Source organism: Panicum hallii, chromosome 3, assembly GCF_002211085.1.
Source record: "Panicum hallii strain FIL2 chromosome 3, PHallii_v3.1, whole genome shotgun sequence".
Classification (NCBI taxonomy): Eukaryota; Viridiplantae; Streptophyta; class Magnoliopsida; order Poales; family Poaceae; genus Panicum; species Panicum hallii.
This window is the reverse complement of record NC_038044.1, coordinates 13157405-13271490: the sequence shown is the minus strand read 5'-3', so window position 1 is coordinate 13271490 and position 114086 is coordinate 13157405. Positions and strand designations below refer to the sequence as shown.

General features: G+C 47.3%; 22 protein-coding genes and 2 non-coding genes across 37 annotated transcripts; 12 read left to right on the top strand and 12 right to left on the bottom strand.

Annotated features, from left to right (window-relative positions):
• Nucleotides 1-3003: 3003 nt before the first annotated feature.
• Nucleotides 3004-7258, bottom strand: LOC112886790. Its single transcript, XM_025952786.1, has 7 exons — nt 6494-7258; nt 5809-6048; nt 4857-4946; nt 4156-4305; nt 3945-4069; nt 3418-3547; nt 3004-3322 (listed from the first exon to the last, which is right to left on the bottom strand). The coding sequence occupies exons 1-7, from the start codon at nt 7151-7153 to the stop codon at nt 3197-3199; spliced, it is 1521 nt and encodes a 506-aa protein (XP_025808571.1). The 5' UTR covers nt 7154-7258; the 3' UTR covers nt 3004-3196.
• Nucleotides 7259-10251: 2993 nt separating this feature from the next.
• LOC112888138 (heat stress transcription factor A-4d-like) lies at nt 10252-13125 on the top strand. Of its 2 annotated transcripts, XM_025954495.1 has the most exons (4): nt 10252-10501; nt 10703-10736; nt 10834-11182; nt 11786-13125. In XM_025954495.1, the coding sequence occupies exons 3-4, from the start codon at nt 10946-10948 to the stop codon at nt 12911-12913; spliced, it is 1365 nt and encodes a 454-aa protein (XP_025810280.1). In that variant the 5' UTR covers nt 10252-10501; nt 10703-10736; nt 10834-10945; the 3' UTR covers nt 12914-13125. The 2 variants fall into 2 exon arrangements, with proteins under 2 accessions (XP_025810280.1, XP_025810281.1); XM_025954496.1 differs by lacking the exon at nt 10703-10736.
• A 181-nt stretch (nt 13126-13306) lies between these two features.
• LOC112888137 (serine/threonine protein kinase OSK1) lies at nt 13307-17807 on the bottom strand. Of its 2 annotated transcripts, none has more exons than XM_025954493.1 (11): nt 17645-17807; nt 16928-17109; nt 16105-16289; nt 15693-15875; nt 15453-15584; nt 15181-15366; nt 14812-14901; nt 14658-14741; nt 14418-14555; nt 14107-14337; nt 13307-13756 (listed from the first exon to the last, which is right to left on the bottom strand). In XM_025954493.1, exons 2-11 carry the CDS (start codon nt 17100-17102, stop codon nt 13643-13645), a joined length of 1518 nt encoding a protein of 505 aa, XP_025810278.1. In that variant the 5' UTR covers nt 17103-17109; nt 17645-17807; the 3' UTR covers nt 13307-13642. The 2 variants fall into 2 exon arrangements, with proteins under 2 accessions (XP_025810278.1, XP_025810279.1); XM_025954494.1 differs by lacking the exon at nt 17645-17807 and adding an exon at nt 17294-17530.
• A 1586-nt stretch (nt 17808-19393) lies between these two features.
• On the bottom strand, nt 19394-23323 carry LOC112888139 (WD repeat-containing protein 55). Its single transcript, XM_025954497.1, has 15 exons — nt 23165-23323; nt 23018-23050; nt 22638-22702; nt 22328-22415; nt 22175-22247; nt 21709-21815; nt 21519-21561; nt 21327-21383; nt 21163-21239; nt 20518-20563; nt 20385-20431; nt 20211-20284; nt 20075-20130; nt 19860-19998; nt 19394-19745 (listed from the first exon to the last, which is right to left on the bottom strand). The coding sequence occupies exons 1-15, from the start codon at nt 23257-23259 to the stop codon at nt 19672-19674; spliced, it is 1074 nt and encodes a 357-aa protein (XP_025810282.1). The 5' UTR covers nt 23260-23323; the 3' UTR covers nt 19394-19671.
• Nucleotides 23324-26556: 3233 nt separating this feature from the next.
• On the bottom strand, nt 26557-27942 carry LOC112885234 (receptor like protein 29-like). The gene has a single exon (XM_025950881.1). The coding sequence runs from the start codon at nt 27940-27942 to the stop codon at nt 26557-26559; it is 1386 nt and encodes a 461-aa protein (XP_025806666.1).
• A 5305-nt stretch (nt 27943-33247) lies between these two features.
• LOC112886424 lies at nt 33248-34102 on the top strand. The gene has a single exon (XM_025952326.1). It carries the CDS (start codon nt 33263-33265, stop codon nt 33761-33763), a length of 501 nt encoding a protein of 166 aa, XP_025808111.1. The 5' UTR covers nt 33248-33262; the 3' UTR covers nt 33764-34102.
• A 2206-nt stretch (nt 34103-36308) lies between these two features.
• LOC112887113 (non-classical arabinogalactan protein 30-like) lies at nt 36309-37430 on the top strand. The gene is made up of 2 exons (XM_025953209.1): nt 36309-36688; nt 36784-37430. The coding sequence occupies exons 1-2, from the start codon at nt 36421-36423 to the stop codon at nt 37110-37112; spliced, it is 597 nt and encodes a 198-aa protein (XP_025808994.1). The 5' UTR covers nt 36309-36420; the 3' UTR covers nt 37113-37430.
• On the top strand, nt 37119-39403 carry LOC112885233 (AP-4 complex subunit epsilon-like). Its single transcript, XM_025950879.1, has 5 exons — nt 37119-37270; nt 37772-38267; nt 38707-38892; nt 39128-39217; nt 39389-39403. The coding sequence occupies exons 1-5, from the start codon at nt 37119-37121 to the stop codon at nt 39401-39403; spliced, it is 939 nt and encodes a 312-aa protein (XP_025806664.1).
• A 2469-nt stretch (nt 39404-41872) lies between these two features.
• On the top strand, nt 41873-43010 carry LOC112887343 (non-classical arabinogalactan protein 31-like). The gene is made up of 2 exons (XM_025953487.1): nt 41873-42208; nt 42301-43010. Exons 1-2 carry the CDS (start codon nt 42007-42009, stop codon nt 42606-42608), a joined length of 510 nt encoding a protein of 169 aa, XP_025809272.1. The 5' UTR covers nt 41873-42006; the 3' UTR covers nt 42609-43010.
• Nucleotides 43011-45507: 2497 nt separating this feature from the next.
• LOC112887545 lies at nt 45508-50323 on the top strand. Its single transcript, XM_025953736.1, has 9 exons — nt 45508-46232; nt 46917-47153; nt 47250-47463; nt 47569-47678; nt 47796-47995; nt 48759-48862; nt 49250-49437; nt 49524-49723; nt 49917-50323. The coding sequence occupies exons 1-9, from the start codon at nt 45971-45973 to the stop codon at nt 50124-50126; spliced, it is 1725 nt and encodes a 574-aa protein (XP_025809521.1). The 5' UTR covers nt 45508-45970; the 3' UTR covers nt 50127-50323.
• A 355-nt stretch (nt 50324-50678) lies between these two features.
• On the bottom strand, nt 50679-50751 carry TRNAK-CUU. Its single transcript has one exon. It is a non-coding gene; the product is annotated as a tRNA-Lys (tRNA).
• A 404-nt stretch (nt 50752-51155) lies between these two features.
• Nucleotides 51156-53626, bottom strand: LOC112886921. The gene is made up of 3 exons (XM_025952945.1): nt 53361-53626; nt 52671-52781; nt 51156-52570 (listed from the first exon to the last, which is right to left on the bottom strand). The coding sequence occupies exons 1-3, from the start codon at nt 53583-53585 to the stop codon at nt 51449-51451; spliced, it is 1458 nt and encodes a 485-aa protein (XP_025808730.1). The 5' UTR covers nt 53586-53626; the 3' UTR covers nt 51156-51448.
• A 1300-nt stretch (nt 53627-54926) lies between these two features.
• On the bottom strand, nt 54927-55813 carry LOC112887465. Its single transcript, XM_025953639.1, has one exon. It carries the CDS (start codon nt 55404-55406, stop codon nt 55143-55145), a length of 264 nt encoding a protein of 87 aa, XP_025809424.1. The 5' UTR covers nt 55407-55813; the 3' UTR covers nt 54927-55142.
• A 99-nt stretch (nt 55814-55912) lies between these two features.
• Nucleotides 55913-55985, bottom strand: TRNAV-UAC. Its single transcript has one exon. It is a non-coding gene; the product is annotated as a tRNA-Val (tRNA).
• A 758-nt stretch (nt 55986-56743) lies between these two features.
• LOC112886210 (RGG repeats nuclear RNA binding protein A-like) lies at nt 56744-59934 on the top strand. The gene is made up of 6 exons (XM_025952024.1): nt 56744-57170; nt 57441-57828; nt 57909-58047; nt 58884-59042; nt 59129-59191; nt 59509-59934. Exons 1-6 carry the CDS (start codon nt 56975-56977, stop codon nt 59689-59691), a joined length of 1128 nt encoding a protein of 375 aa, XP_025807809.1. The 5' UTR covers nt 56744-56974; the 3' UTR covers nt 59692-59934.
• A 9016-nt stretch (nt 59935-68950) lies between these two features.
• Nucleotides 68951-70459, bottom strand: LOC112885232 (disease resistance protein RGA2-like). The gene has a single exon (XM_025950878.1). The coding sequence runs from the start codon at nt 70457-70459 to the stop codon at nt 68951-68953; it is 1509 nt and encodes a 502-aa protein (XP_025806663.1).
• Nucleotides 70460-71916: 1457 nt separating this feature from the next.
• Nucleotides 71917-73623, bottom strand: LOC112886668 (disease resistance protein RGA2-like). The gene has a single exon (XM_025952632.1). The coding sequence runs from the start codon at nt 73524-73526 to the stop codon at nt 72033-72035; it is 1494 nt and encodes a 497-aa protein (XP_025808417.1). The 5' UTR covers nt 73527-73623; the 3' UTR covers nt 71917-72032.
• Nucleotides 73624-76027: 2404 nt separating this feature from the next.
• On the bottom strand, nt 76028-80875 carry LOC112886276 (disease resistance protein RGA2-like). Of its 5 annotated transcripts, none has more exons than XM_025952123.1 (4): nt 78372-80875; nt 77773-77992; nt 77196-77694; nt 76028-77123 (listed from the first exon to the last, which is right to left on the bottom strand). In XM_025952123.1, exons 2-4 carry the CDS (start codon nt 77951-77953, stop codon nt 76184-76186), a joined length of 1620 nt encoding a protein of 539 aa, XP_025807908.1. In that variant the 5' UTR covers nt 77954-77992; nt 78372-80875; the 3' UTR covers nt 76028-76183. The 5 variants fall into 5 exon arrangements, with proteins under 5 accessions (XP_025807908.1, XP_025807909.1, XP_025807906.1 ...); XM_025952124.1 differs by having other exon boundaries at nt 77313-77694; XM_025952121.1 differs by having other exon boundaries at nt 76028-77694; nt 78372-78600; nt 78691-80872.
• A 1223-nt stretch (nt 80876-82098) lies between these two features.
• LOC112886278 (probable serine acetyltransferase 5) lies at nt 82099-83435 on the bottom strand. Its single transcript, XM_025952125.1, has one exon. The coding sequence runs from the start codon at nt 83307-83309 to the stop codon at nt 82338-82340; it is 972 nt and encodes a 323-aa protein (XP_025807910.1). The 5' UTR covers nt 83310-83435; the 3' UTR covers nt 82099-82337.
• Nucleotides 83436-88827: 5392 nt separating this feature from the next.
• Nucleotides 88828-95639, top strand: LOC112887520 (probable starch synthase 4, chloroplastic/amyloplastic). Of its 4 annotated transcripts, none has more exons than XR_003227571.1 (16): nt 88828-89127; nt 89548-89656; nt 89870-89942; nt 90039-90966; nt 91083-91134; nt 91733-91855; nt 91940-92015; nt 92091-92275; nt 92374-92565; nt 92663-92731; nt 93551-93760; nt 93879-94004; nt 94216-94364; nt 94564-94625; nt 94716-94791; nt 94889-95639. XR_003227571.1 is itself a non-coding variant. In XM_025953710.1 (16 exons), exons 1-16 carry the CDS (start codon nt 89003-89005, stop codon nt 95057-95059), a joined length of 2730 nt encoding a protein of 909 aa, XP_025809495.1. In that variant the 5' UTR covers nt 88831-89002; the 3' UTR covers nt 95060-95639. The 4 variants fall into 4 exon arrangements, 1 of the variants encoding a protein (XP_025809495.1); XR_003227570.1 differs by having other exon boundaries at nt 89867-89942; XM_025953710.1 differs by having other exon boundaries at nt 88831-89127; nt 89867-89942; nt 93879-94017; nt 94228-94364.
• A 410-nt stretch (nt 95640-96049) lies between these two features.
• Nucleotides 96050-97560, top strand: LOC112887308 (NADH dehydrogenase [ubiquinone] iron-sulfur protein 7, mitochondrial-like). Its single transcript, XM_025953450.1, has 2 exons — nt 96050-96549; nt 97025-97560. Exons 1-2 carry the CDS (start codon nt 96173-96175, stop codon nt 97257-97259), a joined length of 612 nt encoding a protein of 203 aa, XP_025809235.1. The 5' UTR covers nt 96050-96172; the 3' UTR covers nt 97260-97560.
• A 652-nt stretch (nt 97561-98212) lies between these two features.
• Nucleotides 98213-103960, top strand: LOC112886115 (L10-interacting MYB domain-containing protein-like). Of its 4 annotated transcripts, XM_025951899.1 has the most exons (5): nt 98213-98313; nt 98412-98626; nt 100247-100799; nt 102263-102363; nt 102467-102600. In XM_025951899.1, the coding sequence occupies exons 2-3, from the start codon at nt 98439-98441 to the stop codon at nt 100431-100433; spliced, it is 375 nt and encodes a 124-aa protein (XP_025807684.1). In that variant the 5' UTR covers nt 98213-98313; nt 98412-98438; the 3' UTR covers nt 100434-100799; nt 102263-102363; nt 102467-102600. The 4 variants fall into 4 exon arrangements, with proteins under 4 accessions (XP_025807684.1, XP_025807683.1, XP_025807682.1 ...); XM_025951898.1 differs by lacking the exon at nt 102467-102600 and adding an exon at nt 103636-103960 and having other exon boundaries at nt 98233-98626; nt 102263-102327; XM_025951897.1 differs by lacking the exons at nt 98213-98313; nt 98412-98626 and adding an exon at nt 102884-103598 and having other exon boundaries at nt 100429-100799; nt 102263-102327; nt 102467-102799.
• A 1514-nt stretch (nt 103961-105474) lies between these two features.
• Nucleotides 105475-109058, top strand: LOC112886114 (CLP protease regulatory subunit CLPX1, mitochondrial-like). Of its 2 annotated transcripts, none has more exons than XM_025951895.1 (14): nt 105475-105956; nt 106170-106231; nt 106334-106422; nt 106510-106589; nt 106742-106792; nt 107064-107138; nt 107220-107297; nt 107451-107507; nt 107671-107741; nt 107841-107940; nt 108034-108138; nt 108335-108397; nt 108494-108616; nt 108710-109058. In XM_025951895.1, exons 1-14 carry the CDS (start codon nt 105771-105773, stop codon nt 109028-109030), a joined length of 1461 nt encoding a protein of 486 aa, XP_025807680.1. In that variant the 5' UTR covers nt 105475-105770; the 3' UTR covers nt 109031-109058. The 2 variants fall into 2 exon arrangements, with proteins under 2 accessions (XP_025807680.1, XP_025807679.1); XM_025951894.1 differs by having other exon boundaries at nt 105476-105956; nt 106322-106422.
• Nucleotides 109059-110639: 1581 nt separating this feature from the next.
• LOC112886051 (uncharacterized membrane protein YuiD) lies at nt 110640-112713 on the top strand. Its single transcript, XM_025951803.1, has 2 exons — nt 110640-111317; nt 112332-112713. The coding sequence occupies exons 1-2, from the start codon at nt 110709-110711 to the stop codon at nt 112491-112493; spliced, it is 771 nt and encodes a 256-aa protein (XP_025807588.1). The 5' UTR covers nt 110640-110708; the 3' UTR covers nt 112494-112713.
• The last annotated feature ends 1373 nt before the right edge of the window (nt 112714-114086 follow it).

The following is a 114086-nucleotide window of genomic DNA, read 5'->3' as shown; positions in this document are numbered from 1 at the left end:
GTCTGAAAAAAAAGAAATGGGGATACTTTTGAGGCCGGCAGTTGGTCGTCAAGACGGCTCTCCACCGGTAACGAGGAATCATCTGCGCCGGGAGGCTATAAAATGGAGCTCGCCTCTCGGCCCCATCAGCACGAGCAACCCATCAGAATCTGTCTGAACAAGTAGCCGACTAGGCAAGCCGAGCCAAGGCCAGGCATCCTCCTCCGCAAACCAGACCAGAGCGAGAGAGTACCACCACCAAGGTCCAATTTCCCCAGCTTCCAATGGGATCACGCGGCGGCGGTGGTGGCAACGCTTCCTCGTGGCTCCGGCTCGTGTCGGCGTGTCTTGCCCTGTGCCTGCTCCTGTCTCGCCTCTCTCCGTGCGAAGGCCGGAAGCTGCTGGCGGCCGGCGAGGAAGCCGGCAAGGCGATGTACTTGGAGGGCGACCTGGTGCTCAGAACGCCACCGTCACCCAGCACCGGCAGCGGCGGCGGTAGCGTGGCCCTGGAGGAGCCGGCGGCGGTGCCGAGTGGGTTCTCGGCGGGCGGCAGGGCGGCGCGGTTGATGCGCTCCGTGCCGAGCCCTGGCGTCGGGCACTAGCCCCGGTTAGTTGATGCCCGGCCGGCGAGGCAAGTTGGCTCTGCAGACGAGTCTCTCCTCGATTTATTGGTTTCTCTCTCTACTACTGCTGCTTGTACGTTTTCCCCAGTTGAGATTAACAAAAAAAAAAGAACGAGAATGATCCTTCCAAAACGGTGAAAGGATCGGGCGTGTTTGTACATGGGCCAGCTGAAGAATAATGCAAAAAGTTGATGCCTGTAACCTTCTGCCTCTGTCTCATCAGTTGCACGGCTCGGGTGTTCGTCGCCATTCTGCTCGAAGCTCGATACCTGCCGTCGCTTCTCTTTGATGTCTCGGCCGGCCGGCGGCCAGTGACGACGGCGCCCACCTTTTGGCTTTTTCGCGCGATATTCTCAGGAACTGTGTCTTTCCCCGGTACAAAACGACCACGTGCTTGACTATGAGGTTGCGCTCATCCGTAAAAGCCCGTTCAGACTTCAACCTTCAGATATCTACAGAGAGAGACGATGCACGAGCAGGACAAGCCCAAGATGTACCGTCGCCGTGCGCATCACTGAGAGCAAATGGTCATGAACTTTTTTCACACCTGCCGTTTTGCGGATTGCGTATTCATAAAGTAAATGCATGTGTACTAAAGAACACTGTAGTGAACCAACTTCAGAACCGAGGGAAAAACAGTTAGCATGAGGTAAATGTCTATCTAGTAGTGGACATTATGCTAGGGTCCCCGAGCCCAATCATTGCAGTTGTATTTCTTTGGACATAATAATATTTTTGACGAGTACTCCCTGGTTTTTAAATCAATTTTGAATAGATCTGAATTTCTAGAGATAAACCAAATGTTAAAATTTCGATGAATAGTCCATGGCTTTTAAATCAATTTTGAATATAACTGAATTTCTAGAGATAAATTTTAAATCTCTTCCAAATCTCCATTTCAGCTTAGCCCGCGAATACTCCTTGGCCCGGTTCTCCTTTTTCCTTCCCCAAATCTAGCACCCACCATTCACGGACTAATTTGCTGGCCACTTACCGGATTATAGTTATTTTGATCATGGCAACTAAAGCATTCGCTGATGTGTGCAGACAATAATAACACATTATGAGCTTATGATGATACGGTTGTAAAGAAAAATGGGATGCAATCAAGTTCAAAGATCCATATGTTCAAATAGCACTTGTGTAGTAACAGTTAATGGCACCGAGTATCGCGCACTTTGGAGGAAAATTCCGCACATAACAGCCCTACGAATATGCATAATGGGTTAGACTACCCCTACCTCCACCAGATGCAGTGAAGAGATCCAATTTCTCAATTAATTAGGCATTTTTTCAGTGTTTGTTTCCATACCAAATGTGTTCACAGCTTGCTAACAAACTAGGGAGTTTCTACATTGCTCATTTCTTGCTCATGCGTATGAAGACGAAGGCAAATTGTAGAAATAATGAAAGAATAATCGACTCCTCACTGATATGGTCTCGATGCTAATCAATTCAGCAGCCGCTACCACAGTTACCCAAAGACATGGGCTGCTTCATTCTAAGGGATTTAGGCGGCGACTCATCCACGATTTTTGGCCGAGGGAGTGTGGAACTTGTGAAGTGTGATGCAGCCATGTGAGGACTTAGGAAGGCTTGACCATTTCATCCGCCCCACATCATTTGTTGGAGACTACACAGAAGCCACAATTCTGTGTTGATTCAAGCGCAAGGGGATAGGATGACAATCCATCCGTCAGTTGCAATGAACTGCATAATGCCCACCACTTTCCCTACTTCAATGTCAGGACTCGCCTCCGACGAAGAAAGAATGGAAAGTTGAGCTCGTACCAAAACATCTTTGTAATGAATAGCCACTAAAATAAAATAAATAAATTCTGAAAATAATGCTGCGAAAACACAAGTCCGTCAAGACTGCCTAGGCAAGTTCTTTATTTAGCTCTTAGCCCTTTTTTTTTCCTGCTACCAACCGAACATGTAGAAAGGCAGAAGTCAGTTTCCCAAATTGATCGCGAGGAAGAACCAATACGTTCCATATGAAAACTAATTTAACCTGGCAGGATTTATGCGATGAGTTGCAATGATGCAGGGAACCCTCGTGACACTATTCAACTGGGTAGATGTGACGGCCTGCTGTATATTGCACAAGTGGTAAAAAAAAAAGCACGTATCCTGAGTCGTAAAAAAAATTACAAGGAGCCTGCATATGTGGTGCAAGCTTCAGTTGGAGCAGTATCGTGTCCACGTGTGATCCACCTACCTAAGTGTCCGCTCATTACTATGGTGTAATCATCATCTTGGTGTTATCGTCGCGCACCTTATTTATTTATTTGCTGCTCGTGATTCATATGTTATTTATCATCTTTGATGCTATTATCACGAAACAAAAAAAAAAGAAGCCTTCAATTTTATCCATAGTAGTGGGTCCAAACACAGGACATCAGATGAATTCACACATTATATTTCAATCTGATTTTTAGGACTATATACACTTCTCTTTGGGAAGATACATACTGAAGCACAGCTACATGACTAGGAAAATGGTGCAATATATACAGACATACAGTGGTATCGTCTTCTCGAAAGCACATATATACAGATGTACCGAGGGCTCGCAGGGATACAGTCACACGTCAAAACTCAAAACCACCGTTCAGTTGAACAGACAAAGAAGGCCTAGCCATGTTGTCAAGGGGTGTTTCCAAGGTGATTACCAGTCCCGAGCTGCCCACCTGACCGTTCCATTTGGATCGTCCAAGCTGCCACAGAACCATACGAGGACGTCAGTTAACAATTAGGCGTGCGCTTTAATAAGAAGCAGCTTATTATATATGAGAAGTGCTGGAGCACTTACAGAAAGAGCTGTGAACGCCGAGGGATGTCTTGAGCAAGAGAAACCACACATTACATTGAGTTCTTCCTTCAATGAGTGGACAAACTCCGCACGAATTCCAGGATCACTTCCTCCGAACGTGGGGCAAACACTGGTGCATGTAGTTGCATCAATGTGTTCAGAAGCGTCCGACTAAAATAAACTTGGAAAGAAAGGTTTGGTAGAATGCCTTCTAGAAACAGCATGACGGCAGTTAAAACACCGAAAGCACAAAAAGAGCTACTCATGCTTTTGTTCATTGAAATAGACAAAAAACAAAATGACGATCTCAAGTTGGATTCTGTGGTAGATCGTAGATATATATCTGCAAAAGCTTTCCTGACCAACGAAAATATTAACAGGTAACACAGCCATCTGCCCAACAAAAGGTGTACACTGCACTGTGACTAACAGCAGCCCACCTTATTACTAAGCTGCTCAGTAATGACCTCATATTTCTTGCAAAGTAAACACCAATTGACTTCTAACAAGTGCTTATATTTACCTACCTGACTTGAATGCTGGGCCTCACCACAAGGCCAGACCTCTTCCATGCTACAGCTTGTGCAGCTCCAAATGAAAGGGAATTGTCAGGCCATTGAAACATTGGGGTAAACCTAGTGCCTTGTTTGCTCTGCAAAATAAATGGAGTAGAAATAAGAATGGCAAGCAAAATAATTAGGAACCGGTCTCAAGAGGATTAAGTGATGCTATACTAACCTTGAAGGAGAAGCTCACTCTTGTTTCACCAGGACACTTTCCATGAGCTTGGAGCAATCCACCAAATAAAGGCAAAAAACCACTTGCTGTAATTCCCTCACCAGCAACATATGTCAATTGTCCATTGGGAAATTGCACATCCATGAAAGACTGAAACAAAATAGCAAAGATTAACAACAGAAATATGTCACAGCACAGCAGTAAGATTTTGCCAATCTCATTGCTTCTACAAAAAGACAATATCCCAAAAAAGAAACATTCTTCATGGGCTTAAATTCCACCATTAGAAAATACGACCATTAAACTAATTAAGAGTGGGTTTCTATTGCCTTGCTATGTTGCTCTACAAAATTCTATCTTTGAAGTCAATTACCAAAGTCAATTATGTCAGCCAGTGATTTATGGGGAAAATCCTATAAAAAGAATGCAATGGAAATATATATCCAATGATAGCATGACAGCAAAATAAAATGGGAAACCATACTAACCAGCTAACCTGGTACTAATTTCCAATTATCCAGGGACTGTTCTTAGCATATGGTTTGACAACTAGAACATTTGTCTATTGCATTGTTAATTTGCTATACAATATAACTGAAATCAGATAGCAACTAGATATCGAATAAAGGAGTTGGAATGGAGAACAAGAGGGCAAAAGGTCTATGGAGAGAACAGGAAAAGCATGTACACAGTAAACTTACACAAGTTACAGGGTTGAGGCACATCATTGACATCAGCATCCATTTTTTATGTTTTGACCAGATAGCTGGGCACAAGGAGTGCATTCCATTCTGCAATACACACATGAATTTCAGTAAGGACATGCAACAAAGAACAAGCCAGCACACACACTTGAAATGCTTGAATAGGCTTGATTAGTACAACTAGGGGTGTTCAAACCAGTTTGTGCCAAAGCAGCCCATACCGACTGGGTGGGGGAAATGAACAAAAACCAAAAAAACTAGTTTTAGCTTCAGTTCATTTCCTGGGCTGTTTTGGGCCGGTTTGGCAGAAGCAGACCCCTTAGTACCCACACTTGAAAGTGCTTGAATAAGCGAAATTCTATAGAAAAGTCAACAAATGCAACCAAATTTAGTACTGGATGCGCCGATGCGCTCAGTGACTTAGTAGAAACTGATATGCAAAATAATACACTGCTAAAAAATATTCAAAAGAATACTGCATGGATGACTGTGGCAATAGGGGCCCAATAACATAAATAGTTTATATAGATTTGGATACAGAAATAAACAATAGTTTCACGCTAAGCTGTAATGTTCAGAAAGAATATGAAACATGAAGCTGGGGTAAGAATAACAATTGCAAGTCTTCCACATAATACTTTTTTAGTGACAACATAATAACTGAGAAATGAAACTAGCTATACAAAGAGGCAGACAGCATTCCAGAATCCCTACTCATATGCTGTCACTTGCATGTATGAACCATCAACTGGACCAAGAATTGAGATCCATTTGGGTAGAGATTCTATGACCATAAACGACACGCAAAGGTTCGAAGCTGTGATGGTCTATAACAAAATAATCTAATAGGCTGCTCGTCTTCATAAGACAAGTAATGCAACAATAATGTAATTTGAATAGGCATGTAGGACGAAATCAACATCAAACCAAAAGAAGGGATAACAAGTACCTTGCGATCATAACCATACCAAAGAAGGTGTTGCTTTGACAGATGAACAGGCAAAAGAAGCGTAGAGTCTCGAACAAACAGTAAAGGCCCCAGTTGAATAAGGTAAAGAGGTGAAGTATCATTTCCAGAAGTTAAACTGCCACGTGATGCCTCTAACCTCCAAAGGTCTCCTCGTGCAACTACTGAACTCTCAAAGTCACGGTGCCTGGTGTTGTAAGTTGCTGATATGTTTACAGTTCCCTGTACCAGATACAAGAGTTAGGATTAGCATTTCAGTATTTTCTTTTTTTTAAAAAAAATTTGGTATCCAACCCATCTATATTACTTTTTGATGATATGGAGAAATAAGTATCAATTTTTGATGTAGCAAGTAGCAACAGCATAATTGAACGGCATGTACTTCTAAGTTACAACCATGTAGTCATAATCTGGTTAAACATGTATGGCTCATTACAGACATTAAACTCATGATAAGCACAACTGCACAAGCAATTGAAACGCAGATCATTAAAAAATCTAAGGCATACGATAGTTCACCTAGAGGAAACATATACCCGAAAACATTACTGCAAAATCTAGCTCCGGTACATGTATTCAAATAGAATCGTCTAAGGTTAGTCTGTGGCAGAAATGTGTCAATTAAGCCCAATTGATCATCCAGCTCAAGCCAATCGATCGTGCATACCTTGGCCTTCTTCAAGTTATCCAATGTCCCAATTTCGCATTCGAAACCGTCTTCCTCCTCATCCGACCCGTCGCCGTCGGCACCCCCAGCCCCAACCCCACTCGCACTAGCTGAGGTGGCACTTCCAGTGGCCGCAGCAGCAGCAGCCGCCGCCACCTCTAGAGACCCCATATCTGCAACCCTTTCCGAAATGGCCGTCGTGTGCCCAACCGTCCCCGCGGCGAGCGCGACCTCCCCGTCGTCCGCCGCCACCGCGGCCAGCGGCCGAGCGGCTTCCCACTTCCCGCGCCGCGCGCCCTCCGATCGGAACGGCAAGGGCACAGGCACCTGGCGCGCGAGCTGCTGGACCGCCGCGCCGAGCTCGTACCCCGCCTGCCCGAGCCGGCCGCCGATCTCGACGAGCGACGAGACGGCCGCGGCGGGGAGGTCGACCTCGCCCCCGCGGCGCGCCCCGCCGACGAAGGGGACGACGGGGAGGTCGATGTCGAAGTGGATGGGGATGGCGAGCTTGGGCGGCAGCAGCGCCGGCGGCGACCACGGGGGCAGCTGCGGCGGGTGCGCGTGGAGGAGGAGCCCCGAGAAGCCCTGCGCGAGGCGGTCCGCCAGGTCCTGCCCGTGCCGCTGCACGCCCACCCACGAGGCCTCGAGCGAGATCTCCATGGAGGATCCGGTCCCGCGCCCCCCGAGCCCGTCGGGGCCTCGAGGGGAAGGAAGAGAGAGGATTCGCGAAGCGCAGGCGTGGTGGAGAGGAAGCGGCGGGTTTAGTGGTGGTGGTGGTGGCAGGATTGGCCGAGTGGGGAGAGAGCGCGATAACGGCTTGTTTGTCCCGGACGAGACGACGTGGATGGATGGACGGCTAGATTTTACTCGAGCTGCGGGGCCGCATCTCCCGTTCCGCTGCGGAGGGAGTTCGCGGGCTTTCGGACGGTATTATAACGGGCGGGTTCAGCTCCGTTATATTTTGATATGCCAACATTCTTGGTTGAATCTCTTTCCTTCTATGGATCTTTTTCCTTCAAAAAATCACATACCAGATAAATAGTTTTCTCTTTAAACTTGATTTTGAGCAAACTGAAAATAAATGAGCTTAGAACCAAGGAAAATCTTAGACGGCTTGTTTTCAGTGCACGGCCATGGCTGCCCCAATTTCATCAAGCCATTGCCCCAATTATTATCTTGCGTCCAAATTTTATACACCCATCTAATTCCTGTGTTCCAAACAACAATATTTAAATATAATATATTGGTCTGCTATTCCTCTATTTTGCCACTATGTTATTTTCCTATTTATGTGTTTTTTTTTCTAGAACCCTGTATTTTGATTTTTGCGGTGGGTAAAGTCGACATGGGAGGTAGCTCGTCGCGTAGCTTTCAGAACCCGCGCCCGTGCCAATTAGCACCGGTATTTGGCCTTGCTACTTGTTCTAGAACGATTAAGCAGCTTACTTTGCGGCTACTCCATCTAGGACCGAGTCATAATCTGCGATGCTTTCAGTGGTTGTTGTATGCGGTCAGCTATATCCTTTCTTTATTTGCCTTTTCCTGAACCTAAGATCAGGTATCCTTTAGTTCAACTACATTCTGCACGTGCTACTGAACGTCCTAATTTTCAGTGAACTCGATACTGACTCCACAAAAAGTTGTTTCCAAAATCTTGGATTTTCTCGCTAGCTTTTCCTGAGCAAATTTTCCATTTGTCTTTCTTTCCATAGCCACTTAATCTTGCTGGAGAGTGGAGAGCCATATAGTACTTTGTAGTGGTAGATCCGCCCAATGTACAGTTCTGTCCTGTCCAGAAGGCTAGACTTCAGAGTTTACATGTGGTGGTGCATGATTTTTGTTTTTTTTTTGAACGATTGTGGTGCATGATTTTTTACAGTCACATGTTTATTACTGCCTATCTACCATGTGCAGCAGTCCCATGCTTTTTGCATTCAGAAAAAAAGGACTGTACGTGAAACATACGTGGATTTGTTCTTACCAGTGCAGGGATTTCCAGACCAAGAACGAACATGGTGACTGTCGAATATGATATCGTAGTTCGGATGGTTCGGCGATTTCCCGTTCCCGTTTGCACCCATCGAGTCTCTATTACTAGCCCTTCGCACAGCGCAACACCACATGGTGACCAGATCAGAGAAGATCGACCCTTCTCCTCTATTTTTTTTTTAAAAAAATTTACACACAGTAACAAAACGATTCCTCATTAGTAGATTGACCGATGAACGATGACAGCGAAGGATTAACCATACCGTTAAATATGCCTCTGGTGGCATTACTGACCAGCACGTGTGTATAACAGTTTCAACGGAAGTCCATTGTTTTTTTTTTAAAAAAAAAGCCATGCGTCATGACGATGCCAATCGTCCGTAGTTCACACGACATGGCCCTCCTCGCCCTTCTAGATCGCCGGTATATCTGGTATCCAGAAGATCGCCACCACTACGTGGTCTCGTGCGGATAAAAACCCCTGACGCTGCATGCCCGCCATCAAAGTCCATGCCCGTCTAGAAGGAGCAATGATAGGAGCCGGCCGGCCCCCAGGTCAGCACGCTGCGCGCGGTGACACCATAGCTGACGCGCTCGATCGCAAGCTGTCCCGACTCCCAGTCACAAGGTTACAGGGAAGTTGTTCGTTCTTGGGGACAAAGTTACGAGGAAGAGGCAGAGGCCGATCGGATCGGGACACCGAACACGCAGCGCCCGCGTCGCGGAAAGAGCTTCGCGTCCAGGGCGACGTCGCGCTCTCGGCGTGGCTCCGGCGACTAATCCGCGCGTGCGATCGTAGCCGCTCGCTGCGCCTGCGCTGGTCGTTCTTTTCCACGGCGCACGGGCGGTGCCCGCTGGGGCTCGCGCGGTGAAAATTCTCGCCCTGGAAAGGTCGGAGGGTTCACATTCATCCTGCCGGCGACGACCGGACGGGCGACTTGCCCGGGAAAGGCTGGCGTCGCGTCGCGCCTGCTGCCAGTGGGACGCGGGTTCCAGTTGATGCGCTGGGGTTACGGGAAGATTCGGCTGGCTCGTCGTTGGTTCGTCAGCTTCCTTGGCTGCTTCACTCGGCTGTTGCGACGCGTGGTGCCGTTCGAAGATTCCTGGTGTTGGAGAGCGATGGTCGCCGGCGGTATTTGGTCGGGGGGAAGCAGTGCCGGTGCCGGGGCGCACCCTGAGAGGCGGCAGCGCCGCCGATCGAACTACTGGTTGCCAAGGAAGGAAGAAGCACGCTGCAGAGTAAGACGCCGAGCGCAGCATGGTTTACGAGCTTTTGGAATCGTCGCCTGCAAATTGGCTCCGGTCTTCGGACAACAGTAGTTCCCAAGGTTGGATCGAATCTGGCGGCCCGCCCTGTTCCAATCCAGACGACCGGTCGGGCCAACAGCGAGCGAGCGCTGGCTGGCTCGCTGCTGACCGGACCTCTGCCCGTGCGCGCTGGCTGGCGGCGAACGTTGACGGCCCCGCCCGGTTTCCACTTTCTAGAAGCAAGCGGGCGCTGCTGGGCTGCTGACTAGGTGGGGTAAAGGGGCGGGGCCCACAGAGCGGCGAACGCATTGGTCAGTCAAACGCCCCGGCCCATGCAGCGACCAGCCAGCAGGATGCCCAGGCCCCAGGATGCGTGCGCAAACCCGTCCACGTCCGCGTCCACGTCCCCCAGCGGCGGCGACGCCTGGCTCCCGCGCGCCCCCGCTTTATATAAGGCCGCCGCGAGACGCCACCGGCGGCGGCGCCCGCCACACTCAGCCTTCGATTCCCCCCCCCCCCCCCCCCCCCCGCCGTCCACTCGTCTGCCGCGCCACCTCCGCCCGCGCGTCACGCCAGCGCCGGCTGTTCCCGCGGTCTGTTCGCGCAGAACCGGAGGAACTCGCCGCGGTTTTGGCACTCGCGACCTGCCGGGGTTTGAGGTTTCCATGAGCTCCCGTTCCGTAGCGCTTCTGCCGGCCCGTGCTTCCGTCCACCCACAACTCTAGCGGCGAGCTCGGAACGACGGAGCAGGGGGGTCGCCGGACTGTCGAGGTGAGTCGACGCTGGACTGCTGGAGTAATTTCCCCTCCTTTTTTCCTTCTCTCCTCCTGCCTTCATCACAGGCCAAATTGCCAAACGGATTGAACAATGTTTTTTCTATTAAAAAAACTCGTAATTTGCTTCTACGGCTGCGGTTGGTTACCTATTCACCCCGTACCGTACTTACCGACGTGTCCGCATGTGGCTTCGTAGGTTCTTGCAGCACAGGTTCCAGCTTGGTCGAAAGGTCGCCTTCTTCGCGGCAGCTTGGCGAGAATTTTGGCTACAGTTCAGTGTGAACTTGGCGTGAAATGACCTGACGGCGAGTTCATTCTGGTGGGTAGGACTTGGGAAGCGGCGTTGAGACCCGGTTAATTCCCGCAGAAGCACGCCCATCATTATAGTTGGGTTGGTTGATACTGACCGCGCCTGGGGGAGAGAGAGGAGGTGGCGACCATGGAGGGTTCCAGCGGAGGTGCCGGCGGCGGCGGCGGCGGCTCGGGATCGCCGCCGCCGTTCCTGATCAAGACCTACGAGATGGTGGAGGACCCGGCGACCAACCACGTGGTGTCGTGGGGCCCCGGCGGCGCCAGCTTCGTCGTGTGGAACCCGCCGGACTTCTCGCGGGACCTGCTGCCCAAGTACTTCAAGCACAACAACTTCTCCAGCTTCATCAGGCAGCTCAACACCTACGTGAGTGCCCTCGCTGCTTTGTTTCAGTTTGCTTTCGAGAGCCGCTGCTGCTCCGCTTTTCTCACCATTTCACTCTAGAGATGATGTGTGTACCCTTTTTTTGCGTATTTTGTCCTTGCAATCTTCTGCACATGTATAATTGGCAAGAACACATGGTTCGAGTTTCAGTACCGGGGCACAGAGACCGTACTGTACTGTGAGCGGCCATGCTGTGACATTTCGCGTTCCAAATTCAACGTGTTTCATGATTTTCCACGGAATCCTGTGTACTCCTTGTTTCTACATCTCTGCAGACCCCATTTTTGCCGTTCACTGTTTCATCGTCCTCCATGATTTTTCCACGGGGTCAACATTAGCATGGCTTTTTCATATTTCTTTTCTTCCTCGCCGAAAATAAACCTCTTTTTCATTCAACCTTTTGCGTTTATTCATCCCAGGCAATGCAACATATGTTTGAAACCAAGTTGAAGACATGTGATCTACCCATGGAAGCAAAAAGCCATAAAAATGACCAATCTTTCTAATAGCTGCATCCATCGACGTGTTCATTTATAGCTTAAGCTGTTCAGATTGCTGACTCCATCTGGATCTGTCTTCTTTCAGGGTTTTCGGAAAATTGATCCTGAGAGATGGGAATTTGCTAACGAGGACTTCATAAGGGGACATACGCACCTTCTGAAGAACATCCACCGGCGCAAACCAGTGCACAGCCACTCCTTGCAGAACCAGGTGAACGGGCCATTAGCGGAGTCTGAAAGGCGGGAGCTTGAGGACGAGATCAACAGGCTCAAGTACGAGAAGAGCCTGCTCCTGGCGGATCTCCAGAGGCAGAACCAGCAGCAGTATGGGATCAACTGGCAGATGCAGTCGTTGGAGGACAGGTTGGTGCAAATGGAGCAGCGGCAGAGGAATATCGTAGCCTCCCTGTGCGACATCCTGCAGCGGCACAGGGTTGTCTCAGCCTCAATGCTGGAGACAGACCACTTCAGCAAGAAGAGGAGGGTTCCAAAGATCGATTTCTTTGTGGACGAACCTGCGGTCGAGGAGCAGCAGGTGCCGTTCCTGCAGACACTGGGTGCAGAAGCACCAAGCATGTCTCCGGGCCACCTCTTAAATGCTGAGCCATTTGAGAAGATGGAGCTGGCCTTGGTGTCACTGGAGAATTTCTTCCAGAAGGCGGGTCATGGGTCTGCTGAAGAGATGTACGGTGGTGCTGCTGAACCCAGCCCTGATCTGACTCTAGGAGAGATGAATTCAGCACCAATGGACACTAACATCAATCAACAGTCATCAGATGGGCTGAATCCCTTTTCTTCGACCACAGAGCATGCTCATTTCCCTTCTTCCTTGGCAGAATCTCTGAGTTATGCGCCGAGTCCAATCCTGACATTATCAGACATCAATGAAGATGCCCATAGGACAGCTGAAGTCGATATGAACTCTGAGACCACAACCGGCGACACTTCACAAGACACAACCAGTGAAACGGAAGGTCCCCGTATGCCGGCCAAGGTGAACGATGTATTTTGGGAGCGGTTTCTCACAGGAGAGGCCGAGTCAGGAAGACAGCACGCTGACGATAAAAGTGAGGCAACTGAAGCAAAGGAAGATATAAAGATTGCCATAAACTGCAGTAGTCTTAATCACCAAAACAATGTTGACCAGATCACTGAGCAGATGGGCCATCTTGATTCAGCTGAGAATGGCTCTGATGTAACTGGGGATGACTGATATCACACCATCTGTGCTGATCCATATTCCATTTTTAAAGCAACTGTGCTGTACATTATAGTTTAGGCCACCTTAAATGCCATGATAGTATACCTAGCTTAGTCTTTTATAGCATTTCCTACTGTAAAAGGTAAATTATCTGCTGACTTCTGTACAGTATGTCCTTATGTTTAAGTTGATTCTGTAGAGCTAGAGCAGCACAGATTCAGTTTTCCGCAGTCCTAAGATCTTCCATTGCTTGTGCACAAGCCCTTTCTGATAAATCCTCATGAGATGCATCCTAGAAATTCTAAAACAGATGTCTTATCTGATAACATGGCTTCTAACCTGATTTAAATTGCTGTGACATCTTAATTGCTAAATGAGCACCAACCATTAGTGTAAATACTGGAATGTCAAAAGGGCCAACTTTCATTTCGATTTTAATGAGATATTTCTCAGTCTGGGTATCATGCTAGTACAATCACCTTAACGGGATAGCTTGTCCAAGGACTAAAGAAAGGGCTAAAATTTTCACATCTAATTGAAGAGGATTGAGGCTTGCCTGTAATCTCTTGTTTAGGACCTTCGGTGACAACCGTCTAGGCCAACAACGAAACCCTCTAATGTCTACATGCTCCAGAAATATAATCTATTTAAGGATATATGGTCATTATGTACATCTCAAATATAAATCGAAACTCCACTGGGTGTATCAAGGATTGCGCTTGGGAGATAATCATGTCAGGATCAAAGAACTCTCAGCTGCGTTAGAAAGGCAGAACACAGGTCCAGAAAGAGGAGCTGTGGTCCACTGACCCTTTGCAAGTCGAGAAGGTACTTCTCATCCCTCGTTTTGTAAAGCTGCAGTCAGCGGAACTGAATTAGAATAAAGTGCCTCTTCCAATTAGACTTTATGCTAACAAAAAGGGAGTGGGTGTGAATATGCAACTATAAATGATGGGATATGTGAACCCTCAATCATCAATATATTTCATCCTAAAGGGATCATGAACATGGTAGCAGTTCACCAATAACCTGGCATGCAAATGCAACCTGACAAAACTAACTTTGCTGCATAAACATAGCACATAAAGGACTTAAGGACATATGTCAAGACTTATCTATGGCACTGTTCAAGGTCTCAGAAATGTTCTATTCAAGACTAGTTTATAGAACAATTAAATGTGTATGATTAAGATTCCAAATGATACCTGAATCTCAAACTTCACTGTTGGGGTTGATTTCTGGATGAGATCATCTGTAAAAAAATCAATTATAGCAGACTCCACACCAAAGCCATCATTGTTATGCATCATACTCTCAAGACAGCCAGGACTCCATCTGCATTTCATGTTGTAGTGTCCAATCTTTTTCCAGTAAACATTCAGTTCTTGCAGAGCTTTAAGCACTTCAGTAATTATCTCTCTTGGATGGGCTCGAGACTGTTAAACAATTACAAGCAAATGAATCTGGAGAATCCAGGAAAATGAAAATAAGAAGATGACCTTAAGATAAAAATTACCTGAAGACCAAGGGCCCATTTCCTTTCAGCGGCAAAATGCTGCCTCAAGCCAGACCCTGGAGATTCTGTAAACCCATGTTGCCGAAGTTCAGTTGCTGAAGTTGGCGTTTCAGCAATTACTTGAGAGAAAGAAGAGTCCTAGAGATTTCGAAATTAGCAGGAAACTTACAGGAGGCATCACAAGTACCGAACAACTTGCAATCAACAGCTAGACATTCAAGAGATAAAAATCATACTCACCATAGATTCTTGAAACTCAGCTCCAAGATAACCACTGGTTGTACGAAGCCTATTGTCCAAGAGTAAATAATAGGCAACTGTTGCCTACACAGCCAAACTGTGTCATGATACCATAAAACAACAACCAATAAGAGCAACAGAGTAAAGGAGATACCTCATTCTGCAACCTGTTTTGCAGTGATTCAATTAGCAGATTCTTGTCAAAACCCATCTTGATAACATCATTAAGAGTTTCCTCATCAAGCTACAAAATTCAAAACAATATCAAACCATTTGCTTAGAAAAGTAGATAAGGCTCCCACCTGCATATCCAAACACGCGCGCGCGCGCACAGCTGCCTAAAAGACCAAAAAGAAGAGAAGTGACAAAATAGATGATCCATAAGCAAAGGATTCTAAAGTCTTGAGGTGATCCATCCAGATCGCCAAGTTTTTCCCCCCTCAAATACGCAGGAGAGCTGTGTATCATTTTGTTAAAGACGAAATTCAGATAGTCAAGTTGATACACAATATCATCAATATACCTTTTTAACTTGTTGTGCAGTGTCTGGAGGCGGCACAGCCAAATAGCGTGGAAGCCGAATCTTGAACCACACATGTTCACGGATTTCACGGATGGTAATCCTTTTCATCGGATCAACAACAAGCATTCTGGGAATCAAGTCCCTCGCTGAAGGTGACAAGTGACTAGGAAGGGTATATATTCCACCCTACAGTTACATATAAGAATTTCTGGAGCATATTAAAAGAAAATAAATAAACTTTTTTTAGGTAAATCACTTAGATGCCAGCTAACCTTTATTTTCTTAAAAAGATTTGGAATATTCTCATCGTCAAATGGAAGAGTACCACAAAGAAGAGCATAAAGAATAACACCACAGCTCCAGACGTCAACTTCGGGACCAGCATATAGTTTACCAGATATGACCTAAACAATGAGAAAGAATTGTGAGTGAGTGAGTGTGACACATAACAAGTCATCTACTTAAATGCAACCATGAAGAATGCTAAATGTCAACCATGCTAAGATGCATACCTCAGGCGCTGCATAATTTGGGCTACCACAACTAGTCTTTAGAAAGTGACCATCACGCATAACATTACTTAAGCCAAAATCAGCAATCTTAACATTCCATTTTGAATCCAAAAGAAGGTTCTCTGGCTTTAGATCACGGTGAACCACCATGTTTCTATGGCAATATTCAACACCAGATATGATCTGCATAAAAGTCAATCAAGAAGGAAATCATCGAACCGAGCTCAATGAACCAAATAAACACAAATTATCAATTTGACGAACGCAGATATGACAGAAACATGACAGTTGATGGATTTAAAAAATGTACGTGCTCATGGAACAGCTTATGCCAACCATACTGCAGCTCAAACCAGGGAGTATAATGCATCATGCAATATGAACATAGTAATATAATATGCAAGAAAGCTACCTGCTGAAAAAAGCGGCGAGCTTCTTCTTCGTGTAGTCTTCCCTTCTCAACGATGTAATCAAACAACTCTCCAGATTTAACATACTCCATAACAACATAAATATCAGCAGGTGTATCTATCACCTCATAAAGGCGTATGATATGAGGATGCATAAATAGTCTGAGTATCTTGATTTCTCTCTTCACTGCAGGTACATAATAAAAGACAATAAAATTGAGTGGTTCATCAAAGTAAAAGATGCAAGACATAAAATCTGACCACTTAATCAAAGACTTAAACTAGCAAGCGAAAGAGCATATGTTGATACCAAATTTACAGGCATTAACTTTCACGCAAACATATAGTAGCTGGTCATTTGTGGTAAAACATTTTAGACCCGGTAGTAAAAAGATGGTCATGTACGTTGCTGAAGCATTATGCACGCAAATGGGATTGTCCAGTTCATACCTTATTCCATAAATAAGAGCATGCGCAATCATTCAACTATATGCACCCCCAACATGCTACTAAAAACTATGAATTCTATTATTCTTTACATAGAAGCATGTAGTGCCCCCAGAGGCCCAGAGGATAATTTTGTAAGGAGTTTTACCACATATCCTACAGTTCATACCCTGTCCTATAATAAGAGATGTGCAATTGTTCACCTAAATGCTATTACAAACTATGAATTATATTATTCTTTCGCAGAAGCATGTGATGTCCCCAGAGGCCAGAGGATCATTTTGTAAGGAGCTCTGCTGTATATGAGCGTATCTAAACATACCGCACGAGCTTCAGAACCACAAACCAATGTTCTGTACATAGCGAATAAGCACCAACCTTTCTCTTCCATTTCCATGCTTCTGATCTTCCGGCGATTGAGGATCTTGATGGCCACCTTATGGCCTGTCAATATATGTTCTGCAATCTTCACCTTACCAAACGATCCAATCCCCAGGGTTTTGCCAATTCGGTAGCCGCTCAAAGGGTTGGCATCTCTTCCAGCTCCCTCCATCTTGCACCTAAATCACAACCAGAGCATATCAAACTATTTTGCGAGCATAAAACGAAGTTAACAGAAACTATTATGAGTTCATGAGTATGAAAAAACACGAATCATTGATGCCACTCAAAGGTCGGATCTAGAGTTCTAGACGATTGAATCAAGTAAGTTTGCGATTCAGGCTAAACAAACACGCAACACGCCTCAATTCACTCCGCGGAGAGGCGGGGAGGGGAACCAGAATTTCCGCTGCCAATTCCTCAAGTTTATTTCCAAAACTATCGGCACCCCAATTGGCCTGTAGCTGGAGCGGAGCTCCCCAACCCCACCACACCCACACGGCACACCCGAACCACTAGCACGCCATCCGACAGACGCGCGGTCCGGGATCTGGTGGAGCTAGCCTGACCCGAGAAATCCATCTCCCGCTAGCGGGGAGCGGGACACGACAGGACCGAGCTCCAATAATACCCAAACGCCCATCCCAATTGGTGGCAGGCTCAGAGGATAAGAGAGCCAGGCAGGCGCGGAGAGGTGAGGTGGTGGTCCCGTACCTCGCCGCAGGGGAGAGCCGGCGAGCCGGATCCCGCCCGCCGGAGCAAGCGGAGGAGGGGGGCAGTCGCAGCTCGCGGCGGATGCGAGGAAGCGAGGCCGGGAGCTCGGGAGAGAGCCAGGGAGGGAGGGAGAGGGGGAGCTCCTGACACACGAGTGACGCATGAGAGAGAAAGGCGGAGAGAGAAAAGCGAGGCTCGCGCCGTGCGGGACCCACCCACCGGGGTGGCGCTGGCTGGCGGGCCTCGAGTGAGCCGTGTCCGGTCCGCTCGCGCCGCGCGGAGATGCGTGCGCGGGGCTTTGGTGGGGACCTGGGTGCCGAGCGAGCGACCCGACGCGTCGTCCGGCTTGGCCCGGAGCGGACGGGGAGGGAACGGCCGGCTTGCCGTTTCGGATGGTGCGTGGGGGGGTGCGATTGGCCGCGCGCGCGGCAATAATTTCGGCAGGTGGATCCCCTCACCGCTCGCGGCCTGTCTCCGTCGTGCCCCATGCCTGCCTGCCTGCCTGCCTACCTACGAGACGCGCCACGCGCGCATCGCGCTCAGGTCGGGCGGGGGCCTCTGCTTCACCTGATGATGCATCACCGCTGCCTCGCGATTTCGCATCACACGACACGAACACGATGCTCTCTCGACTCCTGCCGCTGGTCGGTTGGTAGTACAGGGGTGCATGGGCCTGCGCGCCTTGCAGGAGAGTGTCCTGCAGCAGAACTTTCTCTGGCGGCTGGAGAGCATCGGAGTCGCCGTCAAGGCCGCTCCAGCGGCCGTCCACGTCGCCGGCTCAGCTAATAATTTACACGACGTGAGGAGGGAGAATACGAAAAAACATCTCGCACGTCTCCCAATGAGCTCTGTGTCCTTGCTCCCTCATCCTTTGATGCTATGCAGTCACGGTGTTCCATACTTTACTTTTTTTATTTTATTGTATCTAGCCTCCACGTTGCTGGCGATTTGAACCGTCGGAGACGGCCTAGATGCCGCTGGCTGGTCGAATGTTTAGGCTGTCTGCAACGGTGCCTTCTAAACCGTTCTGAATTATGTATATAGAGAAGATTTCGTTCTCTATTGCTCCAGCAGCGTTTTCTAAATAATCCTCTAAAATAGAACGCTACAGGTTTCCTCTATATATATAGAGATTCTCACTCCTCTTCTCTATTTTTTCTTTACGTTTTAAATACTGAATTAAATAAAAATAAAATATGTTCATAGCATTTGAGGTATGATAAATACGTACGTACAAAAATTTGGAACAAAATACGTTTCTAATATAGGATTTAATGTACAGAGAACTAGATTTAGAGAACGTTGTTGGAGAGAAATGAGATATAGAGAAGAGAATCTTGTAAAGAATTCTGTAAATGAAGGATATAGAGAACAACGGTTGGAGATAGCTTAAGCCCCCCGATTCCGGCGGCTTTATGGTTCGTTCCATGCCATTGCCAGATTCAGAGTTTCAGACAGCACAGAACAAAGGGAGTTTCCGCAAACATTCGACGGCGGCCTTGCTGGAAGCTCTCCATTTGTGTTGGCGTGTTGCCGTGCCACACCAGGGGACACACTTCTGTTTCGGTCATAGTTGCTCCAGCGTGCACATCGAAGGAACCGGCTGAAGCCAGTAGGCGAGTGTTTCACTTTGCTTCAAGCAATGAACTTTCCATAGATTTCAGACTTCCAGTGGAGAACTGGCACAGCATGTCCGTCCTCCCAACATAGCCAATCCAGGGCATCGCGCACAATTTGTTACGATTCATGTCGCAATCCAATACTCAGAACCCTTTTTTACTGGAAAATCGGCAAAGCATATACATGTGCAATGCGTACCACAGCGAGGTCCTGTTTCCTGGAGATAAATCACAGCTTACTACTTCTACCTCTAATAGTCCATCAGTCAATACACTTAGAAACAACATTTGACATGCCCTGCACTGGAAAATACCAAAACTGCACTGGCAATCAAAGTTGCCCACTCGCACTGACGTACAGTACCAAAAAGAATACAACTTACAGCATCTGCTTTGGGAGTTTGGCGCCTATAAATCTGCAAAGAAATCTGATGCCGGTCTACTTGAACTCTGACCTTTGCCTGCCTTTTTACTCCTTGATCCTGAACACCAGCCAGTGTTGAGAAAATAAGAAACAGCGTTCAGAGAAGAAATGTGAACAAAGGAAGTGGGATCATCATGCTGGTGGTGCACAACACAGTTCGATAGAGTTCTACCTTTCGAAGAGGTAGGTGCCATGTCTACATCCATGACGTCATTGTTGCCGTCGTCATCACTATCATCGCTACCGGACGCAGCAGGTTCACCACCATTAACTACCTGTGGGCCATTCAAGAGCTCTTGCAAGTCCCATAGCTGCATACAAACAAGATGCCGAGTCAAATTAATGCAAGGGCATACCTACAATGAGAGAGAGAGAAAGGATGGTCACCTTAAGCATTTTATCATGTGAAAGGCTGCCTAGATATTTCTTATCGTTTGAGAAAGCTGCATAGAGTAAATGAGTAATGAGGACATGCGGTTTTCCATTTCCCACCTAATTTAACGATCAAATGGACACAACATACCAAGGGCCTCAATGGGATATTCTGAATGTTCAGCAAGTGGCTGTATTATCCTATTAGGTAAGATGCCCACTAATCTACACAAAGAACACGGGTTTCATGTTAGAACCACAATTCAGACTAACAGGCTGAGAAACAAGAAGTTGTTAACTCAAAGCACAGTGATGAATTCCAAACCTGATCACACCATCTGATGCGCCAGAAATCAGAGTTTCTTCATCCAGCTAGAATAGAAAATACACTGATAATAAGAATTAATACACAAATAAGGCAGAAATGACAGCTATCACAAGGTTCGGGTCCCACAAACCTTCAGCATTGTATCCACAGACTGTGTGTGTCCCAGAAAGCGGTCACTAACCACAAAAAATACATGTCAGTGAACAACTTTAGACCACATCGCTTGCGGAATTGATTGGTCTAAAGTCTAAACCACAGAGTGCAAGAAGCAGACTGGCAACATCTCATAGTGGCATGATTAGGACACTAAAAATGCTGAACATCAAGATCCTCCTGAGGATTTACTAATCAGTAACAGTCTCCGATTTACAATCAGCAGCAGTAATCAATGATAAGAGTTCAACAAAGTTGGCAATGGATCTTTGCAAATTGGAACACCCGAAGAAAGTGATTACAATCGATCCAATAAAGCCTGAACTTGTCAAGTACTCGTAAGAATAAAATGGCTCCCACAGATGATAACTACAATGATTATTAGACAAAAATATTGATAGGAAACATATAACCACTATTTAAGCATAAAAATGCGAGAGAACTCTACATTAAGATGATAACTACTTTGATGGGTATCATGGCATAGCACCAACAGAAAATGCTATAGATGAAAGCTTATACTAGACAAATAGCATTACAGAAATGTATTTAGTTACTGAAGTTTTTATAAATGTGCCATTTCATTTCTGCAGCTAGTGTTGAATGATGAAAATATGGTTACCTGCAATCATTAAAGTATCCCCATGAATACAATAACAGTGCTCCACTTGGAGTTCCACAAACAACTTTTTTACCGCTCTGAGTCACAAAGAACCAGTTAAAATTCAATTATCATGACAACAGGATGAAATGTTGCTCAGCAAACTGTTTGCCAAAAATAGCTACCTTCATTACCACCAAGGATAGCAACTCATCTTCTGAAAATTCAGATTGTGATTTTACCTGGTAGTAAATTAGGTACAGTTATTAGATTGCCAGTTAACTTAATATACATCCTAAATGTAAAAAAAAAGAACTTCGAACAAAAGAAATTCAACACATAAGAAGCAGACTTGATGTACTCCAATAGCAACTCACTTTATTCCTACGCAGGTTGTTCACTGACAAAGTTCCATCCCCACTACAAGGAACAAAGAAGTGTAAGCCTTTGTTACCATATTATCATGCAAGTAATGCATGTCCATAAATTTGACATGCAAAATTGGACAAATAAGCATTGTGAAATCACATCAATTTTCTTAATAACTAGTAACTGCAGGAAATGTACCTTGTTGCCAGTATTTGATTTGAGTCAGATATATAGGTCATATCTGAAATGTAATCTTCATGGACATCAAAAGTGTTGCAGCAAGAACGTTCCCGGGTATCCCACACCTAAAATTTAAAGGATGTGGATAAGGTGTCAGACTAAATTTTAGCTAATAATGTTAGTTGCCTATAAAACAAATTTTAGCTACAAAAATTGCCACCTCATAAACGTCACGTCAATCCAAAAATCCCATTGAGTTGTTTGTTTAGATACAGATGTAGGAGAAAATTTTGTAACAGACATTTCGGTTTTATCCACCCAAGTATGATTATTTCCTGGCACAGGTACTGACTGTATTGTTTTATATATAAGCTTGTTCATGCTTATTTTCGTATGTCCCCTAAATATCAATGTACTGGAGAAAAATAATGAAACTCAACTGTATTAGCACCTATACATTTTGGACCGACTTACTGCGTCATACCTTAATGCAGCCTTCATCATCACCTGTAGCAATCATTGTCTCAGTAAGACAGATAAGGCGGTTTATGCCATTCCTAAAATCAAATTACCAGTGGGCCAATGTTTAGTTACACAAATAAAATAAATAATAGCATGAAAAGCTAAGAAAACTCACTCGTGAGCATCCTCCAAGCAGGCAATGGCCTTGCCTGTTTCTACATCTGAAGCAAGAACTGAGCAATCAGCAGACCCCGACAAGATCACTGAAACAAACCACGACAGCAAGAAAACCATTAGGACCTGCGGACCTGGCTAGAGGATGCAAGTGTGTAACAAGATGTATTAAGGTGTTCCCCTCCCAATTAGTTCCAGGTTGTAACTGCTAGCACAAAGCAGCTAATTTTGCTGCATCATTTTCCAAGCTAAACAAAGTAACAAGTTGGCAGGTATGACGGAATTCAATTACAGAAGGCAGAAGTCATTACCTTTTCCCGAATCCACAAAGCGAACAGCTCTGCATGACTCCTTGTGAGCTTTCACCGAAAACAACCTTAAGATCAAAGAGAAATATACTTTGCGTTAGTCTCAGATATGGAATTAACCTTCGAACTGTGATAGCAAAACCACATTGACAAATACCAGAATCATATAATGCACTAATCACCTGAATTTTTCTGCCTTATTGCAGTTAATTGCAAAAGGTAGAGACTCCAACGTTCTAGAAATTGTTGACAGCACCTAAACAAAACCTAGGACACTAAACTGATGCTAGAGGCAAAACAACACGCAGTGACGACTACAGTGAGGCGGACTACCAAAGCGTAAAACCAACAAGTGCACGAGCAGCAAGACATTAAGTGAGTACCTCTCAGGCTGCGACTCTGAACCGTAGCGAAACCTGCGAAACCAGCCAGATTGGAAGCGGTTACTTTGTGGCGGTAAGAGCAAGCAAGCTAGAACAGGAGACTCGGAACGGGATAGGGTTTAAGGGTTCGCGGTACGGAAGGCGTACAGGCAGAGCTCGCCGGTGATGAGGGAGGTGACGACGAGGGGGGAGGACGGGTGGAAGTCGAGGTCGAAGGGCATCTCCTCGTGGAAAACCTCCATCGCGGCGGCGGGCGGGTAGAGGCGGCGGCGCGGCGGGGAGGAGAGAGACAGAGAGAGAGAGAGAGAGCCGAGGGCGTCTCGGGCTAATAAGGCCCGAGACAAGACAACGCGTTACAAAATTTTCAGGATAGCTGGGCCGGACATTTTGTTAACGGGCTTCGCCAAAAAGGGTTGGCGTAATATTATTCCCGCTGAGGCCCAGTGAGCCCATCTGATTCCATCATCTCCTTTGTTTCCTCTCCCACAAAAAAAAAACATTCATCTAAAAAAATTTCGTATCATGATTTATGAATTGGTCAGTGATTTCTTTCTCTGATAAAAACAAGAGGAGTTGTCATTGCTGACTGGCTGTTCACTGTTGAGAAAAACAGGGAGACACTGAGCCATGAAAAGAATCATGAGCTCCGCTGTACTAGAGTGTTACTGTAGGTCTGCGTGTTGTCACCGCCCCAGTCAATGTCCGGGAACGAGACGCACGCACTGGCACTGCAGCTGCCCCGCTCGGGAAGTACCGGCCGTACAAGACGACAGTAGCAGCGGCCATGACTCAGGTGCCGTCACTCTCCCCCGGCAAAAGGCCGGGCCATGGCCAAAGTTGCCGAACCAGTGGTTTACCCACCACAACCACATGACAAACATGCCGCGCGCAGCGTGCAGTGCAGCGAGGCAGCGTGTAGCATCAAAAGGCACACGAAACAAGACGTCGGTCCGTCCGCCCGTCCGTCCACTCACCTCCCTCCTCCAGACTCCAGCAACACGACCCACGTGAGCGCAGGCAGGAGGACCGGGCGCAGCGGCAAAGCACCCCCTGGCGCCCAAGTACCGGCACACGCCCGTACGTCCCGCCCTTTGGTGCGCACCTGTGGGACGGCAAGACTGCGACGGCGACCACCACCCTGCCCGCCCGACTCGCCTGCCGCCTCCTCCCCTTCTCGACGCCCGCGCCGCGCCACGCCGCCGCACGTTCCCGTCGTTCGCGGCTCCCACGGCCTCCGTCAGTCCGTCCGCCCGCCGGCGCACCGCGTGCGTCCTTCCTCGCGAGCCCACCGGCGCGGCGCGTTGAACGCTTGGTCTTGACCGCCACCGCCGACCGGGCCTCGCGTGCGCGCCCGCCCGCCCGGCAGCAGCGGATGGGCACCTCATGCCTGGCAGTCTCAGCGGCCGCCCTGCCCCGCGCGCAACAGTGCCGCACTGCGCGCCTCACTCCACCGCCCCGCACCCAGGGTGTCGTCGGCTCGCCGCACCTTTTCGTCAAAGCGGCAGCAGTGGACAGACAGCCAGACACCACGCGTGCGCTCGCGCTCGCGCTCCGGCTCGACCGCGCCGCGGCACGCGCCCGCCCGTTAAGTCCGTCTCGTCTCGCCGCGTGCTGCGTGCTGCGGCGGGTAAAATAGCGATGGCTGGCTGCGTCCGCCGGCAGCCCGCTGCCGTGAACTGCCTTGCCTGCCCGTGCCGGCCCTGGGAGCTGTTCGGTCCATGTCACGAGCTCACGAACGTCACTGTAAAAGAGCGAAAGGCCAGCGACGTGCGTGCATGGCGTGCCGATGCCTTTGTTCGTCCTCGTGCTTCCTCCCTGCGAAAGCCGGACGGCTCGCGTGGCCGACTGGCCGTGGAGTGTGAGAATCCGGAAAGGCTCGGACCACCGTGAAAAAGCTCGGAGCGGTAGATACTTCCTTTCTGGAACCAGAGCTCAGTAGCTGGCTTCCAGTTCCCTGGGGATTTCATTTTACCATTCTATCTTGACAGAAAGTTTACGTTCTTTGTAGAATCGAAGAAGGTTAAAACAATTGTGGATCTGATTCTGAGCCGTGGAGGTTCTGACAAAGCGTCGCCTCACCAATTTGGTACCCGGCTACTGGAAATGGCTACTCCATCTAGGGTATCCAGCCGGCAGTTGTCCTGCAGGGACGGCCTGCAGACTGCAGGGATCATGCCGCGAAATGCTAACCTGCCATTTTCTTTCTCTACGCCTGTGCCTGTGCATCTACCTCGCTTCGACGGCTTTCAGGTATTCTTCTCTCCTCCCTTTCTTCACTCGATCCTGATCCTCTCTCTAATTTGCGCCATGACCCTAGCGTGCAGCTGCCTGAATGCCTAGCCGGTAGGAAGTACGCTCACCTTGTCAGTATCCTATCCTGTCATTGCTCCTGTCAACAGTTCCTGTCGACGGCGACCAGATGAACCGGGACACCAATGATTGTACTTCAGGTCATTTCCACTCCATACCAAACCTCGAGTTTAAACCTTTTCTTTCCTCCTTTGTGTGTTGTTTACTGTGCCCACTTTTGATTAAGCTTTCTAGGGGAAATGAACTGATGAAAAGTTTCAGCCATTCAGAAATTTGCATGCAAGTCTCAGTAGTCCCTACTACAAGGAGGCTTTGCTTGAAAGACGGTGTGGGCTGCTGAATAAACATTGATCGGTTTCAAATATGAACCTTGTGAAGAAAGAAAGAGACAGACAGCTTTCTGAATGAACTGTCCACGATAAGACTACCTAAGCGGTTTAAGCTATTCAACACACTTTTGGGTGGTAGCATTACGATTTACGCGCACTTTTTCTACCCGCTCATCTACGACGAGATTGTCGTCCAGCACTGCCCAAGGCCAGTGTTCAATTTCGTGTGAAATAAATTCCTTTTTTGGCCAATATTCAAACATATTTGGAGAATTGCTTGAAATTTTCATTCCATTTTTGTACCACTTTTTTTCACTTTCAATTTGAAAAACCTCGTGCTCTTGAGCGGGATGCATGCATAAATACACAAAAAGACCTAATCCCAACTGATACTGTTCGTCGAAGTGAGAAGAGTGAAGACCAAAGCAAAGTGCAGCAAGATACAGGACGAACCTCGGGTTACGCACATTGTGACGCACCGACGGTCAGATTGGCGAAAGGAGAGAGAGAGAGAGAGAGAGAGAGAGAGAGAGAGAGAGAGAGAGAGAGAGAGAGAGAGAGAGAGAGAGAGAGAGAGAGAGAGAGAGAGAGAGAGAGTCCTATAGCCCCCACGTTGCTTTCGTTGACCGCCGGGAGCCAGGATCAATGAAGTGAAGTGATCCGACAAAACCTACGTGTGCGCCAATCACCAACAACGCCCGTCCTAACACTCCAGTCTCCCCCTTGGAATTCTTGTCACGGAGCCACGGCTACGTTCCTCGCACAAATCAACATCGCAAGTTACAGCGAACGCAATTACGTACAGAGAATCAGAGATCAACGATGCAACTATGCAAGCTCAGAGCCAAACAATCGCATGCGCTCACGCGCGCACGCCTGGGGATCAGAAAGAAGAGCTCCTCAAAGCAGGAGGCAGCAGCACAGCGCTACGGCGGCGGGCTTGAGCAGCGCCGCGGGCCAGCGACCCCTCGTCACCTCTCCCCCGATCGCTCCCCCGGCCGAGCTCCCCGCGGCGGCGGAGCTCTCGCGGGCGGCGTCGCCGGCGCAGACGCCGACGCCCACGTCCGGCACGACGGCCCGGTCCGCGACGCACAGCCCCGGGTTGCCGCTCAGGTCGAGGTTCCGCCCGAGCTGCCGCAGGAACGCGCCGTCGAACGGCACCACGCCATCCAGCCCGTTCTTGCTCAGGTTCAGGTGGTACATCCGCTTCAACCGGCTCAGCCCCGCCGGGATCTGCCCGGTCAGGTTGTTGTTCTCCAGCGACAGCGTCGTCAGGCTGGACAGGAGCCCGAAGGTCTCCGGTATCGAGCCCGAGAGGCCGGAGTTGGCCAGCCGGAGCTCCTGGAGCCGCGCGATGCTGCCGAGCTCGGGCGGCAGCGGGACGCCCATCGGGTTGTTCTCCATGATCAGGTACTGCAGGTCGCGGAGGTCTGAGAGGCCGGCGGGGAGGCGGCCGCGCAGCCCGTTGTTGCTTAAGGCCAGGAAGGTAAGCGCTTTCAGGCGGGTGACGGTGACAGGGACGCCGCCGGTGAGGTTGTTCGAGCTCAGGTCCAGCTTCTGCAGCTGGGTGAGCTCGCCGAGCCGGGTGGGGATGGGCCCGGAGAAGGAGTTGTAGCTGAGGTCGAGGCCGACCAGGCCTCGCAGCTCGCCGAGCCGGCTCGGGATTGGGCCGGTGAGCGAGTTGTAGCTGAGGTCGAGGTGCACCAGGTTCTTGAGCTCGCCGAGGCCTTGCGGGACCTCACCGCGGATGAGCGCGTTCTGCGACACGGTGAGCACCTGGAGCGACCTGATGCTGGCCAGCTGCGGCGGCAGCGTGCCGGACAGCGACGGGTTGGAGCGGACGCTGAGCTGCTGCAGGCGGGACGCCGAGAGGTTGGCCGGCGGCGGCAGGGTGAAGGCGGTGATGGCGTCCGGGTTCTTGAAGCAGTCGACGAGGAACAGCGCCCGGAGCTCCGGCAGCGCGAACGCGCCGAGCGGGAACGTGGCCGTGTCCTTGCACGTCGGGTTGGGCGGCACCCCGAAGTCGAGCCGCGCGACGTGCATCCGCGCCGCGGCCCCGCCGCCGGGCGCCGGCTTGCACTCGAGTCCCGGCCACGGCGAGCTGCAGGGGTCGGCGCCGGCGGCCTCGCGCCAGTCGCGGTCCGACGAGACGGCCTCCATGACGCGGAGCAACGCCTCCCGCTCGGCAGGGTCCATGGCCGCCGCGGCCCACAGGGACAGGTGGAGGAGGAGGCACAGGGCGGTGGCGAGGGCCCTGGAGGAGCAGGAGGCGGAGGGTTCCGCCATGATGGCCGCGCCCTGCTGTGCGCTCGCGCGCGCGTGTGGCTCTGCAGCTGCCCCTGCCCGCTGCGCCCCGCTTCCGCTCTGCTGCCGGCCGGGTGGTGGTGGACTGGGCGGTGGCGGGCGGCCTCGGGTTTCGCTTTTGGGGGCCGGTCGATGGTTGTAGAGCGGGGCGCGGGAGCGGGGAGGCAGCGTTTATGTCGAATGCGGGTGGTGGGGCCCCCGCTACAGCCACAGGAGCATCTGACGTGACGAGACCGGGGCCCGCCTGTCCGTACAGAGGGAGGAAACACAGTGTGAGCGTGCGTGCGCCTGCTTGGCGATCTACTGTTGCGACTTGCGAGCAATTCATCCAGCTCTGCTGAATTGCTGATAGAGCTGACGAGCAGCCACATGCTCTGTTTTTTCCTCCTCCAAAACAGTAAAAACACCCTCTTTTTTATCTGGATTTACTGGCTGATCGCAGTAATCCTCGCGATCACGTATTGTCACCTCATCCAAAACTCCAGATCAAGACCCCTCACATTGCACAAGAAACCAGCTCCTCTTACCCATCTGGTCTCGCGGTCTCGCCGCTGCACCCTGCATTGTTCGGAGCCCTCTGCTCGTACCCGGCTGTTCGGGTACGATGCAGCTCGTGCGGTCTGCCTTTGACCCTTTGTCGTCTCTGGGCGCGGGCACGCACCGTCAGTGCGCGCACGACAAGCGGAGCTACAGCGACAGGTACTGTGCAACCTGAGTTGTTGACGGCCCAGGCAGAGGCAGCTGGTTAGACCGCTTGATGGCGCTCGCGCATGTGGGGGGCAAGGGCTAGGGTTGTAGCCTGTTCTGGGGGTACTTTGCTCGCCCTCTCCGAATTATTGGACCCCGGGAACGAGGGCGCACGAAGAGGGTTCCGTCTCTGCAGGCGATCCGTGACCGGCTCCACGCCGCGCGCGCTTGGAGGGAGCCCGCTAGTGCGCCGGTGGCGAGCGAGGTGAGGTTGAACATTCCGGGCCCGAGCAGGCTGCTGCTGCGGCGCTGGGTGCTGGCAACCATGCTTTTGGTTCGCAGGTGAGTGTTATGAATCACTTGAGTTCAGGCAAATGGAGCGCAATTATTTGCTTTGCTGGAGTTCCAGGTAGCCTTTGCACTGCGGGCGAGGAGACTGGAGAGAGAGAGAGAGAGATTTAGGGAAGAGAGAGAGAGAGAGAGAGAGAGAGAGAGAGAGGGACCGCTGATACAATACAAGCACGGAGGAAATGTACATGTAGAATGACGCGGACAGCAGCGGCAGCCAGCGCGGGATGTACAGCGCCGGCACAGTGGAAACTTTCCCAAACGAAACCCCGGCAAAAACTCCGACTGGCAGAGCGGATCAGGAGAGGGGGCGCCGGAGCCGGAGCCTGACGAGCCTTGCGACGCAGAGACGGGATCGGCGCACATGCGGATCCAGCCTCGCTCCACAGGGGCGGCGCGGCGCACAGTGCCGGGCTGCCGGCCCCCAGAGGCGTGCGTCGCGCCACCCATGTCCATGTTGAGACGCACGACAAGCACCGAGGCGCAGGATGGCACACGAGCGACCGCTCGTGTGACCGCGGGAGCGCGAGCGGGGAAGGGGGGGCCATGCCCATGATGCTCCGTGGCGCGTCGCGTGCGTGCGTGCGTTCGTGCGTGCATGGATGGATCCGTCCCAGTACTCCATCGGCAGGCGGCGGCACCTCCCAGGTGATGTGACGAAAGATACCTGACACCCTCTCCGTCATTGGGCGGGCGTGGTGGCGGTGGTGGTGGTGGAGAATGGAGACGATGGAGCCAGGGGTAAAAGTTGACCGCAAAGCAGCGCGGCTGAGATGACCGATCGTCCCGCGCCCCTGGCTCGGGGCTCCGACCCTCGCAAAGGCGACGGGCGCCATGTGCGCCGGAGGGACAGGGCGCCATGGGCGGCTCGCTCCTGCTGGCGTCGCCAGCAGCGGATCGCCTGCCCCACCCGCTCTGGACTTGCTTTTCCTCTCCAGATTCAGAAAAACAAACGCTACCCTACCCTGAACCCCCATCTCTTTCTTCAGAAAACAAATGTATACTGCCCCACTCTGACTCTGATCTGAAGTGAGACACGCTGCGACTACAAATTTACAATGAGATCACAGATTCACAGGCTCCCTCGCAGTCACGGTTGGGTCATCATCGCGGGGCAGATAGACGCCACGCACGCACGCCACGGAGCACCCCGGCGCCGCCGCCGCCCGCCCCGCCGCCTCCACGTCCCGCCTCGCGGCCGGCTCAAAAGTCTGGACTGCACGCGGTGATCGATCGGGATCGTCTCTCAACTGAACCGCCCCGGGAATGTTTTGCTGCGCCGCGTCTTGCCCCCCGCTCGCTGCTGAGCCAGCGCCAGGGCACTGTTGCGCTGCGCGGCCGCTAGCCTGCGAGTGGCATGGCGCGTCATGTGACTCGGACAAGAGAGCGCGGAGGAGCCGTCAGGAGAGACCAGGCGCGGCGCGGCTCAGGCTTTTTACACGAAACGAAAGGCCTGCGGTGAACAGATACGCATCAGGGGACTGGACCACGTAGGATACTGTGAAGTGCTGGGTGCAGTGACAGGTGGGCTCGGGTTTACCTGCACAGATAGGAGCAAGACTACCAGCAATGACACCGACAGACAGGAAGTGAACAGACTATATACACATACCTGATGCCTGCTCCTTGTATTTGGCCATGTGTCAAGAACCCCCCCGCTGTACGAAATGGAGGTTGCTCTGAAAGGAGGTTTCACTGGAATAGAATGTGGAAGCAGCTGCGTCATGAATGAAGAGAAGAAGAACAAAGAAAGGCAAGGGTGACAGCTCGATAGCTGAAACGGTAGTGGGAAACAAGATGTGCGTTTTTACTGTACGGTGCGTGAATGACAATTCATTTGTGCAAGGCAATGTGAATATGACACACAAGGTTAATGCAGACATGCTTGGAACGACAGAACAGTTTTACCCACAAAAGAACAAATGAAGGTTTTGGCAGGAAAAGAGTTGCAGGGATGCCACCCAATTGGCAACTGATAATGCGACGCACATGTTTGGCTCTACGGATAGCCCATTGGAGGGTTCGTCTACCTGTTTTCCATGTATAGAACACAAATCATTATATGACTCGAGGCACAAAGATTACAACTCTATGGGATTATGAAGTGTAAGCCACTACCGCCTCTGAATATCAATATGCTGTTTCCCGTCACCATCCCTTGGTCGATTGGTGCCCTCGAGAAGTCCGAAGGAACTAGATATATTCCCTCCGTCCTAATATATAAGGCGTAACCATTTTTTACTCAAGTCCTATAATATAAGACGCTCTCTCTATACATGTACATCGATGCAGTAATAGAGAGAATTTGAGATGGTTAGGCCTTGTATACTGGGAGAGAGGGAATACCAGATAACCACAGCAACTTTAATGATGAACTGCCGACTATAGGTGAATTGGGTAAGCTAACAGGTCTGTTTTACTGGCCGTCCGGGTGCATCCGGTGTTTTAAATGAAGCCCAATTTCGATCACGTCTATAATCCGCGGTCCAACTTGCGCTCTTGAAGCCCAGGTAGAACAAAGGCCGTAATAAAAATGAAAGGCCCAAAGGATACGTTGCTGATCCGAATGAAGCCAGATTTTCTTTTTTGAGGGGTATGAAGCCAGATTATGGTCCAGGAAATAATAAAAACCCATCTATTTCATTCATAAACCCCATAATCCTGTCCAATTAACAATCCAAACACCTATAATCCAGGATCCACACCATTAAGCCGACTCCATTGTCTCCATCCTGTAGAAACTATGAGATTACCCCAAGAACGCCTCCGGCGTCCAAGGTTCGGACCGACTGTAGACCTGTCAGTAAGTGGAATATGCTAGCTGTCTGCTCTAGTCTATGGTTACGCAGCAAGGATTGGAGAAGTGCAATAAAACAAGCATTCCTTCACAGCAATCTGACGGGATTAGATTATGAAGACTGGTGTTTAATACAAAAAAAAATTTGGCGACGGGGTGGTGAGGAGTGACTGCCTGACCGGTGCCTTGCGTGGCCTGTCGCACTATGAAAGGCTTGCGTTGCCGGCCGGAAGCACCGAAGCCTGTAGCATGATTGCGCGCAACAAATGCAGAAAGTAAAGCCTGATCACGACAACTCATGACTCATCAATGAGTGCCTGTTAGTGTTACTGCACGCCAGCTTCAATTTCGTACATCAGAGGTAATTACCCGGTTAATCCCATCCGCTTGGCGGTATAAGTACGGCTCCCCCGGCACGCTGGGTCGATGCTCGGATCCTGCCGGCAGCTCGCCATCCGCCACTTTGCTATGGGGATGGAGGAGCTCGACGAGTTCGAGGTGCTCTGGCCGGAGACCTGCTGCCACGCGCGCGAGCTGCCGCCGCCGCCGGTGCCGGTGCAGCTGGTGCGGCCGTCCGAGGCGCCCGCCGCGGCGCGCTCTTGCCCCGTGGACGTTCCCAACCCCAAGGCCGCCCGCGCGTGCCGCTGGGACGGGCCGAGGGACGCTGACCATGACGGCGGCGGCGGCGGGAAAGCTAATATCGTGCCGCCACACTTGCTGCTGTCCGGCAGGCGGTGGTCGGAGACGGCGTGGACGCTGCGGCCTGCGGGCGTCGGGCCCGCCGTGCAACCGAGCGCGCGACCTGCGCCTCCTCCGCAACTCCGTGCTGCGGATGACCGGCTTCATTGAAGGATGACGCCGACCTGCTGGATGCTCGCAAACTGCATCGCTGCATGGTGTTTGGTGTACTTCGATTTGTACTCGCGGTCAAATGGAAATTAATACTACATGGGACTGCCGGATTTGGAATCTTGAAGTTGGATTTGAACCAGACGACTCTTTTACCTCTCTCTTGACGGCTCGGCCACATAATTGCGTCTCTCAAAACTTTGTTGTTCCTACTACATCGACATAAATTACAAGAGAGATCTATCACGAAACATGCATGTGGTGAAAACACATATATGCCACTTGCCGTGTTACAATTCTGTCAACATGAGTTTGTACACTGTACTTGTGTTTATGTGCTGCTAATCAGAGCTCTCGTCTTCACAATTCACATTAGAAGGCGTTTTGGTCAGAGAGCTTTCAGCGTAACCGTATCGGTCCGGCCGTGGCCACGTGGCAGCTGACGAGAGGGTGCGCCGCGCTCCAATTCAACCGCCCGGTCCCCTTCCTTTCTTCCTTGCAGCGTATACCGACACAGCCGCGCTGATGCCCTTGCAATCTTCCCACCCAAGGAAGAGTGCTTGTTCGCCAAGGCACGCCACCGCCTCCTTCCAAAGCACACCACTATAAATTCAGCCGGCCATGGACACACCGAGCTCCGCCCGTCCCCCACGGCGAGGCCACCTTATCATGGAGGAATTCCAAGAAGCTGAAATCCTGTGGCCCGGCGCCAACGACCATCATGACAACAACGACGGCGACGTCGAGAAGACAGGTACTTCGACCTCACCTCCAGTTCGTTCCAAGCCGGCGGACACACCGGAGCTGTCCGCGCCGGTCGAGATCTCCCGCCGGAAGCGGCGGTGCCGCCCCTGGGCGGCGGAGGAGCACGCCACGTTCGATCAAGAAACCGGCGGGGGCGACGGCGGCGAAGAAGACGGTGGCACCGACGACGCGAAGCAGAGGAGCGCGAAAGGTATGGCGGTCGTGCCGCCGCACGTTCTTCTTGCACGGAGGAGGTTGCTGGGTGGCGGGACGGCGGCGTACTCCATGTGCGCCGGGAAAGGAAGGACGCTCAAAGGGCGGGACCTCCGCGATGTCAGGAACCTCGTGCTCAAGATGACCGGGTTCATCGAGAAATGATCACGAGCCGCCTGGGATTGCTTGCGATGACGATGCGCATGCGTCTTTGTCAAATGAGAAGCTTGTGAAACCAGAAGTTTGCGCAGCAGCAAGGCCGGCCGCAGCTGAAATAAGAAGGATAGGTTGAAGATGAACTGCTCATCATTTGGTTGGTTGGTTGATTCATTGTAATAATTTGCTAGCTCATGTAATAATGTACATAGCTAGTTTAGAAACAGTGGTGAAACTTGAAAAGAATTAAAATATACAAGCTGCTACTGAACTGATGCATCGATGTTATTGTTGGCCTGTGGCTGTGCTAGCATTTGTGCTGAGCAGAAAATGGAAGTTATTCAATCATACAGTATATATTTCATCTTGAAATTCAGAAGAAGAAAAAAAAAAGTAGCTTCCTGAAATAAGTGAGTTGGTTTCGATTCCCATCGGAAGCTATACGAATTAATCATGGAGAAGATTGTACAAGAGTCATGGAGAAATAATATTAGACCTGCTGGAGGCTTTCTAGCTTGTAGCTTATTCTACATCTATCATCTCCTGTACTTCATAGTATATAGCTTTATTCAGGAACCAGCGTGTGTTGTGTAGCTCCTTCAGCCAATATCTTCGTGAAACATGAAGTAAATCTACGTAGCTGCAATACCCCTACACTATCTCATTTACTCCAATGCACGGTAGGTTCCAAACTGATCTACAAAACCTGAGCAAACTTTAACCTACTACGTACAAAGGAAGTAGTAGGTTCAAAACGGAGTATTTTTTTGGGCGACGGAGCAAGTTTATTTGAACATGATTCCAAACAATCTTAAGTGAAGCTACATTGAACTGTAGCTTGGACTCTTTAATTTGAACTTTGTAGCGCTCGTCCACAGACCCTAGCTGGTCGAGTTAAAGCATTCAAGGGAGCAAGACGGCAAACTGACAGAAACGCTAGTGGCCCAAGTTATGCACGCTTTTATAAGCTGTGTCTTGATGCCCAGAACATCACTTATTTGTCACCGAAGGAAAAGAAAAACCACTCATACCAACTGACTGTTTAGCATGTTTGATGAACAGATACCTGATTCTTTCCTTTTCGGGAAGGAAACGAAAAAAAAATCTTGCCTGGGGGATTCAATTTCCTCCTTGGAGCACGCAGCTAGTCGTCAGACGTGCAGCAACAACAAACGCGCAATTCGTTTCCAACCGTTCCGTCTCGCTCTTCCATTTGCTTGGGTTGGCTCGTGATTTGGGGTTCCGCTGGCCTTGGGTAGCCAAGCTAGCCAGCTTGCGTGTACGAGAGAGCACTGGTGATCGATGGATTCAAGGAATGCATTTCCCGGAACCCCGACGAAAAGGTCAGGGCTCTGAGAGCGACCGGGCACGCATGCGCTTCCATTGGAGTAGACGATCGATGTCGTCAAGTAATATGCTCGCCCTTGTATTCTCAGCAGTGATACGGGCACGCATGGGCTATAGTTTTTTTTTTCCTTAGACTGCAGCTGAAATTTGGATGGTCCGGCCAGCGGCATCCTGGGCCAGTTATTTGTTATTTACGCTGGCCCAGGGCGTGGCCGAAGATCAGGTGCATGGGCCCGTTGTTGTTTATGCTAGGCCTAGCCCATTTGGCCCATCCAGGAGTACCACCCGCGGACCAGCAGCAGTGTAGACGAAGAAAACTGAAACCGAGTGATTTCTCCTCAAAGAAAACCTGAACAAAGACGACACATTAATCAAATTCAAAGATGGATTGCTTTGCCGAGAAACAATTGCATGGCGACGATCCATGGACGCTTCCGAGGCCGGAAATCAGGGGGGCCAGCAGGCGACCGGCTTGCTTGCCCTAGCAGCAACGCCGCACACACATGCCGCTGCGGGAATCGCTCCATGTCGCTTGTCAGGATGAGTAGCAACAAGGGTCGCCGTTCCGCGCAAATCTCCGAGCTACGCCACCCGATGCCCAGAAAACTAATCTAGCGCCCCGAAATCTGCCTCACCCTCAGCTAGAGCCTACCGTTTCGTTTCAGGCTAAATAAACAATGTCCAGTGGAGTGCTAGGAGAAGCACTGTAAAAAAAAAGTGTAAACATGCACATGCACGGGCGTCAAGGTTGAATCCGGCTGGTTAAAAAAGGCCTGATCAGTGTCGTCAGAGTAAACATTCAGAATCAGACCGATCTACTACCATTCATGTCTCGCGTTTACGGAACAGGCGTGTCCGGTGCTCGATCGGGTGCTGCGAACTATGGCGATGGATGAATCGCTGAACAATCCAGCCCTGGTGTGCAGTCACTGTTCCTTTTTTTTATGGTCTAGTCACTGTTCCTTTCACTGTCGCGGTTGTCAAAGGCATGCTGTAGAAATTGACCTGGTGCGGTTCACTGCTACGTCTGCATTTCTTTACAAGCCTATATCGCGCTCTGTTAGTTGTGGTATGTCAGACAAAATAGCATTAACTGCAAATGGAATCTCTCTGACGGCCCCGGATAGCTCGTTCCCAGTTTGTTTGATCAGAAAGCAAACCAGACGGAAACCCTAGAGCTCCCCCGTCTCTATAAATTAGCACATGAATATTCCTGTAACGAATGAGCCACACTCAGTCAGTCGCTTCTCAATTCCAGTGCTGAATCGGATCGAGCTAGCTAGGTCACTCCTTTTTGAGATAGGGTAAGGATCCTGTCGATGGCGGCCTCCTTGAAGGTCAATGGCGCTGTACTGGCAACGGTGGCGGCGATCTTCCTCGCCGCCGTGCTTCCTTCTCACGCGTCGACGACGGTCGACGAGCCAGCGGCTAACTATAAGCCCGCGGCTCCAGCGCCCCCGCCGCCTGCGTCCTCGTACACCCCGCCGCCGGCGGTCCAGCCGGTGGTCGTCGTCCACGGCGTCATCTACTGCAAGTCCTGCAAGCTCAGGGGATACAACAGCGGCATGGACGCGTCCCCTCTCCCAAGTCAGCCCTCACTCCTCGGCGCTTTGCTTGTTTCTACTGATGATCTGGTGATTTGATCTGATAATTAAACCCGTGCGTACGTATAATACGTGCAGACGCGACGGTGAGCCTGGTGTGCTACGGCGACGAGGAGAGCGGCTACCGGGTGCTGAACCAGACGAGCACGGCGGCGGACAGGAACGGCTACTTCATCGTGATGGTGTACGACGTGGACATGTTCGACCGGCACACCTGCCGGCTGTACCTCCGCTCCTCGCCGACGCCGCTCTGCGCCAGGCCCTCCGTCCCGTCCAACCCCAAGCTCGGGCTCACCCTCGTGCGGGACCGCGCGGCCACGGCGCCCAGGGGCTCGCGCGGCGTCTACCACGCCAGGACCGCGCTCATGTACGCGCCGGGCGCCGGCGGCAAGTGCCCGCCCTACTGACGAGTGATGACGACGCGCCGCGCCGTCGCCGGAGGGGACGGACGCGTCGACGAGTGCGTGCGTGCGCGGAGTGGTGGGTGCTCGTTTGGTCAGGACGGAACTCAAGATGCCGTCGTCGCCGGAGGCAAGAATAAGATGAAGTGCATGGTCGTTGTCACGTAGGTGTGTCGTCCGTTTAGTTGGTGCTGCATGGCTCGCCGGAGTGTTTGTGGTGTGTTTGAGTCTGAAGTGGTTCGGTCGTCATCTGTGTAACCTATGTCTGAATCGGTCACCTGTTTTCGAATGAAGGAATCCGGGCATCCGTTCAATTTTTTGTTTTTCGAAAATTGCAAGGTTAGTAGCAAGTCTCGAAAGGGCATACCACTACACCAAAACGGCTTAATTTCGTGGGTCACATCTAATTTTATCGGCCCAATGCAAGCTGACGAAAATTACCAAATTATTTCATCGGCTCGTGAAAGCCGACGAAATTAGCTATATTTTCGTCAGCCTGGTAGAGGCTGACGAAAGAAAGCCTATATTTTCGTCGGCCTCGCTGAGACCGACAAAAATACTTTAATTTCGTCGGCTCAAATCTGGCCGACGAAAATAGCGGTGCCCTAAGTACCTGCCTCCCCACGATTTAGTTGTGTTGCTTACACGAGCCGCTGGCCCCGCAGGCCCCCGCCGCCCCGCGAACTCAAGCGCGAGCTCAAGCACCTCAAGCGCCACCTCGCCGACCCCGACGTGTCCCGCCGCAAGATGAAGGAGCTCCTCCTCCGCCTCATCTACACCGAGATGCTCGGCCATGACGCCTCCTTCGGTCACATCCACGCCGTTAAGATGACCCACGACAAGTCGCTCCCGCTCAAGCGGACCGGGTACCTCGCCGTTGCGCTCTTCCTCGACGAGCGACACGACCTTATCATCCTCATCCTCATGGTCAACACCATCCAGAAGGACCTCAGGTCTGACAACTACCTCATCGTCTGCGCAGCACTCACCGCTGCGTGCCGCCTCATTGGCGGGGAGGCCATCCCCGCCGTGCTGCCACAAGTTGTAGAGCTGCTTGCGCACCCTAAGGAGGCCGTGAGGAAGAAGGCCGTCATGGCACTGCACCGATCCTACCAGCGATCCCCCTCCTGTGTTTCCCACCTTGTCTCCAACTTCCGCAAGGTTCAAAATTTTTCCCATTATCCATTTATTTTGATAAAATTCATGCTTCTCTTATAATTGATACCATAACAGAATAATTTGTAATGATCTTGCATTTACTCCATGGGCTACAACTTTGTCTCAATCTACTGCCAATTCTTTTTAAGGTGGCTGTTCTCTGGAGTGTGCATTTACAAATGTCACTGTATGCTAAATTGAAGCAACTAGCTGTTGTATCCAATTGCATTTTGTTGACCTGAATCTTTGACATGCCCTTGATGTTGAGGTTATGCCATTTTAGATATTATTATTATAGTCAGTCATTGGTTGCAATCTGGGCCAAATATTAATCTTTGCTTTCCTTCGTAATTTTATGTAAGCTAGAGTAACTTCTCTTATGTTTAACTGCGGCACAGAGGACTGTTTGAGGTTCTGAGTAGTGGTGCGTCTTATCGTGCAGAGGCTCTGTGACAAAGATCCTGGCGTGATGGGTGCAACCCTGTGCCCCCTCTATGACCTGATCTTGGAAGAACCAAATGCATACAAGGATTTGGTTGTTAGTTTTGTTAACATCCTCAAACAAGTTGCAGAGAGGAGACTTCCTACTTCTTATGATTATCACCAAATTCCTGCACCGTTTATTCAGGTACATAAGCTAAGTTGAACATTATTTGATTTGTTAGCTATTGATAGGTTTCCACTGCGAGTTGTGTTTTTTCTAGTAGTTTTGAGTCTAAAGTTGGCACCATTCTATTCCCCTTAGATTTTTCGGCCATTATCTGTCAGATAAAACTATTGAAGATACTTGCTGTGCTGGGTAGCGGTGATAAACAAGCAAGTGGACCAATGTGACATTTCCATGACATATACGGTGATTGCAGGATGATGAGCTCTTTGTTGTCGCGCACCAACCTGTAGCAATTCTTTGTGGTGATGCAGACGACGACGGCAGCGAGGTTATTCCCATAAAAGTAAGTGTGCTGTCACTCCATTTCTGTTGTACACATCATGCTGACTATGTTATATAGTTATACACTACAGATGCAGTTTATTTTTCCTTTTCTGCTTTTGACGTCAAACAGCAGGGGAGGACCCTACAGATAATTATTACTAACAACATATGTGAATTTGCAATTTCTCAGAGCAATACTACATGACCAACAAAAATCAACAATTTAATAGTACTGCAATGATTCTTGTTGTAAAATTTATTGTTCCAACCTTTCTGAAACTGATCGGAATATCATTCTTTGGTGAGGCCAAGGAGAGTGCGAAGAAACCGAAGAAAGCTTCCAGGTATTATGCAGCTGTTTTTTTAGCAGGCGCCCAGTATTTTCATCGGTCAGGCGGGCCGATGAAAATATGCTGTATCATTTTCGTCGGCTGGATGGGCCGATGAAAATATGCTGAATATTTTCATCGGCCTCGCTGGCCGACGAAAATAGTTTTATTTTCATCGGTTGCCGATGAAAATGCTTTTATTTTCGTCGATTTTATTCCGTTGGTCTATTTTCATCGGTCGGCTGACGAAAATGGATATTTTCGACGGCTTTCGGGCTATTTTCGACGGTTTCTGGCCGACGAAATTACACTATTTTCCTGCAGTGTACTGAATTGCTGAAAGTCACTGACGCGCGTTGCCCACGTCACTCCTCCGGACCGTGACCGAATCGAACCGCGCGAGACGTACCCCAACCCGCTGGTCTACCGCGCCGCCGGCCTGATGGCGCGCGACGGCCGGTGGGGCGCAGTAGCCGCCGCCGCTGCTCCGCCCGCCGCGCTTATTAGCTACCCCTTTGCTCCAACTCGAGCTCGAACTGATCGTCCGCGCTTATTAGCTTATCTACGGGAAAACTGCGTGCCGGCTGCTGACGGAGCACCAACCATCTCCTGATCGAACCAGAACTAGCCGTTGGGTGGCGGCAGTGGCAGGCAAAAAGGAGGCCCCCGTATGTCGCGGGCCAACATTTTGGGCCCTCATTGGAAGCTTCTTCTTTTTACGTCGCCTTCTCCCCCGTTCCAAATCGAAAGGTTTTCATGATCTCCATTCAGGATCGAAGCCCAACCATCTTCTGACGCGGGGCGTTGCTTACGGAAACAGGCCGTTTCTTGTTGGGCTGGGGGCGTACAAGGACAGGACTTCTCTGCACAAGCACATCAAACGTGCTACAACCATCTCAGTCGCCTCGCCTCCGCTAAAAAGAGGAGGAAATCTCGCCCATCATCAACTAGATTAAGTACTCCGATAAAAAAAAACTACATGAAGTGCTACTGTTGTAACTCAGCCTGCAAGCGAATCGGGCCGACCCTCCTGTGAAATCGGACCGCTCCTCAAACCAGCCCACGGATCGGAGCGGGGCGATCCTAAAAACAAAGAGGACCGAGAGGTCGCGACCCTGATCTACCCCTGGTGATCCTGCAGTCGAACCTCGCAGGCTTCAATCACAGCAGAGCTCCTCCCCGTCGCCTCGCTTCTCTCTCGGCAGCAAATGGGCAGCGTATATACCGAGGCAGCAGCGCAGCACTGCATCAGCTAGCGAGGTGTGGGAGGTTCGAGTTGGACCCCTGGTTACCTGCGGGTCACGCGGGACAAGTGTGCAGACGGGGTGGTTCGCCTCTGACCCTGGTTTGGCACTGACGGGGCAGCGGTTACGCATTAGGAGCGCGCCGCTCCGCACCATTTGCAGGCTGAACTGTAACGGTAGGGTTGATCAGCTATACCACCACAAGGAGACATGGAGCTAGACTAGTAGCCATCAGAAACCGTTGAGCATTGCCTCCCGTCTGACTCCTCAATCTTCGTTGAGTTGCAAATCTTCCGCTACCACTAACCTCCTCCCATCGGGATATACCGGCTCATCTCATCGGAATGTTGCTGGCAGAGTCTTTTACCTGCTCGATCTTGCCACAACTTACTACCTCCAGTTTGACTCCGAACGAGTACGTACCTCGAACAGCTCGTCACCAGATTCTAGTATTCAGTGACGCGGGGAGCTTACATTCCCGATCGAAATGGATCCGATGCCTTGAACGCTACGCATGCTGGGTTGGATTTTCCCGATGCGCGAGTACGATCAACTTGCATTGCATCTTTGTTTTCGCCCCCATGCGGCGGCCTCGATCGGCCGGCCCGAATGCTCTCAACCCAGGATGGTGCTAGCGCGGGCAGAGCAGAAGCTCTGGGACGTACGACGACGCTGGAGTACTGTTTGCTTGACCTGACATTCTGATCCGACCTCGTCCTGCAGGACAAACAGACCAAGCAAAGAATTGGGGGGGGGGGGGGGGGGGGGGCGAGGCAGAATCCAACGTGCCTGGGACTCTGGACGGAGGCTGACGTGGATTGCGGTTTTCAAATTGCCCCGAGCAATTAACTGGTGTTAACGAAGCAGCGATCGCTTGCGGTGCACTCCATTGCCACATGCGAGTTCATCATGCCCGGCCCTCGATTCCGCGGCGAGCCCTCGCAATTCCCGCGCAACTTGAAGGGTCTTCCGCTGATCCACAAGCCGAAACGGCAATCGCGATTCACGATCGATCTCACGCGCGCACCTAGTAGGAAATCAAAAGATAGCAACACCCGCTATAAATTGCAGCGCTCTCGCTTCCTGTCTTCGCAACCTGTATCCTACTACTCCTAGCTATACTTGTCCTGCCCTGCATCTGAACAGTAGCACAGTACGGCGCAGCAGCCACAACCGTGGAGCTGGGCATTGACCGCTGGGCTAGCCCCTGTAGGTAAGGCTAGAGGTAGATCGCGATGGCTTTGCTGGGCAGGTGCGCGCTGCTAATCTCCCTCCCCGCCGTGCTGCTGCTCTCCCTCGGCGGCCGCGCCTCCGGCATGGGCCTGCCGCCGCCGCCGCCGATGGTGAACTTCAGCATCGGCGTGCAGGGCGTGGTGTGGTGCAAGTCGTGCCGCTACCCCGGCTACTTCCCGCCCATGGACGCCTCCCCGCTCCCAGGTCTGGCCGGTCCTATGTATACTTTCCCTAGCTATACTACTGTCTTGTCCATCCATGCTCGCTCGTTCTTCTGAACATTGCGCGTCGCGCAGGGGCGGAAGTGTACCTGCGGTGCAAGCACGGGCGGCGGGCGCTGACGGTGCCGGGGCGGTCGGGACCCGGCGGCTACTTCCTGATCCAGACGTCGCTGCAGATGTCGTCGTTCACGAGCCAGCAGTGCCGGTTGTACGTGCCGAGCTCGCCGGAGCGCGCGTGCGGGGTGCCCGCCTACCCGTCCGGCCGCAACAAGGGGCTCCCGCTCAAGTTCCAGGAGTTCGTCAACCGCGGCAACGGCCTGCAGGGGATGTACTCCGTCGGCAACCGCCTCTTCCGCCCAAAGTACCCCGGCAGGTGCTACTGACGATGACCTGATTCTGATCCCGCGCGCAGGGCGTGGAGGCGTACGCGTGTGGCAGAAGGGCGCGTAGGGTTTTATATAGTTGCCTCGTGCGCGCTTCGGGTTAGGTTGGCTGCAGGGACGACGACTTGAAGAATAAATCTTCTGCTAGGTTGATTGGCTCTTGCCTCTTGGAGAGGTGGGTTAGCGGGGTGATTTTAATTAATGTGCTAGTACGTGTTGATGATTAGCTGCTTGTGTTAAAGAGTTAAACGTAGTTCTGTTTCTGAGCGACTGGATTGCTGTAAACCTGTAATAAGATGCATAGAGCACATGTAGCTGTTGTTTCTGATACTTGTTAAGCCTTCTCTGTTACTGCTAGCTACCTGCTTGCATGGGTTAAAGAATTCGGCACTAATTCTGTTACTCTGCATGTGTTACCCCCCTAAAAAAAATTATACCCCCTCAAAAAAAATTACCCCCTCAAAAACAAAAAATTACCCCCCTCAAGAAATGAGGTGAAGCTGTGAAAACGTCTCTATTTTGAAGATGGATTTTTTTACTAGCAAGTAAATTGAAAACACAAGCGCTCAACACATGCAGAGAAATTTCAGTATTTGAATCCCAATTCGCACACCTTTCATTTTATTATTTGACACCCAATTTACAAGTCTTTCAAAATTTAACACGCACCGAGGCATGCGAATTCTTTATTTCGGATGTTTCTACTCCATTTCTTTTCTTTCCTCTTCCGGATCACATGAGCGGACAATTTTGCCCCTTACTTATCCTTTCTTCCTTTATCCTTTCTTCCTCTCCGCACTTCGCGCGTGGTTCGCCTGCCACTGCCGGTGAGGAGCTGTACGACGTCGAGGCTCCCGGCCTTGCGAGGTACCCGACCAAGCTTGCCCGCGTCTTCAGGCGGAGATGCCAAACGGTGCGGCACACTGCACGCGGCCAAGTTGGCTATTAATTGCTCTGGGGACGGACCTGAGCATGGTCAGCTGCAGTCCAAGATCACGCACCACATCCGGCGTCGACATACCGGGCGCCGACTACCAGCTCACTAAGCTCCCAGGCCTGCGCTACGCTATCACATTCCGGGGACCATCCGAGTCCCACCTCGATTCGCTCGTGGGGTAGGCAATGTTCATCGACGGGGATGCGGCCATAATCATCAGCTTCCAGTTGGTGTCCGGCACTCCGGCTGTCCGCGTGACCACCTGCTGAAGGACGCGTCGGGGCTCCTCTCCAAGAACATCGAGCTTGCTTGTGAGTAAGAACTTGCTCGTTTCGTTGGCTTTCCTGAAGGAAAATTCGTGCTGTCAGGAATATTTATTAGCTGGATATTGCAAGAGGAAGAGGAGATGAACCAGGGGCAAAACTGTCCGCTCATGTGATCCGGAAGAGGAGAAGAAAAGAAAAGGAGTAGAAACACCTGAAATGAAGAATTTGCATACCTCAGTGCGTGTTAAATTTTGAAAGGCCTGCGAATTGGTTGTCAAAAAATGAAAGACGTGGGAATTGAGACCCAGATACTGAAATTTCTCACTTATGCAAATGAAAAGAGAGGGATGCATGAGGTGTGGTAGCAATGATCTTTAAGCACAGGCGCTTGAGTGCTACCTTGGGCCGGGCCTGCAGACAGCTCGCGAAGCTTCGAACGGGCAGTTGGTAGGCCCAAAACTGATTCGCCATAGTCTAACGCCGAGCAAATTCACCAATCCAGGAAGCCTCTTACCTTACTGGGGACTGAGTACCTGCCAGCGCGTTGAACATTCGGCCAAAGCTTGCAAACAGGCCTGCCTGCGAAGTTTGGCAACGGGAGGCGCTTTCACGGCCTCAAGAAAAAAGAACGTACAGGGCGCAGACCTTGGAGGGCAAGAGCACCACCGTTGTCCCATCATCATCATCATCAAAAAAAAAAGAAAAGAAAAATCAACATTACCGGATGGAAACGGACAAGCAGTGGTCGGTTGCAAAAGATACCTACCCTCGGCGTCGTCGCGGTTCGAAATCCTGGCCCCTCGCAACCTTTTGCGGAGCGGAGAGCAGCATACAGGCGCATTTATGCCGGAACACGATGAGCGCTCCGCATACGACAGATCTGCATGCCTGCGTACGTTAGGACCGTGGCGTCTGGCGTGAGGCTCTAGTTCTGGCTTGTGGTACCAGCGCCTTGCCCTGCCTGCTTCGGTAGTTTACGAGAGGCGTTCCAGTCCGTCGCATCTGGCCACTTTCCGCCAGGCAGCTCCTTGAGAGCTGCGGCCAAAAGTTCAGAGCCAGCCCCGAAACGTACCAAACGGAATCGGGAATCCTTCCACAAATCTAGCCGATCTGAACCAGACGTGCAATGATTGGCACGCTGCTGGAAGGTGGGAGCGTAGAAATGTGGTGGCAGTTCAGCTGAGCTGAAGCTTCGGAGCCTCACCGACGCAAACGAGCAGGCTCCAGGTGGACTCGTCGCCGTTCCACCAAACGGGGACGCTAAAACGTCGTTTCAGAGAAAGGGAGGCAACCAAAAAGGCGGTGCACCCCCAGCTCCACACCCCGCTTTCTTCAACGCTTTTGCTTTCGCACCAAAACATCGAGACGTGCTCTCACTTGCCAAACACTCCTCGCCACCGCACTGACGGACCCGTCGTCCCTCCTCGGCGTGCGGTCTCACGCTGCCAAACGGCACCAGCCACGCACGCAGACGAGAAAACAAGCGGACCAGGCAATTATTTTTTTTAATCACCGGCACGGACGCCGTCCCGTCCCGTTGCGTGAAAAAGGCTCCCAGATCCGGGTGGGGCGTCGTCATCCCGTTGACGTCCCCGTCGACATCAACCGGCCCGGCGGCCGCGTCTGGCCCGAGCTCCTTTAACCGGCCGCCTAGCCAGTCGCTGGAAGTCGTAGCGCGCTGTACACGGCTAGGGGACGAGGACGAAGGCCCACGAGCGCAGCGAGCGCGTCCGTCGTCTCGGCTCGGCTTCGCCTGGGAGTGGGACGCGCAAAAATCACATCGCGTCCGTCACATGCTCGCTCGCCCGGCCGGCGCATCACCTACCCTTCTCCGCTCCGCCCCGCTGCTCCTCCAATTCCGAACCGGCAAATCGCGTCGCCGCCCGCCCCGCCGCGCTTCTAACCCCCACCCAACTCCGCCTCTGATCCCTCCCTCCCTCCCTCCCCGCCTCGCCCGCCCACGCCGCGCGCCGCCCGTCCAGGTCCAGCCCCCCCGCGCGGCGTTAAGTAGCGTCCGCCTCGGTTTCCGCCCCGCTCCCCTCTGATCTGGTTCCCACCCGCGGCCGCGGCTCCTCCTCGCCGACGCCGAATCCCGCGCCCGCGGCGCGGATCTCGCGGCCCCGGGATCGGGCGATTGGGATGAGAGCGGGGCGCCGGCGATGAGCGGCGGCTCGGCGGCCTCGGCGCTGGGGCTGCGGTCCGGGAGCTACGGCTCCCTCCCGGCCGCTGTCGGCGGCAGCGGCGGCGCCGGCGGCGTGAGGAAGGCGGGCGCGAGGGGGTGGGCGCTGCGCGGGGAGAAGGAGCGGCTGCAGCTGCTGCACCGCGCGCTGCGGCTCGTCGGCCGCCGCAGGGCCGGCGTGCTGCTGCTGCTCGCCGTCGCGTCCGCCGCCGTATTCTGCTCCCTCTTCGCCGTCGTCAAAGGTCCGCGCGCCGCCGATCCCCTCCCTCTGCTCCCCGCTCGCCTGCTTGTTTGCGCTGCCGCTGCGCGCGCTTGTCTCTTTTGGGCGCCGTGTAGGTGCCTTTGTGCTTGGGGTCACGCAGCTGGCGTTTGCAGAATTTGAATTGGTAGTGCCATGGTAATAGCGTACGCGTGCTCATCATAGAGTATGATGCCAAATGTCTGCACCAGTTGCATACTCGCGGATAGTGTGACGGGACCCCCTGCTCACGACGCAGTCCTGTGTCAGTTGTGGATGGTTGGATATTGTAGCCAGTGACCTGTTCTATTGCTAGTGCACGTATTTTGGTGTTTAACTTTTTGCTTATGTACAGGGTACTTCGAATGGAATTATGCTCTCAAATGTTTCAGATGGTTTTATAATCTCTAAGCAAAAGAAGTGTTTCAGATGGTGGTAGAGTTTAGCTGAGCTCTGGTACTGCCTATTTCGCATGGCCTTTAGCAATCAATTTGTTGGTAATTGGGACACACAGACATGAAAACTTGTATGCTGCCTCTAACCGTCAATGTACCTTTTGCTGCTAGCCGTGCTGTATGCTTTTGTTAATGTAGTATCCTCAAGGTGTGCCAACAGAAGTTTTCTATTGAAATGTGCATTGTTGTTACAGAGTATTGCCACTAACTATTTTCCTTTCAACTTGTTTCAGATGACAGTAGTTCAATTAGCATTGTGAATAATTATGAAGTCCCAAATACCATACAGAAGTCAGTGTATCCCAGCACAACGCGACCTCTAATGATGTCAGGAGACCAATACTCCAGCGTTGTCAACAAAATCGAGCTTCCAAATCGGATTCATCTTTCATATGCAAATTTCACACATCCTTGTGAAGGTTTCTCAGTTCCTCCTACCCTGGTTGATAAGAAACGCACTGGACCCCGGCGTAAGAGTTGTTATTAGCATATTTCTACTAGCAGTGCAGTTTATTTGTATTTAACATGTTGCTGATCATGTGATTTATTCTCATTTCCTCCTGCAGCATGCCCAGTTTGCTATGTCTCTGTAGATCAGGCATTTGCCCTGATGCCTCCAGAGGCTTCACCATCACCTGTCCTAAAGAACCTAAACTATATATCTGAAGACGGTATTGTTGCAAATTTATCAAGTCAGGGCTCTGGATTTGGAGGACATCCCTCTCTGGAGCAGAGAAATAAATCTTTTGACATTAGTGAATCAATGACTGTCCACTGCGGGTAGGCTGCATGCATCTCCTGGTCCAGACTGAATCTACACTAGTAAAAAAAAAGTTATGTGACATGTGAATACTCAAGTGAATGCTTTATGCATTTTTTTATCAGCTTTGTCAGAGGAAAGAAGCCTGGCCAAGGTACTGGATTCGACATCAAGGATGATGACCTGCTAGAAATGGAGCAATGCCGTGAACTAGTTGTAGCTTCAGCTATTTTCGGTAATCATCAACATTCACTGATAGTCTTAGCTACCTTGGTCTTAAAAGATGTATCTTATGACTCTTATCTATGGCTGTGATGAATTTATCTTCTCACTATGCTATACCATTGCCCAGGAAATTATGACATGATTCAACATCCGAGGAACATCAGTGAATTTTCAAAGGCAAATGCATGCTTTTACATGTTTGTAGATGAAGAAACAGAGGCTTATGTCAAGAATTCTAGTTCTTTGTACAGTAATAATAAAGTTGGACTATGGAGGCTAGTGGTTGTCCGAAACCTCCCTTATGAAGACCCAAGGCGTACGGGAAAGGTGCCTCTCCTATTAATTGCAATAACTATCATTCTCCTGATATGTGCTTCTTCTATTAGCACTGTTTATAGTAAGCAACAAAAAGCGGTAGATTCCATCATTTTCCCTAATGAATACAAACCTCATACCTGACAGAGCACCTAATATAAGCACAGAAACTTCTTTTGGGACCGAAATAACTACAATTCTGCAATATAATGGACCCCACAGGCTGGTTTGCAAGTAGAAAGTTGCTGGCATGATACATTGGCTATATAAATTATATATTAATGATACTATGCATTTAATTATAGTCATAGATAACACATCATATGAATTTTGGGTCATATATATTCTGTGAAAAAAATGGATAAAGTGATACATTCTGTATGCTTGGCAAACTTATTCAGGAAACTACTGTGCATAAATAAATGCTCTTGAGGTATCCGTCATTTCTGTCTCGTAGATACTCAATATTTCTATGCTAATCCATTTAACAGATTATATAGGATGCTCTTCTGTCTTGGCTTAGCCCCTAAAACCTTAATTTATTTCAGATATACAGTGAGAAGTCACAAATTTCACCTTTTATGTGTATTTTGGTTGTTGTTAAAAGTAATTACTTCCAGATGTCTGAAAATTATTATAAATAAAATTTAGCTTCATTGACTTAGCAGTTGTTCAATTGCAGGTGTATTTGTTATTTGAAATTGCATTGGCATGGTTACCTCCTTATATACACTGTTTTTTATCATGTTGAATGGACAAATACTTATTTGTGCAGATTCCAAAACTTCTGCTCCATAGGCTTTTTCCAAATGTGAGGTTTTCAGTTTGGATAGATGCAAAACTTGAGCTTATTGCCGATCCCTATCTCCTGCTTGAGAGGTATTCTTGATGTAAATAGCTGGTTTGCAATATGATATATTTTGTTGGTTGTATTATTAAAGAGAATCTGGAAAATATCTACGGCTTTGTCAAATTGGGGAGAGCTAAACAAAACATTGGGCTGCTTAAAGACACCTCTAATATCTTACAACCACAGTGTGCCATTTCTGTGGTAAACTGGTTACAGCAGGTCTTGAGTGGGTTTAGACTGCAGAATATGCTATCTTGGAAAACTTTCTTCTGTGATAACTGCTCACTTAGACAATGTTTCTTGTGTTTGCATTTGATAATTTTAGTACTGCATTTATTTTACTGTGGTATTAAAATTCAGCCGTTGGGTTCCTTTGAGAAATAATGTTGAATCTGATTGCTAACTCTAACTTGTAGGTTCCTGTGGAGGAAGAATGCCACTTTTGCGATCTCTAGGCATTACAAACGCTTTGATGTGTTTGAAGAAGCAGAAGCTAATAAAGCTGCTGGAAAGTATGACAACGCATCAATTGATTACCAAATAGAGTTTTACAGAAACGAGGGCCTGTCACATTATTCTCCTGCTAAGTTTCCCATCACAAGCGGTCAGTAATCTCATCAGATTCTTCTGGTAAGAGTGCTTCAGTTTCTCACTGGAATCCTAATCTTGCCCCGTTTGCTTCACATGCAGATGTCCCTGAAGGTTGTGTGATCATCAGAGAACATATCCCCATCACGAACCTCTTCACATGCCTATGGTTCAATGAGGTTGACCGCTTCACCTCCAGGGATCAAATAAGTTTCAGCACCGTCCGGGACAAAATCAAGGCCAGGGTTGGCTGGATGCCTGAAATGTTCCTGGACTGCGAAAGGCGCAACTTTGTCGTTCAGGTAATGCACCTCACCCACAATCCCATTGTGGTCTTCGGTCCTCCGGCACTTTCTTGTTGCACAACTGCCTGACAGTTAGCGCACAACTAAACTAATAATCTAGTGGCCCTTTATCTTGGGTGTACTCCTACCGGACGCACATGTTAAACTCAAGTGCTTTTCGTTGCTGTTGGCATTGGCACCACTGCACCAGGCGTACCACAGGGAGCTACTGGAGCAAATGATTGCGTCTGGTAGGAGGCCCCCCTCAACGACCGACGCACCACCGTCCCGAAAGCTTCGGCCGGGCAGCAGGAAAGCGCCCCCGTCGAAGAAGCCCTCCGTGAAGCGGAAAAAGGAGAAGAAGTCGAGCTCGCGGAGGCGTGTTCCCAAGCCCGTCGCCGCGGGGATGGGTGCAATGTGACGCAAGTTTTTCGGCGGAGCCTGGACTCCCACACTTATACAAGCGTGTACCGGAGTATAAGCTGATTCGATTAGGGCTGGGGCTTGTAATTGCGCCCCGGCGAAAGTTGTCCATAGAGTTATTCTTCATTGTTGTTGTACATAACAGCGCAAATCAATATTCAATTCTGTTCATTGAGATTGTGTCTTAACTCTCAATGGCGTTGCCTAGGCTGTTAGCCTTTTTTTTTTTGTCAAAATGTAACCGTATATCGACTAGGGGAGTTCAGACTTCAGAGGTTGTGGGGGCACACCAGCAGAGGCCGAGGCGCAAAGCTCCGCGGCCGATTGGATCACGCATGAGTCCACACGCGTGGTGCAGCGGTCTGGTGGGGTTATGGACGAGTCTTCAAACGGCACGCAGCAGGCAGCTGTGCCGCTAATCCCGCTATGCGGCTGGTGGGCAATAGATAAAATCGTTTGGGCACGCAGTGCGGCAATTGTTTTTCAAAAAAAAAATCGTTTGGGCTGCTAAAATAAAATGTCAAAAAAAACAATGGAAAAAAAATACATGCGCCCACCGTGGGGCTCGAACCCACGACCACAAGGTTAAGAGCCTTGCGCTCTACCGACTGAGCTAGACGGGCGGCTTGACCTGAGCCACAAGTAAAGTATTTTAAACAAACTGTCGCTTTCTGTTAAATAGGCAATTGTGTTAGTGTTGCTTACTGGATGAATGGGACACTAGCCTGCATGCCCGATCTTGTACGACGATTCTTCATTTACCCAACAATTCCATGTTTAAAGAGCGCTTAGTGCGTAGCATTCTGTTTGTTCTGTTGCAGGAAATAGTATACGTATTAAAGTGGAAAAACGAACCTTGTAAGTCGCTCCGTGGTAGCACAAAAGGAACGCTGATGATGTGCAGAGAGAGGCAGAGACTTCTAGGTGGGCTTAAGGCAAGGGGCAACTAAGCCTCAAGCGATGAGCACAGCCCTCTAGCATCAAGTTAGCGTTATACCATTGAGAGCGTAAACTCAGCATCGGACAATGAAGAAAGATAATCAGTTTGATGATCAGCTGACAAAACATCGAGGGACTACAAAAGACTAGCAGCAACCCTTTGGGGCCATTCAGCACACCCTTCGCCAAGCTCAGCCTGACCGAGCAAAGGCAGTGCTGTAACACTTGGCAAACATTTGGTTTGGCTCTAAACACTCTGGCATGGGCTAAACCCGTGTGGAGAAGAGGGTCTGAATGATTGCAGTGTCCAGTCCCAGGTCTATACTACAACAAAACATCCTTACCCAAGTGCCAACCGACCTGCTACTCCACATTCTAGAATCACGAAGCCTCTTCGAGCATGTCCAGGAAACGCTTTCCGTCTATCTTCTGGAAGAGTGAATTATCAAAGTGCAGCTCATTTGTCGAGGCCGCCTCGAATCGAGTCCACAGTTCCTTCTTGAGAGTAGTTTCTCCAGCCTGCCTTCCCTTCAGGTTCGTGCTTTCCAAGCCTTTCCAGGGGGTACCAAGCAAGGCCTTGCTATGCACGGCAGGGGTTTGGATGGGCTTGTCATCTTGAACATCGTGTTTTCCTTTCATGTTACTTCTTGCTGGAGTTGGAAGTGGCTTATCATCTGATGGATCCATTAAAACACAGGTCTTGAGCGGTGACAGGTACCACTGAAGAGCATCTTCGGCTTCTCTTCTGCAGTATGTACTTTTGGTAGATTGCTTGAGCCCATAAATGTCATACCTTGATGCCAGATCCTTTGAGACTTCATCCGATGATTCAGAACGTCTGTCACCCTGGCTTGGTCCATTGCTGTCAATGTCTCCCTTCCTTGAGCCCTCCGGTATTGGAGAGAACAACTGCTGTTTACTAGATAATGCTGTCTTCAGGCATGATCTAGGTAGTGTTCTCATGCTCTTCTGAATTGATAAAGTGCAAGGCGAACAGAGCCTATCTTCTAGTGAGCACTTGTTTGCTGTAGAAACATGAGGTGCCATAATGGTGCTAGTCCTCGCTTCCTTTGCCTTCATTCCTTGCTCTGGATCAGGATGATCATCAGAAATGGTTAGCTTTGAAACAGGTAAACTAGGAAGATTCAACTGGTCCATGCAAGAAGCTGTCTTCATTTGAGTTTTTGAGGTTGGGCACCTTGATGAGCATGCTTTTGTTTTCGGCAATGGTGTCAAGAGAAATAACTGCTTTCCGCTGTCAACTATACAAGCCCCAGTACGCCATGACACAAGTGGTGAAGGTGAGACAATCATGTCAGCCTCAGTAAAGTTGCTGCAAGGTGTTGCTACTGGATCTGTATCAGGTAAGTTGCTGCTGCTGCATATCAACTTGCTATCCCCTTTTGCAACAGAATCTGAGCAAGTTCCCAGAGTGTGTTTTGAGACATTTTCTGTTTTTTCCGGACCAGTTTCTAGTGCCTGCTTCAGTCTTGAAAACCATTGCTGCTTACCAAAAAAAAACATGATGGTAAAAAGAACTGCAATGCAAGGGGCTTATGTCTACATGTTTCAGAATCATGGAAGATTTGATGACAGTACACACCTTAAAGGAATAATTAGTGTCTGATAAGAAGCCATTGAAGGATTCTATCTCTTGTTTCCCTCTTTCGGACACAGTTTGGCATCGAAGGGCATCAGAAATCAATTCATCAATCTGGCAGACAGAACACATAGGAAACGTTATAACGAACAGAAAAAAATGATATTTTATGTTATACAAATGGAAAAACTGTCATTTCAAAAATAATTGTGGACTACACATAATCCTGTATACGACAGCTGATTAAGGGATCATCAAGCGACTAACTGATTTTTGCACTTGCAATGATTCGCATTCCAATTCAGGAAAACAAAAAGATATTATGCTTCCCCCCTTTATTTTACAGAGGCAACATTCCGGTCGTTTATCACAAGGCTAAACAAACAGATAAACTTACAAAAACATAGTAGCAACAAAGCAGGATGGGTGTTTCTTATGCCACACCTTTCTGAACCTAATACGAAATTAGTATGCAGGCAGGCATTTCTGATGCAGAACATCACCAAAAATTCGCCAATCAAAATCGGGACTAATACCAGCATACGCAGTAAAACCCTACCAATCTAATCTGGTCAGACAGGTCGAGTGGGAATTCATTTTCTCAAAGGATAGCACAGGTTTCAACATTACTAAGTCACCAAATACTGATCGAGATGGGGGTCAGGGAGACAGGGTTCGAGGGGGGGTGTCGACCTGGGAGACGATGCCGGCGAGGTCGGAGCGGGCGAGGAGGAGGCGGTCGAGCGCCGCGTCGGCCTCGGCGGCGGGAGTCCGGGCTGCTGGTGCAGCGACGGCGGCGGCGGCGGGAGGAGGCGGCTTGCGGAGCAGGGATTCCGGCGCCGGGCGCGCCTTGTTGACGGAGAGGACACGGAGCGGGCGCCGCCGCGCCGTCGACTTGGCTCCAAGGCTCTTCTGCATAGCGTGGGGGAGGGAGTTGGGGATTGGGGTTTGGGGGAGAGGGGGCGCAACGGTCGGGAAGGGAAGGCTCCGGAGATTGGGGGGAATTTGAACGGGGGCTCAAGAGGAGAAGCCGAGAAGGCGACCGGAAGGACGGAGAACGGAACACGGGAGGGATTTTGCTTTACGATTCGTGCCGCGGGAGTCGGGATCCAACGTCGGTGCTTACATGGTTCGGCTCGTAGAGTTTCTTTAACCTTTTACTGCAGCATTTTTATGGAACAGCTCCATTAGTATGGTTCTTTTAGTCCCATAAAAATCCCTTGATATGCAAATTTCATGTCGCACATTGAGTTTTCAGTCTCTTGTAAATAATTTGAAGTAAGAATATCTTCAATAGATTACTCATTTCTCTTCGTAATACTAAAAACCGTTCTTAAACTGTTCTTTTGGTAATAGAAGATGATCCAGCAGATTACCAATTCTATCGCCAATACCACATCACCAATAAAAAAAATTTGTAGTCATCAAAACACACCTTCCTCACCTTCCTCTTGCTCAAGTGTAGAAGAATTCCTCTTTGCACAAGTAATCTGCATGGCATTCACTGCCAAAAATATAAAAAATACTATTGGCAACGGATCAGTAATCTACTAGAGATGCTGCGATAGAAAGTACGATTTTACAGCTCCCATAGGAAAAATTTGACCACTCGTCCACTCATGTTTTCAGACCGTCATATATTTGTGGACGGATGGCTAGAAGTTTTTTTTCAGTTTAGAGCCAAACTAGTTCAAGAACTAATTTAATATTTTGAACTACCAGAATAAATGCAAGACGCGAAGGGCAAAAGTTTGGCGCCCGATTTTTTGCAACATATACACCTTTGAAATTTGCTTGGTGCTCGAGAAAATTGCACCAAAATTTGCCTGAAAGCTTCCTCCATCACAAAGAGCAGATATAACTACATGACATGAGATCCTAAGCATCGTAAGCATGCTAATACTGCTCTCAGTATCCTTAATGATCAGTTTCGTGACTGATCAATACTCACTCTGTTTCAAATTGTAAGTTATTTTAGCAAATTAAAATATATAAATTTTGCTATATATACATAGATAAAATATATATATAGATGCATCGTAAAATCTATGTATCTAGATTTATCGAAACGACCTGGAACAGAGGAAGCGCCATCTAAAGCATATAGTGGAAATTTTGCTTTGCACCATCGTCCTACTCTTATCTCCCTGACCAGTTCATCAGGTAGAACGTCACTACAGTCTACATGTGACAGCGCAATCTTCTGCTAACATCACCCAAAGCTAACACAGCTTATAAAAGGACTTCTTCCTCCATGCAGAATCAATCAAACAGCGAACTTTAATATCGGCATCAAGCACAAACCAGTTCAAAGCAATATGAAAAAAAAATCACAAAATAAGCTGACAAACTGAAAGATTCCAATTCCAGCGCACGAAACATAGTCGAAGCAAGGTCCGCGTACAAGGCGTTCGTCAAAATGGCGCAACCAAGCGCGCGAGGAAAGCACCCGCTCCCCGCGACCCCCACGACGCCTCAGTCGCGGAGCACGACGGCCGGGTCCTTGGACGGCGCGGGATCGGCCACCCCTTCCCCGGGAACGTCGGCGCCGGACTCGTCGTCGTCGGCGGCGGCGGCGGCGGCGGGGGGGTCGTTGGAGGACTCGATGGCCTCCTGCGCCTGGTCGAGGTAGGGCTTGAAGCCGACGCGGAAGGAGAGGTAGCCGAAGGCCACGGCGCCCAGCACCACCACCCCCGACCGCATCGCGTTCTGCCGCGCCCGGCTCCCGCCCGCGCCCATCGCTGCCGCGGCGCCGCGGACGCGCGCGCCTGCCTGGGAAGGAAGGAGAAGGACTCGCGTGGAGCGGCGGGATGGATCCCTCCCCGGAGCAGCGCCTAGGGTCAGCGTCTCTGAGGGTGGGGTCCCGACTTCACGATGCCGGTGGCAGATCGGCAAGTTCGCTCGCTCCCTTCCCTCTGTTTCCGCTTACTCTCGCACTCGGACGGCCGCGCGCGCACACACCAGAACGACCAAAGGCAGCAGCACTGAAGTGGCGTGGTGTCGCCTGAACTGAACCCGTGCTCGCCGTCGCCGTGATGCGCTGGCGGCGTTTTTTTTTTTTCTCGTTTTTGCGGGGAAATTGTTGCAGGCAGGGTAGCGCCACCGGAGCGCGGGCCGCGGGCAACGACATGATCAGAGCCTGGAATATCCAACGAGGTGCGGTGAAGCGTGCGGGGGGAAAAGAGGGGGATTAGCAAAGCAGGGAGAAAATAAGGGGGTTTAAAACGGAGGGAGGCAAAAAAAACTGTTGCTGCCCAGGATCGAACTGGAGACCTTCAGTGTGTAAGACTGACGTGATAACCACTACACCACAGCAACTTTTATGCTTAGGAAAGAAAATAAAACATATAATACGATTATGGATTACTGGGTTAGACACTTGCATTACCCTTGCTTCTAATGAAATACAATGTGTTTGAGTAGATAGTCTGATCTACAAAATAAGATCTTAACTAGTAACAATCAAAATAAAATGCACATGCGGATCTTTATCATCCTTTTGATATAAATTCCGATCATGAATTTAAACTTTTGACCCACTCGATTTCTGCATCAAATTAGGGTAGCCGGCTACGTAATTGGCCGTTTTACTCGCGAGGTCATGAATTTGATCCAGAAAGTAATTTATGCAGTATATGATAAAAGTCAAAATTTCTTACGGTATATACTAGAATTGGATAGCTTGCATAAGTACACGTGCCTACGTGCAGCACCTTGATTGAAAGGTTAAACCCTGGACGCACCATAAAACCCTCATCGCGGAGCACGCCCGCGGAGAATCCTTCAACACCGACAGGCCAAGCCCCCGTTCTGCACAAGGAGAACAATCTCAGCCGCTCAATTGAAAATCTCACGGCCCCGACCCACTGCCGCACCCAGCCCACGAGCGCAGCATCAATCCCTCGGGGGCCCACGGAACCCGCGCATTTCCGCAACTACCCATCACTCGCACGGCTAACGGCGCCCCGACTGCCTCCGCCCCTCCCATCAGCGCGAGGGTAGCGAGGTCATTTCGTGCGCCAAGTCGATGGCGAAAGGATATGGGTTCGAGCGGAGCCGGTAGGACTGGGACTAGAAGTGCGGCTAGGGTTAGTACGTCCTCCCACTCTTATTCGCCCAATCGCCCCCCGCTTCGTCTCCACATCCTATCGCCGCCGCCGCCGAAACCGTAGCCCCCCCGCCCCTCAACCTCGGCAGAGCGATGGCGATGCGGTCCGTCTGGCGGATGTTGTAGCCAGAAGGGTCAGTTCCCCAGTCCCCACATACAAGAACGCGACTGTAGGGTCACCTTTCCCGCCGTCGTCTCCATGGCGACCCTCAATCCCTTTGAACTCCTGGGCGCCGACGACAACGACGATCCCACGCAGCTGCTGGCCGCTGCTGCGGCAGCGAAGCAGAAGGCCGAGGCGAAGAAGCAGGCGGCGGCGGCGGCGGCCACAGGAAAGGGCGCGCAGCCAGCCCCCGCCAAGTTTGCAACCAAGCCTGCTCCCCCAGCCCAGGCCGGTGAGTTTGGGATTCGATTGTGTGGGTGATTGGATCTGGGGTTTAAAATGGGTTTTGTCCCCCATTTTTGAGGCTTGGATTATATAAATTATTGTTTTCTGTGGACAATTTTTTGATATCCTGCCGATTAGCATACAGAACATTATTTTGATGTTGTCCTGAGAAATGATATCTGTGATGTTTGAAACAGTTAGTCAGGTTTTAGTAATTTCTGCCATAAAGATGATAGTTTTGTGTGTACGGAGTTCTTATGTTATATACATGTTTCAGTTAGGGAGTCTCGCACTGGTGGTGCTCCCTCTCGTGGAGGATACGGGCGTGGCGAACGCGGCCGTGGCAGAGGTGGGCGAGGGTATGGCCAGAACCGTGAGTATGGCAGCGAAGATGCTAATGGGTTTCAGGGAGGATATGGTGCTGGAGGTGGTGCCAGAGCTGGAGGTGAAGAAGGTGCCCAAGACAGAGGTCCTCGGCCACCCTACCGTGGAGGCGGAGGAGGTCGGCGGGGTGGGTACCGTGATGGTGAGTTTGGTGATGACTCTGAGAGGCCATTCCGGAGGACCTATGAGCGCCATAGCGGTACTGGCCGTGGGTTTGAAATGAAGCGTGAGGGTGCAGGCCGTGGGAACTGGGGAACTACCACTGATGAAATTATCGCCCAGTAAGATAGCTGTGTTTTGCTGTAATCTGTTGAGGAGCACATTAGTCAACAGAGTTAACAAGTTGTGTTTGGATGACCAGGGAAACTGAGGAAGGCCTGAAGCTGGATGAGAAGGCCCCTGTTCCAGAGAAGCAGGGTGCTCAGGAGGATGCTCCGCAGGCGGAGGAGAACAAGGATAACAAGGACGGAAATGAGGAAGAAGAGAAGGAAGAGGATAAGGTATATTTTTTTGTTAAGAGTTGTATTGTTTATAGTTCATTTTGAAGGCAAAATCACAATGTCTATGGTGCTCTGCTGCTCATATCAGCCTCACAATAAGTGTGATTTGTTAACGTCTTGTTCCTGCTTCAAGATTATGGACTAAAGGTTATTACTTTGTTTTTAACTTGCTTTATACTTGGTGGTTATTTGTTTGTCTTGGTCCTATGTTGTTTGCTTACATATTGAATTAGTTTGAAGTTAACTTGTGGATCTTGTCTTAGTTATTTATCATTTCAAACCACTGTTATTTTTGTCAGTCAGTGGGATCTGGTAATCTTTGTTCAGGAATGATCTACAATAGTCATGCACCAAATGCAGGCATATACAATTTATTTGTTTAGATTCACAGCAGCCATAGAGTTGCTATGACTTCATGATGGGCATATTTTCATGGAACCAATACAGGAGTGTGTAATAGACATAGACTAAAGTTTTCTTGAAACTTTGAGGTCTGTTTCCTTTGTTTCTCTTTCATCGACAATGTATTACCTATCCTATGGAACATCCATTTTAATGCTTGATTGCGACACTGGTAGGGCTATTGAATCTGCCTTAAGAATCAAAAGGTAATTTAGCAATGGCTACAGTTGCAAAATCCAGTGCTGTAATCTAACTTGAAATTTGCAATTTTTTTATATTTCCTTCTCCATAGTTTCTCATCTGGGCGCAGTTTTAAGCTGGGCGATCATTACTTGTGTTCCCCATAATGAAGATCTTTCATTTCCTTATTCATTTATTTTACTGATATCTGTTACCATGTTGATGATCAACTGTTTGAATATTTGATGATGCAGGAGATGACCCTGGAGGAGTTTGAGAAAATAAGGGAGGAAAAGCGGAAGGCACTTCTTGCCCTAAAGACTGAAGAGAGGAAGGTTGAAGTTGATAAGGACCTACAGTCTATGCAGCCGCTTTCCACTAAGAAAGGAAATGATGAAATTTTCGTAAAACTGGTAATTTTCCATTATGCCTTTTAATGTTCTCATGTTTTTATAACATGACGGAGGTGTCCGAGCCTGATTAACTATTTTTTCTGTAGGGTTCTGATAAGGATGCTCTGAAGAAGAAAGAAAATGCTGAACGTGATGAGCGTGCTAAGAAGGTCTTGCATCATTCTCCACTTCCATGTTTCCCCTTATCAAGCGCTTAAAAATACTAAAAAGTTTGATTTCCATTCTGGTGAAATTGAAAAATAGCCACTTATTGTGGCGGGGCCTATTTTGGGCGCTAATGAGCTCCATGAAGCATGAACATACCAGAATTACCTGCTCTCTTGGGTTCATTTCCTGGTGCTCTGTCCAGTGGTTACAACTGCTATAGCTATTTCTCCTCCTTGGTGCATTGAAATGAATGTCAGGATTTACACGTTCCTTTTCTACTCTGTAGCTGCTGCTAATGTGGAAATTGTTCTTTTTTCAGTCCGTGAGCATCAATGAGTTCTTGAAACCTTCTGATGGAGAAAGGTACTATGGTGGCCGAGGTCGTGGCAGGGGCCGTGGTGACCGTGGCTTCAGAGGGGGATATGGTGGGGGTTATCGTGCTCCACCAGCTGCTCCTGCGATTCAAGACCAATCCCAATTCCCATCGCTTGGTGGGAAGTGAAACACACCTACTGCCAGAAAGCACATCTTTGTTATCAACGTCAAGTCCTGTTTATCTGCAGATTACCGTGCCACTGCTAATCAGACATAATGGTGTTGGATGTTTATTCCCAGCTGTGTCAGTCGACTTTGTATATCAGAGTTGCATGTAAGAATTTTGTCAGGCTATTATCAGTGCCCCCTCGACAGCAGTCATTTCTCGTGGGTTATCAGCTCTATTTTCAGATGTGGCTATATCTGATAATATGCATCTTTTTCTGAAAATATTGTCAGGATAATATGCTATTTTTCCGGAGTTCCCTTTGTCGATTCACTCGATTGTCGTTCAGGTATTGTGGTTCCAGGTGCTGTTAACTTGTTGGCGTCTGCAGCAGCTGCTGAAATTTCTGATCTCATGACAGTAGTACAGTACACAGAGGTTTGAATGTTTTTCACAGCAAAGCGTTAGATTCTACGCCTCCTGCTGCAGAGCAATACTGATGGTAATGGTAACTTCTTCAGTCTTCATTCTGAATGTCTGATAGAAGGGAGTGAAGGCCATAGTTGACCTGGTATTCAGTCTGGCTGCCTGCACCTTGGAAGTTTGTTGCTCGCTCCTGTTGTCGCATTCGCTAGAACTGTAGATTCCTTATAATATGAATGCATCGAGCAGAGAACATGCTGGGGATTGTTAGAAATCAGAAGATTAGAGATAATCTCGTCCATAGGTTAGGGCTAATCCTAGCCATTAGATTAGACCAATAACTGATTAGCAGTTAACCTTGTAAACCCAACGGGTGTGTCCGTTGGTGTACGGTCGCGTCCTTTGGTGAAGGGATACGTCCTCCCGGTTCTCCCTGTATATATATATATATATATATTCAAAGATCAATGAAATCATTCTGTAGTTGTTCCCAAATCTTTGTTCATTTGCATTCACTCTTAACACGTTATCAGCACTTTGCTCTTCTGAACAAGACGCAAGAACAACGCAGAGGCACATGCCTCTGAACCCCACGGTAAGAACCATGACGCGAATCAACATCAACCTGCCTTCGCATGTTGTTCGTCAACTGTTCTTCGCACTTCGCCGCGTCGGAGGAATGCGCCATCGCCCCATCCGCCACCATGGACAGCGCCGCAGCGTCTTCGAGCGCCTTGGGCCTCGTGTTCGCCGCAGCGCCGTAAATGAAAGTGGATGTGGCCGCATCTTTGCTTCTGCTGTTCGCAATCTCCGACAGGATGCTCGTCGAGGACGCTGCTGGAGCCCAATTCGTCGCGGCCGCCAGGCTTCTCCGCTCGCACCGCGTCTGCAGAGCCAGCCCCTGTCTCCTCGCCGAGGCGTGGACGGTGCTGGCCCAAGCAATGTTGCGCCACAAGCGGTCGAAGCCCTGGCGCCCCCAATTGTTGAAGCACCGGCGCCGCCCGTTGATGAAGTGGTTGCCGTCCCCATGGAGCCAATGTCGCCGGCACTGCCTCCGCCACCACCGCGTTTCTGGTGTGACTTCTGCAAGGAGTTCACGCCGATCCCGCACACGCTCGATCCGTGGCTCCTTGCCACCCAGGCCGCTCCCGCACTTTACGCCGTGAAGGAAGAAGAAGAGGACGATGTGGTGCCCGGCCTTGGCATCCACGACCCATTCAACACTGCGGCAAGGACGGGTATCTCCCCGTACTTCTTCCTCGACAAGGCCGGTCCCTCGGCTCATCCGCCGGCGGCGACGCTGCCCTTTCCTCAGCCGGTGAAGACTGAGGACGCCGAGATGGTGGCCGCCCCAGGCATCGGCCCCTTAGCGCCTCCACCTGGTACACGCGGGGCGGCTGCTGCTCGAATGATGGCGCAGGCCCTCCTAGAGGAAGGCACCGCAACCACCCCTCCAACACTCCGGCACCTCCTTGGCCGCAGAGTGGCAGCGGTGGACCGGCGCCCCGGCATCCACAGGGGATCCTGGAACCCGGCGATCCTCAACCTCCCAAGCGCGGAGGTGCTGAACATGGGAGCCTACAGCAACGGCTTCTACTCCCCCGACGAGGGGGAGTCCTCCTCCAACTAAATCAGGCGAGCGCAGTGGCAGCACAGTGGTGAGCGGCGGCGGGGTGGTCAAGTGGCGGCGGCTGTTTCCTGGTGTCCAGTGGCGTGGAGTAGGGTTACAACCCTGCTGCCTGCCAAAGATGCCTCTAATAGGCCGTGAAGATGGCCCAATGGCCCACGCTCGGATCTCCCTTCCTGCTGTTCGTCCTGTGCACGCTTGATGGGCCAAGCTAATGAATGTGGGTTCATTTTCCAATCCCCATGGCTGGCTGGCCTATTATCTTTATTATTTAGTTGATTTAATTTCAGCAATAATTCGCATCAGACTCTGTTAGTCTACAGTAATTATGTGCTGTAAAATATTACTCTTATGTTTAGTCGCTGACTTTAAATGTATTTGTACCTATGATAATTTATCATTGTAAAATATCCATTTGTGATATTATTCAAAGTATTTGTCCCGGTATGTATGACAAATCTAATAGATAATATCCCTAGCGACCATGATCTTGCATATTTATTTATTAATTTATTTATTTTGCAATCGATCATTTTAATTAAGACCCTTAATTTTACGCTTTTCCAATTTCAAAGCACTACGCGCTTAAATAATGGATGCAACAAGTTATGTGTATTTTTCTCATTAATCAATTGTATAACACGCATGTTCTATAATCGTTTTGTTGGCCACTCCACAAGGTAGCACCACAATTGCTACTGCAGGATTTACACTAAGTAAATACTTAGTGCCAATCCTCAAAGTGCGTACCCAACATTAACACTTAGAACATTTGGTCTACATTTTTCTCAAAAAAAAATGACTACCATTAATTTGCATTCCTATTGGCCATACACAAGGTAGCACTATAATTGCTACTGTGGGATCTACACTAAGTAAACACTTAGTGATTATCCTCAAAGTGCGTACCCAATTCGTTTGCAAATTAGCTAAGGTCTACATCACTCTCTGATGACTACCTTTAGACGTGTTTATACAATTCGCATAAACAATTTGGCATCTACTGTTAACAACAGACTATGTCCATTTTGAGGTCTACGCCTTTATGGTGACTACCTCCATTTTCTTATTATGCATGTGAGATTTTACACCAATAATATCTTGTTTTTATTTTGCATCCCAAACTTACAACACACCACAACATTTTAATAACTTAAAATGTTTCGATGGTTTGACTCGTGTAGGATCAATGGCTGTCAAAGAGTTTGAATTACTAGCTCTAGACGGTCACAACTATCCAACATGGGCTGTGGACATAAAAGTTAGTCTTGCATCCCGAGGACTTTATCAAGCAGTGTTACCACTCCAAGAGGGTGTTGCACAACTTGATGATCAACATGTATACACGGCACTATATATCATTAGGAGCCATATTCATCCTGATCTTAAGGCTGAATATTTATTGGAAGAAAATCCACGAAATCTATGGAAGTCTCTTAAGCAACGCTATGAACAACAAAAGGCACTCTTATTGCCTGCGGCAAATTATGAGTGGACCCAACTTCGCTTACTGGACTTTAAAACTGTAAGTGATTATAATCATGCTGTTCATCGGATTTGCTCAAAGATGCAATTTTGTGAGAAAGAACCTTCAGATGCGGATAAGATAGAAAAAACTCTATCCACTATGCTTCCCTCTGAAAGGATTCTTCAACAACAATACCATGAAAGAAATTTTCAGGTTTATTCTGATCTTATACATACATTACTTGAGGCTGAAAATCATTCCGAACTTATGGTTTGGAATAATCAGCAACGCCCTGTTGGGTCAGCTCCATTGCCTGAAGTACATGCTTATTCTAAGAATAAATCCAAATCTAACAATGGATCTTCTAAGAACCATCATCAAGAAAATTCCAAGAAAGGTAAGAAAAACCGCAGAAGCAACAAGAAATTCCAGAATCGTGTTTCCAACAAGGGTAAGAACATTTCCAAACACAGGAGTGACAAACCTGTCTGCCAAAAGTGCAGTTATTACAGCCATATTACAAAGAAATGTCGTACCCCGAGTCATCTTGTTGATCTTTACTTAAAGTCCGTGGGTCGTGGACGTGCTACTCAAGGACAGAAGTATGAAGCCCACTTCAACTATCGACCTGACACCACCAGGGAAGAAGCTAGTTGTTCGCAACAAGTTCCCAAGGAACCAAGCAGCAACCCCATACCAGGAGGCGAGGATCTTGCTACAGAGAATATGATCGTGGAATACGCTTCCAACGACATATTTGGAGACCTCGAATAGGCTCCCAATCTCCAAAAGATTCCAAAGTCTTGATGTCCTATTTACTAGTATTTGTAATATTTAGCACAATTTATATCTTAAAGTGTTGTAAATAAATAAGGTCATCACTTTCATAGATTGGATATAAAATAAATGTATTGTATACATTTGATATTCAACAAAGGTGTGTATTCTATATATCATCAAAGGATTTCATATTAAATTCTTCATTTATATATAGATATTCTACGGGAGTCAATCCGATGGATGAGGAATTATGCCTTGTGGATAGTGGAACCACAAATTCTATACTTAGGGAAACAAAATATTTCCAAACTCTTACAAAGAAATAGGGAAACGTTTTGACAATCGCTGGACGCGATGCAACGATAGTTGGCACTGGTCGTGCCACTATCATACTCCCTATGGGTACCCATATTACAATTGAGGATGCACTTTTGTATCCCGATTCAAAGCGTACGCTACTAAGTTATAGAGATATCCGTCAAAATGATTTTCATATTGAAACCGGTGATGACAATAATGAGGAATTCCTCCTCATTACTAAAGATAACGGATATGGCAAACAAATTGTTGAAAAAATTCCTTCTTTTCCGTCCGGATTGTACTACACATACATTAAACCCGTACCACATGTTGCATACAAGGTAATTTTTCAAAATGTTGACACATTCAAAACTTGGCATGACCGTCTTGGTCATCCCGGTGTAGGGATGATGAGAAAAATTATCAGCAATTCAAATGGTCATGAGTTAAATACTGCTAAATTTCCCAAATCATCAGATTTTATGTGCACTTCATGTGCTACAGGGAAATTAATTTTACGTCCTTCATACGTTAAAATTCAAAATGAGCCACTCAAATTCCTTGAACGTATTCAAGGTGACATATGTGGCCCCATACAACCTACTTCTGGACCTTTCAGGTACTTCATGGTTCTAATAGATGCATCTACTAGATGGTCTCATGTGTGTCTTTTATCCATACGAAACCATGCTTTTGCAAAGATCATTACTCAAGTCATTAGACTTAGAGCACAAAATCCTTAACATCAAATACAATCAATTCGAATGGACAATGCCGCTGAATTTTCCTCAAAGGCTTTCAACGATTATTGTATGGCTTTAGGAATTCAAGTTCAGCACTCTGTCCCATATGTCCATACACAAAATGGTTTAGCAGAATCTCTTATTAAGAGAATTAAACTCATTGCAAGACCCTTATTACAAAATTGCAACCTTCCAACTTCATGTTGGGGTCATGCAGTCTTACACGCTGCAGACTTAATTCAATTGCGACCAACTGCATATCACGTTGTCTCTCCTATGCAATTAGTACGTGGGAATATACCAAATATTTCCCATCTGCGAAAATTTGGTTGTACAGTGTATGTACCGATCTCACTACCTAAGCGTACCGCTATGGGCCCACACAGAAAATTGGGAATCTATGTGGGGTATCAATCACCGTCGATTATTAAATACCTTGAGCCCCTCACAGGGGACCTATTCACGGCCCGGTATGCTGATTGCATATTCAATGAGGACCATTTCTCGGCATTAGGGGGAGATTATAAGTACCAAAATGAATGCCAGGAAATCAATTGGGATGCCCAAGGTATTTCCTCCTCAGATCCACGTACTCAAGAAACTGAATAACAAGTTCAGAAAATCATAAATTTGCAACATATTGCAAATAACCTGCCAGAAGCATTTACTGATTATAAGGGTGTCACAAAGTCCTCTTATCCTGCACGGAATGCACCCGAAAGAGTAGAGGTCCCAAACAAAAATATTCAACTCCTCCCGCTTCCAAAGAAGAAGGGGAGAAGTATGGCTGCTCCCAAGGATAATGCTCAAACGAAGTGTCAGAGGATTCCGCAGACTAAATCTACAAAATCAGTAAATCCAAACCAACCTAAAGTTGGTAGACGCCCAAAAGTGGATACAAATCCCATACCAGGACTAAATCCACAACCCGGATCAATGGTGCATCCAAATACTGATCCTGGGACATCGGAACATCCTGACTCCACAGTCTTAGGAAATGACGAGTCAGACCAAGGGGTGAAAGAAATTTCCGTCAATTATATTGATTCTGGAGAATCATACGATCGTAAGACTACTATTGTCAACATATACTTTTCCGCAGCAATTGCAGAAATCTTCCTAAACGATCCAGATCCCAAGACCATGGCAGAGTGCAAAAAGCGCTCGGACTGGACTCAATGGAAAGAAGCAATCCAAGCTGAAATAGCCTCGCTCACTAAAAGAAAGGTATTCACATCTGCAATACCTACACCTCCCAAAGTCTTCCCTGTGGGATTCAAATGGGTTTTTATCCGGAAACGGAATGAAAACAATGAGGTAGTGAGATATAAAGCGAGACTAGTAGCACAAGGGTTCACGCAGAGACCCGGCATTGATTACAATGAAACCTATTCTCCAGTAATGAGTGGAATTACTTTCCGATACTTGATATCATTGGCAGTTCAAAATCATCTATCTATGCAGTTGATGGATGTAGTGACAGCATATCTTTATGGGTCACTTGATTCGGACATATACATGAAGGTTCCTGATGGAATCCAAATTCCGAATCCAAACGCAGATCGCAACATGTATTGTGTAAAGCTTAAAAAGTCACTATATGGCTTAAAGCAGTCGGGACGAATGTGGTACAACCAACTAAGTGAATTTCTTCTTAAGAAGGGATACACAAATAATGATGATTGCCCATGTGTTTTCACTAAGAAATCTCCAACGGGATTTTGCATTATATCCATATATGTTGATGATTTGAATATCATCGGCAACCCAAAGGATATAGAAGAAGCACGCAATCACCTCACGATAGAATTTGAGATGAAGGATTTGGGTAAGACCAAATATTGCTTAGGTTTACAACTTGAGCACCTTCCCTCAGGAATACTAGTGCATCAATCAGCCTATATCCAGAAAATATTGGAGAAATTTAATATGGATAAATCGCATCCATCTAAAACCTCGATGGTTGTTCGTTCTCTAGAAATGGAGAAAGACCAATTTAGACCACAAGAAGAGGGTGAAGAGATACTGGGACCCGAGGTTCCATATCTCAGCGCCATTGGAGCACTTATGTATCTTGCAAATAGCACCGGGCCTGATATTGCATTTGCAGTGAATTTACTAGCTAGACATAGTGCTAAACCTACTCAACGTCATTGGACGGGAGTAAAGAATATCTTCGGATATCTTAATGGCACAAAGGATCTAGGCTTATTCTTTAAGAAAAATCTTGATCCCAGTATGATTGGATATACAGATGCTGGTTATCTATCTGATCCCCATAATGGTAAATCCCAAACAGGATTTGTATTCCTACATGGAGGTACTGCTATTTCATGGAAGTCTTCTAAACAAACTCTAACGGCAACCTCTACTAACCACTCTGAAATCATTGCACTATACGAGGCATCACGTGAATGTGTATGGCTTCGCAGAGTGATTAACCACATACAACAGTCATGTGGTATTGGTTCAATCAAATCACCTACAATTATCTATGAAGATAATTCTGCTTGTGTTACACAGATGCAAACAGGTTACATAAAGAGCAATATAACCAAGCACATTGCTCCTAAGCTGTTTTATCCCCATGAATTGCAAGAGAGCGGGGAAATAAACATCTTGCAAATTAAGTCATGTGATAATCTCGCTGACCTCTTTACTAAGTCCTTACCAACCTCTATGTTTCAAAAATTTGTGCACGATATTGGATATGCGACGACTTTGAGATTTGCAAGGATCAGGGGGAGACATATCCTCGATGCTAACCTATACCTGCATTATATTATACTCTTTTCTTTAACAAGTTTTACTTATAAGGTTTCTTGTTGAAGTTTTTAACGAGGTAATATTAATATAAGCATGTGTCATATTTTCTATTTTCCCCACCGGGGTTTTTGTAGAAAATATCAAAGACACATATTGCCCTCACAACTTATCCATGGTTTTCCCTGAAAAGGTTTTTCATGTGAAGTTATTCTAGAGGCAATACCAATAACATGTCGTCATATTTTCTCCTAGTTTTCCCACTGGGTTTTTAAAGGAGTTTTAGCGACGTATCATTACATAATACTCTTCATATTTTTCCTGAAAAGGTTTTTTTTTGGGAGTTATCTATATGTCGTATCTCCGATACTTTTCCCCACAGGGGTTTTTAAATGGGATACCAAAGACATAGTGATTTGTTTAAATCACACAAATATACATATTCCTCATATTTTTCCCATAGGGTTTTTAGAGGAATCCAAGCTTACAATTACATTGATCTCAAGAAGATTCGATTAAGGGGGAGTGTTAGAAATCAGAAGATTAGAGATAATCTCATCCATAGGTTAGGGCTAATCCTAGCCATTAGATTAGACCAATAACTGATTAGCAGTTAACCTTGTAAACCCAACGGGTGTGTCCGTTGGTGTACGGATGCGTCCCTCCGCGTACGGACGCAACTCTCCAATGTACGGTCGCGTCCTTTGGTGAAGGGACGCGTCCTCCTGGTTCTCCCTGTACATATATATATATATATATATATTCAAAGATCAATGAAATTATTCTATAGTTGTTCCCAAATCTTTGTTCATTTGCATTCACTCTTAACAGGGATAAAGGGTAGTTCCTCCTATGCAATTCAAATCTTCCAGGCGAATGTTGGTGCGGTCCTAAACTTGAAAAGGTCATCTCATTTTTAGGGGAACGCTGACTGAAGCTACCAATTCGTTACAGGAAATAAGATGAAAGTCCGCCTATGTTACACAAATTTCATTGAGATGACTTTAGCCTCAGCAAGATTATAACAACTCCAGCCCGCGCAAAATGCGCAGATCATGGTTGTGCTGGATTTCTTGCCCCAAACGGCGCCTCCAGAATAGGCGCAATGCTTCGACTCTCTCCAACAATCCAAATGCGTACACCTACATCTCCTTGTAACCTTATGATGTTTGTTTCTTACATATCACGGATCTCACATGCACATACGTAGTTGAAGTACGGCGGAATCCGAGATTTGGTGAGGAGTATATCGTACTTCCCCGCTGGTGGCTGAGCATGCCCACCTTGGAGATCTAAGAATGATATGTCCGGAACCTCCACACCAGAGCCTCTGTGGTAAATGTCATACAGCATGAAGTATTTGTCCGGCTTCTCCTTGATTACATTCCAAGTGTACCGAGGGCACTCCTTAGCGTTGATGTCACCCGGGTATTCCCTTATCAAGGAGGCGTTCTTCTGCGTGTACTGTCTCAGCCTCGTGAGGATCCTGGACCAGCTCTGGGTGTTGAAGTTAGCGCTCAGCAGCGCGGCGCCGACGGACGCGAAGATGAAAGATCCTTGCATCAGGCTTGCCATCTCCAAAGCCAGGGATGCCATCTTCGGATGCTGCGCGGGGTCATCGCCTCCGAAGGCTGCCATCTTGAACAGGTACCAGTAGGCCTCTACAGACAGGCACTTCATCCTGAGGGCCTGCGCTGTCCCAAACCTCTCGATCCTCTCCGATCGGCTGGTGATGATCATCTTGCTCCCCTGGGCTATGCTTCTTTGGGAAGAGTACAGCCCGTTCCAGGTTGCGTCATCCACATCGTCTAAGATCTCGATGACGATGAGCAGTCTCTCCGCTGAAGCATTATCGGTGTGATGCTTGATCAAGCATTTGTCTCTGAAACTGGACACTGTCACGTCTTCCAGGTCATTGCCAGTGTAGAACAAGATCAGGGAGAAGTGGTTGCGCACCCTCTCATCGTCAGAGACATGCTCCACCAGAGTGCTCTTGCCGATGTGCGCTGGGCCAACGATCGGGAGCACGCCCAGATGTTCAGCACCAGGAGGCTCTTTTTTCAGCAAGAACTCCATGACCGTCTCCTTCTCCATGTGGCGGCCAAACATGCACTTATCCACAAACATGTGAGCACTGTAAGGCTGGCGGTACAAGGGTGGGTAGCTCGTCAAGAACACAACGAACTCCTTCATGTCACCGATCATGGCTTCCAGGCTGCGAACCAACCGATGCAACTCCACCTCCGGGCTTGGACCACCGAGCACCGGCGGCGACTCGGTGGCCTCTGGAGCACCGGAGCGGGAGCGGACGCGCTTCGCCGGGTTGAACCTTGACAGGGCGAAGGCGCGGCGGGCCACGTCGTCGCCATCGTCCTCGCCGTCGCGCCGCCTGCCTCCTCCTCCGAGGGCGGCTCGGCACCGGACGACGTCGAGGACGTAGTAGCCCCTGAACGTCTCGCCCCTCAGGGCCTTGAGCTGCAGCAGCATGGCCCTGCTCGGGACGCGCCGCCGCTCGGCCTCCTCGACGATCGTGGCGCTCCGCATCAGCAGGCGGCGCAGCAGCTGCAGGTCCTCCTGCGCGGCCGCCGCCGTCTCCTTCTCGCACTTGGCGAACAGGGACGACATGGACCGGCTCACGAGCTCACCGAGCACGGCGTTGGAGAACATCTCCACCACGAACCCCATCCTCGCTCTCTGGATCGAGACTGTGCAAGAACACGACGAGCGAAAGGAAGGAGGTCAGGTGAGCACAGCAGTGTGGTGTGCTTACTGCCGCTAAGCTGCCTGCTGCATGCAACTGGCTGGTCTTGTGTGTGTTGTGGACTTGTGGTTGCTGCCTTAAAATTTGAGCGAAAGACCAGCTAGCCGATCGGGACAGCCCGATCCGCGTGGCTTCGAAGCCGAACCCAACCAACTTTAGAGACAACATTCGATTCTAGTGATCCTGTCAAACCCTACCAGTAGGTATATTCGTACTGTAGCCTGTTGCCTGTAGGAATAGCATGGCACAGAAAGTCTGAAGCCAACCCCCTGCTCCATCAGTCTCAGTCATGCCTTTGCAGAGTCCGGACACGCCAACTGATTCGTACTGATCGTGAAGCTGGAGACACTCGGAGCAAATTGAAAGCAAAGTCCTCAAAAATACACACGGAACAAAGAACCAAATCATATTTCCAAAAAGTATGCAACAGATTGCCTTCCTTGTACTATAAAATATCATTCTAGTTTTGTTGTAAGTCATTCTTTCTTGACGTCTAAATCAAAGAGAGCTACACATACTTTCATCCCAAAGAGCGTCATTCTAGTTTTGTTCCAAGTCGCAATATCATAAGTTTAATCAAATTTGTAGAAAAGAGTATCAACATTTATGATATGAGATTAAATATGTACACTATAAAAACATATATAAGGACAGATCAAATGATGCTTATTTAGCATAATAACATGGGTACGTTTTGGTATAAACGTGGTCAAACTTAAGATGGTTTTACTTAGATCAAAACTAGAATTAGGTTCTTTTTGAAGCAGAGTACATATTTCTATTTTCATGCTATGTAAATCATACAGTCACTAAGTAACCTACATGTAACTATAGTAGGATGCGTATAATGATATTCCTCGAATTTGCTTCGGACCTGTAGCATATCCAAACGTTACATCTTGTGGGGATGGGTAGGGATGGGTTCACCAATTCTTTACGCATTTTACAATGGCCCTTTGTTTAGGTTTCCCCCAAATCATATGGAGATAAAGGTACTAACTTTTTGAAATTTAAAAACCGGAATGTATCTATTTGTTAATTGTATTTTCCACGAACTCTTTATTTATGTATTTTCCTTCCGAATTTTTGTATGAATATAAAAACAAATTATTTTTGCATACCTTTTAATTTGATTTAGGTATTATGCTTTCCAATCCGTATGGAAAATTACTAATTTTTCATTTTATTCAAAATTACTATCTTATTACTTTATTGTACACGGACTTTCTAGTTTAATCTTGACCGCTACATCATCATAAAATCCGACGCCGCTACATCATCATAAAATCCGAACGTTGGATGTTCTTTTCTTTTTTGATTAACTTTATAATTTTTTTTCTGTCTCTGAGAGTGAACATGGTGCTTCTTTAACACTACAATATTAATATAATAATGTTATGAAATATTCATTTATGTGGATGCCCATAACCCCTATATCTTAGGGATGCCAACACGTACACTTACATCATAATGTAACCTTATGATGTCTATTTTTTCTTACATATCACGGATTTCACATGCACACATATAGTTGAAGTATGGTGGAATTCGAGATTTTGTGAGAAGTATATCATACTTCCCGGCTGGTGGATTAGCACGCCCAGATTGGAGATCTAGATATGATATATCTGGAACCTCTTGACCAGAGCCTCTTTGGTAAATGTCGTGCAGCATAAAATATTTGTCCGGTTTCTTTTTCATTACATTCCAAGTGTATCGAGGGTAATCTTTGCCATTGATGTCATCTGGGTATTCTCCAATCAAGGAGGCATTCTTCTGCATGTACCCTTTCAATCCTGTGAGAATTCTGGACCAGCTTTTGGTGCTGAAATTAGCGTTTAGCAGCGCGGCGCCGGTAGAGGCGAAGATGAAAGATCCTTGCATCAGATTTGCCATCTCCAAAGCAATGGATGCCATCTTCGGATGCTGCCCCGGGTCATCGCCTCCAAAGGCTGCCGTCTTGAACAGGTACCAGTAGGCTTCTACAGACAAGCATTTCAACCTAAGAGCCTGTGCCGTCCCAAACCTCTCGATCCTCTCCGATCGGCTGGTGATGATCATTTTGCTCCCCTGTGCTATGCTTCTTTGGGAGGAGTACAAGTTGCTCCAAGTTTCGTCATCCACATCATCTAAGAGCTCAATGACGACCAGCACCCTCTCATCCGATGAAGCATTGTCAGCATGGTGCTTGATCAAGCATTTGTCCTTAAAGCTGGACACTGTCACATCTTTCAGGTCATTTCCAGTGTAAAATAGGATCAAGGAGAAGTGGTCTCGCACCTTCTCATCGTCACAGACATGCTCCACCAGAGTGCTCTTACCGATGTGCGCTGGGCCAACGATCGGGAGCACGCCTAGATGTTCAGCACCAGGAGGAGGAGGCTCATTTTTCAGCAAGAACTCCATGACCGTCTCCTTCTCCATGTGGCGGCCAAACATGCACTTCTCTACAAACATATGGGCACTGTAAGGCTGGCGGTACAAGGGTGGGTAGCTCCCCAAGAACATAACGAACTCCTTCATGTCACCGATCATGATTCCCAGGCTGCGAACCACCTGCTGCAGCTCGCCCGGGCTTGCGCCGCCGAGAACCGAGCTGTTCTCTGAAGCATCGTTGGAGGGGAAGCGGACACGCTTCGCCGGGTTGAACCTGGACAGCGAGAAGCAGGCGCGGCGGCCCGCCTCCTCGCCACCTCCGACGTCCTCGCCGCCGCCTCCTCCGAGGGCGGCTCGGCAGCTGACGACGTCGAGGACGTAGTGGCCCCTGAACGTCTCGTCCCGCAGGGCCTTGAGCTGCTGCAGCATGGCCTTGCTCGGGACGTAGCGCTGCTCGGCGTCCTGGACGATCGCGCCGCTCCTCAGCAGCAGGAGGCGCAGCTGCTGCAGGTCCTCCTGCGCGGTCGCCGCCGTGTCCTTCTCGAGCTTGGAGAAGAGGAATGAGATGGACCGGCTGACGAGCTCGCCGACCACCGCGCTGGAGAGCATCTCCATCGGGAGCAGCCGCTCCCTTTCTCTGGACTCTGGAGGCCGTGCAAGAACTCGGCAAGAGAAAGGGAGGAGCTGCCTTTTGCGAGTGTGTTTGTGGTCGCTGACTCGATGTTCACCCTTAAAAGGTTGGGGGAAAGGCCAGACCAATCTACGGCGCCAAACCGCATGATTTGAAAGGGATCCGACTTCCGACCAGCTTTGTAGAGAACATTCGACGCGACTTGCCGCGAGGATACGCGGAACAAAGGAAAAGTGTAGAGCACCAATGCCGGAAAGGGCTTATTCCTGGCAATCACCACCCTTTGGTGTCCTGATCTTGGTCACTAAATCATAGAACCACTGGGATATTCGAGTATCTGCCAACGGGCCTGTCACCTCGCGGTCCCTAAATATAAAGGTCTGATGGCGGCGGCGGCGATGCGCCCCCGATCTTGAGCATCTCCTCCTGCCGCCATCACCGTGTACTGGCCCGCACCGGCCCGATCGTCAACGCCGATGCCCCAGGACCATCTGCACCGGCGTACCGGGCACGCCTAGAGGAATCCGCTTTTCCGGCTGGTGCGTCGAGCTGGCGGACGTCGATGGAGGAGATGATCGGCTCCGCATGCGGTGGCGAATCTAGGAATCGGCTTCGCATGCGGTGGCGAATCTAGGATTCTAAGTTAGAATGGTCCACTAATGTTTATAGAAAAATATTTAAGAGAACAGATCAATCTAATCATATAAAAAAATAATTTCTTACTTTTCACATTCTCAGTATTAGTTGTTGTACGCAAGAAAATAATAGTAGCAACAAGTTCAGAGGCACTGTATAATTTATTAAACAGTAGGAATGGCTACACGGAGGCTCCTTGATTGCCTCGATGCGCCAAGAGGAGGCCAGATGCATATGTATATGGTGTCATGTTAATCACTACATACTGATGAACAGGCACGAAGCACGAAGAGATGTAATGAAAGAAATTTGCCAAGAGGTTGGATCTCATGTTAAACATCATCCGGAAACAGCCATTTCGTCAAAAGGTTCCATATATATGAATTTTCTCCATCTTTTTCTTTGCTCCAAAGGAGATGTTTATTGCCAAAGCCATTCCACACTTTCCACTGCAATAGAGTGGGCTATACGCAGGGGCGGATTCAGAATCACAGCTGGGCCAGAGCTGGTCCAATGTAAAATGATCTTATATGAAAATACTAGGGCTGATTTGACGATATTTAAACTGAATTGCACAAATACTGAAGTTTTATGTACCAGACGTCCATACCCGGGCTGCAGCACCCCCAGCCCGGGGCCTGGATTCGCCGCTGGCTATAGGGTCGGCCGGTCACATCGCCAGACCATTTACGTTGTTAGGGAGGTAGCAAGAGATCGAAGATGTTACATTGCTAGCTTTTCTCATGATCTCAGTAGATTGGTTATCGTCCCATATATATCCAGTCTTATACCATTTTTTCTCTTTACACCTCCCTATGTTTGTATTTGTTTCCGTTTTGCTTTATTTGCCATGGATGCACGGTCCGACCTCGTCTACCAATTGAATAGCGGCTATGTTTTGTTATGTTTGAGCTTCAATTCCCTTCGGTACTCCAACACTCTCATACCCTTGTACTATTGCAGACCAGCATATTAGCCCATCTATGTCATCCGAGAGGGGCAAAGGATATGCTGTTATCTGGTCTTGTTTTATAAGTGGATGCTTACTTTTTCCATGATATATCATCACCCTCTTGTATTGGTTTAGTACATTTCTTTCTTCTCTTGTATTGGATCCTATCTAATCTTCTTTGTCAATTTCTACTTCCAGGTTTATTCAATTTTTATTTTCATTACATTTTGCATGATAGTATCATTTGAATTGTAACTTTGAGGTGCATGCCGCGTGCAACAAAATTATGCCCCAATAAAACTATGTTGTCTTCTTCCCCATCATTCAGCTCATTTTTAACGACGGTATATTATGTTGATAATAGATAAAGATGATTGTACAAGATGATTATTTACTAACAGGTACATGCTCATTTTATGTTGATTTTTTCATAAATGACAGTTGACAGCGGTGGTTAATCTATAGATAGGTGCATGCACATTTTAGGTTAGTCTATTATACAATAAAGCAGAGTTAAAAGGAGCTAACATATTCGATTTAAAGGGCCAGAAAATTGCCCGTTAATTGGAAAACAAAGGAATATACATTATTGTTTGTTACGATAATCTAATAGCCTATATTAAACCAAAGAGTTCGCATAATTAATAAATAGCTAAAGTCAATGTTTACAATTATAAAAAAATTAGCATTCTGATTTTAACAAAGTTCATGTAATTTATAATTAAACATTATGAAATGAGTAGTTCAACATTAAATGAGTAGTTCATCTTACTGTCTGGTAATTATAATGATGTGAATTTATAAATAGTGATCGGTAATGGTTTCTTGTCCTAATAGTGCCACGTTTAAGCTAGAACATGCGCAATGTTTCAACTCTACAACAGAAATACACTTGGATTCTTTCTAACTGTCCAAATTCTTTTTCAGAGAAGAGAAATGTTTCCGGCCTCCACGACTGCACATAGCCAAATTTTTACATCATTCTCAACTCAAAAGGTGATCCAAATGTGCACACACTTACATCTCCGTGCAACCTTATGATGCTTATATTACTTACATATCACGGATCTCACATGCACATATGTAGTTGAAGTACGGTGGAATTGGAGATCTCATGAAAAGTATCTCATACTTCCCTGGTGGTGGTTGAGCACGCCCGGCTTGGAGATCTAAGAATGATATATCTGGAACCTCCTGACCAGAGTCTCTTTGGTAGATGTCATGCAGCATAAAATATTTGTCTGGTTTCTCTTTGATTACATTCCAAGTATATCGAGGATAATCCTTAACCTTGATGTCATCAGGGTATTCTCCAATCAAGGAGGCATTCTTTTGAAAGTACTGTCTCACCCTCGTTAGAATCCTGGACCAGCTTTGAGTATTGAAATTAGTGTTTAACAGGGCAGCACCCATATACGCGAACATGAAAGATCCTTGCATCAAAATCGCCATCTCCAATGCTAAGGATACCATCTTAGGATGCTGCCCTGGGTCATCACTTCCAAAGGCAGCCGTCCTGAACAAATACCAGTAGGCTTCGATAGGCAGGCATTTCAACCTAAGTGCTTGTGTTGTCCCAAACCTCACAATTTTATCTGATCGACTGGTGATGATCATTTTGCTCCCCTGGGACATGCTTCTTTCACTGGAGTAGAGCCTCTTCCATGCCTCTTCATCCACATCCTCTAAGAGCTCTACGACAATCAACACTCTTCCCTTCGAGGCCTGATCATTTTGGTGCTTGATCACACACTTGTCTCTGAAGCTTGCCGCAGTCTCGTCTTTAAGTTCATTCCCACTGAAAACCATGATCAAGGAGAAATGGCTGCACACTTTCACATCGTGGCAAACATGCTCCACGAGAGTGCTCTTCCCAATATGCGCGGGGCCAACGATGGGAAGAACACCCAGATTTCCAGCACCAGGCGGAGGCTCAGTCTGCAGCAAGAACTCCACGATCCTTTCTCTCTCCATGTTGCGGCCAAACATGCACCTGTCCATGAACAGATGGGCACTGTAAGGCTCGCGGTACAAGGGAGGGCAGCTCATCAAGAGCACAACAAACCCATCCATGCCATCGATCATGGCTTCCAGGCTGCAAACCATTTTCCTCAGCTCTACCGAGCTAGTAGCATCATCAGCTTCACCAGATGGGTAGCACACACGCTTCGCCGGGTTGAACCTGGACAGGGCGAAGGCGCGGCGGCGGTTCACCTCTTCCTCCTCCTCGTTGCTGTGGCTCCCTCCTCCTCCTCCTCCTCTAGGAAGGGCTCGGCACCTGACGGTGTCGAGGACGTAGTAGCCCCTGTACGCCGCATCCCTCAGGGCGCTGAGCTGCCGCAGCATGTCCCGGTTCGCGACGTGCCGCCGCTCGGCCTCCTCGACGATCGTGTCACCCCTCATCAGCAGGCGGCGCAGCAGCTGCAGGTCCTCCTGCACGGTCGCCGTCGCCTGCTTGTTCTCACACTTGGCGAACAGGAACGACATGCACCTGTTCACGAGCTCGGCGACGACCACACTGGAGAATATCTCTGCTGCGAACCCCATAATCTTTGGGAGAGATTCTGCAAGCAAGGAATGTAATCTTGCAAGAGGGGAAGAGGAGCAACCTATTTCGTGGCACCAATGCAAGTAGTGCTAACCCTTGAGAGTGTATGTAGTGGCTGCTGATTCCTCTTGAAGGTTGAGAAAGTGCAGGACCAGCCGAGAAAGCGGGTTGGCCGCGTGGATTGAACGCTGAAGATTCGATGCTGCTCCTGTCACAACTAACATACTGGCTGGCCTCCTAGGAATATACAAGAAAACGAGCACCCATTTCATCATTCATGCTTTCCTTTGGATTGATTCCTACTGATTATGAAGCTGCTGGAGACATTGGATGCAAAGCAAAAGTAAGGATATGCGGAATAAAGAATCGAATCGTATCTCTAAAAGGTATGAACCACTGCACAATGCCCAAAGGGCTTATTCTTGAAAACCATGTCTCTTTCTTGGCGTCTAAATCATATAGCTAAGGGCATATATAATGCATAGTGCTTAGGCATGAGTGCCTAAAGAGAGGAAATGCAATGCTATCACATGATTAATAAGTTAGTACATATATCTCCTCCAATGCAAATGAGTGCTTAAATAGGTCTAAAATCCTTGTTGGCATATAAATCAAACAAATCATCCTATCTACCTTATAAGCTAATAAGCACTTGGTGAGTATCATACAGGCAAAAAAGACAAGTGTTATTACCTAAGCACCAGTTTTATTACCCTCTCATTGATCATCGCATCAGACACGTTCCACAAGAGTGCTCTTTCCCGTTTGTGCTGAAACCAACTATTGAAAGAAAATACGCCCAATCCTTCACTGCCAGAAGGTTCTGTTCTCAGCACAAGTTCAATGAACCTTTCTCATTCCATATCTCGACCAAATCCAAAGGCAAATGGGCGCTATAAGGCTGCCGGTGCATACAAGGGTACTGCAGAAAAAAAAATATCATCAGAAACCTCTTTATATCATCAATGATGCTTTCTAGACCATGGACCATCTTCTTACCAAATCCTCTTACCTTTCTGCAACTGAATTTTGCTTAGCCAGATTGAATCTATATTTGATCCAAAGGGTGACTCACCTTGTCTTTGACCCTGTCTTGAATTGCTCTGTATCTTAAGCCATCGAAGGTAGCAGCCTCTAAACATTTCATCTCTCAGGATCTGGAGCTGTCACTTGGATTCTGACATGCCTACCCTTGGCCTCCTCATCGATGATACAGGCCCTAAGAAGTAGCTGCTCTAACCTTTTACATGTTCTCCTCAGCAGTGGTCTGCTTACAGACATTTGCCAGCCATGAAGGATATGGATCGTTATTCGAAAAAAACCCCTGAAGGATATGGATCAATGCTGAATGGCTCTCTGAAGATGGTGCGGAGCAATTCGAGTGCTCCACAGAGAATCTAAGTCCTGCTGCGGTCTTTGCTTACTCTACTGAAGATCTTGGCGATCTTGGCGCGGTTTTCCGAATTCTGTAACAGTGCAGGCTAAATTCCATTTGCAGCAGGTATGCTCTTGGGAGAATTTTTAGTAGCGATTACACAAATCTTTACTTGGCTGGATCTTTCAATACACTAGCCTTAGGAATGGGGTAGGGTCACACGGTGCAGAAAAGCAGAAGACCAACCAAATACCAATGGCCCCAGTGATACGTTTAGAGGGGAAAGCTTAGCCATGGGACGAACTTGTCAACTGAGGATTAAGTATACTGAAGGAATGAAACTTATTACGTCATTCAATGATGCAGATCCAGTGCATTTCAACATTTCTTTGACTAATGTTCTATAGAAGAGGAACCCATCTTGGCACTAAGTGAGCTCCACCAGCTCCTTGACTTTCTAGATTGACCGATAATGGTTCAAGTCATGACATTGAGGTGCAGCCCGTTAGTCTGCGACTTTTGCATGCCCAGCAGCCCAGGATCCCAAAGTTGATGACACCTCTGGGCCTGAGCGCTTGTGTTCATGGGCTGAATACAACAATCAGGCAACTTGTTATGCAAAGTAGTCTAGCCTATTTCCACTATAAAAAAGTAGCCTAATCAAGTTGAGCCCCGATTGTCAAGCTAAGACAATATAATGTAACCAATCAAATGTTTAGCATTATAAAAGCACCATTTTCCTTCCAATGTGCTACTGAGAAGTGAGACCATACCTGGAGCAATCTGCTCTGCTCGGTGTGAAGAAGATTTCCACCTTTAGGATCAAGTGCGCTGACCTGCTGCAAATATCAATAGACAGTAGCACAGATATACGAGTTTGGGGGCTGAAAAAATAAAACATCAATTGAGACTTGAAGGCACAAGTGAACACAGCCAGATTCTGTAGTTGTTAAAATTTGAAGAGATAAAAGTAGGATCGACTGTTGATATTGATCCCAAATGGGAGAAAACATAATGTTTGGTGAGGTGTCAACAGTCAGCACTAATAAAACATAATGCATCAGTGGCACTGCAAATCTAAGCAAATCAGTAATACTCTTCATATGTCAGAATAATGCATAATGGATGTGATGCATCAACTTGGCACAATTGGAGTGGTACAGACACCTGGATGTTCTAGAACCAGTAAGTTTTACACTTATTTTTAAGCAACTAGGTCCATTGGAAGACACAAGATCCAATCCTTTGATAAAACAACGTGCGACACTCAACGACAACAAGCCATGACTGTGGTACCGAGACAGCGACCTTATTTGAGCATCTACTCAGTGGTGAGTACACACCATTTAGAAATCACAATTACAGGTAGAGTTACCATGGGCCAACCAAGTTCATGTACTACCATAACAGTAGAAAAGGACATACACTAGTCAACAGTAAAGAGAAAGATGCAGTAAGGCTGAACTGATAGCAGATTACGATTTACTAAAAGATCTGCAAGGAAATTAATTAAGCCAATCCCTAGTATAGGAGGAAAAGCTAGCTTTGTATTAAATATTGATTGGACATATGTCCCTTAATGATCGTTGTAAGATATGAGGGGTCACTTTTAATTCAAAGAATTACCAGCAGAAGCTTGTGATTTAGGTTCTAAATGTAATTCATCATTGTATGGTTTGAGGGGTGACATATGGTTCAAAAAATTATTACTACTATAACAGATAGGAGAACATGGTCTAATTTGCTTGCCAACCCCACTGCCTGCACAATATGCAGTCTGCCGCATTCTGCAACCCTCAGGCTCAAGGTACAGACACAAAATCAGATAGGCAGAAAATGCAACTATCTGTGTTGAATATTGTTGTAAGCGCACCAATTGGTAGTTATCATATACATGCTGAAAGTATGATAAATCAATGTTTGGTGAACTATTCAAAGCACGGTAAGACTGTCTTGAACATCTACTACTCAGATGACCAGAGCACATGAGCACGATAGAGGTTCTTCATTAACTACCAGGTTTTCTGTAACAGTTTTCTTTAGATCGGATTCCCTCTCTTACTCCTTACAAAATCCCCTCGTGTAAGTACTACTTATGCCAAACTGCACAGAAGTTTGAACAGATAACACAAAACAGAAGCTAGACAAGAATAAATATTTACTATTTGTTACCTATTCCATATAATTCGAACCCTACCAAGGTTTAAGCGTTTTCCCAAAAGAACAGAATTAGACACAGAAAAAAGAATAGATTTTGAAGAGTTACTTTTTATATATACAAGTCCCTAGTGTTGAGACTCAACCGAGCACATTTGATTTGAACTGCAGTACCTTCACCGCTGTTTAACTTTTAACACTCGGACATTAATCAGTACAGCAAATAACTAAATAAAGTTAACAGAAACACATCTAAAGAAAAGGATTACCAAAATGTTAACTAACAAATTCGGTAATTAAATACTCCCACCAGACAGACAAAGCATGCATATCTTAATGATAGCGAAACCATACCAGATGTCCTTCCAGAAATGAATGGATAAGAAAACATGTAAAAATTAAAGGGAATGGCTATAGACACATCCATACTACCAGATGAAAAAAAAGTTACTTATAATGCATGAAGGTTTTTAAATTTTCTCAGCAGATCTGCAGCAATTTTAATAAATGTTACAAGCAAACAAAAAAGTCGCCGCTGAACATTTTACCCAAAAGAAAAACAGCTAAGAGTAACGGTGCAGGGAGTAATAATTTTTGCATTCAGGCAAAGGAATGATAATGTTGCTGCTAAAACTAACCCAGAACTACGTTTAAAGAGATGTTTGCGGTAGTAAAGCAGGCTGATTTACAGAATGAACTTCAAAAACAAAAAAAAACATTCAATTATTCTATGATTAGTATCTTCTACAAGAGGGAACAATGCACCACATTCAATTATTCAAGACACAAAATGTTTCCATATCAGAGAAACAACAGAATATAGAATAACAAAACTCCATCAGATGAGATATCCTCTGTCCTTGGAGCTTGATTCACAAGGCAAGTGGCAAAACGCAATCAACTCCTCCATAGACATACAGCTTTATTCATTCATCAATCACAATTTATCAGTATCTGAGCATGGCACAATCAGCTGACGAAACGACTGATCATCAAATCTATGCTTCTACAGTACAGTTCATCGCAGACAAAACCATAGCACACAACAAAGTGGAGTACATCACTATTTGGTACATCACCATTACTAATGATACAGAGGAAGAGTAATAGACCTTGGAAAATTGATCTCATATGGTGTAGTCCGACCATTGCCGTATGAAGGATGTGTGATCCATGGACTCCCCCGGCATGTCCTCATCCTTCTCGCCCTCAGACTTCTTCCCACCGATCAACCTGGCAGGGTTCCCCACTGCTGTGCTCCTTGCCGGCACATCTATCAGCACCACGGATCCTGCCCCAATCTTAGCCCCGGAGCCAATTTTCACGTTACCAAGAATCGTGGCTCCTGCGCCAATCAGCACACCATCCCCAATCTTGGGGTGCCTGTCGCCCACCGCCTTCCCAGTCCCGCCCAAGGTGACGTGATGGAGGATCGAGACGTTGTCGCCGACGACGGCCGTCTCACCGATGACGACGCCGGTGGCGTGGTCGAGGAGGATGCCCTTCCCTACGACGGCGGCTGGGTGGATGTCGACGGCGAAGACGTCGGCGACGCGGGACTGGAGCGCGAGCGCGAGGGGGCGTCGCTGCTGCGCCCAGAGCACGTGCGCGACGCGGTGGGCCTGGATGGCGAGGAACCCCTTGTAGTTGAGGAGGCAGTGCGAGAACCCGACGCAGGCGGGGTCGCGGGACCGTGCGGCGAGGAGGTCGGCGACGACGGCGGCGCGGAGGGAGGGGTGCGCAGCGAGCGTGGCGAGGAAGAGGTCGTAGAGGAGCGTGGAGAGGAGGGTGGAGGAGCAGAGCTTGTTGGCGAGGTGGAAGGAGAGGGAGCGCGGCAGGGACGGGTGGGACAACACGGTGGCGTAGAGGAACGAGGCGAGCGCCGGCTCCGCGTCCGCGTCGCGGCGGGCCTCCGCCTTGATCTGGGTCCAGACCCAGGTCTCGTCGTCCTCCGACTCGGGGGGCGGGTACGCCGGCACCACCTCCGCGGGGAGCGCGGGCGGCGGCGGCGAGTGGGCCGCCGGGTGGTGGTTGGAGTGGTTCGCGGCGCCGCCCCCGCCGCCGCCGGCCTCGTGCGCGTGCGGCTGGCCGGCCGGCATCGCTGGGCCCGCGGAGGGGTCGGGCTGCGGCCTCGCGGGGCACGGAACCGGTGGCGGGCGAACGAGCCGAGGGACGCGGGCCACTTGCGATGCGAGATGCGGCCGGTGGTCCGTGCTCGATTGCGGAGGGTGTATATATGCCGAGCACGGGACAAGTGGAGAGCCTGCGCTGCAAGCCCTGCTCAGCCTCCGAAGTGATAAGACCGTGTTAGCATCGGCATGACTAGCCATCATCTTCAGTGTCAACTCATGCATGCTAAGGGCATGTACAATGCGTAGACACCAAAACGGTTCTCCAAATGTAACAGACAGTCAAGAGATTCTGTTATACAACAGACTCTGTTATACAACGGAGTATCTATAAGTATATAATAAATGCATATGTATAGTAGAATTAAAAACACCCTTGATCAAATGTGCATACACATTTTGTATCCATATATATGTTGTCTTCCAAAATCATAATACTTACATTAAATGTATCACATAATATGTCATATAGAAGCTAATTTTTCAACTAATCTTGTTCATCTCGAAATTGATGACCATATCGCTGCCATAAATGTTCAACTAAATCATTCTTGAGCTCGATATGCTTTGACCTATCCCGTATTTCGTAGACACTCCAAAGCTATGCTTGCTGCAATCTTCAAATTTTCATCAAGTTCGTCAGCCGGAGTACCATAAGCTAGCATGCGAATGGCAGCAGTACATCTCTGTAGAAGTGACAAGCCCTCTCTTCCAACACAGTCGGTTGCAATATTGAAATAAGGTGACCATTCACCAAGTTTTTCAACGACCCGTAGAAAGAGACTTCGTTTCATTTTGTACCTCCGGCGAAACATCTCATCGGTGTAGATTGGAGACTTAGAGAAATAGCAAGCATATAGATCGAGATGTGCTATTTCACGAGGCCTTGGAATATACCTTCTACGGAAAAACCGACGTCGTTTGGGTTGGTCTTGCAAATTGGCTAGGATATTGTCACCGATATGATCAATATAGTCTTCTATGAACTCATCATCGGCGAGCATGTCATCTAGAGTGTATACATCTTCATCTTTGGCATGCATGTTAGTTGTCTGAGTATCTTCATCATCCTCCTGCACTTGGATCATCCATTTCAGTGGCATGGTGTGAGAGGCCTCCTGCAGTCCGTATATATACAGGCCACCATGGATTTGTTCACACGGCAGCAACTGAACCAGCGTGTTTCAGTTCACACGGCTTGTTTCAGTTCACACGGCAGCATGGCAGCATGTGTTCACATGGCAGCATGGCAGCGTGTGTTCAGTTCATTTCAGTTTACAGATCAGTACATATAAGGTAGTATATAGATGAGCTAAAAGAAAGTTCAACTTAAACATAGTTCAATATATATAAGGTAGCATATAGATCAGCTAAAACAAAGTTCAACTTAAACATAGTTCAATACTCCTCCTCTTGTGCTCAGCTACGACAGTTCTGGAAACAACTTGCTCCTCAAACATTTTAGAGCAGCAACGTGCTCAGCTCTAATATCGTCCAGCATTCCCGAAGTATCATGTTTGAGTAGGCTTGAATAAGTTTCCAGCATTTTGACCTCCTTCTCTTCCTTTGCTGTTTGCAAAGCAATTTTAGACGCCTCAATCTTGTCACTATGAATCTTTCCTTGCATTTCAAGAGCCTTCGTACGATTGGCTGCGACATTGTTCTGAATTTTCTCAAACCTATCAAGCTCTTCTACATTTATCGCACTCGCTTTAGATTTTCCTTTTCCTTCAAGTGCAGCTCTTTTAGCTGCCTTTTGTCCAATTGGTCGAGGAAGGTCAACATCTTCCAGTCCTCCTTCTTGTGTGCTGCCCTTCTCCATCTCCTTCCTCTTGCCTCGACTATGATCATTATAACTCATCCACTTCGCCTCATTACAAACCATGTACCAAACATTCGTAAGCTGAAAATGTAATTCTTTGTTCTCCTCCTCAAAGAATTTATGTGCTTTCTCTAACCACATTTCATCCGAGTATCCACTGGTGTAAACCCTCTTAGCTTTCAACCAACAATCATTGAACAAGCTTGTCAATTTATTGATTTTGTGCCATCTGTCTTTATTCTGCTTTGTGGTTCTCCATCTATTTTTTTACAGTAGCTTGATTGTACTCCTTCTGGACATCCGTCCAATATTTATCGGACTTCTTATTATTTCCACGAAGTGGGTCGATGGAGTGTTTGAGCCAAGCACTCATCTGCATTCAAAGAGAATTTGTAAGTACAGATTGAAATTGATAGAACAAGAACAAGCTAAGTTATGAACATACCACTCTCCCATCTTCCTCTGGTTTCCATATTAGTCTTGCCTCAGTCCTGACTTCTTCGTCTCCATCGTTGCCCTCGATGTCAATAGGGTTGTCATCAGCTTCCTCCACTTGTGTGCAATGTGATGTTCCTCCAACAAAATGAGAATTATCAGGTAGATTACGCTGCTGGCCCATCATCATATAGTTCATAAGTCCATCAGAACTGAAAAATGAAAAGAAACAGAACCTATTATGCATCGCATTCTGTTAAGTTGAACAACTATACTTGCCACAATACTTACTTCTACTAAATACATGCCCAGATTATACTTAGTTCAGAACTTCATGAATCATGTCATTGCAGTACCATTTCATACAGAGCATGCCATGGCTGAGAAGGTACCTTTGCAGCAAGTCTGAAAAGGAGGGTGGTGCTCCGCCAAGGGATGAAGCAAAAGCAGCGCTGCCAGAGGATGAAGCAGAACTAGTTCTGCTCAACACATGCAAGCAATCAGTCGTACTCAACACATGAAAGCAAGCAAACATGCTGAATACTGAACAAGCAAGCAGCCATATTGAACAAGTATCGATTACCTTTCAAATAAATCAGAAAAGGAGGAAGAAGGTCGTGGTGCTGGGACATAGACGAAGTGAAGCCAACAGTCGAACCTGCACCCAAGGGGAATCCAGGGGAGGGGCGACCTCCAGGGGATGAGCCATGGACGCCTTTGCCCAAGGGAAATCTAGGGTCGCTGGGGTGAGTTGCAGCCGAGGAACCTGCGACGGGAGTGGAGCCCTGAAAGGCTGCAGATGATGGGACTCCAGCTGCGCCGAGAGAGGATATGTTGCCGCCGCCGGGTGAGGATCCATGAACGCCAGTGCCCAAGTGCAGTCCCCCAGCAGATGGAAACCGGGCGGTGGCGACGGCGGTGGCTGCAGATGGGGCCACAAAGGGCCGACGGCCGGTGGTCGAGCGCAGCGCAGCAGACGACCGACGGTCGGTCGATCCCGATTTGTTCTGCATCGTCACCGCCGAACCAGAGCCAGAGAAGTGAGATTTGGGAGAGAAGATGGCGGGGAGTTGGGAGGGGAACCGATTTTGCACCTGGATATGGCACCAACGGAGAATCGGAGGAGGGCTGGCGCACTGGATCTGCAAGAGACGGACGAACACATACAGTCGGAGGAGGGATCGTCGGTTCCAACTTGGGTGAAGAGCCAGCGACGTCTCCCCACCAGGCGACGGCTTCAGTGTTTTTTTGCAAAAAACACCCTAGCGCCCCCTGTAGAGACAGCCTATTTAAGGGCGTTGTACATGCCCTAAGACGTGTTTCATAGAAAAAAAACTCATGCTAAGAGGTGCTCATATTCATCGGTAGTAGATAATGCTGTTTTTCTTCTCTTCGCAGAAAAATGTTGTTTTTTCTATGTTTACTATCTGAGCGCAGTAGCAATGAATCTAGACTGAATGGAAGGAACATTCGTTCTTTCGGGATAGTGTTGCCCAACACCTAGTTTTTGAAGGTCAACCGGCTGTATTGTGCTACACAGAGGTTTAAAGAAACAAATGATGCAGAGTTTATGTAGTTGAGTGTTGTTAGTTTTACAGATTGTATGTTCAACGATTATGTTCGTTTGGAGAGATCAATCTCCTACATGTGTTCATGAGCTTGTACATTTTGATTGTAAATATTTATCAAATTAATGAATTGCACTCCTTCTAAAAAAAAAGACTGTATGCTCAACGATTATGTTCATTTTCTGATTTGATGATTGTGATTAAAGTTGCTGATGACATAAGTTCTTGCAGAAGGCTAAAGATATGCACGAGATCATGTGCGATATCTCTGTGCCTATCAGTGTCAGTTGTCTAAAACTGCTGGTTGTTAACTTTGCAGTGACAGCAGCTTGAAAAAACATCAAACAAAACTAGGAGCTAAGTGAACTTTGCAACGAGAGCAACTTGTGAAGACTATACAGCACTAGAGTTTTTTAGGTGTCGTTTGGATCCTCCAAGCTTATTTTATCTAAAAAAAAAGCTTACTATGAGCCGTAATAGTTGTGGATAGTTTTTTATAAGTTGGGTGGTTGGAGAGTCAAAAATTAGATTATAAGGTAAGCTATTTAGCTTAGTTAGAGCTTTTCTCTAGTGCAAGTCCAATAATAAAAGCCAACTGCTTGGCTATTAGCCAAGATGCAAGAGCCAAGCTATATAATAGTAGTCTCTTATTTATCTATAACATATTTTCTTATTGTTATATGGTACCTCTTTTTTCTCATATTCACCCTCATATAATATAACGTGTCTTACGCAGTTGGTTTTCTTTTCTAAAATAAAGTCGTACTTACTTCTTTTTTGCCTGCGAATCGTAAGTTCAACGGACCCCCAATTTGATGAATGCATGTGACAAAAGTTGCCTGTAAAGGTTTTTGCAAAAGACGCCATGATGGTGCTCAGAAACATGCATAATGTCTTTATCCTATCAATGCCATCTTAAACCTGCTTACGGTGAACTTTGCAGCGACAACAGTTCGCAAATGTCAAAGGAAGCGGGCATCAGCAGCGGTCGGATGAAAAAAAGCGACTCATACGTGACACGTAGCATTGTTGGATGATAAAAAAGTTACTCTAGAATGTTCCCTCTCCAAGTGGGTCCCGCCATATAATTAAAAAAACTAGAGAAAACACTCACTCTCGGCGTCTCTCGTGAACAGGCTCCTCCTGCAGCCGAAATAATATTCTTTGCCCTTGCATCGACTCATAAATGAGAGGCGATTCTTCTCTCACCTGCCCATGCGTCGAATACTCCAGTAGTTTGAGCTGGTATGGTTCAATTCCAGGTCAGCACATGAATCGCTTTTTATCACCACTGGAGAAGCCCTAAGTGAACTTAGCACTGCCAAAAAGGAAAGAGAAAAGGGCAGAGAAATTTATCTTATGACACTGAAAAATCATTGTTTGTGGCCATCAAGGCTCTACGAAATTGCTTGGGGCTAGACAAAAAGAACGCCTTTGCCACTTGCAAGCCAGATCAGCATGCAAAAAAATTCAAAAAAAAACTCGTTTAGTACTACCCCGTTTATATTTATAGTATAAAAAAAACGTGATGCCCATTTCCCGCGGGCACTGGTTCAGACGGCAGACTACCCAGTACCCACTGCCGCCGTGGCCCCACCTATCAGCGGGCCCCAGGCGGCCAGATAGCCTCGTCTCTGTTTGGCCCTCCTCCTCCCTCCGCCTTCCCCGCGCAGCGCACGGGACACCCGCCGCCCCCAGCCACACCGCACGGCCACGCGCCCCAGCCCACGCTTCCGTCTCACTCCACTCCGCAGCTTTTTTCCAACCGCCGCCCACGCGAATCCCGACGCCGCCGCCTCGGGGCCCACCGCTCACTCTACCCTCCTCCCCAGCTTCCTATGGCGTGCTCGGCGGCGCCGGGCGCCGAGGCGACCGCTCTCCTGTGCCGCCGCCCCGCACCATCCTCGATCTCGGGGCGCAACCGCCTTGCGGTGTCCCGTCGGCCTCGACACCGCAATCTCAGGTAACTAGTAGGTTGCTTTGAGAACGCGCGTTTTTTCCATGGTAGCTGCATGAAGGACAGTAGAAGGCGCTCGTGATGTGTTCGGGGTATTGCTTGCAACATGGAGCGTTGGGGGTCTTTTGGCGATCGCCGTGTCGTGACTGGATTCGTATTGCTGTATGTTATATGCACACTTTGCAGTGGCCGCACACTGTGGGAATCGTCGACCGTGCGTGCGTTGTATGTAGGGAATGGCCTATCGCAGTCTCTACTAGTGCTTTGTCATGCTTGATCACACTGTTTTAGGCATTTATAAACCCCAGTGCTAAACTGTCCAGTAATGTTCTGCAGTCATGATCAGATCATCGTGGCTCCTTATGTACATATGTTTAATTGCTGGAATCGACGATATATGTATATAGTTCTATTTTCTTGTGCCAGGACTGGCGCGCAACCTCCTCAGCAGAGCACACCTAGTGCTAACTACCGTAACAGGGTTAATATTCAGAGAGATAGAGCAGGAGCTTCCAGTGATGATGAACACCAACAGGTATTGCAGCAGATTCTGTAGCAATTATGTGTTCCATTCCATAAGATGTATTCTATGCTTTAGTGTTTGATACGAGTGTTTGTTCAATGTTTCATATATTTTTATTATTTCACTGCAACTTATGGATATTAATTAGCATGAACATTATTAGGAAGTATTGATCCTCTTCTGGTTGCTTTTAAGAGTTCCTGTTTTGATATTTGCCCGCAGAAGTCTGAAGATGAAAATGGCCTACCAAACATTCAACTGGAAGATTTGGTTGAAATGATACAAAACACTGAGAAGAGTAGGGGATTCTTTCCTTGTGAATCTTCACATAGCTCTTTATGATATACAAATCTGAAGACATTTGCATGACAAAATTCAAACTTTATTTTGTTAGATATATTGCTTCTGAATCAAGCTCGTCTTCAGGCATTGGAACGTGCTGACAAAATTATTAAAGAGAAGGAAGCTTTGCAACAAGAGATAAACAATTTAGAGATAAAATTATCAGAAACGGGTGCACAATCTGAGCTTTCTAGCAAAGGAATGTCTGATGCAGAGGCTCTGGAGTTTGATGTACTAAAGGAAGAGAATATGCTACTGAAGGATGACATAACTTTTTTTAAAGAAAAGCTTATTGAGATAACTGAGACAGAAGAGAGTTTATTCAAGCTGGAGAAAGAGCGTGCTCTTTTAGATGCTTCCCTTAGGGAGCTGGAGTGTGCATTCATAGCTGCCCAATCTGATATGTTGAAACTTGGTCCTATGCAACATGATGCCTGGTGGGAGAAAGTAGAAAATTTGGAAGAATTGCTTGAGTCCACAGCAAACCAAGTTGAGCATGCTGCTCTGATACTAGATGGCTATCACGACTTCCAGGATAAGGTTGACAAACTAGAAGCATCATTAGGAGCAACAAACATATCAGAGTTCTGTCTTTATTTGGTTGATCTTTTGAAGAAAAGGGTAAAATCAATAGAAGAACGCTTCCAAGCTTGTAATCGTGAAATGCATTCTCAAATTGAACTTTATGAACACTCAATAGTGGAGTTTCATGATACTCTCAGTAAACTAATTAAGGAAAGTGAGAAGAAGTCAATGGAGCATTATGCAGAAGGCATGCCATCAGAGTTCTGGAGTAGGATCTCTCTTCTGATTGATGGGTGGTCACTTGAGAAGAAAATAGCCAACAATGATGCAAATATACTAAGAGAAATGGCTTGGAAAAGGGATAATCGCCTTCGGGAAGCATACTTGTCATCTAGAGGAAAGTCAGAGAGGGAACTGATAGATAGTTTTCTAAAGATGGCACTACCAGGAACTAGGTACCACTTTCTCCTTTGCCAATAAGAGGAAGAACCTTGTTTATACAACAACCTATGCTTCAGAAAATATTTATATGTATATTTGATATGATCAAATATTTTATTATTGAATGCAGTTCTGGTTTGCACATTGTCCATATAGCAGCAGAGATGGCTCCTGTTGCAAAGGTGATCTTTGTTACTAATTCAGTTTTTCATCAAGTATGTGTGATTTAATTATCTTATTTCTTGATAAGTTGCTGTGTAATATGCTGCATAAAACTAGGTGCAAAACAGAACCTAGCAGTCCTGTTGATTGTAAAGTATCACTTTTTCTAGTGCTCGATTTGAACTGTAGTAAGTTCTAATAGGGGGGCATGTGTGTTTTGGTTTGCGAGGGAGGCAGCCAATAGTATTCTCCAACTCATTCAACAGTAGTGTTCTACTCAAGTATTTTCCAGATTTTGAGAATCTTAAGGATTGATTGGAGAGGGGAACAAATTCGATACAATTGAAAGTGTACCTAAACCTGCAAAGTCACAGTTTTGATATTGGTTCACTACTAAATTGCCTGAAGCTTTAAAATAAGCTATAGCTTAGTTAAATTGTGCTGATCTCCAATCCATCTACCAGAGTATAAAATACATACATATTATGCTGGTTCCTTATATCAAACCACCAATGTGATGGTTCGCTAATTATTTTAGAGTATTATTTAGTGTATACGCTAATTACTTTCCGATCCAGTTGGTCATCTTTTAGCTTTCTTGTTCGCATTATTGTGTAGGTTGGTGGTCTGGCAGATGTGATCGCTGGTCTTGGGAAGGCACTTCAGAAAAAGGGGAACCTAGTTGAGATAATTCTTCCCAAATATGACTGCATGCAGCATAACCAAATTAATAATCTTAAGGTATGTATTTGGTTTCTTATCTCGTATTATGCATTTAGTTGCATTTTCTGTTTGATTTAAGATTGCTGTTTGGTGATTGTGCAGGTTCTAGACGTTGTGGTGCAGTCCTACTTTGAGGGGAATATGTTTGCCAACAAAATATGGACCGGGACTGTTGAAGGTTCCAGTCAACACTCAGTTCTACTGTTGTATTATATTAAATATGCAGAGGCCTAACCAAATTTAGCAAATGCAGGCCTTCCTGTCTACTTTATTGAGCCGCAGCATCCAGGCAAGTTCTTCTGGAGGGCACAATACTATGGGGAGCATGATGACTTCAAACGTTTTTCCTACTTTAGCCGTGTGGCACTGGAATTGCTTTACCAATCTGGGAAGAAAGTTGACATAATTCACTGTCATGACTGGCAGACTGCATTTGTTGTAAGATTTAAAGATTGCGTAAAATAGATCATGTTTTCCTTAGGTGATTTACTAAGTTGAAGGTAATTTATTTCTTTTTGTTACATTGCAATCTCCAGGCACCTCTTTATTGGGATGTATATGCAAATCTGGGCTTCAACTCAGCTAGAATTTGTTTTACCTGTCACAATTTTGAATATCAAGGAACGGCTCCAGCCCAGGATTTAGCATACTGTGGCCTTGATGTTGAGCACCTGGATAGAGCAGACAGAATGCGGGATAATTCACATGGCAGAATAAATGTCGTTAAGGTATCGACCTATGGAAAATGTGTAGCAGAAGAGTTGAAACTAGAGTTTTAGCTTTATGGTATCACTAATAATGATTCTATGCGCTTATGATGTTCAGGGTGCAATTGTGTATTCCAACATTGTCACAACTGTATCACCAACATATGCTCAAGAGGTGCGCTCAGAGGTACTATTTCTTTTTACCTTCGGGTCCAGTGTGAATGCCCATTGGATGCAACTAACGTATTGATTTCTGGCCTCTCTTGTCTGTTGTATAACAGAAACGTTGTGGTACCCCTATTTTCCCTAACCCTCATACTTTCAAAAGTATAAAAAGTATATAAAAAACTAAAGAAACAAAATTCTGTAAAGATTCCCCAAAGGATAAAAAATTTATTCATGTATATTATCAACATTTGTCGCGTTTCAAGGTTATTGAAATGAAGGGAGGCCAATTTCCGTAGTTGTAGGGGTGCCAAGTTCTTGTATAATTCATTGTTTAAACAGTAGTCTCCCACTATTGAGGTTTAAGGCCAAAAACTATATTATAAGGATGTTGAGTTTGTAAATAAGACATTATTGAACAATCCAAAGCAAACCTGTTGAATGTAAGTTACGGATCTTTGTCTAACAATGCAATATTTTCTTCTCAATATTTCTCCATGGACAAAAATAGATCATCGCATGGGAGTTGCTAGGGATGCAAGTTTTGATTCTCCAAAAAAGATCATTTTATTGAACTACACAGATTTCAAAGCAAAGGAAATGGGATACAAGTGAACTAACGAACTGACCCCAAGACTACCTATTAGGGTCACCACTTGCATCCCTAGGAATTGTATAAAGAGGATGGATGCTTGAAATTTTCTAATTCAAATACACTACTTAGTCCTTAGATAAGGGTTGATCTGGCTGTGGTGTTACTATTTGCCATAATTAGTTTTTAGAATCATGACTTTATCCTGTCTCAACGTTTTGTTACTGACAAAGTTGCTCCATTGCTCAGGGTGGGCGTGGGCTCCAAGATACACTTAAAATACATTCCAAGAAATTTGTTGGAATACTTAATGGCATCGACACAGATACATGGAATCCTTCTACAGATAGGTTTCTCAAGGTCCAATACAGTGCTAATGATCTATATGGAAAATCAGCAAACAAAGCAGCTCTCAGGAAGCAGCTCAAGATGTCTTCTGCAAATGCTTCCCAACCACTCGTATGTTTTTATCCTCAAAGCCATTGTAAATCTTTGTATGTATAGGCTGACTCTGTACTTGATTTGAGCATATTCCTCTCTTCAAGATTTACTAGAGAACTGAAGTTTCCTCAAGCAGGTCGGTTGCATTACAAGGCTTGTTCCTCAAAAGGGTGTACATCTCATCAGGCATGCAATATATAAAACAGCTGAGTTAGGTGGACAGTTCATTCTCCTAGGTTCCAGTCCAGTACCAAACATTCAGGTGTGTTTCCTTGGTGGAGTATTTTATTATATTTGGCCATACTTGAACCTTGAAAGAAAAGGAAAACAGCCTTCAGTTCCTCATGAATAGTTTATTAATCATGAAAGCACGCATTGATTGTTCAAAATACCATGTTTTTTAGCTCTTTATTGAACAGCTGATTCCTCGCAATCATAACACTTAACGTATTTGTTGTCCATTTCTTTCACAGAGGGAGTTTGAGGGATTGCAGACCAATTTCAGAACAATAACAATATCAGGCTGCTTTTGAAGTATGATGATGCTCTATCGCATATGATTTTTGCAGCATCAGATATGTTCATTGTTCCTTCTATGTTTGAGCCATGTGGCCTCACTCAGGTATGGTTTCTTCATATTTAATTTAACGGTTTAGCAATTAGCACTGTACATGATGTGTACTTGTATTTACTGACAAACGTCCTTTACCGTCTTCATCTTCTGGTATCTTCGTATAAGTAAACTAGATAAGTCATGCCTGCTTGATAGTTAAACGTGCTTGTCTTCTGGTGTGCGATTCTGACCTGTTTTTCTTCCATAGATGATAGCTATGCGATATGGTTCTGTGCCAGTTGTTCGGAAAACTGGTGGTCTGAATGACAGGTAAATCATGAGCCATCAATCCCTGCAACACTGTTGGCACCTTCAAACACGCATTGACAATGCTGCTCTGATTTGCTTTGTAAATTTTAGTGTCTTCGATTTCGACGATGAAACGATACCCATGGAACTGCGAAATGGTTTCACATTTTTGAAGGCTGATGAGCAGGTGATTGCTGTATCTGTGTACATCCTGAGCTAACGTATTGGAATATATGATATTTTGGTGCCTACAGACAGCTAATGTGAGGTGTTCATCTTGATAGGGCTTTGATAGTGCATTGGAAAGAGCTTTCAACTACTACCATAGAAAACCTGAAGTCTGGAAACAGTTAGTGCAGAAAGACATGAAGATAGATTTCAGCTGGGATACTTCAGCCTCCCAATACGAAGACATCTACCAGAGAGCAGCTGCTCGAGCAAGGGCGGCAACATAAACAGCAGAGATTGTTCCTGATGCCTCCATGGACTCTCCCGGATGCTGCTTTAACGTATGGTAAATGCAGTTCTATCAGCTCCCTGAACTGAGCATATTCGCTGGAGAAGCGAAGAAACACATTGTGCATCGCTACCTACTTGGGTGTACAAATGGCGGCGTGGCGTCACGCGCAGTTCCCGACGGATCAAAAGAGATATATACAGGAAAATACAGAAAGGGTATTTTTCGAAGCACACATCATCATGAGATCAGGATGCTTGGAGACGCAGCTACTGTTGGGTGCAGAAGCACACATGAGATTAGGATGCCAGTGCGAACAAATATCCAGTTATACACGTGGTTGTGTAGCTCTATGAAGCTGTTAATTGAGAGATTATAGGGTTCATGTAATGTTTTTTGGCATAAACTGGTGCAAATTATACTCTTATCTTTGGAAAGTCGGTCGTCTCAACAACATGTTTGCTTCAATCGTTTAAGACAAGAGAAGTGACAAAGGATATAGAATATAGGGCCAGTTTGGAGAAGTTAAAGTTGGACGTTAAACTTTACCATATATTAGTATATGCTAAAGTTTTTAAGTCTTGAGTAAAGTTTATTCCGCTCCATTAGCACTTCTATTTATTTAGATGAGCTGGTGCTAAATTTAGCATTTTTATCCATTAGTACTTGGATCCAAATGGAACAATAGATTGCTCATATGGATATGTTTATAAATGTGGAGTATGGTTGTTTCTATTTGAAATACTTACTACTGAACGACAAATACTGTTCTGGGTCAGAGGGGGCATGGGAGTGGTACATCGCCGCGGTGCGTTCGGAGACGTGATCCTTGTTCGTTCCTCGTCAGGTGGCTCGACAAACAAGTCGTGTACACGGCACGCGTGACGCACCACGCTGCTCGTGCCGACGTCTCCCTGGCCTCAAACCGACCTTGTAGCTAGCACCGCCTGATCGCGTCCATATCAGCCGTGTCTGCCTCCCACCCACAGGTCGCACTCGTGTCGCTGCCACGCACCGCACCGCAGCAGCTCACCTGCATCGTCAACTCGGCGGGCGAACCCACCGGCCACCGCGCCCCGCCTCCTCGCCTCCAGGTCCCCGCCAGATCACCATGGCGCTCCTCCCGCGTACGGCGCGGCTGGCGCTCCTCTCCGCCTCCCCGCGCGCCTACTCCTCCTCCTCCGCCGCCTCGTCCGCGGCGGCCACCCGCCCGGCGCCATACGGCGGGGCGCCGCCCCCGGCGCCGATGTCGAAGGCGGCGGAGTTCTTGGTCTCCAAGGTGGACGACCTCATGAACTGGGCGCGGCGGGGCTCGATCTGGCCCATGACGTTCGGGCTCGCCTGCTGCGCCGTCGAGATGATGCACGCCGGCGCCTCGCGCTACGACTTCGACCGCTTCGGCGTCATCTTCCGCCTCTCGCCGCGCCAGTCCGACTGCATGATCGTCGCCGGCACGCTCACCAACAAGATGGCGCCCGCGCTTCGCAAGTAATTTTTTTTTGCTACACCTAACCTTTGTCTTACTGTTCGCTTACGTAGATCATACAGACTTGAGACTTGTGTGATTTTGTTGATTTTATTTTGGCCTGAATAAGAACAGCTCTATGTTATTCTAGTTAGATATCGGCAGTCCCAGTCCTGTTTCCTCCTGTTAGTTGAAAGACGATAGTGTCAGTTGTCAGTAACTTGAAGAAATATTCCCATTGTGTTTCTTTCACACGTGTCCTTGCTCTGGCAAGGCTTATGCTCTCGACTTCTCGTCCAGCACAATCACTGATATTTGCAATGTCTTACTAGATATATCAAAACAGAGAAATTCCTCATGGATTCTGCCTGAGTCAAAATCTTCTTTGATGTTGAGGCCATTTCCGCTGAGATTGTTCCTGCTTCTTACAATACAATCTTACCAGCTTGTGGTTCCCCAGCAGTGCTGACGTTATCATCTTTGTTGGTTCTCCTGCAGAGTCTATGACCAGATGCCAGAGCCCCGCTGGGTTATTTCGATGGGCAGCTGCGCCAACGGCGGCGGATACTACCACTACTCCTACTCCGTTGTGCGGGGGTGCGACCGGATCGTCCCCGTGGACATCTACGTCCCTGGATGCCCGCCGACCGCCGAAGCTTTGCTATACGGCGTTCTTCAGCTGCAGAAGAAGATCAACAGGCGCAAGGATTTCCTCCACTGGTGGACCAAGTAAACTGGAGACTCACACAGTCCCTGCTGGCGCGGTCTCTCTGAATTTTCGCCTAGCTGGTGTTTCCCAAGAGTCTGTGCGACCTAGGCTAGTCGTCTGAGAAGTGCGGACGCGGGCATGGAACTGGTGTGCTGAACGCCGGGCCTGGTCCGCAGTCTCTGGACAAACAACGAAACACCTAGTGGTGGAATGTTGCTGCTTTGTTAGTGTTCGTGTGTTACACTAGAGGTTGTAATGAGTTGTTCTGTTGATGAGATCTGATTGTATGGAGATTCTCGGGCAACAAAGTGGTCATGACCGGTAATCCTGAGTATTCCTCAAAAAAGAAAAGTAATCCTGAGCACTCCTTGCGATTTCGAACTTCGGAGATTATATTTTTGAACCGAGTAATCGGCTCGCGTAGCTGTTGGGAATTTACATGCTCCAAATGTTGATGCAAATCACCCTCACCCATGCGTAGATGGAAAAGAAATCTTCCTTCGCCGTATCGCATTGACCTCTTCCCCAAGCCAAAAAAAAACCCGGGAATTACTGGGCTCCACCTACGCTTGCTTCCTAAGGGCCTGTTTAGTTCATGGCAAAACGCAAAAACGCAAAATGCAAAATTTTACTGTAGCAAAGGAATCTTGCTAATTTGAAGTACTAAATGAAGTCTACTTGCAAAACTTTTTGCATGGATGGGTTGTAAATCGCGAGACGAATCTAATGATGCTAATTAATCCATAATTAAGCAATAATTAGCGGATGGTTACTGTAGCATCACTGTTGCAAAACATGGATTAAGTAGGCTCGTTAGATTCGTCTCGCGATTTACAACCCATCCATGCAAAAAGTTTTGCAAATAGACTTCATTTAGTACTTCAAATTAGCAAGATTCCTTTGCTACAGTAAAATTTTGCATTTTGCGTTTTTGCGTTTTGGCATGAACTAAACAGGCCCTAAATCCGCCCCCAAGGACAGCACAGCTGCACTGCACAGGCACGAACCCGGAAACGAGCCCGCGCCGCCGTCCTCCCCGATCGCCTCTCCCCCGCCGATCTGTTCCCAAGGGCAAGAGGTGAACCCCATCCCCAGTCGAGCGAATCAACGCGGGGTTCTTCTCGGCCTCTCGCGATCTCACCACACTGCAACGAACCCGCTTGTGCCCCGCCGCAGGACCCTCGTCCCAGCCGGAGTAGATCCATGGCTCTGCCGTCGAGGCTGGCGCAGCTGCAGGCCAAGGCGTGCGAGGCGACGCGGTTCGCTGCGAAGCACGGGTGCGCGTACCAGCGGGCGCTCGTCGAGAAGAACAAGAAGTACGTCGTGGAGCCACCCACCATCGAGAAGTGCCAGGAGCTCTCCAAGCAGCTCTTCTACACCCGCCTCGCCAGGTTCGTGGATTCGATCTCCGTCCTTGTCCTCCTCGTATTCTCGTTCCATCTGAGAACCTGATGGGGGAGATTCGTTGTGTGCTCCGTACCCCGTGATCTCAATGCCGGACTGTTGCTGTTGATTTGTTTACCAAATAGCCCGCCCCAGTGCTAGCTTCTAATGATTATGACTAGTGCGGCCGTACTTATCTGCGTTGTGTTTACCGTTGAGGTTTAATGTGGGAGTGATGTGACAGGCTGGTTTGAATATAGGATTCGATGATTAGCCTGTCTTCTCAATGAAGATGCAGAGGCAAACAAGGTTTTGGGTTTTTAGCTTTCCATATATGTTCTTTAAGTTTGTTGTATGTGATTTCAACAATTGAGTTTTTTTTATATAAAAAAATGCAATTTGGCACCAGCTGTTCAATGTATGAATTTATACATCTAGTTTAAATATCTGAACATTTTGGAATCACGTGTTGGGCATAATATCACCTCAATATTCCAAAGGGTACTCCTGAAACTCTGATTCTGAGTATGTATTAATGATAACCAGAAGTCCAGATTATCGTGTAATGTGGCTGCTTGCTGGTTTGATTGTATGAATTAAGTTGCCTGAAGATAGTAGCTGAGTACAACTTTCAAATGTTCTGGTGTCTGGACTAGAATATTGTCTTGTCAGAAAGTGAATTGTTGCGTCAATGTTCTTGCAAAACTGTATGGATGGTATAGTTCGGAAGCTGGAGAAAGGGTAATGATCTGCAATCAATCAGCCAATGATGTATTTAATTCCAAATTAGACCAATGCTCAATGAACCTGTGATGACTGACCACAAATCCTGAACATTGCTAACTAAGACATCAGGGATGTTAAAAATGCTTGGAAAGTGACATCCTATGGTTGCAAGTAGTTATCTGAGCTTTGCAAAAAGTAAGTTTTCCCCTTAGGCTCTATTTGGATGTCGATATTGGAGGCCTTGGTATTGAATTGGGTTCAATACCAAATCAGCCTGCACATTGAAATGGGCTCAATACCAAAGCGGTTGTTTGGATGCAGGTGCAATTGCTAGATGGAATTGAACTAGGAATAAATACCAATTGGAGGAGCGGTGCAAGGAAGATGGGTCGATTTCCAATTTTTGGGTATGCACATCCAAACACGAATTGGTATTTATTCCTAGTTCAATTCCATCTAGCAATTGCACCTGCATCCAAACAACCCTTTAGTATTGAGCCCATTTCAATGTGCAGGCTGATTTGGTATTGAACCCAGTTCAATATCAAGGCCTCCAATATCGACATCCAAACAGAGCCTAAGTGATTTATTGGACATGATTTACCATTGGACTGTGGCGGTAATGCAAGAGTTTTGTTTTGTCCCTGAACTATGACCTTGTGAATAGATAATTGCATTGTCAATTTGAGTGCTATAGTCCATCCTGTAAAGACTTGTGAAGTTTTAGATCCTTAAATGAAGTTCTTCTGATCTTATTCTCTAAGCCTGCAAAAATATTAGGTAGCTGAAGACTATTGCACTTCTGTAACTAGATCACTTCACACTGATCTGATCTGTTCATATCATGAGGTGCTCCTTCACATCTTCACTTGTATCTTTGAACTGACACATGCTTCTTGCAGCCTTCCTGGTCGCTACGAAGCATTCTGGAAAGAGCTTGATCAAGTGAAGCAGCTGTGGAGAAACAGAAACGATCTGAATGTTGAGCACGCTGGCGTTGCCGCGCTCTTCGGCATCGAGTTGTACGCGTGGTTCTGCGTCGGCGAGATCGTTGGCAGGGGATTTACTCTCACAGGATACCACGTCTAAATGCTAAGCAACCAAATCAGTCCCCTTTCGGCTGATATAAAGACTTGTTAGGCAGCCCATTTTTTTGTGACCAGATGCGCAGTTTTGTTTAGAGATATTCTTGATGCTGTATGGAACGCACGCATCTCGGTGAAACCGAACAATAATCTGCTGCATCGTTGTTTAAGGCAGCGTTTGGTTCAGCGTCTCACGGGTGCGTTTGCGTTCGCAACGTGGAAGCCGAACCAAACGGAGTGTAACGCACCTCTGCGTTTCGTAACGCAGCAGCTTCTCGTAACGCAGCTCCCACAGCCGGTCGGGGACAGCTTTCGCGGCGTTGGCAGCGGGAAGATGCAAGAAATTACCCGCCCGCCATCCGTTACACAGGTACCGGTTCGATTCCTTTCCTTTCGTTCTCCTCTTGCTTCCCCCAATCCTGCACCATCGCGCTAAGGTTTACGCTGCTCCCCCGGCGGCCGCGCCCCTACACCCCCGGCGGCCGAGCCCCCGGCGTCGGCGCCCGCGCCCCCGGCCCCCCGCCGCCCGCGCCCCCGGCCCCCGACGCCCAAAGGTGCTCCTAATTCAGAGTTTTCCCCTCCTGTGCGGATAGGAATTCTGAAATGTGATTCATCCCCCTGAGTGCTTCGTTGTGTGGTTACTGTCTAGGAGTTGCATACAAAACTATCAGTTAAGGAGACATCATTACAAGTAATAAGATACTAATCAGAATTTTAAAATCCATGCTCCTTAGTGAACCAAAAAGGTAATCAGTTTATTTCATTATATAAGGCATATTTGGCTATTTGAGATATCAAAAAACATGCAGGTAGACGCCACACTTTGTTTCTCTGTTTCTTCCGTAATTTATTCCATCCTCTTGCCTAAGCAGTTATGCAAGGTATTGTAGTGATCCTCTAAAATTCTCAATCTTAGAGCTTTCTTGATATGATGAAAAAAAATGAAGCTAGGGTATTCTAAAGTGATGTGAACAAATAATTCTTCTGAGCAATAATATTCTCTAGCCAACAACAATTTCATGTAGATACTAAACGTAAAGTTAGACTTACTAAAGTTGAAAAACAAACTTATCTAAGACCATGTCAATAAAAAGATTCCATTTGTGCTAGAGAGTAGGCAGAATGCAACACCTAAATGACCATGTGAATTGATCTAACTATTTCCTCAAGACTAAACTATTTTCATTCCTACATCAGATTGATCCAGTATATCAACCTGTGCGTGACTATGGATGGGACTCTTTAACTGTCTCTGTTAATTCGTCACCACCGTGTCCCTTCTTACTAGAAGGGAAGATATAGCATGGTTGTTCTCCTAAATTTCCAGTAGCTTGGGCACCACTTCCTGAAGGCCAAACTGCTTTCTCGACAGCATTCACACCAAAAACTGAGACCCTGAAATGCATGTTCCCATCATATTCGACGACAAGGAATTCACCCTCCCCTAAACAATTGCCCTTCACAAACTTTTAGACCATCCAGTGGACAGAAACACACGACCACCAATTTCCTCTAGCTCAACAGGCCAAGTCTTCCCTTCAGCATTCTTAAGTAGGGCCTTAGCAGATGAAGCCACTGTGGCAGCAGATGTTCTGCGTCTCTCCTCTGGCCACGGCCCTGGCCACTCTGTACAGATCTCCAGGATGCCTGTGCCACGGCCCTGTGCCACTTGGATCACCTTTTATATAGCATTTTGTACAACTTTTAGCACCAATGCCACTAAAATTTCCAATACAACTTTTTCCTAGCATATAGTAAAATAACACAGGAATTCGTTTGTGGCCTTTTGTTCTTGTCCCTTGCTATACTTATGTTTCTGTATACTTGGTGCAGGTTCTTTGGCTGCTGCTGTCAAGAAAGAATACAGGAAAGCGACATTGTGCATCCATCCTGATAAGGTGCAGCAAAAGGGTGTCTTGCAGTATTTTCTTCAGGTGTCTTTGCTTTTTAAATTTATAAAGTAGCATAGTCACCGGTTTATTTCTATTTTCTTAACATTTGGAATAATACATCGATTGCTTGTGAATGAAAAATTAGTTGATTGCGATCCTCACATTAGTGATGGGTGAAAAGGCGGTGTGGGATAATGCCACTTTGAAGCACTTCATTGATATTTGCAAGGAGGAGCTTATTCTTAGAAATAGACCAAATGGTTGTTTCACTCGAATTGGTTGGAAGAACCTTGAGGATAAACTTCTTGCAAGAACCGGGTTGAAACTAGTGAGGTCACAATTGAAGAATAAATTGGACAACATGAAAAAAGATTACACCGTGTTCATGGAACTGAAAAATGCTGCCACTGGGCTTGGATGGGATGATGCGAATCAAACTGTTGACTGTTCTAGCACGTGGTGGAATGAACATCTTGCGGTGAGTTAAGTTTTCTTTTTTGAAGGGAATTATATTTGCCTTTGACAGGAATTCGTTCCTAACCTTGCTAAATTTATTTTACAGCGATGCAACAATCCAAAAAGAGGTATCAAGTGTGTCCATGTCAAGTTTCGAAAGCGGGGGCCGAAATACCTTGATGATTTACATCTGCTGTTTGAGAAGGTGCATGTCACCGGTGCTTCCGCATCATGTCCGGGAGATATTTCTTCAAGTGACTCGAGTGATGAGGAACCAGTGGAGATTACTCCCATTGAGAAACCAAAACCAGCCGGAAAGAAGCGCAAACAATTGTCTAGTCCGATTGAAGAGAAGGAGGAGAAGAGTCCATTTTTTCGGATGTACAAGAACACATGCATGAGGATTGAAAGTGCAGCTGATAAAATTGGGTCAAGTCTGGAAGCATCATCGGCTCCTCCCCAATCAAGCCGTGTTCCAACTATTACAGAAGCTATGAGAATGGTGAAGGATTGTGGGATTCAAGAAAAAACTGCTTTGATACACACAGCTCACTTATTTATTACTCATGAAGCCTGAGTTTAGAGAGTTTTTAGGTGCGCTTGAAACAAATGAAGGAAGGTTTGATTTGATTCAGAGGGAGCACGAGATAAAGAAGGCCACATAGATCAATTTGTCTTGTGTTTCAACCATGTATTTGCTAACGTTCTCGTATGTTTGAACAATTGTCTTGTATGTTGGAACCAGTGTTGTTTTTATCTTGGAACCAGTTTTGTTATGTATGTTGGAACCATTTTTGTTATGTATCTTGGAACCATTTTTATCTTGCATTTTTTGAACAATTTACTTTGTTTATGTAGATGGATGCGAATATGGAAGAGCTGGCTAGAAAAGGGCAGCAGTCTCTTCTTTCACTAAATGAGTTATCTCAACATGCTGCGCTTCTTGGAAATCTGGCTGATCTTTACAATGAGCGATATGCTAATAAAGCTGAATATAGAGCAAAAGAAGATTCGGAATCTGGTTATGATTGGGTCATGAAGTGCTTCAAGCGTTCAAGATACTTTTACAAGATGTTTCGGATGAGTACAGAGGTTTTTATGGCTCTTGATGATTTATTGGTGTCTTCATATGGTTTGAAATCCTCTAGAAATGTTACATCAATAGAATCATTAGCAATGTTCTTATGGATTGTTGGAGGGCCTCAGTCATTTTTCCAAGCTGAAAACTGTTTTGTCCGGTCAACATGGACAGTTCATATGAAATTTAAGGAGGTATTGAAGTATTTACTTAAATTAGCAAAACACAACATCGCACCGAAGAATCCAACATTTAGCAATGAACATGAGAAGTTAAAAAACCTCGTTACTAGCCTCATTTCAAGGGTGCTACTGGTGCAATAGATGGATCACATATTCCGGTTATTGTTCCGGTCGATGAGGTAATTAACTACACTTGTCGTCATGGATATACATCACAAAATGTACTTACCATATGTGACTTTGATATGAGGTTCACATTTGTGGTTGCTGGATGGGCGGGTTCCGCTCATGATACACGGATCCTTAACCATGCATTGGCAAACTTTCATTCATTTCCTGTACCTCCTAAAGGTAAAATTGTCCCTTATACACTTTGATCATCATTTTTTACAATGCTAACATATTTTTTATTTTCAGATAAATACTATCTTGTTGACTCCGGTTATCCAAATCGAACTGGATACTTTGCACCTTTCAAGGGGACTACGTACCATATGCCAGAATTTCGTCATCGTCGTGGACGTCCACCGCAAGGAAAGCATGAGTAATTCAACTTTTTGCACTCCTCTCTCCGCAATGTTATTGAGCGAGCATTTGGAGTTCTCAAGCAAAAATGGCGCATATTGAAAGTTATGCCGAGTTTCTCAGCTGACCGGCAGAAAGAGATCATTATAGTGTGTTTTGCGCTACACAATTTCATTCGTGATAGTCAGTTGTGTGATAAGGAGTTTGAGAGGTGTGACGCAGATGAGGAGTATATGCCAGGAGCATCAAATGTTGAGGAACAAACTCAAGATGATGTCGTGAGATAGAGGGGGAGAATGAAGTTACTATGAACACAATTCGTGATAGGATAGCTGCTTCGATACAAAATGCAAGGGGAACACGACATTGCTACGTAGCTGACAACTCTTTTGAAATTAACAATGCACTTATTTATATATGTAATATAATTTCGTGAAAAACATGTCGCCAATGTAAAGTTTACATCATTACGCTCATTTTACATATAAACAACATATCAGGCTCTCAGAGGCATTACGGACATTTTACATCAATTCACAGTTTCACAGTTCACAGCAGGTTCAACCAAACGGCGTTCAGCTTTTTCACAGCAGCTTTTCCACAGCAGCTTTTCCACAGCTCACAGCTGAACCAAACGCACCCTAAGTTTTCTGCTGCATCGTGGTTTAAGTCTTCGGTACATTATTTTTTCCTTCTAATACTATTGATGCGCTTGCTCTTTGTTCTTTGACGCCTATGTGATGCGAAGTTTAAAGTTTTGACTGCCGTGTTTTCCATCCGAATCGCTAAGTGTGTGGATGAGGTTATTGCCTGTGATCAGCTTGGAGCGTGTACGGCACGTGGCGCACGTGACCACCCGCCGCAGCGGTGGCGACGTGCAGCCGAGGGGCCTCACCTGACGTGAAGACGGAACAGCGGCTCGTCCATTCGCGCGCAGGCCGGTCGCCACGGCCGGCCGGCTGTTCTCCTGACGACTGCCGTGCGGCATGGGCCGCCGGCTAGCCGGAAGGAATCCGCTCGCTGAGCCGCCAACACAAAGGCCGCCTCCCATTTTCCCAAATTTCGAGAAGAGCCCCGGAACGAACCTGTTGCCGCTGAATTATTGACGCGAAACGCGGACGGGGACAAATTGGGCCGAACCCGCGGCGGCTGATCGGGAAATACACCACCGTCCAGCGACTGCTCCGGCCGCCGCGGCCTCGGACCTCATGTTCTCTGCTATTCGCCGCCTCCTCGCCTCCCGTTCCGGCGCCCTCGCGGCGGCCAAGTCGACTCCCTCCTCCTCGTACTCCTACTCCGCGGCGGCGCCCCCGTCACGGCCTCGATTCCCGACGCCCAAGGAGATCCACCAAGGCCTGGACGAGTTCGTCGTCGGCCAGGACAAGGCTAAGAAGGTTACTCACGCACCTCAATCGCCTAGCCTCCCTTCTCGTTTGTTGCTCCCGATTTCAATTGGCGCGGATGCCGTTGCATCAGCTCATGTATAGGTAGCACTTCTGCACTTCCAAGTCTGATGTAACGCACTGACAAGTCAGACTATCTGCGCTTCCAATGAAATTTCAGCTGTGCTGTGAGCCATGAACTTAGCAGGGAACTTGGTTGTGCAGGTGCTCTCTGTTGCTGTGCACAATCACTACAAGAGGATATACAACGAGTCATCAAATAAGTGGTGAGATTTTAGTAACCGAATTCAGCTTTTCAACTATGTGTCGCGATTCTAAAATTTGAACTTCATCTGTTTGACTGGTGATCAACCTAGTTCCTCGAAAAGCTTTGTGCGTGGTGGTGTAGGTACCAGTGGGGATGATGAGATTGAGCTTGAAAAGAGTAACATCCTTCTGATTGGGCCAACAGGGTCAGGTATTGTGTACGGATATGTGATCTTTGGCTGGACGATGGTGATGCTGTTTGCTGATGGCTTTCGTTTTCTTTCTTTTGTTAGGACAGGTAAAACCCTATTAGCAAAAACGTTAGCTCGCTATGTGAATGTTCCATTCGTGATTGCTGATGCAACAGCAATTACTCAGGTAATATTGGCTGGTATAACATGCATTTCAGACAATTTCTTTGATGTACTTACTCTTATTGATCCATCATTCATTTGTTGTTGTCCGTTATATAAGCTGACTGTTTTTGCTACTTTCTTCTTTCTGATGTGACAAATAGATTGCTTTTTCAGGCTGGATATTCTGGTGAAGCTGTGGAATCTGTAATTTACAAACTTCTAGTGGTACATATCAACCTATCACTCTCTGGTTGTTTATGGAGTCGGATCATCAGTATTGCTACTGTTTGGTAGTGCCTTAAACAATAACTGTTGCATATTCTATCCTTTAAGGAAAGTTTATCTAGGTCAGATCAGAAAAATTTCCTCAGTTCAAGGGAACTTGCTTCTGATAATGTTCACAATTTAGTCTCAAACAGTCATCAAAAGTTAGATTGTCATTTCTTAATGAACTTCAAAATCATTTATTGTTTAGCTAACATGTGCTGCCTCTTAGGTTGCTGACTTCAATGTTGAAGCTGCAGAGCGTGGCATCGTGTACATTGACGAAGTTGATAAGCTTACAAAGAAGGTTATTGGACAAATTAGCTCAGATGTTAATATTACTGCAACATGTAATGAAGTTAATTTACATATCTATTGCTTCTTGCAGGCTGAATGCAATGAGGACCGAAGGGATGTCTCTGGAGAGGGTGTGCAACAAGCATTATTAAAAATATTTGAAGGAACAGTAAGTGCATCTACTAATTTTCTCCTCTCCTTTGTGAAGTCATACTTTGCATTCAATAGTCACACTCACTCCTTGGAGGGAACAGTAGTCTATTATGTCTTTCTATGTTGACCACATTTTGCTTCCTAAACTATTTCTTGTTGTCTCTGTTAGGTCATCAATGTGCCAAGAAAGAAAAGCCGAGATAATGTACCCCATGGTTATGTTGAGGTAATTGGTTGCACAATCTTCTGGTCAGTGAGTTGAATAGTAATTAGTCATGTGTTCATTGGTATGGTATTTTAGCAAAAGAAAAAAATGTGCCTTCACATTAATGAAGTAGGGAAAATAATGGCTCGATGATGAGTTATGCATCAATATTTTTGTTTTTCAGGTAGATACAAGAAATATCCTTTTCATTTGTGGAGGTGCCTTCTTTGGCTTGGAAAAGATAGTCTCAGAAAGGTTATAAAGTTAATAATTGTACGAATTATGCATCTTTAAGAGTTATCCTTCTTTATCTAGGATTTATATTTTTCTCAAAGTACTTTTGTACTGCGCAAGACATCAACACTGTCCTGTTGGATTTGGCATACCAATATATCATGAGCTGCGGAACTGCGGCTGGACAACTGCTCTTCAGGGATCTTGCTCTATCGATGCTGTAGGCTTCAGTCCTTGACATTTAGTCTATACATTTTTTTTTGTTTGATGCTGCATTAACAGCAGGGATATTTTCCAATGTTCTCCTACGTAGGTTGAAAATGATGATCTAATCGCCTACGGCCTTATCTCAGAATTCATTGGAAGGTTGCCTATAGCAGTTGGCCTGACAAATCTTAGTGAAGAGCAATTGGTCCAGGTAGTAAAATTATTTGACTAAGTTCAAAACTGGCATTTTGAAGCAAATCTTTCTTAAATTACTCTTCTATAGTTATTTTCCTATAGAATGATCACTTTGTTTATACCTTGTTCATGTCTACTAGATGATTCGATCATTTTATTTTTCTTCTCAAGATGACTACAAGCTAAAATATTATATTTAATTCTTTTTTCAGGTGCTCAGGGAGCCGAAAAACGCAATAGGAAAGCAATACAAGAAGTTGTTAAAAATGAACAATGTTAGTCTGTTTATACTATCAATCATCAAAATAATTGCAAGCTTTGATTAAAAAACTTTATAACCATGAAACCTGTTTGTGTTTGTTTTCCCTCAGGTCAAGCTGCATTTCACTGAAAATGCTTTGCATCTAATAGCAAAGAAAGCGGCTGCAAAAGAAACGGGGGCTCGTGGGCTACGGTCTTTAATGGAGGACATTTTGACAGAAGCAATGTTTGAGGTTGAGTACTATCTTAATATTCACATATTGCCATGCAAGTGAGCAACCGAGTATCAGCCTGCCTGACAGCAATTTTGGTCCTTGCATTTACAGATTCCTGATGCAAGGGAGGGGAAAGAGAAGATAATTGCTGTTCTTGTTGATGAAGAGTCTGTAGGGCCACTGCACCATCGAGGATGTGGAGCCAAAATTTTCCGGGACAATGGAGCCTTGGAACTGTATGTTTACCAGAACAACATCAAGCTGCCCGGGCTAATTCAGAGCAACCCCAGCCACCGTCGCTTTTTCCAGATCTGCCTACTAGTCGCATTATCGGCGACTAAGCTCTGGATTTACCAGACATTTCCTTGTTTCTCGTCAATATATGAATGGATTGTATTGATGCTGTGCAAGGCAAACATTTTTATGCAATGAAATATAACAAGGTTTTATTATTGTGTCAGGCTGTCGGCTGCTGAGATAGTAATAGAATGGCTGATTGGCTGGAGCTCACTTTGTGTTTCTTTCTGTAGCATTGCAGTTTCTAACAATGATTTCTGCAACAAACAACTGATGTCTGTTACACGCTAACAGTTGCATTGATACTGAACAGATAGAAAACAATTTCCGGATATTATAAAAAGTAAATAACTATTTTTCTTTCTATGCATAAATTGCAGTTACACAAGGCTCGGCAGCACTGGCTTCAGCTGCAGCCTAATCCTTAGCAGCAGCCTCTGCTCTCATCTACCTCTCTTCCTTGGCAAGAGTCTCTGCCCTGGCTTCTGCTCCAGCCTTTTCCCTCTCCACGCCCTCATATAATTTGAAACGTCATCTTCCCTCCCATATCCACGTAATGCCCCTTCCCTCATTTATTCATTTCGTCACTGAAGAATTTATTGTGAAACATACCTTCTCTCAGTTGCCAGTGTCAAGTAACGTACAAACCAGAAGCAGGAGATGCAATAATTGTGCGCTAAAATAAGCAACAACACCTCCAGTTCAATAGCCATGGAAACTCTGCATATTGTTGCGCCCTGCAAACCAAATTGTTCTATGGAGACCCTGGTTTGTTTTTTCAGTTTAGTATATGTAATTAAAAAAATTATGCCTTTTACATAGTTTATGTGGTATCCTTGGCGTATGAATGTAGTCTATTATGTCTATCAATGCACATGTATTACTTATGAGATTACGATAATGTAAAGATTAATACGTGATGTTTGTTATACATGTGAGGGCAAACAAACATGCCCTAAGTAACGTAACATCGAACATGGTAAATTAGCAACATATTCTAATCTCATCTAATTCAAGCTGAAGTTGCAAGCACCGATTCAACGGGGAAGAATTTGGAAAAGAATTCGGCCTATATGAGCTTTAACCAAATCATAACACAACAGGAGATCAATGAGAATCTACTTGGAAATTAGAAAGAACAATTTCTCTTCTTCTTTTTTGCGGATGAGAAAGAACAATTTCAAGGCAGAGACAAAGAAGAAATGGACACGCAACAAAAGAATATGCTAGAGTGGAAACCCCATGTATTCTAGTGGCAGCATTTCCATAAATTCACAATCTTTTTCATGGAAGGAATAAAACATTTATTTCCTCTCTTCATTCTTCACGGTGACACCAGCATGGCACCACCACACATTTCTCAATCTAATTGGCCCACCAAGCTACGCAGCCCATGTCCGTTTCTCATGCCAAGTGTTTCTTGACACAAACAAAACCAAAAGCTTGCCAAGAAACTAAAAAAAAAATCAAATCCACAAAGCGAAACTGAAGCTGAAGCCTCAGCTAATTTGAGGCCCCACCCACGCGTCCGGCGTCCGTTGGCCGCGACGGTGGCCAGAGCCCGAGACGGCGACTCCGACCGCCTCCGAATCTTCGCTGTAATATGCCAGAAACCCCTCGCCGCTTCGTGCTCTCCCGAAAACACCCCTCCGCGGCCAACCCGTCCCGCGATGACGCGCGCCGTGAATGCGAGGAAAGCGCAGGGGTATTTCTGTACAAGGACATGCCGGTCTTAACCCAAGCCAAGCCAAATCGCCACGGCCACAACACCACTCCTCCTTCCCCTTCCGCGCGGCGATGCGGAGCAGCAGCCATGGAGGTGCTCAGCTCCAGCCGCTTCGCTAGGGCGCTCCCCAACCTCCTCGAGCCCACCTCCAGGGCCCTCAGGCCCGCGCACCACCGCCGACGCGCCGTCCATGCCCTAGCCTCCGCCCCCGCCGACACCGCGCCGTCACCCCCTTCGCCGCCGCCGTGGCTGTCGCGGCTCCTCTCCGCGGCGCTGAGGGGCGGCCGCGCTGGAGGGGAGCTCCCGGACCTCGCGGAGGCGGCGACGGGCGGGGCCGGGATAGGGACGCTGCTGATGAGCACGACGGCGGCGGCGGTGACCAAGGCGCGGGAGAGCCCGTACCTGCTGGCGCTAGCGGCGAACCCGACGTTCGTGTCCGGGCTGGTGGCGTGGGCGGTGGCGCAGGCCGCCAAGGCCCTGCTCACCTCCGTCGTTGAGCGGCGGTGGGACCTGCGGATGCTGTTCAGCTCCGGCGGGATGCCGTCCTCGCACACCGCGCTCTGCACCGCGCTCACCGCCTCCGTCGCGCTCTGCCACGGTGTCAGCGACGCGCTATTCCCCGTCTGTCTTGGGTTTACTCTAATAGTTATGTACGACGCCACGGGCGTCAGGCGCCACGCTGGGATGCAGGCCGAGGTGAGCTCATGATTCGGTTGCCTTTTGTATTTTGCAATGTATTTAATGCTATGATGCAATTCGTTTTTGGAGAGTTCTGCTTTCGTTCTGATAGAAACCGTTTTAATATATGTACAACACCTTGATATAAGTCTTAAACCACATTAGAGGGCAATGGATATGATTGTTTCCAACCATTGAGACTCTTCTGAGCGATAATATCATGTTGGAGATGTAGATTTTTGTGTGATTGGCTAGACATCCTGATTTGCTGGCTGATGTAGCTTGGGTTTTAGTAGTTTCCATTTTCTGAATCTTTATACCTCACCTGACATAGGTAAACTGTGATGCTGTTTTCTAGGCTCGTATTATCTGTTTTTGATGTCTTCAACTATACTTCAGTTCAGCATAGAAACATGGTATTGTTGGCTTAGCCATACGAAGTTTAGAACCTTGGCTTGGTGCCCTAGATCTAATGCAATGCTTCTTAATACTTTGGTGCTGTGTTGTTCCGCCTGTACAGTTATGTTAATCTTATAGGTAGCAACTCATATGTTAAGTGTTGTACAGTTTGATTGATGCATCACCATGTACCTTAGGTTGTCATAACACACTACAAAACAGAGCGGCCTAATGAGTATACATGAAAAAAAGGCTCTCCTGTTGTCAATGATATTTACTGAGACCCCCTGTTGTCAATGATATTTGCCAAACTAACTCAATTAAGCCACTGCGACTGTCATCAACCAAGCAACACTTGCTGTTTACTAGGCATTTCATAACAGCTATTGTATTCGGACACCCGAATTAACTGTAGAGCAACATTGACTATCTTTTGGGATATGTTCGAATCGCATCAACCAAGTAAAACATGATATGTTATGACAAGGCAGAGGCACTTTTCTTGAATGCTGCCTGCTGCATGTTTTGAAGGAAGTTTTGTTCCTCCATTGCCATTGTTGCTAGATGTGTGCCTGTCTATCCTTGAGTATACATTTCGTCATTTAACTAACATTTTCTTTTGATCGATCGCAGGTACTCAATAAGATCGTTGAGGACCTGTTTGAAGGCCATCCCATTAGTGAAAGAAAACTTAAGGAGTTGTTAGGACACACTCCGTCACAGGTCTTTGCCGGAGCAATTTTAGGCATCTTGGTGGCCTGGTATTGCTGCCAGGGTTGTATTGTACCCATTTGATGTTGCTATTGTATGACTGGTCCAGAAGAGGAATCATTCCCACGGAGATTTTGCACGTAGTGTAACCATTGTTCTGGGAAATAGCTGTCCAGCCCAGTTCGATATTGTCAAGAAGTTAACTACTGCCCTCCATCTTGGGCATGTCCCTGTATATATGTGACTTAATAGTACGAAATAATTTTCGGTCATCTTTGAGCCTCAATGCAAAGTTGATGCTCAAGATATTTGCTATCCAAGTTTTTTTTAACACTAAAGTTGTTTGCATTGGGTTATATGATTACTTAGGTTTTAAATCGCCATCTTGTTTACTTCAGGATCCTTTAAACCTACAATTTGACGCTGTGTGTTCTGTGACATGTAAAAGTCGATCCTGGTTTTTGTTGCCTTTGATTGAAACATGGCCGACTTGAGTCTCGACACTGACTTTCTTGCATCTCTCGTAGGGTCCTTGAAACTGATCGGTCAGCATCTCTGGAACCACCACTTCCGTAATGGCGCCCGGGGTCGCTTGCTCTGTTGGCCGGTTGGCCCGTGGATGCGCACCCGTGACCAGGCTAATCGCAACTCGCAACGCAAAGGTATGGGTAGTATGGCGTGAGTGCGTCTCTTCGGCGGCCGGCAGGAGCGGCCAGACGATCGCAGATCGAGCGCGGCAGGCCGCCGGCGACTCGGCGAGCACCGTGAGCAGGGAGGGGAGCATGGCCGCTGTGCGAACTTGACAGAGATGCCCGGCGGCCCTGGGCGTATTTGCTTGTTCGAACGCCCCTTGTTGGGCTTCAGCCTAGCCCAACTGGGTTGGTTCTATAATGGCCTTCGCCCCTTGTTGGGCTTCGGCCCAGAACAACTGGGTTGGTGGTTCAGATGCGACTTGGAGACTCTAAAAAAAAGGATACGAACTGGAGTCCAATCGAATTCCTTCCCTCCTCCGGTGGTCGGTGAGGAGGATCCGGCGAAGGAGGAGCCGCCGCCAAAAGCGTGCAGGAGCTCCAGGAAGAGGTGGTGGTACGGTGGTGCTGATGGTGGCCAGCGTCTCCGAGGGGACGAACACATCTGACGACAGCGACGAAGATTGTGTCGCCGACGACGAAGGAGCCTCCCGTGCCGGAAGGACAATGGCGCGGCGTCAGTACGAGGACAATGGCGTCGTCTACATCAACGACAACTAAGACAGTGTTTGGCAGTGCCGGCACTGAAGCCTCGGTCAAAGAGGCGATTGAGTAGAATACGATGGACAGGCATGCATTGGCTTGCCTACTTCAGTATCGTGTTGAGCATCTCCAACCAGATTACTCATATCTTATACTCAAAATACACATTCTCTCAATTATCAATAACTATTTTTAGCAAAAGTTACTGCCAAAATTCAATCACCAAAAATAGGTAGAGGGATGCATTCCTTAGTTAGGTGGAAGGAAGATATGTTTTGATGATTAAAAATAACTTTTAGATAATGGAGAGTGGATGGGTAATCTATTAGAGCACCACCAATCATTAAAATATTATTTTTCTAGTATTGAAGAGAGATGAGTAATCGGAGCATCTTCAGCTGATTGCTCATCCCTTCCTCAGTAAAAAAACTTGTAAGCTGTTTAG

Bases quoted from the DNA above. Each gene is read 5' to 3' on its own strand.
- LOC112886276 (XM_025952121.1), bottom strand. From the start codon at position 77,953: ATGATGAAATGGGTGCTCGTTTTCTTGTATATTCCTAGGAGGCCAGCC. The intron at 77,695-77,772 runs GTTAGCACTACT...CCTTGCTTGCAG, and splicing joins CACTACATACACTCTCAAGG to AATCTCTCCCAAAGATTATG.
- LOC112887545 (XM_025953736.1), top strand. From the start codon at position 45,971: ATGAGCGGCGGCTCGGCGGCCTCGGCGCTGGGGCTGCGGTCCGGGAGC. The intron at 47,679-47,795 runs GTAATCATCAAC...ACCATTGCCCAG, and splicing joins TGTAGCTTCAGCTATTTTCG to GAAATTATGACATGATTCAA. The intron at 49,724-49,916 runs GTAATGCACCTC...CCACTGCACCAG, and splicing joins GGCGCAACTTTGTCGTTCAG to GCGTACCACAGGGAGCTACT.
- LOC112888137 (XM_025954493.1), bottom strand. From the start codon at position 17,102: ATGGAGGGAGCTGGAAGAGATGCCAACCCTTTGAGCGGCTACCGAATT. The intron at 16,290-16,927 runs GTTGGTGCTTAT...ATGTACCTGCAG, and splicing joins CATGGAAATGGAAGAGAAAG to TGAAGAGAGAAATCAAGATA. The intron at 15,876-16,104 runs GTAGCTTTCTTG...ACTTTTATGCAG, and splicing joins CTCGCCGCTTTTTTCAGCAG to ATCATATCTGGTGTTGAATA.
- LOC112888138 (XM_025954496.1), top strand. From the start codon at position 10,946: ATGGAGGGTTCCAGCGGAGGTGCCGGCGGCGGCGGCGGCGGCTCGGGA. The intron at 11,183-11,785 runs GTGAGTGCCCTC...GTCTTCTTTCAG, and splicing joins TCAGGCAGCTCAACACCTAC to GGTTTTCGGAAAATTGATCC.
- LOC112887465 (XM_025953639.1), bottom strand. From the start codon at position 55,406: ATGGGCGCGGGCGGGAGCCGGGCGCGGCAGAACGCGATGCGGTCGGGG.
- LOC112886115 (XM_025951897.1), top strand. From the start codon at position 102,491: ATGGGTGAAAAGGCGGTGTGGGATAATGCCACTTTGAAGCACTTCATT. The intron at 102,800-102,883 runs GTGAGTTAAGTT...TTTATTTTACAG, and splicing joins GGTGGAATGAACATCTTGCG to CGATGCAACAATCCAAAAAG.
- LOC112887343 (XM_025953487.1), top strand. From the start codon at position 42,007: ATGGCTTTGCTGGGCAGGTGCGCGCTGCTAATCTCCCTCCCCGCCGTG. The intron at 42,209-42,300 runs GTCTGGCCGGTC...CGCGTCGCGCAG, and splicing joins GGACGCCTCCCCGCTCCCAG to GGGCGGAAGTGTACCTGCGG.
- LOC112886790 (XM_025952786.1), bottom strand. From the start codon at position 7,153: ATGGAGATCTCGCTCGAGGCCTCGTGGGTGGGCGTGCAGCGGCACGGG. The intron at 3,548-3,944 runs GTAGGTAAATAT...TACATGCACCAG, and splicing joins AGGCCCAGCATTCAAGTCAG to TGTTTGCCCCACGTTCGGAG. The intron at 3,323-3,417 runs GTAAGTGCTCCA...GTTCTGTGGCAG, and splicing joins CGGCGTTCACAGCTCTTTCT to CTTGGACGATCCAAATGGAA.
- LOC112885232 (XM_025950878.1), bottom strand. From the start codon at position 70,459: ATGGGGTTCGTGGTGGAGATGTTCTCCAACGCCGTGCTCGGTGAGCTC.
- LOC112887520 (XM_025953710.1), top strand. From the start codon at position 89,003: ATGGCGTGCTCGGCGGCGCCGGGCGCCGAGGCGACCGCTCTCCTGTGC. The intron at 92,276-92,373 runs GTAAGATTTAAA...TGCAATCTCCAG, and splicing joins ACTGGCAGACTGCATTTGTT to GCACCTCTTTATTGGGATGT. The intron at 94,018-94,227 runs GTGGAGTATTTT...AGGGAGTTTGAG, and splicing joins CATTCAGGTGTGTTTCCTTG to GGATTGCAGACCAATTTCAG.
- LOC112888139 (XM_025954497.1), bottom strand. From the start codon at position 23,259: ATGGAGGTTTTCCACGAGGAGATGCCCTTCGACCTCGACTTCCACCCG. The intron at 20,432-20,517 runs GTTTGTGGGACC...TTTCTATTCTAG, and splicing joins CTGTGGATACAATGCTGAAG to CTGGATGAAGAAACTCTGAT. The intron at 20,131-20,210 runs GTATGTTGTGTC...TACTCTATGCAG, and splicing joins ATATCCCATTGAGGCCCTTG to CTTTCTCAAACGATAAGAAA.
- LOC112886424 (XM_025952326.1), top strand. From the start codon at position 33,263: ATGGACACACCGAGCTCCGCCCGTCCCCCACGGCGAGGCCACCTTATC.
- LOC112886278 (XM_025952125.1), bottom strand. From the start codon at position 83,309: ATGCCGGCCGGCCAGCCGCACGCGCACGAGGCCGGCGGCGGCGGGGGC.
- LOC112885234 (XM_025950881.1), bottom strand. From the start codon at position 27,942: ATGGCGGAACCCTCCGCCTCCTGCTCCTCCAGGGCCCTCGCCACCGCC.
- LOC112886114 (XM_025951894.1), top strand. From the start codon at position 105,771: ATGTTCTCTGCTATTCGCCGCCTCCTCGCCTCCCGTTCCGGCGCCCTC. The intron at 107,742-107,840 runs GTTATAAAGTTA...GTACTGCGCAAG, and splicing joins GAAAAGATAGTCTCAGAAAG to ACATCAACACTGTCCTGTTG. The intron at 108,398-108,493 runs GTTAGTCTGTTT...GTTTTCCCTCAG, and splicing joins AGTTGTTAAAAATGAACAAT to GTCAAGCTGCATTTCACTGA.
- LOC112887308 (XM_025953450.1), top strand. From the start codon at position 96,173: ATGGCGCTCCTCCCGCGTACGGCGCGGCTGGCGCTCCTCTCCGCCTCC. The intron at 96,550-97,024 runs GTAATTTTTTTT...GTTCTCCTGCAG, and splicing joins ATGGCGCCCGCGCTTCGCAA to AGTCTATGACCAGATGCCAG.
- LOC112886921 (XM_025952945.1), bottom strand. From the start codon at position 53,585: ATGCAGAAGAGCCTTGGAGCCAAGTCGACGGCGCGGCGGCGCCCGCTC. The intron at 52,782-53,360 runs GTCGACACCCCC...TCTGTCTGCCAG, and splicing joins TCGCCGGCATCGTCTCCCAG to ATTGATGAATTGATTTCTGA. The intron at 52,571-52,670 runs GTGTGTACTGTC...TTTGGTAAGCAG, and splicing joins ACACTAATTATTCCTTTAAG to CAATGGTTTTCAAGACTGAA.
- LOC112887113 (XM_025953209.1), top strand. From the start codon at position 36,421: ATGGCGGCCTCCTTGAAGGTCAATGGCGCTGTACTGGCAACGGTGGCG. The intron at 36,689-36,783 runs GTCAGCCCTCAC...TAATACGTGCAG, and splicing joins GGACGCGTCCCCTCTCCCAA to ACGCGACGGTGAGCCTGGTG.
- LOC112886210 (XM_025952024.1), top strand. From the start codon at position 56,975: ATGGCGACCCTCAATCCCTTTGAACTCCTGGGCGCCGACGACAACGAC. The intron at 57,171-57,440 runs GTGAGTTTGGGA...TACATGTTTCAG, and splicing joins TGCTCCCCCAGCCCAGGCCG to TTAGGGAGTCTCGCACTGGT. The intron at 58,048-58,883 runs GTATATTTTTTT...TTGATGATGCAG, and splicing joins AAGAGAAGGAAGAGGATAAG to GAGATGACCCTGGAGGAGTT.
- LOC112886668 (XM_025952632.1), bottom strand. From the start codon at position 73,526: ATGGAGATGCTCTCCAGCGCGGTGGTCGGCGAGCTCGTCAGCCGGTCC.
- LOC112885233 (XM_025950879.1), top strand. From the start codon at position 37,119: ATGACGACGCGCCGCGCCGTCGCCGGAGGGGACGGACGCGTCGACGAG. The intron at 38,268-38,706 runs GTTCAAAATTTT...CTTATCGTGCAG, and splicing joins TTGTCTCCAACTTCCGCAAG to AGGCTCTGTGACAAAGATCC. The intron at 38,893-39,127 runs GTACATAAGCTA...CGGTGATTGCAG, and splicing joins TTCCTGCACCGTTTATTCAG to GATGATGAGCTCTTTGTTGT.
- LOC112886051 (XM_025951803.1), top strand. From the start codon at position 110,709: ATGGAGGTGCTCAGCTCCAGCCGCTTCGCTAGGGCGCTCCCCAACCTC. The intron at 111,318-112,331 runs GTGAGCTCATGA...GATCGATCGCAG, and splicing joins ACGCTGGGATGCAGGCCGAG to GTACTCAATAAGATCGTTGA.